The sequence below is a fragment of the Anabas testudineus genome, chromosome 12, assembly GCF_900324465.2.
Source record: "Anabas testudineus chromosome 12, fAnaTes1.2, whole genome shotgun sequence".
Taxonomy (NCBI): Eukaryota; Metazoa; Chordata; class Actinopteri; order Anabantiformes; family Anabantidae; genus Anabas; species Anabas testudineus.
The window spans coordinates 7,432,419-7,576,085 of record NC_046621.1 but is presented as its reverse complement, the minus strand read 5'-3'; the positions used below and the strand labels follow the sequence as shown (position 1 = coordinate 7,576,085).

General features: G+C 40.3%; 8 protein-coding genes across 17 annotated transcripts in view; 7 read left to right on the top strand and 1 right to left on the bottom strand.

Annotated features, from left to right (window-relative positions):
- Positions 1-2,732, top strand: part of lhx3 (LIM homeobox 3) — an 8,531-nt gene extending 5,799 nt beyond the window's left edge. For both annotated transcript variants that reach the window (XM_026355942.1, XM_026355941.1), the window contains exons 4-6: positions 660-811; positions 1,925-2,096; positions 2,299-2,732. In XM_026355942.1, coding sequence (XP_026211727.1) covers positions 660-811; positions 1,925-2,096; positions 2,299-2,732 — 758 coding nt within the window. The remainder of the gene's footprint in view (positions 1-659; positions 812-1,924; positions 2,097-2,298) is intronic.
- Positions 2,733-29,874: 27,142 nt separating this feature from the next.
- LOC113158223 (transmembrane protein 250) lies at positions 29,875-31,801 on the top strand. Its single transcript, XM_026353968.2, has 2 exons — positions 29,875-30,130; positions 30,387-31,801. The coding sequence occupies exon 2, from the start codon at positions 30,587-30,589 to the stop codon at positions 31,004-31,006; it is 420 nt and encodes a 139-aa protein (XP_026209753.1). The 5' UTR covers positions 29,875-30,130; positions 30,387-30,586; the 3' UTR covers positions 31,007-31,801.
- Positions 31,802-34,340: 2,539 nt separating this feature from the next.
- On the top strand, positions 34,341-61,437 carry LOC113158612 (nucleus accumbens-associated protein 2). Of its 3 annotated transcripts, none has more exons than XM_026354645.1 (7): positions 34,341-34,710; positions 51,844-52,025; positions 52,118-52,858; positions 54,351-54,527; positions 55,335-55,440; positions 55,674-55,771; positions 55,859-61,437. In XM_026354645.1, the coding sequence occupies exons 2-7, from the start codon at positions 51,914-51,916 to the stop codon at positions 56,383-56,385; spliced, it is 1,761 nt and encodes a 586-aa protein (XP_026210430.1). In that variant the 5' UTR covers positions 34,341-34,710; positions 51,844-51,913; the 3' UTR covers positions 56,386-61,437. The 3 variants fall into 3 exon arrangements, with proteins under 3 accessions (XP_026210430.1, XP_026210432.1, XP_026210431.1); XM_026354647.1 differs by lacking the exon at positions 34,341-34,710 and adding an exon at positions 50,356-50,734; XM_026354646.1 differs by lacking the exon at positions 34,341-34,710 and adding an exon at positions 50,356-50,828.
- A 727-nt stretch (positions 61,438-62,164) lies between these two features.
- nup214 (nucleoporin 214) lies at positions 62,165-89,237 on the top strand. Its single transcript, XM_026354746.1, has 36 exons — positions 62,165-62,322; positions 62,964-63,159; positions 63,295-63,449; positions 64,107-64,305; positions 64,394-64,464; positions 64,558-64,627; positions 65,289-65,392; positions 65,882-65,988; positions 66,134-66,200; positions 66,566-66,689; positions 70,138-70,296; positions 70,890-71,397; positions 71,486-71,616; positions 71,727-71,815; positions 73,359-73,442; positions 73,656-73,805; positions 74,343-74,501; positions 74,580-74,683; positions 74,773-74,949; positions 75,591-75,673; positions 75,767-75,853; positions 76,100-76,408; positions 76,568-76,735; positions 77,464-77,575; positions 78,872-78,935; positions 79,786-79,855; positions 80,026-80,110; positions 80,452-80,501; positions 80,594-82,132; positions 83,057-83,124; positions 83,237-83,414; positions 83,576-83,728; positions 84,989-85,160; positions 86,253-86,398; positions 87,345-87,378; positions 88,407-89,237. The coding sequence occupies exons 1-36, from the start codon at positions 62,281-62,283 to the stop codon at positions 88,441-88,443; spliced, it is 6,051 nt and encodes a 2,016-aa protein (XP_026210531.1). The 5' UTR covers positions 62,165-62,280; the 3' UTR covers positions 88,444-89,237.
- A 6,791-nt stretch (positions 89,238-96,028) lies between these two features.
- Positions 96,029-106,030, bottom strand: fam78ab (family with sequence similarity 78 member Ab). 2 transcript variants are annotated; one of them, XM_026354892.1, is made up of 3 exons: positions 105,549-106,030; positions 104,393-104,696; positions 96,029-100,940 (listed from the first exon to the last, which is right to left on the bottom strand). In XM_026354892.1, the coding sequence occupies exons 2-3, from the start codon at positions 104,653-104,655 to the stop codon at positions 100,415-100,417; spliced, it is 789 nt and encodes a 262-aa protein (XP_026210677.1). In that variant the 5' UTR covers positions 104,656-104,696; positions 105,549-106,030; the 3' UTR covers positions 96,029-100,414. The 2 variants fall into 2 exon arrangements, with proteins under 2 accessions (XP_026210677.1, XP_026210676.1); XM_026354891.1 differs by lacking the exon at positions 105,549-106,030 and having other exon boundaries at positions 104,393-105,536.
- Positions 106,031-106,851: 821 nt separating this feature from the next.
- On the top strand, positions 106,852-112,050 carry LOC113159881 (inactive phospholipid phosphatase 7). Its single transcript, XM_026356852.1, has 3 exons — positions 106,852-107,040; positions 107,196-107,942; positions 110,474-112,050. Exons 2-3 carry the CDS (start codon positions 107,438-107,440, stop codon positions 110,860-110,862), a joined length of 894 nt encoding a protein of 297 aa, XP_026212637.1. The 5' UTR covers positions 106,852-107,040; positions 107,196-107,437; the 3' UTR covers positions 110,863-112,050.
- Positions 112,051-115,484: 3,434 nt separating this feature from the next.
- On the top strand, positions 115,485-134,820 carry prrc2b (proline-rich coiled-coil 2B). 6 transcript variants are annotated; one of them, XM_026353830.1, is made up of 31 exons: positions 115,485-115,575; positions 119,273-119,450; positions 119,544-119,721; positions 120,522-120,624; positions 120,765-120,828; positions 121,008-121,151; positions 121,491-121,804; positions 121,966-122,090; positions 122,179-122,342; positions 123,035-123,122; positions 123,223-123,391; positions 124,156-124,501; positions 124,678-124,868; positions 125,369-125,570; positions 125,679-125,886; positions 125,978-127,966; positions 128,323-128,486; positions 128,603-128,718; positions 128,813-128,954; positions 129,425-129,501; positions 129,707-129,994; positions 130,085-130,186; positions 130,379-130,571; positions 130,662-130,759; positions 130,848-130,975; positions 131,062-131,287; positions 131,383-131,550; positions 131,673-131,752; positions 131,875-131,956; positions 132,102-132,311; positions 132,942-134,820. In XM_026353830.1, the coding sequence occupies exons 2-31, from the start codon at positions 119,336-119,338 to the stop codon at positions 133,107-133,109; spliced, it is 6,642 nt and encodes a 2,213-aa protein (XP_026209615.1). In that variant the 5' UTR covers positions 115,485-115,575; positions 119,273-119,335; the 3' UTR covers positions 133,110-134,820. The 6 variants fall into 6 exon arrangements, with proteins under 6 accessions (XP_026209615.1, XP_026209619.1, XP_026209618.1 ...); XM_026353834.1 differs by having other exon boundaries at positions 115,485-115,637; positions 119,547-119,721; XM_026353833.1 differs by having other exon boundaries at positions 115,485-115,637; positions 125,682-125,886.
- A 3,711-nt stretch (positions 134,821-138,531) lies between these two features.
- Positions 138,532-142,569, top strand: edf1 (endothelial differentiation-related factor 1). The gene is made up of 5 exons (XM_026356621.1): positions 138,532-138,764; positions 139,760-139,811; positions 140,749-140,909; positions 141,737-141,830; positions 141,949-142,569. The coding sequence occupies exons 1-5, from the start codon at positions 138,687-138,689 to the stop codon at positions 142,008-142,010; spliced, it is 447 nt and encodes a 148-aa protein (XP_026212406.1). The 5' UTR covers positions 138,532-138,686; the 3' UTR covers positions 142,011-142,569.
- Positions 142,570-143,667: the final 1,098 nt, after the last annotated feature.

Genomic DNA, 143,667 nt, shown 5'->3' with positions numbered 1-143,667 from the left:
GAGTTTCAGATTTTTGCTACACACGGTTTCATTAGATACCTCGTTTAATATCAACAGTCTATCAACAGCACATAACTTCACTGAGAACCCGGTGCTGTGCTCTGTAGAGAGCAGACTGGCCATGGTCAGGTTTTATCTTCCCATCTGTTTATTTGAATTTACTGCCCTGCACCAAGTGCTGATTTATGCAGCGAGTTAACACTAAGTTTTCGCAAAAAACACACACGTTTATTTTACTAATGAGAGGGTGCAATTACTTGGGCAGCATCCATTTGGATGATGGTTTTGTATTTCGCTGTGCTGGCCAACAGATTTGTGGACATGATGCAATTATGCACAGGATGCCAGGTTTTGGTTTATAGGCACAGGGGAAATATATCCATTTATGTAAAATTACAAACTTGTGTATTATATATGCTGTTTTATGCAGTTAGTGTTAAAATGTTTATGTTACTGACCCCCACCTATAGGAGAACCGATTTCTTGTAATATATTATTATAAATGTGTGTATTAGAAACAGCAATGACAAAGAAAGAAAATACGATAGTACCATGTTTGTAAGTGAGCATTTTTATTGAAACTTCAAGCCCAGAAATTTGGTAGGGATGCAAATTTAACTTATTTACTTACATTGTTTTATGTTAATGCATTTTTATAGAGGCAGACTCAACTGCAAAAAGGCCACGCACAACCATCACTGCTAAACAGCTGGAAACCCTGAAGAATGCTTACAACAACTCACCCAAACCTGCCCGCCATGTTCGAGAGCAGCTATCATCAGAAACAGGACTGGACATGCGGGTAGTGCAGGTAAAGTAGCTTATTATCCATTAAGGACTTTTCCATTAGTGTCTTGGCTTCATTATCAAAAGACTATTGTGCCTGAATCGGCACAAGTCCACTACATGAACTGTGTGTGTGTGTGTGTGTGTGTGTGGAAGTGGGTACTGGTGGCAAATTTACAGCTAGATGGAGTAAAATGAAGTCCACATGAAAGTCAGCGTGGTTTAAGTGCAAGCTCGTTAACAATTCTGAGAGGGCCCCTTGCATATTGTCTGCTGCCGACGAGCCTCACGCTGGTTGCTAGGTGGTGGTCATATATATTGTTTTATTTGCAAGGACAAAAGTAGAGCTGGAAGCCACTAAAATGCTCCTCATTATTCAGTGAAAGGGGTGAGGTGAAAGGGGTTCACGCAGGGTGGAATGTCATTAAGGAGAATGTAGAAGTGCTTTTTGTGCTTGGGACTGAATTATATTCATTTTGTATGTACGATACAATTAACAAGAAATACATTTTGTGTCTTATATCATAGATGTTTTCAAGAAGTGGGATTTTGGACCACATACACTACTGAACGCGCACTGTGTTCCACCAAGCAACAATTTATAGATCAGATTAAACGTTGATAAAGAAAAAATGTGATAATTTAAGTCAGCGGTGCGCTAACCTGTCTGCTCCCTCGGGTGAGGATGACTTGTAGTTGTCGTGCAGTTAATTAAATGCGTGATAAATCTAGAAGAGGACACTGGGCCCTGGATTACTGCTCCGTGTCGCTGTGTTATAGGGTTAGGTGAGCGGTGTCCAGACAGTCCTTGAAACTTAATTTTATTTTAATACTTGAAATGTGCATTACGAGAAGATGACTTTGGATGTGGAGCACTTTGCGTGTGCATTGAAGGCATGATGACATGAGAAAGACATTTTAAGTTATTAACAGTTACTGTATGTACGGTTGTTAAGGGTGGGATTTGTCAGTAATGTACTCAACAAAATTAAGACTGTAGTTTTTTAATTTGAACCAAATAAAACTTTATTTCTGTTATGCAATTTGAGACGTTGCTCTACGGCATTCAAATGTGACTTAAAGCCATTACCACAGGAGAAAATGTTACTTATTTCTTTCTTTATTTTTTGCTGTCCAGGTTTGGTTTCAGAACAGGCGAGCTAAAGAGAAAAGGCTGAAGAAAGACGCTGGCCGGCAGAGGTGGGGGCAGTATTTCCGCAACATGAAGCGGTCACGAGGAAGCTCCAAATCTGACAAGGACAGCATCCAGGAGGAGGGAATGGACAGTGACGCAGAGGTGTCCTTCACAGGTACAGTTAATCACACAGAATGAACACTAGTGGCCTCTTTGACTTCTAATCATAAGACTTCAGCTACTTGTTTCGTACACCTGCACATTTCCTAATGCAGCAAGTCTGCACTGACAAAAACCTCAGCAGCCTAGAAAGAAGCAAAATAAATAACTTTAATCGTGAATGAATTCCATTCTATCTTTTTGTCTATGTTGCACAGATGAACCACCCATGTCAGAGCTTGGCCACACTAATGGTATCTACAGCAGCCTGAGTGAGTCCTCTCCAGCCATGGGGGGCCGCCAAGGGGGCAACAACCACAGTTCCTTCCCCCTGGAGCATGGTGTCCTCCCCTCTCAAGACCAGTTCCACGACATCCGCTCCAACAGCCCCTACGGCCTACCTCAGTCACCGGGGCCACTTCAGGCGCTACCCAGACACCAGCCCCTCATCTCCAGCCTGGTCTACCCTGATTCCGGCCTTTCCATTATCGGCCAGGGCAGCGGGCCTGGGATCAACCCCTCTGTGAGGGTCTCCATGGGGGCGGCCAATGGCCCCAGCTCAGACCTCTCGACGGGCAGCAGTGGAGGATACCCAGACTTTCCTGCCAGTCCTGCCTCCTGGTTGGATGAAGTGGACCACGGGCAGTTTTGATTGGACAATATCAAGACTTTTTCCTTTTTATTTTGTTTTCTGTGTCTTTTGTTGGATTTTAGGAACAGGACAGTGATTGTGTAAAAGGACTAGTTGACTGTTGTCTTTGGGTGTCACCAATATATGATTAACAGCTCACTTAAATATCTGTGATCTAGATGGTGGGAAGGAGGGAATATTCTTTATTGAAAGCACTTGGCCTAAAAATCGTCCCTCAGTCATAAAAGTATCTGTAAATGAAGGGACACTGAAAAACGTTCAGTTTTTACATACCTCTAAAAGCTATTTCAGAACAATGTAAAGACCACAAACCCCCCCGCTACGATTGTCATCTCTTCCTGTGCCTGTCTGTTTTCTACAGGGTGTTCAGGTGCAGGAGTCAGTTCATTGTTCAGAGTCTTTAAATGTCTAGTTGTTGCCAAATGTCTATATACAAATATAATGGTTTATCATTGTGGAGACTTTATTTTTATACAGTTCCCTTCTTGGACATGAATAAGAACCCAGATATGAGGACTTTGTACATTCTTCAACAGGGATGTAGGCAAAAATGTAGATGTTGTCTTAAATGGTACCTAGGGGTCCAATTACTTCTATGCATTTGTGTGTTGTCAGATGTATCTCGTTCATTTTGTTCTACTGAAAACAGCCCCGAGGAAGAACTGCTGTTGCCTGCGGGGTCTCTTGTATAGGTTTGTTTATGTGGAAAATGTTTTATGTCTTATTTATTCCCTCTGGCGATGATGCTGATGATGATTCCTGATGAAATAGCAGGACTTTAATAAATTTGTCATCGAAATCAAGATGGAGTTAAATCCTTTCTGGCTACAAAATTGTGGACCAAATGAGTGAACAGTGCATTCGAGTAAAACTATCACAAATTTGTGACACAATTTTTTTTGGAAATATAATGTCAATGCTAAGAAACATGAGCCAACAAAATTATCGGATATCTTACATCCTGTGTATGAAACCAGAGTGAGCCCACAGTTCTGTTTCGGCAAATTGAGTCTCTGGCTAACTACCAACACTGTATCAGGAGTTCAACAGCTCTTTAGTGGAGAAATTTGATGCAGACAGAGAGTCAACTCATCAATTCAGAGATTACTGGGTCTTGTTTGCACAAATGCCCCTATGGGAAAGGAATCTCCAATCCATTAGAAGAGGGAAGGATCAAGTGCCCCTTGTGAATGTCCTCATTTGTGTAGTTATTCAAAGTCAGGTTCAATTAAATAGATTAAACAGTGTATGTGTGTGTGTGTGTGAGTGTGCACATGAATGCGTGCATGTGCAATTGCATGCATATATATTCGTTTCTCAAACGTATGTGTGCAAACACCCTAACATTACGTAGATGCAGATGGTGGAGCGACTTTAAAGTTTAATCTCTACCTTACATCATTTGTCACATTTCAAACAAGCCGCTTTTATTTATTTATTTATGAACGTGTCCTCTCCTGGATATTTATGGCTGTGTCTTCCCATCATCTCTAAGCAATTTGCAGAGTGTTTCTACAACCGCTTAACTGTTGAACCGAAAACTAATTGCAGGACATCGTATTTCAATGGCTGCTGAATTCAGGTCAGATTTGTTGATTTTGAACATCACAAAAATTACTCTGTAGTTCAGTACAGTTGGTACTTAGAACAGTTTTATTTATAATTATCAAGTATGTTAATGCCATATCACTTTATCCATCACATTTTGTGGCATCTTTGAGGGAGTTACTTTTTTACTCCCCTGTAATCATAGTTATATTCCTGTCTTGATATATTAAACAGTGATACATGCAGTAACATTGTGATAAACAGGCACACATTAAATTAAGCAGCACATATAGCAATTCAAATGATTCATGATAATCAGGGGTAATTTTGCAAATTGAGTGTTTATGTGCCGTACTGTAAGAATATTCTGCTGATTGTAAGTAGGTCCTCAAACCTGTCCTGTGCTCAGGCCTGTTATTTTAGAATGCAGCCTTCAGCTTCCTCCAGAAGTAATGGCTGCCCACACCGCTCCTCAGGTTCCCTGAACACGAAAAGGAACGCCAGACAGGATATTCAGCGGAATCCTTCCAGCTGAGTGGCAGGTATCACTGTTGCCTCGCAAAAGCGACAGGTGTGTAACCTGATCCAAAGAGTGTTTGGCAGAGACAGTCAGGGGGTGAGAGTGAAGTGTCAAAGGCTGTGCTAATCTCCTACCATATCCACTGTGGTCAGTTTACTGCGCTGTTTGTCTTTGGGGTTAGACGGGCTGATTTGTTGCACAGTCAGAGCAAACAGGAAGAACTTAGTTTAAAAGTTTAAGCTGTTAATTGTACTTCAGTTTCACTCATTAAGAAAGCATGGCAGACCAACTGACCACTTGCTAAAACTACTACTTTCAAAACTCTAAAAAGTGTTTGAATTCGTTGAACCATGTGACGTTTGTAGTTGCATTTTGTCTTAGTGAATAATTAGTCATAATGGTTTGCTTCACCTTAATCACTTATTTTTTTAATAACTCTCTCACATGACAAGTGTGAGACGTTGGTGACCATGGACTGAACTTTTCTAAGCAAATAACAGGGATTACCTCACTCCACTCTTTCAGATTAAGTTGGAAATCCACCATTTTCTCAGGGAACAATTAGATTAAGTTGGAAACGTGCAATTTAGCAGATGGGCTGTAGAAGTCAGAAAATGGGCTGCCAGGGAGCTGGAATGCAGATTGGTTCACAATATGTGAATAAGTGGTGGGAAAATAATGTGAGGTTGAGGGATTATGTGTAAAAGTTTGATTGGTAATTGAAGGTCATTCTTTGGCAGAGAGGGGGGAGCTCACTCCTTATGTGAAGCTGCAGAAGATGAAGCAGTAACGTGATTAGTTATGTACTAAATAAAAAGCAATCGGAAGACTGGTTTCTATGAAGAGCAGAAGGTTTTGAGATACTGTCTTGACATCCCACGTGGTTTTCTTGATCCTGGGCTACGTCAAGACCGGATTCTTTAGTTCATAATTAAAATCAACAGCATGAGCTCATTGTCAAGTGGAATTTTGAACACTACAATTTAAAGGAAGATTTGGACATTTTGTTATCATATTTATTCACTTTCAAATGAATTTAAGTGTTTTTTATGCACTTCTTTATGAAGCTGCAAGGAGGTGTATTCGATTATGTTAGAGATAATTTATAACAGCAAACAGCTGGCTTGTCTCCTTCTAAAACTCACCATAGCTGTGTGAACATGCTGCTGAGTTCAGTAAAAACACTTTATTTAGATGACCATATTTTGGGACAATAAAGAAGCTCATTCTTTAATTTCCACTCTATTGTGTGGCAGTTTTTTGGCTTGTCCAGCACACACAAAGTTAAATAAGTTATATTCCAACATGCACCTTTAAAACTTATTGTATATTGCTACAGAATGTCAAAAAATAATTATGCAGTAGTTTTCAATGCTATGTCACTTCATTTATCGGCAGTGTATAAAGAGAAATAAGCCCATTAATGCTACTTTGAGGTTTGCAAATCAGAGGCATTAGAAACATTAATAATAATAATAATAATAATAATAATAATAATAATAATAATAAGAGATTTTCTAACAAGCAATTTAATCAACAATAGATTTTTTTTTCATTTAAAATATTTAACTTAATATTAAACTACATGCTTGTGGAATTTACAGAAAACTTGTTCATTTCTCAAAGTTGTTAATTCCTCTGACAAATAATTCTAAACTCTGATTAAGCTCTCTCCAGGTTTGTTTTGTTTCTAAATTACAATTCATAACATAACATAAAATTGTATTTCTCATAAAATCACCAGCGTGGGCAATTAAAAAACAAAACAATAAAAACAAACTTCACGTTGTAAAGTTATGAAATATAAATTTGGATCTCAATCACGGTTATGGTTCCCTGTTGCTTTGCAGCTTCTGTTAAACTGTTGCTTTTAACTGTCCTTTCTGTAAAGGACTCTAAGCCTGATACGCCTGTTGTCTCTTTCTCTCTCACACACACACACACACACATACACACACACACACACACACACACACACACACACACACAAGCCCCCAGCCTCATGTCAGATGGTGCTGAGTAAATCAGGGCTGACAATAACACCTCCCTTGGGTCCTACACATCACGGCCACAATTCAGACCTAATGGAGCAGCAACGGATGGGAGGCTTGTGTGTGTGTGTGTGTGTGTGTGTGTGTGTGTGTGTGTGTGTGTGTGTGTGTGTGTGCAAATGTATGCGTGGACGCAAGGAAGCTGTGCTGTGCTCTTTTTCATTTTGGGAGGGTGTGGGGGTGAAGGGATCAGGGGAAAGAAGAGGAGGAGCACAGTGGCTTATCCATGGTGCAAATATGAATCAATTAAGGCGACCTGTTAATGAATAAGATCCTCCAGTGTTCAGGGCTTCATGGCTGTGTGGAGGCTGAGATGGGAAAGGAAAAGGTGCTAGAAATGAAGAAGATATGAGAAAACAAGAAAGCAAAGAAGATTAGTAGTGCATTATGATTTGGCTTGTTTTAAGTATTCCTATTTCCAAACAGCAACAGAGAAAGCAACAAAACAGAAGATGCAAAGTATCTTCATGTTGGTGCACACGCAAGCACACAAACTGCAAATGCAGCACTGACCAACAGGATACTTTTGTTTATGCTGTAGATTAATGGCAGCAGCACCATTAAAGCAATCTAACTAATCAACATGGTCATTAGCGTGTGTTTTCACTGACAACTTTAATCAAATCTATCACAGCTCCACCTCTCCATTATCCACCAGCTGCATAATTATCTCTTCATTTCATTCTCAGACGGGAATGCGATATCTGGTAATCTGTCTGCAATGGTTGACTGAAATGCATTCAGGGACATTCATATTAGAAATGTATGGGCCAATGCATCACTCAGCTCTTCTTCCCACTGCTGCTATTTAGATGTTTGTCATTTTTTATGCAATCTTCATACAGGCATTAACCAGGCAGCGTGCACATGATATGCATAATAATTAACAGCTGCTTTACAGTTTCATTTGAGCTGTATACATATTTATATGTATATATTCTTTTTTTATCCATTAATATTTTCTATTGTACATTACCAAAATACAAAAACATACAACAACATCCTTTTACCACTGAAAAACATTTTAATACTAAGTAAATACAAAGCATCCAGCACTTTTGCATGTTTCATTTGTTTTGATTAATGACTAAAATGAATCATTATCAAATGTGGATTTATTTATTTATTTGAACTTAGTAATCATTTCAATATTATTTGTTTTTTAAGGGGATACACTTCATTGAAATAAAATAAAAATGCTTGCACATGCACTGGTAGAGATTTTTTATTATTATTATTGTAAAATATTAATCCATGTGCATATTTCTGCTGTGTTTTGTTTTCTTAAAGCTGTCCTCAGGATTCGTAACAATGTGAGTTTATATTTGCCTCACAGTAAGATAATCACCCTTTTCCTCATTAGGAGCATTGGCTCTGCAAAGGGCCATCTCAGGGCTTTTTGGAATCTATGAGGTGTTAACAGCTCCCCACGGGAGGCTGTCTGGCTCTCGCACAACCCTCGACCTCCCCGCCCACGAACGCAACACTCACCAGACCACTCAGACTCACAGATGGTCGCTACACCAGCAGCCAGCCATCACGCTTTTCAATTATCACGGCCCTCGGAAAAGGCCATTGCTCAGCTGTCATCGCTAAGTGACACGAGGGAAAGGAAAGCCAGAAACATGCAGGAGCAAATTCCTGCATCCAAACCTTGGAAAACCCAAACAACAGATTCTGTTATAGTGGAGGAAGCGCACGCACTACCATGTCTGTTAAAGAGAAAACCGACCAAACACAAATACATGACAACAAAACAGCCTTCTGTGACTATCAAAGAGGGTTTTCCTGGTAGTCTGCTCTAATGTCTGGCTGATGGAGGCAATAAATCACTTAGTTTAACTAGCAGATGAAGTGGCAAAGGAAGGAGAGGGTAGCTAAAGCAATCATTGCTCCCATTGGTTGTCAGTTGTGAGTTGAAAGGAGAGGAGGAGAGACAAGGAGAGCAAGTCCTGCATGTTTGTAAGTAAGCGTGTTATTCCAATAACACTTATTATAGTGGGGAGAAAAGAAAAGAGAACAGGACACTGATGATCCAGCTAGCTGTTGTCGGTCTACTTCATTAAAAATAAGTCTGCACTCAAACAAACAGTAGTTCTTTGTTTAATAGGTGCTATTGTTTCACAATATAACACTCACCTTACAAAGAGCAACCTATCATCTGCTGCCAACATGGCTGCTTAGTGTAACCAACCAGCACTGGTTTTCCATTAGAGCAAAATCTGGTTGAATGCTAGATCAGATGTATTGGATCAGGGTGGTGGTGTAACAGATTGAAATCATTTCTGAAGCTTTGAGTTTCTTCAGGAGCCTAGTGGCCTCCATCATCATGAAATAAGTTTGAGATCACTGTGACTCAACTGGCCATCAGGCAAAACAGTCCCAGAGTTTTCAGAACTTCTATGTGGAAATAGGAGAAGATGCTGTTAGTCAGCAACTAATTTGAATAATAGTCAGCCGGTTCTCTGGTCTGAAGACATGACAGGATTTTTTTTGGCAGAACTCCAATCACTATGTCTGATGAACACCAGGCATTGCTCATCACTCAGCTAATATCATCCCTACAGTGAGACATAGTGGTGGCAGCATCATGCTGTGGAGCTGTGCAGTCTAATACACAGACGTCCTTGAAGAAAACTTGAGACCCGATCTTTCACAGAGCTTTGAACTGAAGCAAACACTGGAGTGGCTTCAGGACTCGTGTCTAACTGCCCTGGAGTTCACACAAAGCCCAGACTTCCAGAGCTAAAGATGGCAGTTCACAGAGGCTTCTCACACACTTTAATTTAATCTAATCACAATTTTGATCTCATCACAATCCCTCATCTTTCTCACATTAGGTGTTGCGTCTGAGGAGCAACAAGTAATGAGTGAGGCCAGAACCTGTGGCAGGGAGGGAAAGGAAAATATCTATCACATGATAATTTAATGACAAGACAAAAGTTACCAATAGCTAACAGTTCATTTTGGTGGTAGCTGTAGTTTCTAAGCTGTTTTTGGTTCTGCTTTCTATTATAAACAAATGCAATATGATTTATGTTAAAAGGTCCTCATCTAATTCTACATTATTTGTTTCCTTATTTGTCCATTGCTGAGTGAAGTTTAATTTTTTAATAAGGTGCTAATGTGTTCTGAAATGTTTTTCAGATTTGACTATGTTGTAAATATGTGAAAAGCAGCACGTCTGTAAATCTGTTCATTGTATCAGTCCCAGACAGGCTCAGGTTATTATTTGACTGTGTTTCCAGTCATGCTATTTGTCTTTCCCAGAGAGAAGAAGTAATCCTGCTTCGGGCCGAGGGCCCCCTCCCAAGGTCGCCATCATCAGTTGCCAACACTCAGTCTAGGTTGGAACATTTGTTCCAGCCCCTTTCTCTCGCTCAACCCTTGGTTGTTGTTTCCTTTCCTTTTTTTCATAATTCATGTCAAAGGATCTCTGGAGAGATGAGAGGCTGGTGTGTGTTGGGGTAGGAGGGGACGCAGTGAGTGGAGAGGACAAGGGGGTGGAGAGGGCATACACTTAATCCCTGGGTCAAGATGTATTTATTGAAGATTAATAACCGAGCAGCAATCTCATCATGCTCTCGATGATTTTATAATTTGGTTTCTGGGGGTAGGGAGGGTGGAGATGGATCAGGGACAAAGACAAGAGGGAGACTATAAACTATTGTTAACACAGGCGCACAAGTACAGTTTCATGTTGTTTTCGAAGCTTAAATGCAGCATTTGAAATGGTTTCTGCTTTGCAGAGAGCAGCAGAGCTCTGTTCTCGCTGTGCGCCATTTTTCAGAAGACACCATCGACAGTACTGTGACGAATTTCTAATATCCGACTGAAAGCCGCTCAGCAACTTCTAATTTGGCAAGGTGATGATGCTGATTTAGAAATTTCATGTCACAGATTGCAGAATTACTATGGAGCATAATATGATGGTACTATAAATTCCAGTTGAGGACAAATAATCATAAATGTCTTCATTAAAGTGGCGACAGACATTATACGTTTTGAGGGTTTGTATTGATATTTAAGAGGGTGTAGTAACATTACAAATTCAATACACATGTAACTTTACATTTAAATGTTTCTGTCATTTATTAAAAAAATGAATTTTTGCTTTTGCATTTGTGTTATTCAATAATCGTTCGATCTCTATGGAACAAGACAGTTTCAGTTTTAACTGAAAATCTGAATATTGCATATGCAGAGTGACAGAATCCAACTCATTCAGTTAATGGATTTGTTGCACACTGGGCCGAACACCACAAAGGAGGGAGAGATGGAGAGGTCGAGAAACACACCTTTTGTCACCAAGCAACAGGGGAAAAATGGCAAAACGATAAATTTCAGCTGAGGCTAAGGGTTCAAAGTTCAAGGTGCAGTCTCCTTTCCAAATTTATTTATACCTGTAATAATTATGAGTGGATTCAATAGATTGTTCGTCCCTGACCTTGGTGATAGGGCAAACCTTATGCTACTATATCAAAGTAGACAGGCAGAGATGTCTGCACAGTGAGACAGCTGCCACCTTCTGCTCCAGAGTTGGAGGGAAGGATGGAGGGAGAAAAGGAATGAGAGGAGGAGGAAGGTTGGAGGGAGGGAGGTATGTAGAGCAGACATCATGGGAGGTGAAGGGGGCACTGTGTTTGCATTTGGTGTGGAATGAGGAGCAGGCGGAAGGGTGTGTGAAGGACACTAAGGAAGGGCAAATGTGCAGTGTGTTTTTATTTTTTTACATAGGTGTGAGTTTGTGTGTCTGCATGTATCGTGCATGATTGCGATTGCAGAACAGGGAAGTCCTAAAGTGTCAACTTTATTTCTCACATGATAACGTCTGCATTATTATATATTTGGGTTGTTATTGGTTTGGTTCATTTCACCTCACACAATTTGAGCCATCATCCAACAAGCAACACAAATTCCTTCCTCAGCACATCCCTCGCGAGACAAGGCCATCACTTAAGCCTCTGAGCCGCAGCCATCAAACAACCATCCCTGGCTACATTAAGTGTATTTAGATCTTACAAAGTGCTCCCCCTTGACTCCTTCACTTCTTTAAATGACTTAAGAAGAGAAAAATAAGGAGTAAGAGGAGGAGGGGGGTGGCAAAAAAGAGAAAAGGGAGCTGTGGGATTTATGGTGACAAAATGCTGGGGTCAGGCAGGGTGTGTGGCAGCAGTATTGATCAGTGAGGCATGCAGCGCACACGTGGCCCGAACCCTGACCCTTAAATAGCGAATGAATCTCAATCCAATAGACTGGAGTGTCTGGTACAGCTTACGCACACACACAAATACATAAAACACACACGCACACACACACAACGCAAATATATATGTTTGAATACACTCGTGGCAACTAAACAGCGCACCACCCCTTCCTTCCTCAATCGATATCAGCAGAGCATGATTTCCACATTATAGTCTGGCAGTTCCTTAATAAAAGAAAAGGTGTGCATCTGTGTGAGTGTCAGTGTTTATATGCCTGTAAAGCATGTGGACAGTCTTAACCTTGTTTATTCAAGAGAGGGAAAGCAGGTAAATGATACTCAAACAGAGCATATGAAAATCCATATAGGACAGTTCTCTGTTGAACATTCAAATGCAAAGCTTTGGATGAAGGAGAAAACTGTTAAATGGGTGAAAAGCAGTGCAGGAAATACTGCTCAACTGTTGATTACAGCCCTTACGTAAGGACGCGTATATCAAAATAATAGTATATGCACAGCTGCATGAAAAGATAATAACATGCACGCACCAGGACAAATGGTAAACAAACACTGAATGATTGTGAGAGATTCCAGCTCACAAGCAAAGATGAGATTTTTGCATTTACAGTATGTACATGGTGTTACACAACGCATCACAATAAAGTAATCATGCTTCCAAATTTTTTATTTATTTTTTTGATTCAAATAACTGTATAGACATTCTGTGCATTCATTTTTTAAATATATTTATAAATAAATAAATGTATTTAACTAAATTGTTAAATTCCATAATAAAACACATTCAATAAAATAAAGCATATTTTTTCATTTCATTTATGTTTCTCGGAGTTGAGATCAGCTTCTGTTTTACATTACTCAGAATAATAGACATTATAGAGACTGGACCTCTTTAATTCACTCCCATATGTAGATTGCCTTCCTACATAAGTGCATGGTAAAATCTCCAAACAAAAAAAAAAACGGCTTGGATTATTCTCATGTCAATGAAGGCTCTGCTTTTTATTTAATGCCCCTGCCTACTTTGCATTTCTGAGATCTTGACGCTGACACACATTCACCCTCGACCCACACCGCAGCCTACGCACAGGCATGACACAAACATAAGGCTTTACTAATAATCACTTCTTCTATCTTCTTAAACCCCCAGCCACACACGTGCCTGCGCGTGCACCCACATGCCACTAAGACACACACACACACACACACATACATATAGGCTACCTCCGCTACCCAACAAACACCAAACCCTTTTACGTAATGAAATTACACAGAGTGATATGTTACATTGTCGACTAGAATTATAGATAGGTTTTACATAAAATTCACATTGGGTGCATTGTCCAGGATGCATGTGTGCATACGGATTTACATTTTAGAGAGTATTAAAGAAATGAGCGGGGTGCAGTAAAATAGGAAGGGGAAAAATGAAAAATCCCAATTTCCTGTTCTTTCATTTCAAATCCCGGCAGCCATAAATAACACGAGCACACACCCACTTGGTTTCTCAATCGCCCTGAAACACACACATGTACACAGGGTAATTTTCCTTTTTTTTTTTTTGATATGACAATAAACATTGTATCTATAGAGCAAACCAGATGCAAAACATTGTAGTATTTGGTTTGCTGGTTTGTTTGTGTACCAGTTTTGGCAGGAACTTGTCAGTGTTATAGCTAAAAACTTGAACTATGCACACTTGTGCTTTTCATACTTTCCTCCCAGTCTGTCCATCCAGACCCATGATCACCGGGAGGCACAAAGCCACCGCCTCTGGGCCAGCCTGGGCCATCCTTAATCCAACATGGCTCACCGGATTCCAACAAGCAAATCTCATATTTCTAAACACTGGATTATGCTTTTCTTTTATTACTGCTGAGATGGAGGAGAGTTGTAGGGTTAGGGGGTAAGACCGAACTGATAGGATTACTCGAAAAGCCTGTGGACTTAAATATAAAGGGAGAAAAAAATAATAAAATACATCAAAAATACATATATGTGTTCATTAAGATGAGTGAATGAATTTTTTTGAATAAAAGAAGGGCTAAAAATACTTATACAGGCTAAAGGTAAAAGTAGGTCTGGCACAGAATGATAATCCCAAGATAAGCTCAAAAGCAGTTCGGCAATGGCACAGAAGAAGGCTGCACAAACACATTCGATTACACTGTAAGAAGATACTTAGTGCACACAAAACTCACATGAGCTGCTCAACAAAGAACTGTGAGCGTGGAGCGGAAGCAAAGAGAAAATGTACGCAGACAAGACACAAACACGCTGCATTGCTTGTGAAACGTGGTGCAGATGCTGCTGCAGGATGCTGCAGATAACCTTGTCACGATGCAGCCCTGTGCCACATATTTTCCCCATGTTCACACCTTTATGAGTAGCCTATAATAATGCTATCATGCCTCGGTGTCACAGCGTGCTAAGAACAGCAAAGAGTAGAAGCTGAGAGACGGAGCGAGGCGGTGATGTAGACTGTAAGTTGTGGGGGGGATAGGGGTAAAAATGACCTTGCTGGAAATAACAACAGCAACCCTTAATGTGTTGCATTACAAGGTATGTGATAAAACACTTTTATGGGGAGGGCTGTAAATGCTGCGGTCTCATCCCACACAGTGCCCACTCAGCGGCCCACTTTGTCTATCTCTATCTCTGTGTGTGTGTGTGTGTGTGTGTGTGTGTGTGTGTGTGTGTGTGTGTGTGTGTGTCAAAGAGGTGTGGGGGTGGTGTCCAGTGTCCAGATCCAGTGATTCCATGTGTGTGTTTGTGGGGGGGATATAAGAGCACTAATTGTCTTTGTTCTCACCTTGGTCCAGGTTTCATCTGCATAAATGAATTTGCTCCTGTTCTCAAACACCTGTATCTTATGTGGACCTAAGACATTTTATCACAGTGAGGTCTTCATGTGATGGTGGGGATCTCAAATTGGTTTGAAGAAGGGATTGTTCTGTTAGTGTGTGTGTGTGTGTGTGTGTGTGTGTGTGTGTGTGTGTGTGTGTGTGTGTGTAGATGAGCTGCTGTTGGAGAAGTTTAGAGATCATGCACATAGACTCAGTATTGCCCCCTGATGGATTTGTCAAAGAACAACAACAGAGTCAGAGAGGAGGCAAAGATGGGTCTATTCCCCTCATCTTAATCTTAATGCTAATGCCATTTGGTCCAAGATGACATCTTACAATTTGGCAACAGCCAAAGATGTATTGCCTTTTTATTTTTGAAATTACAAAATAAAATCCAGGGGTTTTTTTTTATTATATATATCATTTATAAATACCATATAATTTTTCAATCTCAAGCTCTTTGTAGAAAATAAACATGTATTAAACCGAAAAGCTTTAATATCTGTCAGTTTGCTATTTAAATGTCATGTTTAACAGAGTTGTACAAAACTGACTTGCCTTAATAAAAAGAAGTTTTTTATGCGAATTAGCACAGTCAATTTCACATTATTTATTTCCTTTCAACGTTGATTTCCTGTTTTTTCATTATTATTTCTGTCTCTGTCTGACGGTTTTTCTTTTTCTGTCACTCTTGCCTTTTTTTAGCATTCACCTTCTTTTCTGTTTGTGGACTGTGACAGTCCTCCCAGCCCTCATATCCAGGCAGTGTAGATGTTAGGCCAGGACTTATCGATCAAACTATAAATTGCCCATGCATCATCTCCCTTCTCCTCATTTCGTGTCTCACAAGAGTCTGAGACCTTATAGAGAGAAGAAGAGAGGGCTGGAATGTGGAGTTTCGAGTGGGGAGGGAGAGAGAGTCTCCAGCAAATTGTTAATTAAATACAAATCAATCGTCTGCCATTTATCAGGGCATGTGTCCACCTCACCTTTTAGAGGGGGGCTTGAGAAAGGTGGAGGGAGAGCGGGACGGGGAAAATCAATGAGGCCGACTGAGGGAAGGGATAAGTGTTTAATCCACCAATCAAACTATATCATGGCCATTATAGAGAGACAACTCGACGTTATGGGGTGAACAGATTCTGCATTTTAGCATCTCAAAGTTTACTACATTATGTAGCATCCAGAAAGTGCTGCTCGCGCGAAGTGAGAGGTGGAAAGTACAAATCAAATATGATACGTAAAAGATACAGGAATGATCGATTTTAGCTTGAAAGCACAACTCTGTGTTTGAAAGAACACACTGTAATGGAAGTGAGAGGGTCACACCCTCACCTAATGTGGGATGGGAGGTACGGTGAGGCACCTAGTCGTGTGATTCAACTTGAATAAAGCATCCCTGCCATTTGCCAATGTCGCTGTACAATTTGCAAAGGTTTCACTGTACATCTGACATCTACGTGTGTATGGCTGTGTCTGTGCCCTGACATTTTATTTTTACTATGATCATAAATGCTATTTATTGTGATAATTGTCTCTGTGTGAGAGCGTCTCCATTCCCAGGGATGTGATGATTATTTTAGTACTGGCTGGCCAGAGGGAGACTTACCCAAAGTCCATAAATCTGTGCAGACTGAGAATAACAAGGGATCTGACCCCCAACTGTAAATCTGAGGAGAGTGTTAGAGTTAACAGAGGCAGGAAAACGATCCTGATAGGAGTTTTAGCACATTTACATTGACTGGATGTCTTACACAGTAGGTCATCCTGTGGTAAGAAACAAGCTTACTGACTAATACAGCAGAGAAGCTTTTTCCAACCTCAACCTCTGTTTGACCTTTCCCACACTGAGATACACACAGTGACCGCAGAACAAATTAAATATGCAGTAATAGTGTACTCACACCAGGTGGAATAGGGAAATGTATTCAAGATTTAAAGTTATTAAAGATTTATTCAGAAAAACTGCCGACACCATGTCGATAATAGCTGGAAGTTGTTAAAAAGTTCCAGCCAAGTTTAAATATTTTTAGCATTTTTCCTGCCTCAACACCATATCAAATGTTAATTACTGTTAAATTAGTGACCTACTGTTATTGCCCTACAGTCCTTAAGTGATTAGCCGATGGGAATATTTACATGTCAATTGTAAAATATCTCCATAACCAAGTTTCCCACACCTTTCACAAGGCTGCCTACGCACCTTCGCTCTTAATTCACATGCCTGTTTGACACAGTGCTACCCTCGCTTCTCCTTCCTTGGAAGCTTAACAGTCATCCAACATCTGTCTGAAGCCCAGAGAAAGGCAGGGGCCCAGATGTCAGAGAGATTGGTCTTATGGGAGTAGGCTTCTTGGCCCCTTTACTGGGAAGCCCAATAGACAAATATAAAATATTTTCACGTAACCTGTGACGTGTGTCACAGTTTTAAGGTATTTTCTGACCTGTTGGCACTTATTTCGTTCAGTAAAGGATAATCTAATTGGTGTTATGATTGCACTAAAGCAATATTCCATATCCGTCACAACATAAAAGACAAACACAGGAGGTGTTCCAGGCTCAGAATAGTCAGGGGAGAAACATAATGACCATGATTTATGATGTCTGCACAGATAAATATTTATTACTTGTCTTGGGCTACTGCCTCATTGCTTCTCACCCCATGCATTCAAAATCCACTTTTAATATAAGCATATATGTGTTTTTTAGTGTGACTTCATGTGTATCTCCCGACGTCTGCATTTGATTTCTTGCCTTTTGCTGTTGTGTCTTGTTGTGTGGGTGGCAGAGCTCGAGTCAGACACTTGGATTGTCCTCTATTAGTGTTGCTTCTGTTTCGCAGCTGTAATCCTCTGCACTGGAGCCTCGCCTCACTCCTAATCTGAGGCACAATCTCTCCTGCAGATGGTTCTCTCCTTAAGCACCGCAAAAGAAGTGAGCTCATCCTTATCGCTCCTGTTATCGTCCTGCTACCTCTCGGTTCTCTCATCTCTTTCTCCCAACACAACTCTCTCGTTTTTCATCCCGACAACTTGATTTTTGGGATTAAAAATGGGCCATCAGACTGTGTTAATGTGTCAGCCCTACTCTTTGAATATTTTTCAAGACAAGGAATAACAAGGGGTGTGGCACACATTCAATCTAAGTAAATAAATAAACAGAATTAAAATCTTATTATAACTTTGAGCTTATTGTTGTAGATTTTACCTCTGGGGCTCCTCTTAAATGAATTATCAACCAGATGTGCCCTGTACGGTAATAATAATGTTTTTGTTATGGATAGAAATGATGATAAACCTGCAGAAAGATGCCCCAGCTTAATATAATTTCTATTAAATGTTTATATAAGGTAATCTTGGTTACAGATTAAATATACTTACATCACAGCTGTGTAAACTGATGTTCAATCTACTTTATTTACACAAGCGTAAAATGTTTTAAACGTGCATTTGTAAACCCATACTGTTTGCACAGAATAGCATTCCCAAACTGTGTGGCCCTACCACCAAACTTCCACATCATACCACTCAATTAGAGAATTGCCTGACTTCTCCCCTGAGATCCCCCACCCCTCCACCCCCCACAGCTACAGTAATAGCCAACAATTGATAGCCCACCCTGATAGGTAGTTTTCTCTAAATGCTGTGCCAGGAGGGGGCAAGGTAAAGAAAGGGATAACGGATGAGGGGTGATGAACAATAATCCAGGGCAGGTTTCTATGGCAACAAGGAAATGAAACCCAGGTACACAATGTGAGCAGAAAGCCAGGAGGCTGCTGTTGTGATCAGGTGCTGTCAGAATACTGGGGAGTGGGAAGTAAAGCTTGGTTGTTGGAAATGGATTGCAGGGTGTGATTCACTGCAGAGAGAGAAGAGAGACCCAAAGAAAAGGAGGGAGGAGGGGGGCAGTGGAGATGAGAGTTGCAGCACCATTTTTCACAGCAGACAAAAACATTTGCTGGAATATCAATTTGGAGCTGCGAAGCAGTCTTCCCCTCCTGCCCCATCATCCATCATCTTTTCGTACTCACCACCACTTGGGCACTCCACCCCCATCCTCTCCTTCACCATGCAACCATCCACACGCACTCGCACTCATGCACCCATACCCCGTGTTGTCCACCCACGCTTGTAGTGATGCATAGAGCAACGCAGGAACACTTTCTGCAGCCTCATGCAATTACAAACATGCATGCACAGACACTCGCTTGGTGCACTGCAATGGCTTTCTCAAACAGGACTTAAAAGTGTGACCCATAGGTGCTGTGTGTAGGAAGAAAATGCAAAGCAGAGCTGAAACACAGCACCTCGAGTGGCTGGGGTTGTACAGGCGGGGCTGAGCAGTTGCCACAGCGGCCGTCTCCCCCAGTCTTCTCCCATTACTGCCAGTAGGGGAGACCCCGCCCTCTAGCTGCCCCCTTATTGGCACCTTTGCCTGCACCCCATCACTCATCTCCCAGCCATCATCCATCACCCATCTCGATCAATAGGAGGCCATGCATTCATCAGCCTCTGGGTGCTGATGGGAAAGAGGAGGGTGGACGAGGGGGGGGGGGAGAGATGGAGTAAAGGATCACATGGTAGAGAGAGGGACTAGAAGAAGTGAGAAAAACTGAGGAAAAGGGAAAAATAAAGGAGGAGGAGTCATGCAGGAGAAAATCTGAGAATCAAAGCTGCACGGAGAAGAAGCAGAGGTGCACTGTTAGAGCAGACTTTTAATTTGTTTACAGATTTTGGTGTCACCAAGATAATATTACAAAGATTAATATGTTTTTGGGTGTGAGATACAAAAATGAACACAGGTACATTAAAACCGTCTTGTTCCTTGGCAAAGGATGAACACCACACAGCAATAAGCAAAGCAGACCTGTCTAATTTGCGACAGTCACATTTCCAGATGACAGTAATGATAAGTGGTGATTCTGTGCATCTCTCTGCTGTGGGAAGAGTGAGTGGCTGGAAAAAATAGAAAGATCCTTTAGGGCAAAGAGAGAAATGTAACAGAAGGGAGGTTTCATGTGTATGATTATACACAGCAAGCACACACACATAGAGGAGAACATAATGGTGCAGTGTCACTGTCAGTCATTCAGTGGTTGTCAGTTTCCGGCAAGGCTCAGCACTTTGTGCTGACAGCCCATAAGTTGTACCGACACATACGCACACACACACATACACACACACTGGCTCAGGCCACCCCCCCTCATCCTGACTGAGGGTGGACTGGAATAGATCGCACTTTAAGATGATGGATGCTCCCTCTGCCCAGAAAGGTTAGGGACGGGGCGATAAGCTACTGAGCACCGCATCTAGGGCAAGTCACAGAGGTTGCCAACAAATACACAGTATGTGTGATTGTTTGACAGCTGGGACATGAACCTCTATGGAGGCCGAACCACAAAATGAGGTGTTTTTGGTGGATAAAGTAAGAAAAATTCTGTTTCTCAACTTACTCAAGTAGCAATTTAAAAAATATCGTCAGAGTTCAACTCACTAAGTGGTGAAGAAGTCACAGCACCCACCAGAAATTCTCTGGTGGAAACTGGACCCTTCAAGGCCAGGTGAGAGAGTGTGTTTATTTCCACTACCCACTCTGCCCCATTTAGGCATCAATAGAGGGAGGGGGACAGAGAGAGCCAGGGGTTATGTGACATGTCCAGAAGCCACACCACCACCACCAACCACCTGAAGTCATCCAGTCCCCAGGTCCCCTCTGTGTGTATGTGTCAGATGTCGATCTCAAGTTTCAAACCCCAGGCCTCCATCTGCCGGATGCTCTCATTGGATTATTCAGTAGAGGCTAAACACTCTTTGTAGTGAGCTGACTGGGACAAAACCCCACCTGGGCAGGATAAACCACCACAGACTGTGCAGCAAGCCTGCTCTTACAGCATGAAAATGGAATGAAATAGATTGTGGACAAACTAATAGAACAAAAAAAATGTAACTTTTGTAGATCTGAGGCTGGAAAAAGATTTAGCATTTTAGTTTTCACATGGAAATTAATTTAATTTTTTTTTTTATTAACAGAGAAGGGGGCAAATGTGTAAACAACTGATCGCAAAAAACATAATTTAGCAGTAGAAAATCACAATGCACAAAGTAGAAATTAACATAGGCCTACTGTAGAAATATAATCGCGCTACAGTACCTGTGCTGAAATCCGTAGCTACCAGCAGGATGATCCACAGAAGTAAGAGTCAGACGGAACGGACATGTTGCAGGGAACCATTTCAACAATAACCAGAAAGTTTGGTGTTACCTGTTTCTTCCTCTTTCTCCAGGTGATGTGACCTCTAACACTTCACAGGTGCTGCGCTTTCTTAAATATTTGATTATGAGTCCATCCTGTTTTTGGTTCACACACGCGCACACATACACACACACACACACGCTCACAACCAAACAAAATGAGCATGCACACATGCAAAGGCAAATGTTTGTGTGTGTGCTTGCATGTCTGCTTGTGTAAAGAGAGAACAGCGGCACATAATAGACGTCTGTGTTTAATATTGGAGGAGTTTGAGGTAACCGCAAACCTCCAAACCTGGGGTCACCGTGTGTGAAGGTGGACACCTGATCTGCAGCACTGCTCAACACACCTATTGTAAAAACGAGAGCATGGAGGACTGATATCCTTATTCAGATTTTTGTTTCTTTGCAGCACTTTATGTGAAATGTTTACTTTTAGCTGCTAATACTTACTCTAACTTTGGAGAATTCAATTAACACTGATTGACATAAGTCATCTCCCATCAGCTAGTAAAGAACTACAAAGTTCATGAGCAATCACTGAGCAAAAGATGGAGAGTGTTAATGTAGGAGGAAGGTGATGATGGCTACGCAGAAAGTACAGCGTCTCTACCAGGTGGAGTGGGGTGTGACTGAATGTGTGTAAAATGAGTGGAAAGAGTAATAAACGAAAAGTAAAAGACAGACTTACCGCAGCCTCTCATGGATCACGCCTGAAATTTATTTCTGCCCATTGTAAATCCTTTTTTTATTGCATCGGTGCCGATGATGCAATGAGGTTAGGTCACCTGCTTTCGAGACCCTTAAACTTTTGACCCCTGACATCATGTCGCTCAGAGCGGCATGTGGAGGTATTTCTTTCTGGTGGCTCACGCAGATGTGGATTTGGCAGGTTAAAGGAAGAGTGGTATCCGAGCTGGGTTCCTTTTGTACTTGCTGTATCATTAATAGGGGACCGATAAAGATACGCAGATCTCCTGGCACTTTGCTACAGATTAGGAGACTGGCTTCGAAAACTGATGCGTTTATCTTGTGTTTTCTATCTAGGCCACGTTTTGGTTCAACTCACATGTAGGTCTGGCTTTTTTAAAATTAATGGCCGTAATTGATACTAGAGTGAAAAGATGTTTAGTGAAAATAGTGATACAGGAGCAAGAAAATGTATGTGAACCCTGGAGAGTTACATGTTTTTTTGCATTAACTGCTTAAAATGTCAGAAAGTGCAATTTGGACAAAAGGTAGAAATACAGATGAACACGGATAATTATTATTTATTATTATTCATTGATGATGAATTAATTGAAGGTGGTTTAACCCCCTATGGCAAAAATTACCTTAAGGAGACATTTCCTGTACCTGTGGATCAGACATGTGCAACAGTCATAAAAAATTCATGAGGGATGTCTGTTGTGCTCCTCTGTTGGTCTAAGGTTTGTCTCAAGAGCATGCAGATTTGCCCTTTTCAACATCAGAAAGATCAGACTCTACCTTTCCAACTATACATTTACAACTCACAGTGCAGGCTCAATAATCAGATTCCAGTTTTGCTACTGTAACATCCGTAGTCCTCATATTACTTGTGTTGACGTCTTTGACCCATAGGCTCTTTGTTCATAATTCTACAACTTAAATTAAGATCTTATCACATTTTAACACAAACGTATTCATAAACACAAATTCCAAAGGTTTCTACTCACCATTTCCTGCATATATGTATAAGAGGGCAAGCTTAAAATTACTTTTTTATTTGTATATGCATTTACACTACTCAAATGTCAGATCTCAGGAGCTCATATTTTACCACTGTGAAGTAATTTGCAGCATAAATCTTCTTACATTAAATGTTCTCTTGAGGTGGACAAGAGGGTTGATGGGGCAGTGCAGTCCAAACGTAAATCAGCATAAGTGATCAAATAGATTTTTTTGTGCTAATGTACCATGGCCTTGGCATGCACAATAACTCAAAAGAAGGGAGGGAGAGCAAGTGTGTCCAGTGTCCAGCCCTCTGTCTGCCTCACAAGTGGAGGTCATCGAATCGACAATGTGATTGACCCATCAATTGACCCCTGCTAACCTCTCAGGCCAATCAGGCTAATGGTTGCTAGTGGTTCAAGCTTCAACTCACTAGTATCCTTTCACTTGCACCACTTAGTTGTGCGTCCACACACATACACAAGCAAACACAGACTTGACAACGTGGCCTATCTCACGCCATGGGTTTCTAACCCGTCTCAGTTTTAACTAGCTGTATTGTCACACCCTTCACTGATGGACTCTTGTTAGCTTTGACCTTTCTCTCCCTGCATGATCCATAACAAATTAACAGTCCTCAGATCAGTTATTTATGGTGCATTAACACAAAAATACTGCTAGCCTCTACCTTTTTTGGAATTATAACTAATTTTTGCCTATTCCCGGACCTGTGTAAAATATAATAAATATTAATCATGAAAATGCAGAATCACCATATTCCATTAAAACTAACGCACGTGGATCAATATGTTTCTGCAGGATACATTTCCATAAATCAATTAGTAAACTTCTTAGTGTGTGTGTGTGTGTGTGTGTGTGTGTGTGAAGAGAGAGAGAGAGCGTGTGTAGGTGGGAAGTGGCATTGGGGAAATATTGATCTGATCAGAATCTGGTAACTGTATCGCTTATTTGATGCCATATTAGTTTATAGATCCTTAATTGACATGAGGGTTAGTTAAGACATTGTGTGATAAACAACAAACACAAGTGAGATTTTAAAAAGTGACAGGTCTGTTTGGTACAAGAGCATTGCTCATTTCAGCTCTGATCAAAGTTCATCACATTCTTCATCACACTAGAGTTTACCTCTCCTACTTTGTCTTACTAACTTTTTCCACTTTTAATATGTGACAATGCTTTGCCAAAAAAGGGATAAAAAAAAGACCTGCAATGCCTTTGGAAGGTACTGACTTAGCTGCAGGAAGATGTACGTTTGCATAAAAAGTTGACACTGCAAAAAACTTAACAAGTCTGCTAGAAGACTTTAAGAAATGCATACAAAAAGACTGTTACCCGTTACATAGATTTAAAAAGCAGGAGGAGCAATCTAAATAACAACGGCATTACACATTATTGGTATCTGATCACAGAGAAAGTTTGTTGCATATGATTTAGCGTGTAGTGAAAAACAAAACAAAACATCCCAGTTTTATGTTTTTCGCCATACACTGAGTTCAGTTCACCCTGTCAATTCTACATCTGTGTGTGTGTGTGTGTGTGTGTGTGTGTGTGTGTGTGTGTGTGTGTGTGTGTGCCCACAATATCTACCGAAATCAATTGCACATCTTTTCCAAACAGAGCAATTTCTCCACCATCTGTTCACCAACGTAAATCAGGGTTTGTTGATGTAAACGTCCTCCTTCCTCAAACTCCCCCCAGTGAGGACCGATGCAGGCCTAATCCCCCAGTCTCCCCTGCCCTCTAAATCATTCCTGCATATTAATGGCCCTATGCATCACTACTAGAAACAGGTCTATATGCAAAATATGCAAAACCAAAGCCATAGTCTCATTGGGGGCTCATGATGAGCAAAAAAGAAACATGTACAGATTTTAAATAGATGTGTGCACTGGAAAATTGCAGTGAAGTTAAGTTGCTATAAAATGAGGGGATTCACATGCAGGCAATGGCATTCACATGCCCACACACTCACACAGTCACCAGTCAAGCATTTTTAAATTTAAGAAACCAGGGAAATGTCTTTCACTGGCTATCTGATCTGTACCTTTGACAACAATCTCTAGTCAACATGCTCCCCAGGTCACAGAGCATCCCCAACACCCCCTGCTCTATTTCTCAGACATCACAACCTTCTCATTGACCCATACAGATGTTTCCAGCTGATAATCCAGCCTGGCCCCCTTATGCCGAGGATTAACACTATATAGCTAGGCTCAAACCAGCCACGTGTGTTTGGGGACAAACAGGGGAAATGAAACACAAGGCAAAGCAAAAAGTATCTGCAGAGAAGACGCCTGCCGAGTGTCTGCTTTGTTCAGTAATTCTAGAGACAAAAGAATCTAATATTAATATTAATGTTAATGAAACTAAAATAATGCAAAACACAGTTATAGTCTATGACTTCAGCATATATCTAAGATTTAACTGCTGTCAAACTGATGCAGTTTTTTCAGTTTGTGTTAAAGATATTTAGCCAGTCTCAAAGTTGTGCATAACAACCAGCAAAACTTTGAAATATACAAGTTCAAAGTAACATCTGGCCAGATGAATACTCTGGTGCAACAGGAGCAGGGTTTAATGACAACAGATGGCTTTCAGGATTATGAAACACACAGATGCACGCACTTAACAGACATGGATGCACAAGCAATGATGAATCCATGAGAGAAAAACACTGGAATGAGAGTTTTTCAATAGGTTTGGGGCTGTTTCCGTCATAATTCAACTTTACATAGCAAAGAAACTTGGAAGCTGTCGGACCCAACTGCCTGCATCGTGTTTTATTTTAATTAGTTGAATTGGGTACTTAATTTGCTCTCCACAGCTTGGCACCCTCTGCTAAACTATCTTGGAAGTGAATCAGTGCGAGGCCCTTTTCTCATCTATTATTTTTATTTATTTAACTTTTTAAAAAAGGTTTTTAACGAATAATGTGAAGCCAACACATAGGCCCCCATGGATACACACATATATTTTTATCTATGTGGCCAAAGTTTTGCCTGACAGGCCTAATGGATCTTTGTATAGGAGATCCATTGAGGTGCTTTATAACGCAGCTCAGCGCAAACATGGCTTTGATTAAACTTTCACTAATTAAAGTCTCCCTCATCTTATTAGCCCGACTAATTGATTTAATTTGTCTTAGCTCAACTATTGGCTGTGACCTCTACTTAGTTAATGAATTAATTGATTTGGCCCAACTGTAGTTGGAGGAGTCAAAGAAGATTTTGACATGTTGCCCCTTTAATCTTGCTTGCTCTAGACACTCTTTGGGTCATAATGGCAAGGTATTGGCAAAGGTTTTGGGGGACGGGGAGAGATGGCTTTAGCTGTGGACTGCAAATGCCACTCCACAAGGCCACAAGTACAAGTACAAGTACAAGTACAAGTAGTTTTGTCCTTTCTCAATTTGTCAGTAGCAATGATAAGGACACTACTCTTCTTCAGTTACTTTCCGACTTAGAAAGTTTCTCTGACTAACTTCCATCTTCGGGCATAAAAGGGATGTACTCTAAAGGTCTTAATGTTTAGGAAGAGGAAAAATTAAATCAATAATATTGCCATAATGCATGATTAGAAACAGTATACATCCTTTACAGGGGCACTCGTATGCCTAAATCACTAGCGTCCACTTTACTGACATCGTTTTTCTTGGTAATGATCTGGGACAGAGGAGCTTCCTCAGCTTGGGTGTAGTTATTAACCAGATGAGGGGAAAGGCAACATTTAAACTTGGCATCATTCAGTTCCATTTGCAGCCATAGTGGTGCTGCGTGTGTCCATTTATCAAAAAAAAAAAAAAAAATGCATTAATGTAGGAGCTGGATTTTGTTCAAGCCAGCCTATATAGAAAGAAAGAGAGGCAGTTAAGATCCATGCCCTTCAGTGTGCTTTTCTTAGTGGACTGGAAAAACACAGAGAGAGAAAGGCAGGAGAGGGGATGCAGGAGAGGACTGAGTGAAACCTGAACAAACAGCTCCCCTCAAGTGGTGGGAAAACAATCTGTTTCCTCTCTTGTACTCATTTCTAGTTTATAAACCAGTTTGAAATACAGACACAAATGACGCAATTCAACAATGGCTCACTAGAAATGAATTAACAATTGTTAATGGGTAACTATTATTGAGGAACATTATTAGAAAGAAAATGTAGGCTTGCACTCATGTGAGCAGATAATATCACATTTCCCATTATGAAACAACAATTTAAGACTTCACAACTTAATTGAGCATTTAATATTTTCTATTTCTGTTATGATCTTTATTTATAGTTTATTTGTAGGAACGTTTGCATATTCTAACACGTCGGTCCTTGGCTTTGATCTACATGTGTCCTTTCCAACTGGGCCAATGGTATTTATTCTTGTAAAAGGAATCTGGCTCTGCACCACCTGACAGGCAGGGATAATCTTCAGGGCAATTTTTTTTTCTTTCTTTCTTCTAAATGACCATCATTAATCTTCTAACCAGAAAATAGTGCAAACCATTATAAGCACACGTCTCAAGGGGGTTAAAGAGGAAGATAGACGGGGAAGTTTCTTGCTAAATGGAATCAGCTCAACTGAGATAAGAGGCGCAACAACGTGTGCAATAGGTTTTGGCCCATAAGTGATCCAAAGTCCCAACATTCAGAGAAACTCTTACAGTTGAAAGGAAGTGTCCAAACCAAGTTACTGACAAAGTGGGTGTGATAAGAGATTTACAGTGCAACTAAGTGTTTTTGAATTATAGGTTTAGCTCTTCTCTTCAAGACAGTCACTGCAACACTTTCAGCATCCACTATTTTGTAAACTGCAGTCTCAACAATTATTCTCTTCCTGTGACACATATGCTGATGTAACATCCAGTATATCTTTTAATAATAAATGAATACTCTTCTTTTTTTTTCAAGAATTGGTTAAATGTAGTTATGACAGTCATAATATAAAGGATTAAGTTTATACAGAAACACTAAAATGACACGACAAAGTGATGATGAAAGAGAGTGCTGACAGCAGCTCTTCCAGTGAATTCAACTCATGGCCTGACATGACCCTGAGCTTTGAAATCTCTGTATCAGAAAACCTTCATGGAAAATACTTCAGACAAAGAAGGCAAGCGGAAAATTAAATAATGCCGTCTAGAGCACACTAAATATAGACGGCTGCTCGTGAATCTAAAGGCTGCAGTAGTTTTCACAGTTTTGATGTTAGCTGAAGTCGCAAATTATACTTTTTTACATTTTGTTTTAAAAGAAAACAGTCGAGAGGGAACCCAGGTTCAACAATTTGAGGAACACAATTGTGACTATTTTTTTTAAGAGTTAAGAAATGTTTAGTTAAAGTGACCATATTATGCTCAATATAATATTATAATATAAGGTTTACATCTTATTCTGGGGCTTGATGCCAAGTTTTATGATTTTCAAGTTAAAAGGATGCAAATGCATTTTATAACGTCTATTTATGAAATAGCTCATCTGGCCTTGAGACTGAAATGGCATTTTACTTGCAGCCAGCATGCCAACATAGGTTCACCTCAAGCTTTGGGACTCTGAATATGTGTAACATAAGAATTTAAAGGACTAAACCTCTACCAGTCTCCACTCACTCATTAAAAAAGCACTCACACAGTCAGTGACACTGACCACCCTCTTGTGAAATACTCAGAGCTGACTTCAGATTTTGGCTGCCACTCAAATTATTATGCTATGGATTTCATCACCAAACCTAATCATAACGAGAAAGGGTGCACGTATTCATATATTCAGTCTTAGTGACACTTTAATGTATGTTTGATTAAAAATTACAAGGTTTGTTTTTCTAATGTTGCATAATACCTTCTCATCAAAGTGAGCGGGCACAAAATTAACAACAGTAATAAACTTGTTTTTCCTTAAAAACAAACAAATAAATAAATAATTATTTATTACTTATTGTCACCTGCTGACATCTGGCTTGCTGACAGATAGCTGAGATGTAAGCACTTGACCAAACCATAAATCGACCCAGTGAAGGTTGATATACAGAGTGAGAGGCTAAAGCATGAAGAGACAGGCGACAAGTCGGACGACTCCGAATTCAGCAGGTACAAGTTTGAAATGTTGTGGCCACAGAGGATGAAAGTTGCCCGGCCCTCTAACATACAGGTCGCAGATAGATGTGTCTTGCAGAACCACATCACTGAAGACATAGGTCTTAGTTACCTAGTTACCAAATATTTATTGACTGATTATTTTTTGTGAGGCCTTTTCTGTGTTTTTTGTTGTAACTGAGCTTTTCTCACTGATTTTAAAGGGGGTTTTATAATAATTGAATTTGAAAAGAGTTTGCTTGGTACATGTCAAAACTGCTTTATCAAATCTGATGAAGTTCAGTTCACACTTTTGGAGGTCATTTCTGCTAAAAAGAAAAAAAAAAGTACAAGTAATTTGCTTTAGCTTTAATATTTAGCAAATTATAATGAAATAGTGAGGCTGTAAAAAACCTCACACTGTGGTTGCAGCTTTAAAACCACAACAACGTGATAAACATTTGGAATTAATCAAAGTGTTGGAGGCTGGAAATATTTCTTTCCAAAAGCGCAACAGTGTTGTTTTTGTTCTCATAACTGTGTGGTCAAATGTCCCTGAAATCATAAAAAAAAAAATAATTTAAAAAATCCCCCAAACATGGCACATGGTGCAGAAAATATCATGTAATTTTGTGATTAGGAAATAAGCAAATGTTTGTGTTATTTTTGTTGCTTTCCATGTGAGAGTGTGTGTCTATTATTCAAATTAATATTAGTTTGTATATTACTTGGTATTTTGGATCATAACACCAAGACGCAGAGCAACTTATGACTCCCTCTTGAAGCTGAAGGAGTTTCAAGCGACTCACGCAACTCAAAAGGGGACATTTTGCAACATTAAAATAAAACAAAGATGCTTAGTGGAGGCGAAGCAGAAATCCACGTCGAGCATCCCTCCTCTCCGGAGGAACACTTCCCCTTTAACTCCGCAGCTGTCGTCACAGCAGGATGACTCGTTTCTTTTGCGACAGGACGCACGATCACCGGCTCAGCGTCGCTGCCTCATCTCCGTTTACTAAAAAAAAGAAAAAGCAAAAACAGTTGGTCGTGGACGAATAAATAAAAAAAGAAAAGAAAAGAAACAAACCCCGTGTGTTTCCACCGAAGGGTTTTTTTTAATGTCCTAAAATGCTCCAGCCGTCCGAGAATCAAACAGTCTTTGGGTGATGAGGAAGAAGACGTCGTGGTGTTGCATGTAAGATCACCACTGGTTACGCGCGATCACTTATTTCTACACCAGTATAAGGACACACGGTGGTTTCCAGTTAGAGATACCTGTGCACCAGCTGTGCTTTAGTGGTTCAAAGCTAACAACCTCTTCAAATCGGTTTTGATCAGAAGCGTGCACAGGCCTTTATACCTTAGGTTTGCAACAGTGTGTGCATGTGCCTCTGTGGAAATGTATCAACAGTGTGTGTGTGTGTGTAGCAACCATTGTCATGTCTTCACAGGACCCAGTTCCATTGCTGACTGGATTTATCACAGCCGACAGACTCGACCTGCAGCCCCCCATCTCTTTACCTCCTGAAAGAGCTGCTCCTTGGCTGTGCAACCAAATGAAGCAGCCCGTCTCTCCAGGAGCTCCGCACACAGAGGACTGCATCCGCAACTGGGTCTTCTGTGCTCTGTGCTGGGCTCTGGTAGCCCACCCATGCCTGTGATCCCCATCCCACGGCGGGTGCGCAGCTTCCATGGCCCCCACACCACCTGCATGCACTCGGCCTGTGGGTCGACACACACCTCCAAGCTAGTGCGCACCAAGTACAATAACTTTGACCTGTACCTGCGCTCACGCTGCATGTACAGCTTCCTCCGTTTCCTGCTGTACTTCGGCTGCAGCCTGCTGACCTCTCTGCTCTGGGTGACCCTCTCTGCCCTCTTCTTCCTGCAGTACGTCAGCGTGCGCGTGCTCCTGCGGCTGCAGTACAAGCTGTCTGTGATCCTGCTTTTGCTGGGGCACCGGCGCCTGGACTTTGGGTTGCTCAATGACCTGATCATCTACAGCATGCAGATCACCATGTTTCTGGTGGGGGGGCTTGGCTGGTGCTTCATGGTGTTTGTGGACATGTAGCTCCAATGGGAGCAGCGTGGGAAATGTAGTGTCAGATGGGGAGGTTTTACAGGACAACACATACGTTGAGAAAGTCGTGGTAGCTGCTCCGATTTCACATTCAGCTCCAGACAAAAACGTTTTTAACATGAATTCATAAAAGCTGGTTGGTTTTAGTTTTAGAAATGATAGAATCCAATGAGAATCTCTGAGATTTTTAAAGGTCACAATGTACATTCCTTTAAAAATGTTGGTCCTCTATGACTCAGAGAACCACCTGGTTTCTAAATATCAACTATGATGCATGAAGGTCCGTCTGAAGATGAGCTTTAGACTTGAGTCATCATGTGGGACTCTCAAGGTTCAGCATCTTTTACATGTCTACTATATTTATGTATCATTCGCAAACAGTTTTCAAACATTTGATGAGCATCTCTCTACTAGAAAGTCATTTGTTTACAATAACAGAAAACATGAATGTTGAAGTCGTGTGTTGCGTGGAGAAGTGACTTAACATGTGACTGATGTGCATCATAGCTGTGTGATGCAAGAAAGTTGGGGGTTTTTTTTGGCCAAAATAACACTAGTTGGGCCCCCAGAGAGCAAAAGCGCATCATGACTCCCAGACTTAGAATTTTTAGATCGATAAATCGTAATCATAAACATCTACAGTGCCACAGAAATGAAGCTGTTATAGTGTAACTCACGGTGGAATACGTGACCAATATAAGTGAAGTTCTCAACAGTGTGTTGTAATGTTGTTTTGTGGAAAGGGTGGGACGAAATAGGGGAAAGGGTATTGTGTAAGTGACCAACATCGACTTTTTTTTTTTTTTTTTTTTGGTAAACTAATTTAATAAATTTTTTCGCTGTTGATGAAATGCTTTTAAAATGCACAAATGAGTGAATGTGTTCACTGTGTTGTCCAACACTGATAGCATGCCTCAAGCCGTGTCATAAGAGTGTGTGACAGTTCAGATTGAGCACGGCTTTAGGTCAAGTGTTCCATCAGTCGCTCCTTCACATGGTTTCAGAGCTGCTCTGACAGACTTCTCTGTTTAGCTTCCCCCAGCACACAAACATCAACCACAACTAGACCCCGCTGTTTCTGCCAAGCATAACAATGGACATGGCTGTGTCCCAATCACCTTATATAGCCTCATTTTCACTTGGCATGAAGTATGCTTACTGGAACTAATGAGGGCACAACAGACTGAAGCAGTGAAATGAGCAGTTGAACACTACCTGGTATACTGTTAGGATTTAAACTCATATTTTCCTGTCATATACAAGCATTAGCACAGATTTCCCTATTTATTATTGGCTAACACAGGAAATGAAGCAAAAGAAGCTGGAAAATACCAGGACGCCATGTTTAGATATGAACTTTCAACACAGTAGCTGGTGGCCTGACTTGAGACATGCCTGAGACTGGTATGGCCTCTAGCTGTAGATGGATAATCAGGGGGCAACAATAAGCTTTTGTTGGAAGGATCAACACATCATATGCCTCTGAGCCAGGCTGATCTGACAGCCCGGTTACACCAGAGGAGAACATGATTTGTCTTGTGGTTTTAATATAGTGCTGTACTGTAGGCTTGATGATTAAGCTATTGCATACACATTTTTCATTTCTTCTTTTTTTTTCCCCTGAAAAACTTGAAGTCTGCTTAGTCTGAATGACTTGCCAGTTTCATTATTTTTGTCCTGCTCATTGATCAACATCAACCCTTCTTCTGCATTTTTCTTTCAGTTCGGATCTTGAACTTTGAACCCTATGAAAATAGCAAAAATTAAATCAAACTGGTAATTTTATACAATTAGCTTCTAACAGTAAGATTTAGTAACGGTACCATACTACTACATACATGTCAACTTCATTTATTCTACTCTTACAAAGCTTGTGACTAGATGGCAGCTCTTTGGTGCAAACAAAATCAGCTGTCATTCTATTTAGATATAGTTGCAGCTTTTAAAGGTTACATTGAAAAATAAACCATAATAAAAATGTGTGTAATATTTGTTATATGAAATCCTTGTAAACATTAATGAATGTATATATATTATATAAAGAGATACATATGTGAACTGTTACACCATGTACCTAGTTTAATGTCAATCAGGACTTCTGTATAAACCTAGGTCTTATTATGGTACAGATAAATAATACTTTCATACTAAGAAGACATAAGCAGGATAAGAAATTAAAAGTAAAATAGTAAATTAAAGACAGAAATTAAGGAAATTAATTTAACAAATGAGAAAAGATAAACAGCAATCAACAGTGGAGGAAATTGGGATGTGTTTAAAGTCACGTAGATGGAGGTGGCAACTTATTAAGTTCAATTACTGACTTAGTTTCATAGTTCCATTACACTATGCCATTCCTCTGTATTTGTTTTTACTTGTTTAACCAGGACTCTTGAAAAGTTGCCAAATGTGACATGACAACAGCATGTTACGTTAAAAATCACTCCTCACTTGAACAACTCACCACTCATGTAACTATGACAGATGACAAGCAGGAAAGGAGGGGAACCACATGACTTACAAAAGTGTTGCAAATACAAAACCCAGGGTGTCCTGTCACATATGTGAGTAGGTGAATATGTGAACTAAATCCTGTGCCACTGGAGACGACAGTGAAAGGCTCATATACAGTTAAATAATAATAATAATAAATATATTGAATGTTATCACATTATGATAGTTATCATAAGGTAAGATATTTTTGTTGCCACTGTGGATGCTTCTAAATGAGTATAAGTGGTTAAACCTTATAATTACGCATATTAGCCCTGGTGGGACACTGTAAAAACAACATGTCCTATCTGCTGTACTATCTTACAGATTGCTCTGACTGATCCCTCCACCGGTTTCCAGACCCTGCAGTGATTTCGCGTGCTGCTGTGGCGCTGTCATATCGCATGTCTGCAGTATAGAAAAAAGTTGACTTGAGGTCACAGCGCCAGCAGTTGGCGCTTACAATTTAGCAGAAGAGAGCACACACATGCGCATCGCGGAGCCCGAGCTGTCATCGCGCAACGACACGTGAGGCAAGCACACATGTAAATTTTCTTTAGGAGCACAACAAGGCATCCTCTGTCCTACTTTGGCTGCAGCTTATTCGGAGGATTCCACGCAGTAAATGCGCAAATGCGTTTGATGCCCCTTCTCCAAATAAAACATTACGCACACGAAAGGTTGCAGGACAGTGGTTTGTTGGCTTTGTTGCACCTACAGTAGTACAGTAGTCTACACCTTTAAGCCTGCAGAGTGCACCGAGTTCATGTGTCCGTAAAGGCGCACGGTATGACCGAGCGCTGCTGACAGCCCGTTTGCAGAATAGACTACAGTAGGACGTACCTACAGTAACCTGGCAGGTCCCACCGAAAATGTCTGTGTCTTTAAAAAGAAACTCTGGAGCGAATGGTGCATGATGTCAGGCTGTATACCGTTCATGTGAGCGGCGTTCACTTCCTGCAAAGGGACAGAAGCGGGCAGAGCGAGAAAGAGAGTGGGATAGAGAGATGGGGGACGAGCGGCAGAGATAGGACGAGAGTGAGAGTGAGAGGGAGCCAGCGGACGAGGGGAGACCGGGGCCTGCGGGTTTTTTTTTTTTACATTTTGGAACACCCCGCAAACTTTATAGGCTTATCCGAAGAGAAAATCTGCCACATCTGCGCCAGCTGACAGCCGCAGTTTATGGAATAGCGACATTTCGGGTAAATATGTCCCCCCCACCCCCCTCCTCTCTGTCTTGTCTTGATGTTTACAGTGCCTGATTTGTATGACGCATAGGTTTCACCATGCGTTATTCTGCGTCTTTACGGCTACAATAGGGCAGCCGCATACCCCGGACTATCTGCTGACATTACAGCGTGAGAGTTGATTCTCATCAAGTGAAAACCAAACTAAGTTCGTCTCTTGAACTTCCATGAGGCGATAGCACGAAATGTGAGGGTTTTACGTGGAGGATGGTGGGTAATTCCCGCAGAAGTGGACTGTACCGCGCGTTAACGACTTTAACCAGACTGGTGATATCTGTGGTTTTTTTTTTTTTTTTTTTTTTTTTTTTAGTCTCGCAAACTGTAGTGTAATAATAACGCAGGGCAGCACGTTAGAACATGTAACCACAAGAAATACAGTCATTAGTTTCAACTGTATGAGTGGAGAAAGTGGCTTTATATTATCGTGCGTCTTGCGTCATGATGAAGTCAAAACACACACAAAAAAAATCTCCACCCATAATGCATCCATTGTATTGCTATATGTTGCATGATGGCTCCAACCAGTAGTTCATACAAATCAGGTGGACCATAATTTAAAAAAATAAAGAAAATCTGGATAGATGACTTCTTATATATCCTCAGTTGCAGACACTTCACATGAATCCTGCTGGGACTCAACTTGTCCTATCTACTGTACTTGCACTAAGACAGGTTTGTCTTAGTGCAAGTGACAAAAACACTAAACTACATATGTTTAATAGTCACAAAGATCACATTTGAAAAGTGGAAAGTTTCTTTTATTCACTTTATTGTTGCTTACTGTTTCATCAGCTCTGTCGATGGTGGCTCTGTTTACCTTACTTGAACCCTGCAGGAGCCATCTGACTAAACATACAGTACACTACCCCCCCCCCCCCCCCCCTTCTCCTATGTGTACATGTGTGCAGAGTGTGGCTAGCCGGCATGTAGCTTGTGGCAGTTTTCTTCATTTCCTGTCACTTTCCTTCCCTCTCTCACAGACACGCTCTCTCTCTCCCTCCCTCTCTATCACCCTGCTCTCGTTCTTATTGTCTCGTCCACTGCTGAGCCGTGCGTTTGCTCTCAGGATGACTGTGAAAAAAAAATCCCGCATTTATGCAAGTGTGTAATGGGTTATATCTCATCTTTGTCATGTGGCGGCTATACGGTGTGTGGCCTACTGGCAATATGTCTGCGATTCCTGTTGCCTGACAGGTGCTTCATAGGTTGGGTTGCTTGCTCAAAGCGCAATGTGGGTCAATTCGAGTTCTGTAGTAGTGTAAATAGTGTGAAGTTCACAGATTGTTTATAGCGTGTCCCTTTTTATGGTTTTGAATCCCACTTCAGAGTGTTGGAGCATTGTAGTGCCCATCTGTTTGTACTTCTCTTATGTAAAAATATCACGGGGCATAATGAGATGTGTTGTTCTTACTGTACTACTATGAGTGTGTATCCATAGTTTTCATAAAGGCATCTTATGATGCTAATGCAGGTTCTTCAGTGTTTGACACAACATACATGGAAAATGTTTTTTATTCTCTCTAAACCAAGGCCTTCCAACACCACTCGTCTTTGCACTGGACGTCTGCCAAGGGGTTGTGATGGCTCTCAACAGCTGTATTTGTCTGTGTGTATGCATTTTTCGTGTATCAGCATGTGTGTGTGTGTGTGTGTGTGTGTGTTCTTGCTGTGTCCCAGGATGCCCTTCCTCCATAGGCCTCAAACTATACAGCATTCCACAAGGGGGCCCAGGGCTGTGTGCAAGTGGGGAGTGTCAAGGAGAGAGACAACACAGTTTCAGAATATAACTGATGTGTATACTGACAAGGTGAGGGTGTAAAAGAGAGAAAACTCAAAAGAAGGAGAGATTCTTGCCTCATCAAAATGAACAAGAGGTGTTGTCTCGACACTAACAAAGTAGAAGGAGAAGCTCTAAAATTCCTGTGGCGCTTTCTAAGAAATTCAAGGTAGCAATAACTATCACTTGATAAACACGTCGAGCAGGTGGAGGTGATTACCGCTGTTATTTCTTCGACAGCAAATATTTGCAGAATCTTAATGGTAAATGGATTGTATTAACCTGAGATTTCTTCTGTTGTTTTATTTAAGAAATAATTACTCATTTAGGAAACCTGGAGACCGGTTTTGTCCCTAGTGCTGCTGCTTCATTGCTGTGTGTGTTTGTGTGTGCGTGCGTGCTTTCGCTCATGCTTGGCGCACTCTGTATATGCGTGTATACTTGTGTGGGGAGTGTGTTTATGTGTGTATGATTTTCCTTTCCTGAGACAGTGATGAGTCATCGCTGATGGTATGCGATACAGGGCACCAGTCATACATCATATTCTCATACATTAGCTGTGTTTTCTACGTAGCGAGGAGCCGGTTCTAGTTAAACCCCGATGGATCAAAAAAATGTTGCTGCTGGTGTGTTCAGGCATGTTGGTTGCTCTTCATGGAAATGCAATTCAAACAGTTAAGGGTAACTGTGAAAAAAAAAAAACCTTTCTACTGAAGCCAGAGAGATATATATCACTACAAAATCACACAGTGTCACAGCTTTTCGAAATGTAAATGGTAGGATTTTTTGGAAGCTAATTCCGGTTCTGCATTTACAAATCATTTGGCCTGTACTCCAGCACACAGTAGTTACTGCTTCGCTGTGTAGGTGTCTTTCCCTTGAAGTTGCAACAATTAAAGCCTGTTTGAAAATTAGAATTCACTTTTTCCAGGTATATATGTGAATGATTCTGTTTTGCCAACATGCAAATGTTTTATCATGCGGGTTTTGTTTTTCTCTTGCAGCCCCTTTTTTCACAGAACGGACTGAAAGAGCAGTAAGATAGCTTGGTCTTATTCTGTGGGAGAACTGATTAGTGTGGTTATAGGTTCTTCAGAATGAGAGTATAAATGTCTGGTATTTCCATAAAGCTAAGATAAGTTTGACATTCATCAGCCAAACAGTTTGTAAGGTACAAACATGACTCATTTGCCTAAAATCTATGTGTGTGTGCGTGTGTGTGTTTATGGGGGTATAAAAATTCTCAACTCATGAAATGCAGATGAATAGTAAACAAAGTTTGAGGCCACAGTGACCTTGCCTTGTCCACATATTTCGTTATCAAAGCCCAAATTAAGTTGGGAGTCACATCAAATTAGATTGACGGCCAAATGGGTGAATTTGGCAGCCCCGCAGAAAAAGAAATTTGTTTAGATAAACTAAGTTATGTCTGAATGACCAAAGTGGCCTGTCTGCTAACTAATGTACAGTAGTTTCCCATCAAAATCGATAGTAAACCTGTTTGATCTGGAAAATGGAAAACAATAAAAAAGAGTCCTCATCTTAGTTCAGTTTAGTTGTCTTTTAAAGGTAAAGACCACTTATATAAAGTTGGCAGCGAAACACTTTGCTGTTTTATCTAGCATGATACAGTCGGATTGCAGCTACTCTACTTGCATGCCACATGCATGTTTATGGTGTAAAAGGTGATTGCCAAAGCTGCAAAACTGGGTTGGGCAGTTCCTTGAATTCACTGCTCATTTAATATGTAAGGTGGTGAAATTTTTTTTTTCCTGGAATTCACTATTAGCTTTGTTGATTCCTCCCACTTTCAGCCCCACTCGAGGAAACTAGATTTGAGGATAAGAGAAAGCACGGGGACGCACTGTATGTGTGTGTCTCCCTCTGTTTATTTTTGCACCTTTAAAATTGATTTCTCGTGCCCGACAGTCGGCCCAAGTACACATAAAGACAATAATGTAGCCACGGATCGGAGTTTCTGAAACCTTAAAGTGCATTTGTTCTCTCTTTATTGACATTTACCGTGCACACACAGTGATGTGCAGCGTATACGCTTGTACTGTATATACATATGTACACATGTATATATATATTCTATAACACAGAAATGTGGACAAGTAATGACAGAACAAATGAGGGAAAGAGAGAGGATCAGCAAAGTCCATTAGGAATCTTGAAATGTAACTCATTTGGGCTGCTTTGGCTCGCTGTGTGCTTTTCAGGAAGCCTTCCAAGAATTAAGACAATGAACAGTAAACATGGCATGTTCCTTAGAACAATTCCACATTAGATCTCAGAGATCACATGTCTCGATTTTTTTTTTTTCTTCTCAGAATCGACTGCCCCCACACCACAGTACATTGCAGATAACTGTAGCAGCTAAATTTCATGTTCCCTGTGTATGTACTGTACTTACACTTGACGAGGAGCTCTCACAAACTGATAAATGTGCAAAATCTCTCTCTCTCTCTCTCTGTCTTGCTCTCTCACTCTGTCTCAGAGGTTTCTGGTAAGTGACATGTTTGGCCGTTGGCATAATGCCTAGCAAGATCACATGGCATGAATGTCGTGCCTGTGTTATGTGAATGTGTATATGTGTGTGTGTGTATGTGGGTGTATGTGTGATTGTGCATGTCTGTGCATTTGTGCTTGAGTGGAAAAAAAGAAAAAGGGAGCATGTGCACATTTGATTGTTCCAAGTATTTTCAGCATGAATAGGAGCACGTAGCCGTAGCAGGGAATTACAGAGTGCTGAGAAGTATGACAAGGATGTGTTTCTGATGGAGTCACGAGATTGCGTTCTCAAACATGATGGAAAATTAGATTTTACACTTAATGGTACTTCACAGTCAAAGCCGTGTTGTTTAATTTGATGATATCTCTGGCATCAGAGCAGTTAAAATAAAACATGGATGTTATGTGGCTTTACGGGGAGCTAAGAAGATTTCCAAATTGTTCATCGTTGTGTAATTATTCTTAGAATTACCTGGTGTTTAGTTTCGACTTCTGGGAACCGTTGTTCAATTCCCTTTGTGAGTTTAATTTAAAGTATGTCAGTGCTTACAATCATAAAGTCACTGGCATTCACCTAAATATCTCTAGAGAAACATGTGTGGGCTTAAATCATCTTTTAACTCTCCGTATCTTTGCAAAGGTTTCATTGTAACTGAAAGCAGTAGCCTGAACAGTTAGAACAATTTTCTCAGATCCTTGGTGTTTCACTGAAGGGACATTAGACTTTGTGTGAAAGTCAAACCTATAATTCGACGGATGACGCACACAGGCATGCACGTACACACGTACTCACACATAAACCTCACGGAATCACGCAGATGCATACACACTCTCGCAGAAGTAGTCGCAGTGAGAGGGAGAGCACTGGGGATGGCATTTATCCTTGCAGCCCACCTCAATTTTCCATGCTCTTTTTTTCTGCGCTCTCTACGTATTTAAATTGCTGCAAATTTCAAGCCTCTCTCTCAAGACTCCAGCCAGTAAACAAAGCTTGCTAATTACTGTATAAGGCAATAAGTTAGAAACGCAAATAGGCTGACCCCTTCTCCGTGGCAATGACCTGCCCTGTATGTGGTCTTCATGTTCTTACAGCCTGGCAGAATGCTGGTGGGAGACTAGTGGAAAAAGACAGGAATCTCAGGCGGGTAGTTTTTACTACACAGCCCCCACCACCACCACCCCACCCATTTCCACAGCTAACATGCGTTCGAAATTACTACCAAATCACACCATTGCCCACCTGATGCTTTCATTGCATTTGTAGGTGAATGCCTCTTTGAATAAATTTTTCCTTCCTGGCATTTTTTTTCGGTTTGTAATGTTTTATTGTTAGTCATCTAATTAGTTTGTGGTTATTTTGATGGCAACAGTTAAATACATGACGTCTAGATGTAATTTGAATAAATGTTCTTTAATATTAAAGGAATAGTGTGACATTTTTTGAAACAGTTGCCTTACTAAGGTTGAGACATTCGATACCGCTCCGTCCGCTGTCGATTCAGTGTAAAGCTGAACAGTAGCTGGTTAGCTGGGAGGTCAGGACGACTTGCTTGCCTCTGTTCAGTTGGCGCAACAATCCACCCATCCACCAACAATGGTTGTTTTGGCAACCATATGGTGACAACAACTACTGTAGGAATTCACCCCATGAAAATAACTTTTGTTATTACACTTCAACAAATTAACGTGTGACGAGTGAGCTTTAGAGGCGCTCATAGGTGGATTTTTATTAAACTTTCCGACAGCGCCAAGTGAGCAGGTTCCTCATGTTTCCAGTTAGATGCTGGCGGCAGCTACATATTTATAGTACATACTGTATAGGAGTGGTGCCAGTGTTTTCATGTAATTATTGGCATGAACACAAATATGTGAAACTACTTTGCCTTTATCTTCTTTTTTTTTTTTCAAAGACAAAAAGCTCCTCTCTAGTTCCATGAACAACAGTCTAGGCCACATTGGTTGATATTGTCTGTTCATCAACAGCACTGGTACATACCAACTGATCTGATAGTCAGAACCATAAAAAGATTCTTTATCTATGTTGTTTCCTCAAGGAATAGTATTATGACTACTATATCTCTGTACAGGATCATATAACAGCATTTAAAGGCACGTAAGTGAAGAGTACTGATGACCGATTCCTGGAAGAACTATAGAAATATATGTTGTAAACATTCCTATTGTATATCTGTGCTCATTTTGTGGAACTCCCACATCTTTCAGCAAATAACTGACCTAAATCTATACAGTACATACGACTAGCTATGAAAACCGTCCAGCCAAGCACCAGTCAACCAGTGTATCCCAAAGGCTGACATATATAGACAGACACTCATTCACACCTATGGGCAAATGACAGTCACCAATTAACCCAACATTCAAGTCTTTGGACTGTTCGTGGAAGACGGAGTACCTGGAAGAAAGTCACACAGGCACAGGAGAAACATACAAACTCCATAAAGCATGGCACCTGCCTGGCTGGTCTAACCGCCTTCCTGACCCACCTGTTTCTATCTACTGTATGAGCAGTCCCTGGATCTTTTTTTTTTTTTTTTCAGCTGTGTGAGAGGGCTGTCTGTTTCCATGCTGTTTACTCAGTACTGACTTGAGACAGAGATAAACAAGCTCTGATCACATAGGTCAGCTAGAGCCCTTTTCAATGTTTTACCAGTGTCACGAGGTTATCCAAGGTGACATGTTATTTGAGTACATGTATGGTAGCTTAGTCTGGTGCTGACTGGAAGATTCTTGGGTCACAGTAATGTGGGTGGGGGTTGGTTGCAGGGGTGGGGGTGAGGGGCGCATGGCCTCAAAATAAATGTGAATGTATTGCACAAACGAAATGTTATGTTACAACTATGATACAACATAACACTGGGCGACATTGTGAGGAAACCTTTGCTGCTTATCACGAGACAATCTTTTGATTCACCTACTCTAATGAAGATATCAAACGGCGTTTCGTTCTCCCTTAGTTTATTTATTTATTTTTTTTCATGCAAGAGAATGAATTATAGTGTTCTGTTCGCCGGTCGATGTGGGCTCTGCTCCCTCTGTACGTCTTTGTGTTTGCGTGTGTTTGTGTATGCCTGTCTGTAGACAGTGGGGCACTGATGCTGAAAGATGTGTCCTCATTTCTGCAGTGCACTGGGCTCCTCTGGCAGCCATGTTGGGCTGCTCTGATGTCACGCATGTGTCAACTGCAGAACATTCAGCTCAGAAACAACAGCGCGGGGTGATTAAAATGGCATGTTTATTCTCTCCAGATCTCCCCCCTCTTTCTACTTCTGTGTCACTTTCTTCCTGACACTCACCCCTTTCACTGTTGGTGTTATCTGCACTGGAAACTTTAACATTCAGTTCATGTAAAGAAATATCCCCTGATCGGAAAATGCTTCAGTTGTACTCTGGAGATATTAAACCCTGCTTTTATACTTGAATGTGTGACAATCCTATCATAGCCTCATTTTATGTGTTATTTCCTCCTACCTTGCATAGCCCTGTTAGATTGACAGTAGCTGCAGCTGTTATCCAGCATTTTTAATTGTCGGAGGATTAAAATCGATTAACATAACACGTGACTTCCTTTCAAGAAGTATAACACAGAATTTAGCATATTGCCTGTTTCCAAATGGTAATATCATATATCCATAACACTGAGATAATAAATAAACTGACACCTGTTTAGACATGTGCATAAACTTTTCTGAAGGGAGCCATAGAGAGAGGTCAATGAACATAAGTTGAAACTCCAGTATTCACTGTTGTTTTTGTGTCTGTTAGAAAAGCCCAGAGCTTCAAAATACTCTGACAGATGAAGCACGATTGTGCGGCAAGCACAATACAAGTATTTTGTATTAGCCCTTCTAGCATTGTTAGCTCTAATTTTCCAATATTTTGCAAAAAAAAAAAAAAAAACACCTCTAAATCAAACTATTACAGTTTTTTTTTTTTTTTGCCTGAACAGGGAGTTACAGTTTGAAACCACGTCTCAAATAAATTAATTAATTTTTGTAAACAACTGGAACCTCCTACTGCTACAGTCAAACTGTGAAGTTTGAATGCCTGGGTACTCCCCACCAGTCAGTAAAAGTGATGAAGCTCCGTGGATGGGTCTACAACAGCAAATTCAGCTGGCTTTCGCTTTTAGATCGCTTTACCCCTGACTAAAGACATGATGTAAAGCTTAATATAATATGCATCATAGGTATATATAGCATCCTTGATAATGTTATTGAGTGGTTACACGTAGTGATTTTATTTATTTATTTTTATATTCATGATATCATGTTTTGTAGTGTGGGTGTGCTAAATAGTTTCACAAATGCATACCTAATTATAGTATGAGCAGATTCAAGTCCGTGTCTTTCCATCACGGGGCATAAAGAAACCATGAACTGGTCTTTAGAAATGAAAAGAAACCAGTTGTACGAGCATGTGATTGTAAATATGTAAGAATTAAACATGTTTCTCATTCAGTGTCACCTTTAAATGTACTCTGAGGAGTTTCTCATCACCAGTTGTGCTATGTTTCCTTCACATGCACCAGGATGGGCTTACGGTACATTAACGTGGGTGATGTGAGCCACACGCCTGCCGCTGGTTTCACACTTCACACTGCCAACAAAGGCGGTGAAGAAGAAGAAGACTGCAGGCTAGCAAACACAGATGTAAACAATTCAAGATATGAATTTTTACAAGAATTGTTGATAGAAAGGCATAATTAACTAACCAACAAGCCAAACGTGTTTGTGCAGTCTTTTGACTGTTGATCTCATACTGTACGTACTGTATGGGTGTGCAGGATCACCACTGATATGCTTTGATGTCATGCTGATTCATCCTGCTTCCTCCATGTTGTACTGTCTCATCCACCACCAAAATCAAATTATGTTGAGAACAAATGCATAGGGTGTGTCACCACTGATGCACAGGCACTGGCAAACATACTGTGAAATCTAACCTAATTGTAGGCCTTGCATGACAGTCAGTGACACTCAGCAGGCTTATCTTATTGCCCCTGTTGTGCCCAGATGAAGGTCATGGTGAAAAGAGGATATCAATGAAGTTTTGGGGCCATGTGTTTTTGAATCAAAGTGCAAGCAACTGCACAAATCCTGTGAGTTTTAGCATACATGAGTATCATATGTCTTGTGGCCAGGAGTGCTAGCACAGCAGTGGCACACCTGTTTTGTAATGCCACTTACAAGAATAAATTATCAAGGTGGTCTTAAAGCAGGCGGCAGATACAGCCAATTAGCTCCGTCTCAAACCAGTACCCTCCCCGCTGCGGCACAGTCATAGTTTGGAAATGAGGAAGCACATTTGCGATGCCACAGAAGCTTTTCCCGAGAGTAAACCAGTGTCCTTGTCAAAGCAGAGTCACAAGGTGGGAGTACAACACCCCTACTGTGATGCCAAGGGCAAACTATGTTGTTTCAAGTGGATTAGTTTTTTTGGAGATAGACATTATACTATATGTTTACATACACCTAACTTTATACCATGAACAATTTCCTCTTCTTCCTGACTGATAAAGTTCAGAACATCAGCCTTGTAATAAATTCCACTTTGGTGTAGGATAAGTTGAACTTTATAACGTCCTCTTTTCATACACATTGAATTTAAATTAAAGATCTTGTGGAATTAAAGGTGGAAAAATTCTGCCTGAGCTTATTGAAACGGGTACTTTGCTGGCAGAAGATCAGTGCTCGCTTGCATAAAATTAGGGCCCTTAGGCTCATGGAAAATGTACAGTTATCTGTTACATTTTGGACACGCACCAGTCACATGAAAGCAGCGTGCCAATTCCAGTGTAAAGGATATATTAGTTAGAAACTCTCTCAAAAAAAAAAATCACATGGCAGTCATAGTGCAGTATACTGTATCCTTGTGTACGCACACCAATGCAGCTGCTTTGACACATTTTTAAATGCACTCATTCTTCTGATGCCTCCTGAATCATTTCTTGGTTTTACTGGACTCTCTCTTCCCTCCTTTTCTTCCTGTGTTGCTTACATAGCTTCCTTATAAGTTGGGAATTTTTGGTCTTGTGTCAGTGTCCGTTCAAAATATCTCCGTCTTGCGTGAGTCCCGGGCCTGCCTCTCCTCGCCGCTCTAACGTCACACTTATGTGTTACCATAATCTGGAATGATCTGCTGGCTCCGATGGTTCTGCAATATGAGCTCAGTATTACTGAATTTGTCCGTTAACACTTTCCCCTGATGTTCTCGTGTCATACATATTTTCTTCCCTTTTCCTCTGTGGAGGCTATTTGGTGATGCTGACATTTTGCAATCACTAATGTGGAGGTGGAATTTTTTTTTTTTTTTATTGGAACAAAGTGTCACTTTGTTGATGTTGCTTGGCTTCGCCTGCGTTCCTGCTCTGAAACACAGACACCGAACGCGTCATTTCCAAATGAAATCACATCATATGTAAAGTCGAAAAATATAGCCAATCCAGTCTGTTTAGCCTTTTAGCATTTGGATTTCTCTCCCCTGCATTCTTTTTTGTCATCTCAGCTATTACAGTCTCACTCCTCACCCAGAACTCCTTCTGAGCTTTTCCTTTGTCACTGTCACTCCACCTCATTTCCCTCTCTAACGCGGTTCTCCCTGTGACTGTGCTTTGTCAACTTATCCCTTGTTATTTTTCTATTTGCATCTTTCACACACACTCCCTCTCTTTTTCCACTCTCTTTTTGCTCGTCTAACTCGTCTCTTCCTCCCTTCCTCTTCTCAGCTCTCAATTTAACCTCCTCTTGTGCACTTTTTGATTTACCTCTGTCTCTTCAACTCCCAACTCTTTTTCCAAAAGTCTACATGTATGTTCAGTGGCATGCAGGGTCATATTTTTGTATGCGTGTATGTAGCTGTCTCGATATCCCAGCCAGTGGAATTTGGTGTGATGTGGTAGCCGCTGCTACTGTTTGTTTGTTTACCTCCCACAGCCACTTGGAGTCCATTAGCAATGCCTTTTCCTCAGGAGGATCACTCACTCACACACATGCACGCGCACTGTACATGCTCTTCGTCTGCCTTCCCCTCTGTCTGCTTCTCTCTCGCGCACATCACCACCACTGCAAGCTAAACTGACAGGTAGTCTGCTGTTACAGGAGTTTTCTGTCACAACTTTATGTTTGATAAAGCTCTGGACCACTGTGAGATGTAGACATTTTTGGTGCAATAAGAGGTGGTAACTTGCTACAATGCTGTCTTCCTCTACATAACAGTACAAGAATTTACAGTATGTCTTTATGCCCTCGTCACGCTTTGACTGTTTGGTTTTAAGGCAAATAAACATTTGTTAATGATTTACAGTAACAGCAGACAATATAGTACAGTATAAGGCTGGACAGTAAACCAAATTTATAAAATTACTGAATCTCCGAATGCTGTGAGAATGTTCCCCTGTAAAGAGAGGGAGTCCACACATTCGTGCCAACATGTTATTACAGCACATAAATGCTTTAAGTGATGAGCAAAGTAAAGTTCAGATTTGTTGTCATGCTAAAATCACATATCAACGTACAGTCCAGTCTGGAAGTCCGGAAAGTCCAAGTGGTCATACTGTCTTAATCAGGACAAACGAATCAGAAGTGAAGCTAGAACATTTATCCAGGGCTCTGACGTACTTAGTGTTACATTTATTCTTATTAAAGTAATTGTGACAGTTTATAATAATAGTGGTTTTAGGTCCTCCGATTCAAAATGTTGTCATTTTTTTGTACTGTTGGTTAAACCTGAACTTTCTCTCGTCATCAGACAGTTACATGATTGGTGCATATTGAGTGAATACAAGTGGAAAGATACCAGACAATATGCAGCCCACAACAAATCATTTCATAGTTGTCTGTTTGTTACATAACTGTGTGAATCATTGGGAGATTTTTTATTTTTTTTATTATTTTTTTTAAAGAAAAGATTATTTTGATCCTGGCTATGTGCAGACAACTTCACCCAGCAGGGTCTATACACAGAGAATGATGTTGCATTAAAAGCGGTGATAAGCAGCCTCTCTCTCTCTCTCTCTCTCTCTCTCTCTCACGACATCCCATAATGATCCTCAGACAGACTCCGGCAGACACCCGCTCAGTCCCGATTGGTAGAACTGTTGCCAGGGAGCGTTGCCGTCTCAACGTGGATAGAATCTGTTGTCTGGTACACTTTAGACATGAGAACAACTGCAGGATCTGAATATTTATAACGAGGGAAGTGTTCATATTGAGATTGTATAGAGGCAACATAAGCAGGAAGGGAAGGATCTGTTCCTATTTAGCTGATTTCAAAAAATTTCTGTTTGCTTTTTTTTTAGGGATTGCAGAACTTTAAGTGAAACATGAATTCATATTATTACTGTTCTGTTCATTTGTCGTCTTAATTAGTTTTTTTCTGCATTGCGAGTCACTAACTTTACTTCAAGAATGAATTCAAGACTGAACGTACTTGAACTATTCCACAAAGTACTGAATTGCAAATATATGTGACTCTAAACTGTGCGTGACTTTTATGGTTTTATGGTTGAATGGCGCCCTATTGTCACTTGTTAGGTAGCTACAGTATAACTACTAGTTAAAATCAGTTTGTGTGTTCACATGTACTGTATGTGTGTGTGCCATCTGGCGAACGGTCTCATTTCTTCATATTATTCAAATATGCCTGGACCTGCTGCTACAGTTAATAACACTGTGCGTAGGTATGAATGCTTGATTAAAATGGATGTATCACATTCCAACAAAGCAGACAACAGCAATCAGAACAGCATTTAAATCTCATATCTCCACTCACAAACTACACTCACACACACACACACACACACACACATGCACATTTACATATATATCTGACATACAGTGGTGAAAGCCGCAGCCCGGTAGGGAGGGTATACACGATGATTATAAACACACGCCTTGGTATGCACGAAACTTTGACTGGGAAATGCAAACACGCTGAAGGAAATGAGGACTCAAGCAGCAGAGAGGCGTGCACACATACGTACACTCACATGGCAGACCAGCAAGTTCATGCTTTTATCTTCATTACAGTATATTTTATCAGCAGTGTGCAAAGTCTTTATATAATGCAGGAAGGGGGAGGGTGCAATTTGCATGTGCATGATCGTGTGTGTATATGTTTGGTCTGATGTATGTGTGAATGTGCATGTCTGTTCACTTCATATCCTCATAATGAATGTGTATATGTGTCTTTATTCATACATTTGTCATTGCATATATTTACATGCGGCTGTGTCTCTGTGTATATGTGCAGTGTGGCACACCGCCGTCCTGTCTGCCTGACTCGACATATTCTCTGTTCACTCTCCTTTGCTCTTTCTCTCCCCCTCCCTCTTCATCTTATGCCTCACTCCACCCCTCCTCTCCCTCTCACTCTGCCCGGCTGGCACGTACATGCATGTCTGTAGACTCTGTACTGTGCTTGCTGCCGTGGCACGCGCCAACCTCACTGCAATGCAGCCCTGTGTGCATTAATTGGCAGAGAGACAGTGGGTATGTGGTATGCAGAGCGGGAAGGATAGAGAAAAGAGAGAGGGGGAAAGCAAGAGGCGATATAAGGACACAATAGTCACAATAACTGATGGATGGACTGATGGACAAGCAGTGTGGCAGATTTATAGAGGGACAGACCGATAAACAGACGGTGTATTGCTGAGTGTGCACAGAATGATTACCTGAATGTGTGTGTGTGTGGTATGTGGGGGAGAATGCTGCAGGGTATATATGTGTTTCCATTAGTGTATTTGCGGATTTGTGTGTCCTATGTTTCAATGTGCTTTTTGTGTGCACTCTCTCATGTGTGCCTATACGCGCTGCACAGATATCACACTGCTGGGGCAAAGCTCTCTAAACCGAAGTCTGACTCACTGTATTCAGCGCTTTGTGATATCCTCCCTTTCATATTTCCGCTGAAGAGTAAAAGTTTGCTCAGTTAAGCACAACTTTCTCCACTTGACAAGTCTTTGGCAAGAAAGAAAAAAAAAGGAAAAGCATTGTGTCTGGGTGCTTTTTTGGGTACATGCTACAGTGTAGTGTGAAAAGAGATGAAAAGATTTATAGTATGAGATATTAAAATAATTTATTGAATGTTCCCTGACTTTATGTCTCATCACATCACCTCTATTGTGTTGGTAGGATTGTTCTCTCACATGCAAGAATGTAGTAACAATTATATGTGTGTATATGCACATACCTACTTACTCATCTGCCACAGCAGTTAACGTTGTTCCTCCCACGCACCTTTTCTCTGGAAGTTATTCTCTCCTTTTGCTGTTGTCGTTTGTCTTTTCTTCCCTGTCACAAGTTGTGACATCTGGCTCCTGTCCTCCTTATCCACGTCATGCAACATTTAGGGAGGCCTTCCATGCACATGGTCAAAAAAGTAACAACAGAAAACACATAAATGTCACTTGAATAAGCCGAGCCACCAGTGTGGAGGCGTAAATTAATCATTTAATTTATCAATTCATGTAGAAATACAAAATAGCCTTGCGTGTAGACAGTGCTTCTTACTTGTGTGTAGGTGTTTGGCAGAGAGGTCCTTGCATGATTCAGAGAAAATACACAACACTCGCTCAAAAGTAAAACCTCTTTTTTTAACTATTGTCTTCCAAAGACTGTAGGAAAATGGGAAATACCTTGAAATGACAGACTGTGTTTTTGATGAACCTTTTTTTTTTTTTTTTTAATTCCGCAATTGGACGGATTAGAGGATTACTGAATTGTGTATATTAAAGCTTCCAAGTTAGTAAAGCTTTGCTTTACCCAGATGTGACACATTCTCTCCAGACTTGCGTCAAACAGGGATTTCAGAAGTTTCACTATTCTGTGTCTAATTAATTAATGGTGGCTGTGACCTCAGTAGGCTTTTTTCATTTCTCTTTTATCTTAGTCATTCTCCTCCTGTTTCTGTTAGACCATATACAGTACGCATCTATGTCCACAGCAAAGTGGCAGAAGTTGCTTCAACCTAATTGTCTTTCTCTACTCGTACTGTCCTCAAATGACTTTCTCTCTGTCTCAACTCTCCCCTCACTCCCTCCCTTCCTTCTTTGCCTCTCTCTAGCTCTGCCCAGTCTCTGTCTCTGTCTGTAACTGTAGCCTGTGTTTTTCTCTCCCTCCCACTCCCTGCGACGTATAGATACTGCATTGATCAGACACACGCGCACAGACACATGCAAGCACGCACACACCGAGCCTCCCACTCCTTTCATCATTGATTCGCTCTGCTCTCGCTTTCTCGCTACCCATTCTCTTTCTCCGTCTCTCTGTCACTCTCTCTTTCTACAGCGGCACTTGTTGAATTCAACCCTTGGAGAGTAGAGAGAGAGGAGAGAAACAGAGAGAGATAATGACAGGGAGGCAGAGGGAGGCTTTGAGACAGCGCTAGAACAGACAGTGAGCAGAGAGAATGGGGCTTAGGAGGATATAGAGATAGAAGATAGGCTACGGAAGACAGACAGAGAAAAGTCAGCCAGACAACAGAGAGAATCTTCTTTGAGAAAGTGGGAATGACACTGACAAGTTAAAAAGAGACTGAACCCGACGGAGTTCATCAGAGTGCTCTCCTTCCACCTCTAACTGTCTTCTGTCCTGGTCCTGGCTGCTGCTGGTGTGTTTGTGTGTGTCAAGGCTCAATGGTGTGTCTTAACCAGAAGACTGGCTTACACAGGTCAAAACTGTGTGGGATAACAGCACGCACTTTTTTTGAATATTTGTGCGTGTGTGAAAGACTGCAGGGGAAAGTTGTGTGCTGGTCTCTCCAGGTGAGTGCTTAAGTGCCAGAGTACACAGTAATTTCCCTATGCAGCCTATACTGTATGTGTGTGTGTGTGTCTGTGTGTTTATTCTTGCTCACTTTTATGTAAGTAAGAGAGTGCATGTCTTTCTGTATGGACTGCATGAAGTGGGAGTGAGAGAGAGTGTGTGTGAGAGAGGCGGTGACATTTTTTTTCAGTTTGTATTCCTGGAAACTGTTCTGCAGCATTGCTCAATAATGAAACTAGTGCGTGTGTGTATGTGTGTGTGTGTGTGTGTGTGGGTTGGTGGGAAGAAAAAAAAACAATGACACAAGGTTCGGGGCAAGAAAGAAGGTGCAAGTACGCCTGGAGACTGTTACTAAGAAAGAGTAAAGAGAACTATCAAAGTTAATATCAAATTGTGTGTTGTGCTGTTTTGATTTCCAGCCAAAAGTTTAGAAAGAGGACAGACAAAGGGAAACGAGGTTGTCTAGGAGAATCTATGACATGAAGGGCCGTTTGTATTCGTTGTCGTTTCTTCTCCGAGAAAAGTTGTTGTCAAGGATGACTTACAGGTCAACAAGGTCTGGCGAGGAATTGTTGTTGATGCATTAAATGCAATACCTGGAATGAGTCCAGAGTTCCTAGAATTCAAGTCATGTAAAACAACATAGCCTTAAGGTATTTCACAACGTTCTCATGTACAGCATGCACTGTATTGTATTCCTTTTTTTATGGGCTGGCTGACTCCTCCCTTATTTCTCCTGCCTTTACTCTCTCACCCACTATCTCCGCATATCTATCTGTCTTTCGCACACCTCTCACTTCTCCCTCAACAGTGTTCATTTTCTCACTTTATCTCAACTCTATTTTCATTGCTGCTTGCTCTTTGCTTCCTTTAAGATTCTCTCAAATTTCCCTTCTCGCCTGTCTACTTCCCTCTGGCACCTCTTTTCATCTTTCACGCGTTCTCTGTTCACTCCATCTTTATTTCGTACTTCTCCAACGTGCTCTCTATACCTCCTTTTTTTTTTTTTTACAGATGCCTCCTTCACTGGTGAAGTCTGTAGTGAATCTCTGAAACTCCATCATCCTGTTCCTCTGCAGCCAACATGTCCCAGCTGCTCCATGTGGAGATCCCGAACTTTGGAGCCACTGTTCTGGGCTCACTAAATGAGCAGCGCCTGCTTGGACACTACTGCGATGTATCCATATTGGTCAAAGGTTGGTTAGTATGAAATGTTGTTTTGGTTACAAAACATTCATTTTTAATCAATATTCTCAACTTCTTTTTCTGCTCTCTGTCTGTGAACCAGGTCAGGCATTCAAAGCCCACCGGGCCGTTTTGGCTGCCAGCAGCCTCTATTTTCGTGACCTCTTCAGCAGCTCCACCAAGACTCAGTTTGAGTTGCCCTCCTCAGTCACACCTGCTTGCTTTGAGCAGATCCTCACTTTCTGCTATACAGGGAAGCTAACGATGGCAGCTAGTGAACAACTAGTGGTCATGTACACAGCTGGCTACCTCCAAATTCAGCATATAGTTGAAAGAGGCATGGACCTTATGTTCAAGGCAAACTCGCCTCACTGTGACTCGCAAACAGCAGGGTCCTTAGAGGAAACAGGATCCGAACCACAGAGTCCTTGTAATAATGGCAACGGCCTAGCGGTGGCAGCACTTTTGGCAACCCCGGGTTGGTCTCCATCTCAGCGTAAGATTAAACTAGAAGGCGGTGACCCAACCACCCCAACACAAAGCAAGATTTCATATTCAGAGTTGGGAAGTCGGCTGGCAAGGGCCAGTTCACTTTTCTACACAACTGCTGGAGGGACCCCCATCCCTGGTTTGCCTCCTTACCACCTTCCAGGGGCAAGTGGAAGTGGAACAGGAGGAGCAGCTGGAGTTGAAAGGTCCAGTCCGGGAGCATCTAGCCTGCCCACCACTGACAGTCCTACATCTTACCAGAATGAGGATGAGGAGTTTGAAGAAGAGCCCTATGATGGAATCGCTGAGGATACCTACAGTCACCTCTATGGACGTTCAACTAACCCATATGGGAGTGAGTAATATTGTATCAGTGATATCACTCATCACTCATTAATCTGGAATATTGTCATTAAAAACTTATGATCACAAACTGATATTAGATGTTTATCTTACAACAAACTGAATATTTTATTCCACTACATTAACTTATGAGACTTACGTCTTGATTACTGGAAATTGAAATTACTTTAAGGAAACAATGGTCAAATGAACAAATGCTAACAAGACAATATCAGTCCTGCATCCACATTATCTTTCTAGTTGTGTGAGACTGAATAAGTCCATTACTTACTCAGCTGCCCTTGGCTTAGACAGGAAAAAAAACATTTGATATCAGGCTGATCTAAAAGTAAAACTTGGCATGACTTGCAGAAATATATAACCATAAATGCAGGGGTTTGGAACATAGCTGCTCCTTGTTTGGACTAGTTCTGTATTGGTCAAAAACTGATGCACGTTCATTTTATCCCACTTACATTATTTAATCTTTCATAAATAATGTATCCTGTGCATCTTGAAAAAACAGGATGTTGTGCCTCCAGTATGTGTGTGGGTTCTCTCAGCTTTATGGAGTTATGATTGGACTGTGTTTCGTGACCAACAACGCACTCCTTATCACTGCTACAGCTGGCTAGTACTGCTTTTTGTTATGTTTCATACTGCTGCACATTTGCCTACACATGCAGGCATAGATATATTCACTCGTGTTTGCACTCACATACTAACACGCAAACCAGACACTACGGGAGAGTTACAAACATATGCACACATTTCTTTATTCTTAGCATCCTGCAAAGGCATCACACAGATTTGTCAAATTCTAGAGTTTCAGATATTTATGAAATGCACTCTATCTGCAATCAGTCAGAGCACCCCAGGGTGACATTGTGGGATATTTGAGAACCCTTCATTGGTGTGTGTGTGTGTTTGTGTGTGTGTGTGTGTGTGTGTGTGTGTGTGTGTGTGTGTTAGCATAGGTCAACAGTGTGTATGCACATGCAAACGCATTCATCCACACTTTTCTGTGTACAGTATGTGCATGAGTGTGGCAGTTAAAGGTTTCATTTTTCCTCATCTCTTGTGTATGTGTGTGTGTGTGTGTAGGTGTGTGTTAGTGTGCGCGTGTGCACTAGTGTGTACATGTGCATACACTAACAAGTCTTCTTGGAGTCTAGGCGAAATAATTTTGTGAGCAAGAACCTAACACCGAGCCTTAGATCTGTTCCCTTCCAAAACTCAAGTTGCTGATGCAGCATCATGACTTATCTGGGATGCATCTGCAGTACTCTAAAACATTTATGAAACACAACAAACTTGTAGGAGGTTACACCAGCCTGCTTTGCTAATTACACATCTAGCCTCTTTAAACAGGAGACACAAAATGTAGGGATAAATTAATGCATGCAGGCACATTTATCTGTTCTTGTTTTGCTGTGTAATGCAAAACTCATTTGTTTTTTTGCATGCTTTCCTGAACCCTTCCTGTTCTTGCTTGGTTTCATCAGTCCAGGACAAGGCAGAGATGGCAGCAGTGCCCTTGGCCTTGGAGAACCGCAACTGTGTGCTCATCCGCAGGGACCTGGTAGCGCTGCCTGCAAGCCTCATCAGCCAGATAGGCTACCGCTGCCACCCTAAGCTCTACACCGAGGGGGACCCTGGGGAGAAGCTGGAATTGGTAGCTGGTAGGCATGCGTGCATCTCACGTTATTCTGCATGCACAGTGTTCATGCCTGTACACTTTACTGTTCTGTTCTGTAGGTCATTTAAAAATTGGTAGGTAGAGGATCGTGTAGACAGGGTGGATTATATACATTAGGTTATTCACAATGACCGCCATAGTGGTTTGGCCCATGTCACCGTGTCAGTCCGAAAGACATAAAACTGAACTGCATAGTTGTTCTGCAGAGATTGAAGAGTGCGAGAGAAGGACAACCGTCTCTGCGGTAGTCATCAATCAGGCCTTTATGGTAGAACGACTACACAGACACTCTGGAGTAAAGAGCATATGACAGCCTGCCGGGAGTTTGCCAAATGGCCCTTACAGGGCTCTGAGAGCATGAGGCAAAAAAATATTTGGTATAATGAGGCAAAACTGAACTCTTTGGTCTGAGTGCTGCATATTGCTCTTGGCAGTCAGAAAAGATACTTTCAAAGCGAGCAGGTACTGCTCAACATGTCGCTAATATAATTCCTACAATGGAACTTGGTAAAACGCTGAGTCCATTTAAAGTTGAATCTCTTCAGACAAAAGAATGGAGTCTGAACACTTCCGAGTGTACTTTTCAGACAGACAGCCAATATATCTAATATATATACATACATATATAGATATAAAATAAATAAGTTGAAAATTAATCCAAAGCTAAGTAATTTAATAGTGGTCTGTTTTAAATAATGAATTATTAAAGGACAAACATCGTAAGTTTTCGTAGCCAAAGACATTGGTTGTAATGTGATCAAGACAAACCTCTTTGTTTCTAACTACACAGGTACACAGGTGTTCATGACTCGTGGCCAGCTGATGAATTGTCATCTATGTGCTGGTATCAAACACAAAGTCTTGCTGCGTCGTCTGCTAGCCACATTCTTTGATAGGTGAGTATAAAGACATGAACAACTTTAGTTTGTCTTTGTCTTTAAGGGCCTACTGTAAGATTTGTGTTCTGTTTATGACTCTAACACTACCGCAGTTGTCAGAAACCAACTTTCACACTCCATCTGTGGCCATGTTGTGCAATGCGGTTAGTTGTGTGTGTTCCCATGTCTTGCTACTCTATGTGCCTGTGTTGATGACTCTGCCCCCTGGTGTTGACTTTGTATCCTTGCAGAAACACTTTAGCCAATAGCTGTGGGACAGGTATCCGTTCTTCTACTAGTGACCCTAGTAGGAAACCCCTGGACAGCAGGGTCCTCAACGCTGTCAAACGTAGGTTTATTGTCTTTATCATTTAATATATGTGACAGAATTTGGCAAAAGTGCATTTGTCTCCATGGGTTTTTTTCTCTTTTACAGTCTACTGTCAAAATTTCAACCCTAACTTCAAGGAGAGTGAAATGAATGTGATTGCTGCTGACATGTGCACAAATGCGAGGCGTGTCCGCAAGCGATGGTTGCCTAAGATCAAGTCCATGCTGCCCGATGGCATGGAGGTGTACCGTGCAGGAATGGGCATGGGTGCTGCTGTGGGTCTTGGCCTGGCACTGGGTGCCTCACAACCAGGGGTGCCCCTCCCTTTCGAGCCTGACTTCAAAACCCTAGAGCAAAGGCTGTATCCAGACCGCAAAGACCCTCTCAGGACTCACCCACCACTGGCCGAGGGCAGCCCCGTGTCCGGGGAAGCTGGAGCAGAGGCTGAAGGTGAAGGTGAAGGTGTCACCCAGGAGGAACAGGAGGAAGATGAGGATGAAGCTGGGTTAGAGGGTGTCGACGGATCACTTGGGGCACCAACTTTGATCCCAGGAGCTGAGGCAGGCAATTGTGGTGACACACCACCTGAGCAAGAAATTTTTGGACAAGGTCTGAGGTTGAATGGACAGTGAATGTCCATGTGGGTTGCCTGTCACATTGTGAAAAATCTGTTTAACACCGCATTTTCTTTTGCTTGCTCTCTTACTCTAACATCTCGTCCACCACTCTTTCTCCTCTGTGCTTCCTCAATGAGAATTACTCAGTATACAAAGCTGTGCTTGTGGTCTTACTGTACAAGAATTTGTCACACATGCATGCGCACACGTGTGCTTCTGTACACGCATACTTACTCATAATGGAAGTAGAGCACTGATTATACAAGTAGACACAGGCATGGCATTAGCACATTGAGAAAATCAATTATTTCTGCTCCACCCTTTTCTCCATATATTCAATATTTACTAAGTATTTCGGCACCTGCAGCAATATTACAAAGGCCTGATAGCAGAACAAATGGATGTAATGATTTATCGTTTCAGTGCAATACAAAAGCAATAGCTGCTTTGCTGGCAGTTTATGAAGTGTGGAATAATGGTTTATAAAATAAATCTATTTTCTTGGAAAGCTGCATCTGAAAATAACCCATGTAACCTTGGGAAAACTGCTCCCTCTTTAAAAGCAGCTGATTGTGTAGGGTTTGACCGTATCACATGATATGATAAATATGTATGGGTTTAACACAAAGATAGTATTATAATTGAAAGGTCAAGTGCTATATTAGCACCATTAAAACGATTTTCTTGGCTGTTAAAACAGATTGTCATTTTTATGATAGAGATGACTGAAGGTTTTTCTGTGAAAGCCAAAGACTTCTCCACAATCTAACACCGAATCTATCACATGGAGTTGTTTTTCCATGCATATTTGCCCGTGACACATTGGATTGGATTGTCAATGTGATGCCTGTGTCTGCTCCACATCACCCCTCCCAACGCACACACAAACACACACACACCATGGCGCATATTTCCCGCCTATTGATACCTAGCCTTTAATATCTGCACCGATGCATTAAAAATACATAATTTTGTCTTGAAGAGTCATGAACAAGAACATGCACTAAAATCCAAGCTTGCATGCATGAGTACAAACAATGGATACAGAGAACAGTCGAAACTAACAAAGCCACAAACCTGCATATAAACAAGAAATCAGCTACTGTTGCCTCGAAATATGTCATTAATGCGCAAAAGAACTTTTTTTGCCATTTGTCACTGGGATCTGACCTCAGTCTGACACACATTAGAACTGACCTGGGTGTGACCCAGGATTGACTGTGTTTGACACAGTACCAATTGGATTTTCTTTTTTCTTTTTGTACTATGGAGTGTGCTGTCACCATAGATAGAGGAGACTCATTACATGGAGTAGTAAGAAGAAGTGCACTACACTGAGTGGTAGAGGAAAAAACACACCAGAGAGAAGCCCCGTTTCACTTTGATGTGGTGGTGTGATTGGCACCAAGGCTACATAGTCCTGCTTCCATCCTGTTATTTTCCTGAGGGGGCGGGTGGGGGTGGGGGTAAATTATTTAATAAAACTTATAAGAGCAATTTCTGCTGGCTTATTGCATTTGCACTCAAAGAAGGTTAATAGATGGGGAAACTAAGGTATTTGGCAAAATGTGACTGTACTAAAGACAAAATTTCCTCCACATCACCCTGATTATTTATTCGATTTAGGGGATTGTGTGTTTGGAAAGAAACAAATAGTCTTTCTGACAATGACTGTAGAAGGTGACGGAGTGGGGAAATGTCAAACAGTGACTTAAACCTGTACTTGTCATAGTAATTTTCTTTTTTGATGTCTGTTTTCATGCTTTCTGCCTCGCATAGTGATGCAGTCTAAACAGCTTTTCCTTTTCTTTTTTTTTTTTTTAAATGTTGCACTGTTTTATATTTTGTTCTGTTTTGTAGGTTTTCCTAATCAGCTGTAAAAGTACATTTAATCAGAACATCATATTTTTTTAAATGAATTAACCCCAAAGGTATTTTAAGCCGCCAACTTTATTTATGAAGTGATAGAACAATAAAATCAATCAGAACTTCTCTTAGAAATTAAGCATAAAATGTAATTTGTGCCCCAGATGTATTTGATCTGTATACTTCAATGTGCCACATCAAATGTTGGACCTGGTTATTATCCATCTGTGTTCCACATATCTTGCTTCGGGTTCTTTGGGGAATGCTTTAACATGGCCCTGCACATCACAGGGATATAATTGCACTAGGTGATATTAATGACGTTTACAGTATAGTTTTTCATTTGGACGGTGGCTGTGATGGAATGGCTGGAATGATGGATGAATGTAAAGCCGTAGCACTGCTTTGGTGAGGGCTCCAAGCCTTGATTGAATATGGTCAAAGACTGAATCTGTGTTTTTATAAGACTCACCTTGTTCCTCGGTTGTATACTCATAACAATGGGCCATAATGTAAAACTAATCTGAGTGTGAATCTGGATGATGCTCCAACCTAAGGCTTTAGCGATTCTGTGACTTTTTTTAAACTGATGTGAGCAGGTCTTCCAACATGATGAACACCAAGGAGCATTTCCCTAGTATGTACAAAACTGCTCTATTGTTACATGATTTACTGTATGTCTCTAATGTTGAAATGACATATACATGTCCCCTCAACTGGGAGATTCTAAAAGTTTCTGTGTAGATATACTTAAAGGTTTAGCAAATTATTTCTTTAACTCATTTATAATTTATTAAACTTTGGTTCCTACAGCTGGTCTTGTAAAAACAAAAGAATAAAGATAATAATAAGTAATAAAGAAAGAAGTTTATTGGAGCCACTAATTGAATTACTGGACTTTTGAGAGGATCGGCTACACTTCTAATTTGCACTTTTGATTTTGTGAACCAACAGTCTTCCCAAAAATGCATACATATGTAATTACAGTAATTACTTTAGATTACATTTCAGTATTGCAGATTGCAACTCAGTCAGACTGCTACGCTATAAAATGGAGCCCCCTGCTCTCCACTGTTAAAACTGTGCAGTAAGTATGACACATAAATTTAGTTTTCCCTTTTATTATTTTCATACACAATAAATCTTTTAGTAAGATCTATTTTTAAACAGGTTGAACTTTGCATAATTCAGCTATTTGATCTTAGAGGAATTTGAAATTAACTCTTATTAAAACAAAGCCGAATAGAGGGGATCTTTCATTGTAGTGATGAAGGATTGTGGAGCAGTGCCTTAGACTGTGACTGTGTGGGAGTGGATGTTGTGATGTGCACCATAACTTTATGTAACAAGACAAAGGACCCTCTGTATAGTGGCAGAATACAGACACTTTAGTAAAGTAATTCAGAAATGTTAAAACTGGCAAGATTAAGTTGAACACAAGATAACAGACTAATATTTAGATGCAGCTAATCAACAACAACCTGGATCCCCTCGACTGACATGCATCAAAAACGTGTAATGAAATCTAACATATCTATTGTATGTCTGTGTTAGTCAAACTTAGATAAATCTCTCTTCTTCCTCACTTAGTCTTCACGAAACAAATCACACACACACAAATATATTTTACATTTATTTTTCCTGATGCCTTCACATTTAATCCTGTTCCAAGCATCTGATTTTTCTGTCTAACAGAAAAATACAGTTTGTCTGATTTGGTGTGGGCCAAGAAAAACCCCAACTCCACTTAAATGTATGTAATGTCATGTATTTTATATGTTTATTTGATTTAAACAACATATTTCTTTTATTTTATAATTGGTAGAACATTTTCTTTTGGCATGTATGCCATTCACCGGGATGTTTACTAAAAGTAAGAGATCCAATGGAATTGCTGGTTGAAACAACCTTACTTTCACATTTGTTTCTTCCCAAATAAATTGTGCTACTTTCTAAAACCACAGTGCTCTGTTCATCCCACATTACTGTAAATCTATTGGGCACAGTAGTCTTTGCTCCATGGAATGGTTTATCCTTAAAACAACACATTTATATGCAAAGAAATACTTGTATAATAGAATGCATGCCATTCTGACACTCACTAACCTGATGAAACCTCTGATCTTTATGCACCATGTATTTTCTGCTGAACAACTGTTGTCACTGTTAGCAAACAAAGACTGTGCAGTCTTGCAATGAGTAGGTTTCTATTTTCTATCACACAGCCCAGCCTTTTATTGAATGTTTGTGTAAAGTTTAATCTGTTGTAAAAAAAAAAAATTACAGTAAAGTAGTGATTAAGAGTGGGATACATAAACTAACTACCCAATTGAGTGTGCATTTGAAATCAGCAGACTCGCACTAAAATGCACTAAAAGTTTATATGTGTATGTATGTGTCATAATGCCAGCACTTTAGAACCACTTCGAAAAATTAAACGGTAGAGGAAAAATGTCAAGGCTGACCGGGGGTTAGGTGAAAGAGAGCAAAATGCAACTTTTAAAGCCATGTGTTCAGAGCGCTGACAATCAGAATAGGGATGAGACCCAAAGTGCACTATGGAATATCTGACATGATTTGCTGTGCTCTTGCTATTTGCTTTGTCTTTCTCCAGCTTTTTTGGTCTGTGTTAGCTTACTTTCCAGAGTGGAGGGACATTGTGATGTTAACTCCAACCTTCTTGGTAAAGCGTGTGTCTCTTCAACAAGGACTGACGATATTTGGCTGATTCCTTGGTGCTTTGTGAATAGAGCTGTCCCATGTTGACATGGACTATATCTGTAATTCTCTCCTAAGAACCGGCCTAAAATTGGGCCTAATAAGTCTTGGTGACCTCTTGATGGACAACAGTCCATATGACAAAAGAGGATCTTATCATGCAACCCTACACTCATGGTAATGTTCTTCACTATCTACAGGGTTCGACCAGGCAAACTGGGATGGAACAATTTCAGTGTTGATACTGCTTTATGTTTCAAATGAAAAATATTAAAATGTTTATGCGCCTTCTGACTCAAGCATCAATAATATAAACTACAGAAATGCAAGTTGCCACTTTTGATGTTGCAGAAAAATCTACCTTTCATTCCCATCATGATATTTGCCATCACGAGTTTGAGTTATGTAGTCCAAGAGTACCTGATTTCTTTAAATGCAATACAGAAAAATCTGCTTTCTAATAAAAGTCTTTACTTCACCATATATGACCCTCCTCTTTCTTTCTTTTTCAATGTTACGTTATGTCTTTAAGAAAGATGTGTACAAAGAATGGTTTATTTTAAGGGATTTGCCCAGTGTCAGATCACCAAATAGCTGTTGAACAAGAGGATGTCGTTATAGGCTTCATTTTAGGAATTTAGTTTGGAAGGTTGTGCAACACTAGTATTAAGCTTTTGGAAAGATGAATGCATGTAAAATGAAGTCATCGTGAACTTTTCAACATGTTTTAAATGAGATATAGAACATAATAAAAGAACAGATGCATTTTTCAGCACATAGTGGCATCTCTTATTGATGAAGGGCCTTTGTTTTAGCCTATTTATTATATCAGAATTCAAGCAATCTCAAACTTGTTTCTCTTGTGAGACGTGTTCTTGTTAAATTCTATAAAACTCACTGTAATTGCAAAGTCCACGTCTCCACCCTGGTGCAAATAAACTGGCATATTAATCCCAGCAGGATGGAAAAGTGGAGCAAAGGAGAAAAGTGTGTTCATAAAATCGTGTATTCTTTTTAATCTGCTCCGGAGCTACATCTATGTGTTTGTCTTTAAATGTAATCTCATGTTATTCTATTCTATTTTTCTATTTTTATTCTATTTCCTATAAGAAAAATAAAGTCTACGGGCTCAGTGTGTTGCGGCCTCGATGCGCTCTGGCATCTATTTGCTTTCCTACGTAGTTATGGCGTCATTTCGCGCCGTATCGGTTTATCTGTGCTCACAGACTAATGTGGCTCGACACAAATTAGACTCACATGTACACCAGGAAGGAATAAACTCATCTAAGGGGTTGAGTGGAAAACCAACAACTGTTGTCCTACAAAATGAGCGACGACACAGATTCCCCTCCTGAGAGGGAAATGAAGGTAGGCTCTGTTATCCACATGTTGTTTTGACAAGTTAGCATGTTTAAGCTAATGTTTGCTAGCTTCAGTATTTGTGGCCAGGCTAGCTAGTTAGCTGACTGGTCATATTTCGGTTTACTGTTTACTTAACCGTATCCCAAACGTATCAACGCAACCTTACCTTAATTAAAATTTAAAGGACAAATTACAAGTAGCACGAAAAAACTTTAAAATCTTATCTTCAGAGTTTGTAGCTACCCTAGCTATGAATGCTAGCACGGTGCCTATTCGCATGTAAAGTTAGGTTAGGTTAGGTTAGGTTAGGTTAGGTGTACGTTTAAAAGTTTAGTTTCAATAAATTAACCCACTGTGTTAAGTTATGTAATAGTGACTGTTAGTTAAGATAATGTCTGGAACTTGTCATTTTTAATACACTTTGCTGTAACGTTACCAGAACATCTTAGCATCATTAGTTTTTGTGCTAATGAATTCCCTACTTTCATTAACGCTGAATTTGAAAGTTAACTAAATAGCATTACTTTATGTTTATGTCGCTTTATGTGTCAAGCATTTAAAAAAAAAACCTAGCTGTTAGTTAATTGTGTTCACAAGCCTTGTTGTCAGAAATCACCAAAACAAACATCGCTGTTTTTGTCTTTTAGGATTTTCAGTTTCGTCAGATGAAGAAAGCCAGGGTGTTTGAGCCTGCTGAGGATTTGCCAAAAGAAAGATCTAGTCTGCTTACCATCTCAAACAAATATGGCTTAACTTTTGTTGGGCTTGAAAGAACATTCAAAGTTTACGAGACCAAAGATATTCTGGCTGCTGATAAGGTCGATGGCAACTCCAATGAAATAGGTATGAGTATGAGCATAGAGGCTTTAATTCAAAAACCTTTTTTAACATAGTTAAGTTATTAACCATGAATACTATTATTCACTTTTATTTGTGTCTATTACTCACAATTTGGTCTCATTTTCTTATTGATTATAGTTGATGGGATAGCAGCACTGGCAGAGATGTCCGTTGCAATGGAGCTTCATCACTTAGCCCTGAGCTGTGATGAACTTACTTTGTCAGTATGTGGCATGTCCGAGGAGACGGGTTTGTCCCTCACGTTCTATGATGTTCGCACTTTCATGAACAAGGTGACTACTTTATTATTGTACAAAACCTACATCATGTTTATTCAGGTTCTGTTGGCACCACTCTAAGATAAATCTACCAGTTGTGTTGTGCTGGATGGTGTTGCTCTAGGTCCCTGCATTACTAAAATACTCCAGTACATAAGCATCCACTGCAGAAACTGACAAATAACAGTGACTACAGGGGATTCACTGATCAATTCTAATGAAACATATTATGCATTGAGAGTTGTACAAAGGCTGATCCAGAAGAGGAAATGTGTGGTAACTCAAAAGTTAAGTTTAGTTTTCCATTGTCAACAACAGTAGCCCCACAGACCCATAACGGGGAGGAAACTTTGACATGCAGCAAACAGTTTTATTTACTTGGTAGTAAACATAAATTGTTAATGAATTCTTTATAAAGTCACAAAATATTTGATGATTTTGTATTTTGACTTTTATTAATATACTATTTACTACTATATTATTAAAAGATATTACATGTCGAATTGTTTTTTTGGAAGTTGCAGACTGATTTACAAAAAAATTATTACAATTCGATGACTCTTCATAACCATGTATGAATCCATGAAATATTCCAGCATCAGGCAGTTTTAGTCACTTTTCTCTGTTGCCTTTTTTATACCCAATTACTCTTATTATATTTTGTCTTTGCAGAGGAGACCACAGAAGTTACCTTTTGGATCACTCCAGCCAGCTGTACCTTCTGGTACCTTAGTGCAGGACCTGAAGTGGAATCCAGCTCAGGCATCCACTTTGGCTGCCTGTCTGTCTGATGGCAGTATGATGATTGTGGATGTTACTGACTGTGTCAAAGTGCAGGCCGAACTACCTGCCTCAAGTGGCATTACAAGCAGTGAGTGAGAGTATAATAGTGAAGTTTACTTGTACTTTACTATCTCCATTGTTGATCACCTGTGGTTTATCTATTTTATTTCATACAGTTTGCTGGAGTCCTAAAGGAAAACAAGTCGCTGCAGGAAAAATGAATGCCACAGTCAGTCAGTACACACCAGTAAGTAGATCTAATTGACCATAATAAAAATAATACTTACTGCTTCCTGAGAGTGTTCACAATGAATTGAACATTTTCTCCTGTTTTTAAAAGGCACTTGAAGAGAAGAAAGTAATCCCATGTCCACACTTCTACACTTCTACATCTGATGAACCTGTCAAAGGTAAGAAGATAGGTCCAATATCTATCAAATAAATTATATATGTGCCCATATACTGAGCTGGACAGCCTGTTGATGGCATAGGATACCTTTTGTGACACCAATATAAACAGTAAGTGGTCTGCATACATATATATAGTGCCTTTCTACCTAATTCATACCCAAAAGCACTTTACAATGTTCCTTCCCTAATATATTTACTTACTATCATTTTACTACACTGTCCACAACACTGTAGTTTATTTTGAATCTATCTTACATACGCTGTTCTGCTGCTGTGAATACAAACATGTTCACTGAAAATAGTTCTCAACAAATATGCTATTTTTGCTCACATATTGTAGGAAATCATATAATGGCACTATATGTTTGTGTGCTGTTTTAAAGATTATTATAGGAAATCATATAATGGCACTATATGTTTGTGTGCTGTTTTAAAGATTATTATAGTGGAAACTAATGGGCTTATGCCTGAGCACCACAGACAGGGTAGGGAAACTGTTAGTAGGGAAGTATTGAGAGATTGATTGATACACTGTTGGTTTTAATCTTTTCATGAAATTTCTTTACAATAACAGAAGTATGAAATAACACTTATCCTTAACCACTTACTCTTTAGATCCCATCAGTGGCTAATATCTTTCTTTTCTCCTGTCTCTTACAGTTCTGGATGTGCTCTGGCTGAAAACCTTTGTGTTTGCAGTAGTATATGCGGCTGCAGATGGGTCCCTTGAGACCCCTCCTGAGCTAGTGTTTATCTCCCTCCCTGTGAGTATGCCCTACATCTACTTATTTCACCTAATCACGTTTGAATTTTTGTCAGGTTGCACCACTCCAGTTTCTCATCGCGTCAATAGATATTTTGGACTATATAACGGCCACTGTTTAATTGTAGTGCTGTAGTACTGCTGCTACTGCAGTTGATATGTGCATCATGTTATTTGACTATAATATTTAGTTTGACCTCTACACCATTTAAAGCTTTTGCTATTGATTTCATAGAGCTGCTGATGTAACAGCTTATCACACAAATACTTGTTTATATGAGCTATGGTACAGTTAAGTTAGGTAAGTTGTAAATTGTGATGGTCCAACATGTTATAAAATATGTTTCTCGCTATGTGCAGTGGCATTCTTTTTCCTGGTCAAATTATATATTATCAAGCAACTTGGACTGTTTAGAAGTTTAATCTAGTTAATGTAAGTTAAATCAGTGTGACAAACCTTATTTCTTACTATTTATTTATTTTATTACAGAAAAAGGATGAGAAGGTAGAGACAAAGTATCTGAACTTCAGTGACACTGTGTATGGCAGCTGCACCGAGCGGCAGCACCATTACTTCCTCAGCCACGTAGAGGACTGGTAAGAAGTATCACAATTTACAGGCAGATGCAGAACTGTATAGACCTAAAACCATGTTCACTGTTTAAATTACATACATTATGTATTTCTCCAAGCTTTGCTGGTGGTTTTCTTTTACACACATTAAATTAATTATTCCATTCAGGGAACTTGTGTTTGCGGCATCAGCAGCTTCTATCGAGGTCAGCGTCATTGCCAGACAAGACGACAAGGTATGTAAATAAGTGAAATGCTGATGTTAAATTGTATTTAGTGTTTTGAATATAGATTTAAATAAAATGCGCCTATCACTATGATTGACTTACATTTCAATTCCAAGAGAGTAGTGAACTATGTTAGTGTTTTAAATTAATTTCATAGCTTTAGGTGTGTTTTGAGGTACTCCAATTTATTATAATTATTGTATACCCATTCTACAAAATGCTTCACATTGGGAAGACATTTGCTTTGATATTATTTGCTTTAGTAGAACTCCCCCCACCTCCCTCTAAAGTCAGTTATTTTATACTTACTGAATGTAATATAAAATACAGCAAACATCTGTAGACTGTGATGACCACTAATTGTTGTCCTTTAGATCTGGGAACTTTGGATTTTGGAAGACGCAAGTAGGGCTGAGCTTCCAGTAACTGAGACAAATGAGGACACTCTGCCCCTTGGCTTAGCCATAGATTACACCAGCCAACAGGAGATCTACATCAGTAAGTGACATTGGCTTTCTGTGTATTTCCACTCTTCTGCTGTTGGACCAGATTTGATATTCAACTTCACTTAGAATTGTTGATTGTTACAGTTACTTTAGTACTTTAAAATTGGTGGTTAACACCAATTTTGTGTTGCAAATGGTAGTTAGCCTATACATTGTTGTTGATGTTTTTTGGGGCAACTTTCAACAGTTAAACCACTTAAGCAAAGATGAAAATCTTTGTATCACAGTTATTTGTCTTTATTAAGGCTTCAGACAGACAATTGTGTTGCAGATTAAAATTTTCAAAGGAAAAATCTGCTTCCTTGCCTACTTTTCTACTAAACTCACTAACCCACAATGGCAAGTGAAATGGTACTCTACACCAGTGGTTCTCAAACCCTGTCCCTACTACTGCTCTACCTGCGTCTGGTTACCTGAATCTGGTGTGATCAGTCAGTATCATCTTAGTTGAGGGTGAACGTCCTACAGCTTCTGATCGACTGAACACACCTGATCCAAGTAATTGTGAGTAATGCGAGGGTAGCAGGAAAACAAGCAGGGTAGGGGTTCTTGAGGACCAGGTTTGAGAAACCCCACTTTAAATTATGGTCATGTACATCCTGATTACATTGGTGTGCCTAGAACTCAAACAAACAATCTGTAAAGTCCAAGGAACTATTTGTAGAACTTCACAATAAAACCATTTCTAAAGCATTCAGTGTTTTCAGTAGCACTATGTGAGAAAGAAAAAGATTTGAACCATGAGGAACTCTAGGAATCCTAGAGTTGGCTGCTCAGCCAAACAAAGTAACTTCATCAATCAGACCTTTAAGGCAGAGTGGCTAAATGAAAGCTATTTTGAATAATAGGCAAATATGTTTGGAGTTTGCCAGATGACATTTAAAGGAGTTGAATAGCAACTAGAAAAAGATGATCTGGTCTTTTTGAAGAACTATATTTCTAGTGAACACTAAACTGTTTATTGCCTGGCTAAAACTGTCCTGAACTGGTGGCAGCATGATGGGGGTGCTGCTTAGCAGAATAGACAGTGAGACTGTTGCCAAATTCTAGACCTAACCTCCAAAGAACATTTGTATAAAGACCTGAAGTTCCCATCCAGTCAGACTGAGCTTGATAGGGTCTTCTTCAAAGAACTGGCTAAATTGCCTGAAACTAAAGCTCAATACTTCTACTACTATCTAAAAAGCTATAATTGCTGCCAAAGGGACTTATACAAAGTACTGAATTAAGGGTATGCTTTTATTAATGAATTCCTTTTTGAATAAGTGGGTTATTGAATCAAGATTAATGGGTAAAAAAATGTATGCATTTAAAATTTAATCTACAACTGAATACATTGATGCTACAATATGTAGATGTAAGTTCAACTGGAGCACCTTTAAATACATACAGACAAGATAAAATAAGAAATCTTCATAAGGCAGTGTAAGATTTACTGGATTTGTGTGTCTGTGAGGTGAAATATCTTGAATTCTCAGATTTTAGGCCAAAAAACAGATGTTATCATCTGATTATTTCTGGATTGAATTTCAAGATATCACATTGTTATGACATTAGAACTTCCCACTTGAATTTGCCATTTTTGTGTGTATTCGTTCACCCTATTTTATTTGCATGAGTCGTGTAAATCACAATCAACTTTCACCAGTAAAACTCACTCTGATAAACCTGCTTAATTTAACTTTACCAGTTCTTCAGATGGTTTAAAGTACTTTAGTTTTCTACAAACTAATAGTTTCTGTGGGGTAAAGTTGTTTCATCTTTCCTAATGCAAGCAAAGTTCTGTCATATGTGCGGTAACTTTAATTTCATATCATTTTGTCTTATCTCTTGAGCTGCATTCCCATAATGATGAAGCTGAAATCTGTCAGGTTTCTTTGTGCATATACCTTCCACTGCAGTGCTCTATTGCAGCATGTGTAAAGAATAGTGATAAGCTACCGTCTCAGTACACTGTTTTATCTTAACTGGCCCAGTCTGCCAGACATTCACGTAGAGCTGCTGTAGCTGTCTAGTCACATCTCTCAGTGCTCACTCTAAGAACTCCTTCCACAACAAGAAAAAAAAACACCCTGCAATTTAAGCAACATTTTGACATGATTGTAGTCTGATCAAACCCTTTATCTAAAGTGAGACATTAGATAGGGAATGCGAAAGGACGGAAAGAAGAGTGTTATCTGTTGAGAAAGAAAGCACTCATTAAAATGGTTCAGACAAGCTAGAGAACCACAACAAACAACAAAGCCCAGACAATCCTTTTGCAGAATGCTGATGAGGTTTATGGTGTGCCTCTGCCTTCTGTTCACTCTCTCTTTCACCCTCTATATTTTTGCCTCTCTTTCAAACTCCGATTAAGCTAAACATTAGATGATGCTTTTTATTCTCTCCCTTTTGTTCATATTTTGTGGAGAACTTGGGATCACTTTATTTTTTTTGAAACATAATATTTTCCATTTACAGTGTTTACTTGAAAATGTATATTGAATATGTAGTAATTGGTTTTTGTGATGTCTGTAGTAGATAATACTGTTGGTTTGAGCTTATGCAAACAATAAAATGTCCTGCGTGAAAGGAATACACAGTAGATGCATTATATAGGATATTAGTCAGAGTTGAGTTGGTGGTAATTAATCAAACACTGAGAAGTGGGAAGAGGAGCTACTGCTGTTATCTTTTTATGACAGTGGAAGCTATATTTGAGGAATAGTTTTCTATATGAGACACAGCTGTAGAGAGAACAAAGAGGACAAAGTATTTAGTGTACTTTACTGATGAATTTGAGAATATCAGTATCACTGTGACAAATGCATATCTAATTTGGAGCATGGATGCTTTGTTTTTTCATTTAAATGCTGATTTAGACAGGATTTGTCCTATTTGTCTGCAGCCCACAGCATGTTTGGGCATTTGGCAAGAAGAGGAAAGAGATGGGCTGTGTATTAACAAATGGGACAACTTAGAACAGCTGTCTTGTACATGACGTGTGTCTGTGTGTCTGTGTGTGTGTGTGGAATGAGCCATAATTATTAGATAAATACAGCACTAACATGCAGTGCTTTGCTCAAATGCTATGAACCCTTAAGTGATTAAATTGATAAACATAATTTTGTCATCATAAACAGAGCAGGCACAATCAGCAAAAAATACTTGGTGTTGAGTGTTTACCCTTTTAAATAATTTCTCCTTATAGACTGTTACTACCCAGTGCAGATTGCAGATCCATGAGAGTATTAATTGATATTTTTTCTGTAGTTTCCTACATGAGATGTGAAGTTATTTTTACTAGATTACCTCCTAAAATTACAAAATATGTCAAGACAGTTAAGTGTGTGACGTGTTTTTTGAAATTCAGGTAAACCTATCTTAAGCTTTTTCTATGTAAGTTTCTCTGTCTGATTCTTTATACTAAATGCTTTCCTCTCTCTCTCTCTCTCTCAAAGCTGATGAGAAGACCTTACCCCCAGCACCCACAATGCTAATGCTTTCTACGGAGGGATTACTGTGCCCATTTGCCCTGCTCAACCTAAATCCCGGAGTAAAGCAACTGATCTCACCCCCGATACCCCTCTCCATAGATGGGGAGAGACTGCCCAAGACAGGTATTAAATGTTGTAGATACATCACACTTTGCAGTATTTTAATCATCTAACAATAATCATCCAATAAAGTCAGATTTTGTTTTTCCTGGACATTTTATTTGGCATGTCAGCTAGCAGGGATCATTTTGAAGGGTGGATTGTGGTTTAAATAATTTAAAGTGATTTATAATACATAACATAGTATGTATAAATGTTGTCAGTCCTTTAAATGTTAAATATTATCATTTCCTTATTTTTCAATGGGCTTTCACCTCATTTTCAATTATATTTATTGACAAGCAGATATTGTGGTCTCACACTCTAGTCACTTCACACTTGACTGAGTGTGAAGTGTTTACCTTTCTCTGAAGATAGAAAACCGCTGTTTTACTGGGCCAAATTAATTCAGAAATCAACTTAACAGTATTGTGTGAAAACTCTTTTGAAGTCCAAGAGAATCTTGGCGCTATAATATATAACCATAAACAATGTGGACTTTAGGTGAACTCAGTTGTTGCTAGAATTAGCAACATGTTATTATAGACAAAACATGCCCAACTTGAAATGAAATCGAGTCAAAGCTGTATTTTTTTTTTGTTTTTTTCTGTTCGCAGGTTCTTTGCCAACTCAACCACCCAAAACTGCTGCCTTGATCCCATCTGGCCCAGCAACATTCCCAAACCTCACTCTTTCCTCAGCCTCTGCTGCCACTCCCACTCTACCAGCCGCTGCTGCCTCTTCCTCCACTGCCCCATTCAGCATAGTTCCAACAGCTCCTGTGTCATCCTCATCATCAAGTTTCATTTTCTCAGTTCCGACTACATGCTCCACCTCAGCCCCTTCTGCCTTTTCCCTAGGGGGATCCACACCTTTTGGGTCAGGACCCTCAAGCTTCTCCTTTGCCTCCAAACCTGCCTCTGACATTAACTCAGCACCTTTAGCATTTAGTTTCAGCAGCCATTCCATCAAACCAGCTCCAGCCCTAGCTACAGTTCCAGCTATGGCTCCACCTCCAGCTCCAGCACCAGCGCCAGCACCAGCTCCAGCGCCAGCACCAACGCATATACCCCAAAGTATTGCCGTGGCCCCCTCTCCTTCAGTGAAGCTGAATTTAAATGAAAGGTACTGGACTATCTTAAATCAGGGTATTCTGACAGAGGTTAGCATACACACAAACATAAATATGAAAATGTGTCTGCTCTTTCTTAAGGTTTTCAGCGCTAGAGGTTCCAGCCCCGCAGTCTTTTTCCTTCAATTCCTCGCTGCCCAAAACTGTTGCTTCCCATTCCAGTAGTTTGACAACACCTGCAGTCTCAGCAACTAAGCCACCAGCTGTATTGGGTGAGAAAGTCCTATCCGTTTTGTGTAAATACTACACACAACAAATAATTCTTTAAATCTGAAGTGTTTTTTGCTAGCTTGTGATTATGTTGTGATTGATTCTTTCTCAGCCCCAGTGCATCCAGTTCAAACCAGCACACCACCCATGGTCATCCAGAAACCTGCCCCTGCTGCCCAAGGCCATGTCCAAACTCCACAGGTCCTGTCTGTTGATTAATTAATAAACATTTCAAATTTATAGACAAAGAAGGCATAGAGCCTCTATCTGATTTTTAAGAATTATGCAATTCAGTCAGGGGTTTAAAATCCTCTTCTTTGTGTTTTATTTTTTTGTCTATATCTAATCCTGTTTCATGTAATTTTGGCCTGGAAATTGTTTATACCAAAGAGAATGCCAAAGTTAGGTCTGGCATAGTGGTGGATGTGCCGTTAGCAAGACCACCTTACACTTACCTTCACTTGTGAGTCGCTTTGGATAAAAGCATCTGCCAAATGACTAAATGTAAATGTAGGTCTCCCTTCTAATGGAGTTTAAAGACAGTTGTCCTCAAAAAACTTTTTAACGGAAGCACTTGTAAAACTGTTAAACAGTGTTGAACAAAAAAAAAATAATTTAAATGTTGGTAAATACAAATAAGAAAAAAGGGTGAGGTACCCTAAACAGGAGCTAAGATCATGTATCATGTTTCACCGCGTTTCACTATTGAAATAATTATATTACGTCTCCGCTGTTGTAAAGATACACATAAGAGTGTCCACAAGAGTAAAAGCAAAAAGAGTAAACTGTTCAAATTTCTAACAATGTTGTAATAGTAATTGTAAAATATTGTATTTTGCTCCATTCACATCACGTAAGCAAAATGGGTAGGATGGGAATAGTTCAAATAATAATGGTGCAAGAGAGTTCAACAGTAGTTTAAGATGATCTGTTTCTGTTGTTGTGTTTCTGCTACTTAAGTAGCCTAACTTGACTAACTAGCTAAACTAGACTATTATTGTGTTATCTACACATTTGTGGCTATATCTTTACCAGTCTAAACACAAAGTATAGACATTTTAATAGCTATTTAATTTATTAGGTATGAAGCAAATGGTTTGTTGCCCTTAGGCAACACATAATATGTATGTACATTAACAATTATTTCTGCCAAGTGAGAGACATCCTACTGGTCAGAGAGGAGCTGGTAATAATAGTTCAAACAAAAAGACATGAAGGCATCATTAACTTTAGACAGCTAGTATAATTGCTCATTTGCATACCATTTAACTAATCACTGAAGAAAAATGAAGCAATGGTTTCATATATGATAGCTAGTTAACTAGCTTAACATCTAGATTGTAATGAGCTAAACTTGTGTTAAATATGCTCATATCCTGCAATAGTTGTTGCTAAGTATTACAGATGCCAAATTCTTGGCTGATATCAACTCGTTACCTTAGGAAAAATGTGTTGAACGCCTAATTTAACAGCGCCACTGCTGAATTGTTAAGAAAATAAACCTGTCCTTAAAGTGTCAGTGGAGATATTATGACTCTTAATTTATCCAGTCTGGAACTGTGCTAGTAGTGGTTGCTACTAGCAACAAAATGTTCAACTGAAACCAACTGTTGGTGACAGAAGAAAACTAATTAATCAGTCACCTAATTAACATTACGTGACTGTTTCAACTCGTGTGGTGTGTTAGTGTACTTACTAACTTTGAATAGCAGGTGTTCATGTACTTTACCTCTTCTTATTGCAGGCAGCTGTTAGCGTGAAGGCTTTGGAAAAGCAGCTTCAGCAGAAGAAAGACTCAGATCCCATTATGGCTGGTATACTGGACGAGGTGAGATTTACCTTTCAGTCAAAATTGTGGTGTACCATGTTTTACTTTTAATTCATTAACCTGTGGAGAAAAAAACAAAACAAAGCAGAGAGTAAAAAATGGGCTAGCAGCGTGTGTTTATGACTGCACACTTTAATTTTAATCATTTGTTTGTAAATCATTTTTAAGTTGGTTAACAGAAGGTTACTGTGCATGTGTGCGACTTGTCACCAGATTGCACACTTCCAGAAGGAGTTAGATGATCTTAAGGCGCGAAGTGCAAGAACTGACTTCAAGATTGGCAGCAACGAGGAGATGAAGGAGTTGAGGAAGGAATCAGAGGACCTCCATGTTTTCACCCTGGAGATCAAGGAAACTACAGAGGTAACACCACGGTAGAATTAGCTAAATATGTATGAATCCCTGTGAACCTGTAAGCAAAACCCTAGCCTCCACACTGACTCATGGAATCTCAAGTGTCAGTATATCAAAATAATACTAAGACTGTTTCTGTGGCTGTTGTTTATTATTAATGTTTATTATTAAGGTTAAGAAGAAGTTGTTGCAGATAAGTCTATGTTCTGCTCTCATTATAAGTTTTGAAGTTAGCATTTTGAACATCTCTTCAACTTTTATGACTTCATAGTGATCGATACAACAGTTTTTTTTTGTTGTTTGTTTTGCGTCTATAGGAAAGGAAAACAATGTGTTACTGTCAATAGGCTGACAAATCTTTTTACCTTGTTTAGTCTTTTCCTGTATATGGAGTGTATTGCATATTTATTTTGTATATTATAATGTGAGATTTCTCCAAAACTCCACTGCCATAAATATGTAGTTTTGTTGAATGTGGTCTCCTCATTAAGCCTTATACAGCAAAAGTATCCTCTTCCTACATGCCATTCTTTTCCTCATTTGCAGTCACTCCATGGGGACATTGGCACTCTGAAGACCACTTTACTGGAAGGGTTTGCTGGGGCAGAGGAAGCCAAGGCCCAGAGAGAGCTGAGCAGAGACAGAAATTACAGACAGCTGCTGTACAAGAAACCGCTGGACCCACGCAGTGAGGAGCAGCTTAAGGTGGGTTGCAGAAGGAAAGATGACAATTGTTGGCATGAGATGATTGAACATTTTTAAGACTTTTTTCTCTCTATTCAGGAGATTCGCAGACTGTACCAGTATGTTGTGTTTGCTGTGGAAGATGTCAATGACGTGTTAGACGTGGAATGGGAGAAACACCTTGAGAAGAAGAAAAAGCAGAAGTAAATCTTTAAGACCGGTTCATTGAATATTTGATTCTGAAAATATTTTGGGAGTATAATTTGAAATTCAATAATAATCTTCTTCACAGACACATGGTAGTGCCGGGACGTGAGGGTCTGTTCACTACACTGTCCAATAACCTGTACATCATCAACCAGCAAAAGAACAGATTGGACCAATTGATTAAGGAACTCACTTCACTGCAGCTCTACAAGACTACCACTCCAACTATAAGCCACGAGACTACTCCAGCAACAACCTCTGGGTAGGAGCTGGCAATAACAGAACAAAAATTCAATTTGGCAGGCCATTTGTTTTCAGAACTGAATGGCATAACCTCTTCCAGGATGTTCCTGGTAATTTGATTATGTGTGTCAGTACTCTACAAATACAGTGGCAAGAAAAAGTATATGGACCTTTTGGAATTAAATGGTTTTCTGTAGTAATTTGTCATAAAAATGTGATCTGAAATTCATCTAAGTCAAAGGTATTAACAATTATAATCTGACTAAATTAATAACACAAACAGAAGTCTCATGTTTGTGGCTCTCTTCAAGTCGCTCCATAGCATCTCTATTGGGTTGAGGTCTGGGCCCCGACTTGGCCACTCCAAAAGGCTGATTTCGTTTTTCTGAGGCCATTGTGTTGTGTTGTGTGTGTATGATCATTGTCCTGTAACATCACCTAACTGGCCAGGCCCTGATGCTGGAAAGCAGGGCCAATTTAGGCACATTATATTTGTTAATACTTTTGACCTTGATGAAGATCAAATCACATTTTATGATAAATGAATGCAGAAAACCACAACATTTCAAAAGGTTGACGTACTTTTTCTTGCCACTGTAGCCATGAGAAAATATGTCTCCAACCTTGTTTCTCCATCTTGTTTCTGTGTTTTAATGACAGCTCAGACAGAGAACTTGACAGTTTAAGGGAGGCATTTCTGAACACCAAACTGAACACTTCCCCTCCTAAAGCCAAATCCCCAGGTATTAGTCTTTCTAAATGTTTGGCATGACAAATAATAAGGCAGAGGAAATGTCTTAATCCCAACAAATACTAATATAGATATCTTTCTATAGCTGCGAAGATATCACCAGGAAAACAGTCACAGCTGCGTAACTTCCTCTCAAAGGGGCAGATGCCTCCTGTTCGTTCTACTGCTCCAGGTACGTATCTCTTTCTCAAACTAATTAAGGTTTAACATTAATTACTCCTATTACTCGGGGTGGGAATGTTCACTAATTTATCTCTGATAAGAAAAATGTGTTTACCGTTAAGAAAGTTGTTGGGTTAAGTTCATGATCATGACATTCAAATGTTGATGAAAGTATATAATTTTAAAGATGCAGCTACAGTTTAAAGGTTTCAGGTAATTTAACTTTTTTTTTATGTATATATCTGTTCTCTTTCAGCCAACTTGTCTCGTTCAGCCTTCCTGTCACCTAAATATTATGAGGACTTGGATGATGTGAGCTCTACCTCCTCTCTGTCCCAGTACCTGGACCCTCACCCAGCTCACTTGGAGTTGGAGGATGAGGAACTACAGCCAGAACCCCTTCCTGTTACAATCCCACCCCAAATATTGTCCACACCCCGTCACCCCACAGTTGTGAGGACTCCCTCTATCCAGCCAGGCTTTGGAGCCATACAGTCCACCCCATTAAACAAAATCCTCTCAGTTCAGGGTGTGGGTTTGGGACTGAGTCCTATTGTCAGCCCTGGTAAGTAACAAGTAATTCTTACCAAATGTCACCATAGAGTTCATCAAAAGATGAAAGTTTGACATTCAAAGTCATGAAATTGCTTACACTTGACAGAGTGTAGCTACGAAGTAGAGATGTTTTGTTTCATAGGCTTTGCTCACTGTCTTAATATTTCAGTTCCATCCAATAAGATAAACCTCAGCGGAGCTGAAAGCACTGCTCTTGCTACAAAGACAGTAAAACATGGAGCCCCACCAACTGAGAGGACTGTACCTGTCACCATCTCTGCTCAGCAGGCTGCTGCCACTGCTGCACTGCGCAGGCAGATGGCCAATCAGAAGACAGGTAAGATGAACATGCAACAGTCACCGGTGTTTGACTGCAATTGTCCCATTTTACCATGACATCAGGTAGTAAACAGTGTATCTAGGAGTGATGGCGTCAGAAGCCAACTGCTATTATTAGTAGGCAACAAAAACATGAACCTAAATTGTTGTGCACCTTCTGAATAAGAACCAGCACAGACTTCCCACCAACATTGGTTTGTGGTTGATTTACACAGTGGTCAGATTTTGTAGTGAAATAATAAAGGTACAAGCCACTTCATCACACTGAAGACTCCACAGATTCATCCCGCAATTCAAAGGAGACTTTGAAAATGTGCTGCAACTTACTGTAAAATTAAAGAAAATAAATATTTGTTTATTTTTAAATTTTAATGGACATATTCATTTTACGTTGTTATGGGCAACATTGTGTGTAAGAGGCAATTTGTATTGTTTGTATTGCTATGCCCACAGTAATTCACCAGGGGGAGACACAGACTTGCAGAAAAAATGCATTGAAACTTACAGCTTCACATGTTGCCTTTGTCCCAAAAGTTAATTGGGTTGAATTGTTTTCAGAATCGCATATTAAATTATTAGTTTTATTATTATTCAATCCTACATCACCATGGAGACACTCAGTTCATTAAATTACATTTTCCTGTTCTGCACTTTTTCATAATAAACATTAGTTGTATGTACATCTGGTTAACACTAAGTTAATTGCTCACATACCTTTTGTTGCAGCTGTTGTCAGTACTTCCCTGACAGAGTCAACTTTAAAGACAGTTCCTCAGGTGGTTAATGTTCAGGAGCTCAAGGACAAAGGGCCTACGGTGCCGGTTTCCAATATCACCAGGTAAAAATATTGAATAGTTTGAATTATGCTGCAAAAGTTCTATGTTTGATCATTTGTATCATTGTATGTACTTAAATCAACCAATTTTTATATAACCAAAACAGGATAACGTGCTAACGTGACAAATCTGACTCAATTTTTTTAATTTCTGAGGCATTAAATGTTTGTATAATAAATATATGATTTTTACAAAGATTGTATAATCTCATAATGAGAGTCATCAAATAAAAGAGTCAAGAGTCTATTATATGCTGGAAAGATACCAGGACACCAGGAGGAGGAAAAGTGGAGTTAGCAGAAATGTTCACAAATAACAGTTGCTTGACTAATACAAGTGTATTGTACAACTTGGAATTTGGTTGTTTGTGTAGCGAGTACTAGTGAAAATTAAGTATTTAGGGGAGCTGAGATTTAAAATTAATCCAAGGCTACACAGTACAGTGTGTCAGTAAAAGGTAGGGACACAATACGCCTACTGTGGGAGGAGCAGCAGCAGGAGCTAGAGCTAAGATTGGAGACAGTGAATAGACAGTCTGTCAGTATGAGCCTCAAGGGGTCCTGTGTTTGTTTTGAGTGTGTCCTCTGCATAGATTTCAGACCACTGACTCCACCTACTATTAGCCAATGCATTGAACTTGCAAGGCCCAGCATACAGCATTTAGTATTGTATAGCTACAGTCCAGGTTGCAGTTATTAAAACCATGTACTTTATTGTTTTGACAATAAACACAGCACATTAGATATCAAATCAAATAATGATGTCTAAGAATGTCTAGGATATGTTTATTTGTGTACTAAGGCAATTTTACCCTTGAACAGTGGGAAATGTATAAAAACTGTACTGCTGAAAGACAATATAACCTTGTAGCTTAATTGTTTAATGAAAAAAGATATGACATAGGGGGAAATGGAGTAAAACTAAAGTTTGAGGCTGCTCTGTATACCTACTGCATAATCTCATCCCATGTCTTATGTTGATTCTCCATGATTGACACTGTCTTGTTCTGGCCCTTCACTGTCTCCTGCACGTTACTCTTTCTGCCTCACTGGGCTGTGCTCAACCTTTGCGTTTGATATTTCCACATTAGGACTTTTCTCATATAAACTCTGTGCATTCATTCAATGTAATTCTTAGGTTGTGCATGTTTTTTGTGGGCTTGCAGTCTGAAAGTAGTATTACATTTTTGTCCAGCTTTACACAAAGGCAAAACTTGGTAGCAGACACCAGTTGGCAGCTGTGGGGATCTCATAGTATTAAACCCAAACACCTCTCACCTGTTCTTCTGTCTTTCCCAGTTCACCAGTACCAGATCAAGCATCTCAGGTCTTTGCAACAGTTTCTTCCAACCAGGCCAAAAGAGTGAGTATTATCTATCCCTAAATCACACATTTCATTTTCCTGTTTTTGTTCACAGCTGTATTTTGCTGTATTACTCTTGCTCAAATCATTCATAAAATGCATCTTGAATTGATAACACTTACTTTAACTCTTCTGTTAGATATTGGTGGATCTACTTATCTGTGGATCTCCCGTTGAAACTTGAAAATAATATAAACTTTGTCAAGATACTTTAAATGATAGGGTGAGGATATTATCTCATGCTCATGTCAGTCTCTCTGGGAAACTGATTAATGGGTTAAAAGAAATGTGCAAATATTAACTTTGTATAGTTGCTGTGAAATGGAACCATATGCTGTGCTAAATATAAAGCCCTATAAATATTGTGTATTTATAGGCGTCATATGAACCATTATTAAAATGCTCAAAATCAAGTAAATTCAGTGTTACTGTATCCTTCTTCTCACAACATTAAAGGACATCAAGCTGGTAAAAACCAACAGATTACTGGCAGCTTTGTGTGTGAACTGCATGGGTGAGCAATGTCCTAGTGACCTCCCATGTTGATGTTACAAATTGCAGTTGGGTGACAGGGAACTCCTTGCACAAATCTTTGTCATTGTAAAGACTGCAAGTTCAGTCTACTGGGAATGATTCAAACATGTCAAACCACATGTGTGTACACTTCGTTTTAATCTTTACCCATGTTAAAATCATTGTTTATTGCGCTTATGCTGTGTTTATTGCACTGTATGTGTGTTCAAATAAACTTGCATAATGATTTCTTACTTTATCATAGGTAATGGATCGTTTTTGTTTCTTGCTAAAGTGAGAAATAATAGTCAGTGGCTATTTCAAATTGTCTTTGCAGAATCTTGCCCAAGGTATACAGAAGATGTCAGCTGAAAGTACAACCACCCCCCAGGCAGGCTTTGTGTTTGGTAAGCACTATTCAATTTAATAGAAGTACTTTTCTTTTCTTTTTTACTCTAGGTCTCCCAAATACTGATGTGTTACTCTGCTTTTTCTTTTTCTTTTTGTCTAAGAGTTAAGTGACACTCTTGCTTATGTGATAGATTTTGACTGACATCATCAACTTTGTGTCATACAGGACAACTGACCAAAACCGATGCTTCTGTGGTCCCTGCTAGTTCCGTGGAGCAAAGTACTAGCAAAGGTTTCTCTTTTACTTCTGGGTGAGTCACCCTATTAAAATTAAACAATCATTCTCTAGACTAAAGATCACCTGACATTTCTATACACTTACCCATAAATCATAATATGATATAATACAAATAAGATATATACACATAAGCTTGTGGGCTGTTGAATTATTGAGGGGTCATATATTCATTAATCTCTCCCTCCACCCCATATGCTATTATAATATCCACGCAGGCAAGGGACATATGGGTGGATGTGAACAGTTCTATGTAGTTTCATATCCCTGTGACACTCCTGTGAAAAGATTTGTTGCCCAGATATGCTGTTTCACATTGAAATGTATCTCATATGCACTCACTGTGGACTCTTGCAGGACTGCTGGTTTCAGTTTTGCTTCAGTTACACAGGGAGTTGGAGGACAAGGTAAAAACAATGCAGCAGCTCAGTGTCAAATATTTGTAATATAATGTGCACCCCCTTATAATTTTATTTTTGTTCCCCCTTATGACTTCCAGCAAAGGATGCAAATAAATTCTCCTTTGGAAATGGCAAGATGGTCTTTGGCCAGACTGGAGAAGACACAGTCTCCCTCACCCCAAAGTCTACCTCACCTGCTCTTGGCACTGTGTCCCCTGCCCTGCCTCCAAACATATCAGGAGCTGCAGGAAAACCCACCTCTTCCACACCTGTGCTTAGGATAGAGCCACAGCCCACCAAGACAGTTGGAGGAGAGACTCTGGGCAGTTTCTCGGGACTACGAGTGGGTCAAGGAGAAGAAGCTCAAGAATCCTCTGCCAAATCTTCTGCTGCCTCATTTACCTTTGCAGACAATGGATTTGGTCTAGGCAAGGGAACAGTACAGTTTAGCTTTGGTGCAGGTCTTCAAAAGCCTGTAGAAGATTCTTCAGGTGCAGACTTGTCCAAGGTGGCAGTTTCGGGCAGTTTGTTCAAGCCTTCTGAATCAAATGCCAAGCCGGCTTTCTCTGTTCCCCAGTCTAGCTCAGCTGCTTCAGCCTTACCCATTCCTACATCTTTTGGTAGTTTACTTGCAGCATCTTCAGATTCCTCCGAAGAACCAAAAGCTCCCCTACAACCTTCAGAGCCAACACCCTCCCTTGAAAAAGAACCAGCTTCTAAACCTGCTGTTGAGAGCACCAGTCCCCCTGTAGTACTTGAGTCTGCAGGGGATGCATCCACCGCAGCGACCACACCAACCCCTGCCACATTAACACCCACACCTCCTTTGGCCACAACTGCCCCTATCCCGGACACTTCCTCCTCAATCCCTGCACCAACTGAGGCAACCCCTCCAGCACCAGCCAGTGCTGCTCCCACAGTAGAGCTCACTGCCGTCAGCACCACGACCTCTGCTCCTGTGCCCACTTCAGCTGCTGCCACCCCTGCTGTTACACCTGCCTCCCAGGTAGCTCCAGCAGCATTTCAGGTTCCCAGTTCTGAAAAACCAGGCTCTATTTTTACACAGCCTGCCCCTGCAACAACCGACAGCAGCGCCCTTGGAGTCACACCAGTTATCAACACAGTTGCCACTGTAGCCGTCACTCCCACCCCTACTGCTGTTAGTAGTACAATAACTACACCTGCTAACACTGTGTTTGGGCAACCTGCTGCACCTCCGGTGTCTTCAACCCCTTCGGCTCCCACAGCCCCAGCATCCACGGGGTTTGGCTCACCTGGGTTTGTTCCATCAACTGGAACTGGTTTTGGCAAATCTGTATTTGGCCAGATGTGTGGCTTTGGTCAGCCTGCCAGTGGAACATCCAGCGGTTTTTCCTTTGGCCAGTCAGCATTTGGGGCAACTTCAAACAATGCAACTACTGGGGGAAGTCTTTTTGGTGCCTCTACTGCTAGCAATGTGAGTTCGTTCTCATTTGGCACAAGCAGTGCCAACACAGCCAGCAGCACTGGCTCAGGGCTATTTGGACAAAGTACAGCTCCAGCATTTGGCCAAAGCTCTGCTTTTGGGCAAGGGTCTGTGTTTGGAGGTAACACCACCACGTCGTCATCTACAGGATTCAGCTTCGGACAGCCCTCAGGTGAGTCTGAATCTATACTGCTCACTGGAAATGTTTATGGCTAAAGTGTGGGATGCTGTCACTTGAACTGTGAAAATTACAAATGCAGAAATAATTACTGACTAAAAGCCCGGACAGATCAATACTTTGTAAATGATTTGATATCAGTGTCAAGTCTTTTGTCTTTTTGACAGAACATATTTTTACCTGCCTACTACTGTTTATAAGTTGCCTTTTCTTAACCCAACTGATTTTTTTTTACAAGGTATATTAGCAAAGCATGTTGGGTTCACAAAATTCAGTTCTGAGGCTATTTATACGTTTGAAACTATTACTCCTTCAGGTTTTCAAAATAATGGGGGTTATAAAGATTTCAATTTCAAACCAGTCATCCATAAAAAACAAATCAGCTGGAGATGACTGCTAAGTCACATCTGACAGAGTTGAGGCTAACGATGTCTGACAACTACTGAATTATATTCTTATAATCTTATGGGCATTAGAGGAGACTGTGTGAAAATATAAGTCATAATAAAGTCATTTAACTGACCATATGTTGTGGTGATTGAAGTGTAACACAACCTGATTTCGTCTGTAGTGTAAAGCTGGCCTGAGTGAGTTGGAGGTGTGGCAGTAGCTGTCAGATTTTTATGGGGGTGTGGCACTAAAGAGGGTGGCATGAAGGGAGCTGTCTCATTCCCAGAGATTCTCTAAATTCCCAACACAGAATGGGAAAGTCTCTGTCTCTGTGGACAGCTGACAGCTTGTCAGTCCTGTCTACAGACTTATTTGGGGTGGGGCGAGGCAAGTTTCCAGAGTCTCTTTTATGATACTGGGGCAAGATACACATATACATGGCCTCTAGCAGTGCATAGTTTACAGAGAATGTAAACAAATGTTAAGAAGTCTTGACTGTATGTCCCTTTTTTATTATTATTATTACAGCTTTTGGCTGCTCATCCGCCACCCCTGTCTTTGGCCAGCAACCTAGCAGTGGGAGTGTATTTGGACAGGTATCATCCACTAATGGTTTAGTGTGATAAAGCAACCTATGAGCACTATTGTCTATCTGCAGTATTTCCCAATTCTTCTGGACACATTATTTGATTAATATTTGTCTCCCAGCCGCAGCCTTCCACTGGTGGGAGTCTGTTTGGTTCAAGTTCAACCAATACAGCAGCCTCATCTACTGGAGGTGGATTCTTCAGTGGTCTAGGAGGCAAACCGAGCGAGGAAGCGGCCAACAAGAACCCATTCGGCACCGCTGCCTCTACGGGAGGCTTTGGACAGTCTGCTCAGACAGGTGGTGTAAATATATAAAAAGGGTTCCTTCTATCTAGTTTTCATATATTTATGAATGAATTTTATCATATTGGAAACAAAATTTAAACCATTAAGCAAAAGTACAGGAAACAAACCGTCATTTTGCTCTCTTTGCAAGTTACGTTTATCTGCCTCTTTCAGGTACCAACAGTCTATTTGGGAATAGTGGGGCCAAAGCCTTTGGTTTTGGGCAGACCTCCTTTGGTGAGCAGAAAGGTAGCGGAACCTTCAGTACTGGAGGAGGGAGTGTTGCATCCCAGGGTTTTGGCTCTTTCTCTACGCCGACAAAGCAAGGTACAACATTCCCGACAGTATTTTATTTTCTTCAGTCTTTGCTGTATCATTCTTCAGAGATGTTCACACAGTATCTATGTTGCTTGCTTGTACTTTGCGGTCAACATTTAATCCAGATTTTTCTAATCCTACACATAGACAGATTCACCAGAAAGGGCATGTATTAGATGTTTGATATTTCTTGGTGTCTCACTTAGATACTCTTTGCCACTTTGGTGGAGTGATAGTGGGGTAGCTGTAATGGAAAACCTGTGCACCTATACATAATCGCGTTTTACTCAACAGACATCTCTTGACATTGCTTTCTCCTTTATCGTCTGAGCTACAGCAAGTACCCTTATCTCCTCACCCCAGCAGAACAGAAAGTGAGCTAGTCAGATGTTTCGGCAGTACCTGCCAGAATAGTGCTGATGCAATGTTACCTCTCAGCACTGCTGAGTCACAGTGCAGCGAGTGAAAGATGTGACGTATTTCAGTGCAAGATGCAAATTTGAGACACAAAAAGCCACTACACAGGTGTGTTAGGTCAAGAATATAATGTTATCTGGAAAAATGTGTTTACATTACCTTTGACAATATTTTACTGTATGTGTGAACCTATTACTCCGGCTTTAGAAAGTATTCAGTATACATTATTTGGTTTCTTTATTTGATTTTTGTTTTTCTTTTTTGTAGTAATAAAAAGTCGCAGTCCTCCACTCCACTGAGATATTGGTACCATTCAGCAGACCAGTGCTTACTGGCTCACATACAGGGAATGTAATCTTGTTACATTAGCTCAATCAATTATTTACGGGGGCACGCTGGTAGCCAGGCTGTAATTTCAGTACACTCTTTGTCCCCTGACTCTCCTACAGTACCTCTGGGGCTTTGAGTCTGTATGAAGTGTTCATCCTGTCACTAAGTATGTTGTTCCCTAAACAATAATGTACAGCAGAGGGTACACAGTTTAGTGGCTCTGTTGTGTCTGCTACAGAGGGGAACAATTTTCATGGCCATTGGAAATTATGGCCGAAATGTTGTTTTATATATTTCGTTTTCAAAACCTGTTGACTTTTCGGTAAACGGTTTTTAGCGTGTTCTTCCCTTAGAAGAAACATGCCCTTCATGTAGAAAAATATCCTGTGTAAATAAGTTATAGTCACATCATCCCTCAAAAGCCACAGAAACATCACAATTCAACTTTTGAAACCTTTTTGCTCTAGAAACCGTGTCGGGAACACTGTATATTTTCTCACTTCTCCACTTTTCCCTCTGTAGGTGGTTTTGGCACTGGTCCAGTCTTTGGGAGCCCCCCTTCCTTTGGTGGCTCCCCAGCATTTGGTGGTACAGCATCATTTGGCTCCAGCCCCTCATTCACCAACACCATGGGTTCCACAACTAGTAAAGTGTTCGGAGAAGGAACAGCAGCTTCCAGCATGGGAGGATTTGGGTAAAAGACTTCAAGCTTTAAAGCAGCATTTGCCTGCAGCGTGGAGCAGCTTCTTTAGAAATCAGAACATCTGTGTTATCTCTCTCACTCACACAAGCATATCACAATGTGCCTTGGTTTCTTTAAAATAGCTTGTTTTCTGGATGCTATACTGTTATTTTACTTGTTTTTTTTGTGTGCCTCAACAACTTCTTGCTCTTCCATCTCTGTCTCATTTATGCGCGTTCTGGCTTTGTTTTCGTCCCTTCTGCTTCTGCCACAGTTCATCGTAATTTGAGGAGATTAGTCTTGGAGCACTTGGTTTCATGTAACCAATCTCCCTGCTAATGAAAATGCAGCAAAATTGTCATTTTATAGATTAGATTACAGTGTGGGAGACGATTGAAATTGCAATTCTGATGTAATTAATTTTGCAGCTGTAGTGCGAAAAATAAGGGAATCACGTTTTGCTATAAAATCTAATAGACTACTGAATGGGAACATGTTTAAAATCCTGCAGCAAGTCAGCTTCAAGCTAACTGAAGTTTCAATTTAACTGTGAAAGAAGGGATTATTTCCTCTTTTACAATCTTCCCACCTTTTCTACTTCAGTGTTTTTCCATCTTTATCAAGCCATGTGTTTTGATACCAGTGAGCATGGCTATGAGCCCAAAACTATGGAGCTGTGTAGCAGGACTAGATTATTCCCTTCACATAATCTCACTCTGGGGTCATACTGCCTGCAGATTAAACAGCCCCGCACACTCCCTCTCTCTCTCTCTTCCCCCTTCTGTTTTGTTTATTCTCTATTTTCTCTCCCTCTGGAGTCAATGGGTGTGGGTCCTGTAGAAAGGATTAGTGCTTAAACCCCCGTCTCTCAATCCTCTGGTACCCTTGCATACAAACACACACCATCGGATACCCTCTGCCTTGCTTGCTTGTTTACTTGGAAGGAACAAAAAACAGAATAGATTCTGCACATAATTTCTCTCTCATTTCTCCCTTCTTCTCGCGCTTTGTCAAAATAAATTGTGTAAAGCCTCTAGCCCAGTGACTTAATTATGGCTTTTGGTTTCACTTCATTACATCCTCTGTGTCTGCTTCTTTTTGCAGGTTTGCCTCACCCTCCAATGCCCCTTCCTTTGGAGCTATGGCCAATCAGAGTGCTCCATCATTTGGGGGCCTAGCCCAGCAGAGCCCTGGGTTTGGAAGTCAGCCCAGCAGCTTCTCAGGCTTTGGGCAACAGCCACAGTCGGGAGGTGAGACAGCTACTTCAGTTTCTTTCTCTCTTTTTTTGCTTTTCTTCCCTCATCTTCTTCAAATGTTTCCTGGCTTCTCAGCTGCACTGTCAGTAGCCGTCCGTCGAACATCAGTACAGTTGAATAATGACAACAAAACATCTTGTAGCATGTGACTCCAGTCCAGTCTTTATCCTAGAAAGTTACATAAGCAGTGCAAATCACAATTGTAATCCCCTGACCACTATGTATGGCATTCTCTAATGTGTATTTAATGTTTTTCTAGGGCTCTTCACATGGTGTTTATTTCCTATCTACCAGCAGGAATGACTCTGACAAACTGAATATTTCTTATTTTGGTGCAGTGATTATTCTGTCAGTGCAGATTGTGCACCATGTGAAAAGATGCCCATTCATCTTTTTTGCTAGTTTTAAGCCAGAAATAACATATTTAGGAAGTAAACTTGTGTCCTCCACAGAAAAGAAGACTCTGTAGACATAAACTGAAGTTACCTTTCTCTAGTTCATGTACAAATAAAAGTATAAATGGAGCAAATGATGATGATTATGAGCCTTATATTTGATTCAGAAATGTCCCACCATTAGGCATCTGTCAGCAGTCACTCTACAGAGATGATAACTATGCGTGTCTATGAGTTTTCATGCATCACCCAAATTTGGTTTCTATACCTTCCTCCCACATGTGTGATCACTGTTTTATTTCCCCAGTCTTGTCTTAACCGTTTGTTCAGTCACCTTTGAAAGTGGGCTTTTGCGGTGGAAATGCTGATGTGGTTAGTCACGTCCATACTGTACTATATACTTGATAGCTTTGTTTGGCAAAGCATTACGTTGTCAAGTCATGTTATAGCACAGACAGACACATTTTTGTTATAGATGATTCATAATGCTGCTCATGTTTTTATTGTTACATTTACTGAATTATTCACTGTTTTCTGTTTTGTAGGATTCACTGGAAACACATTTGGGTCTACAAACCAGTAAGTTTGGAGAATCCCCCCTCCCTGTTTTAATTCATGTCATTTTGTGTTTTCAGTGTGAATGAACTGCTGAGTAGAGAGACCCACATTTCTCTCTTCATCCCTGGCAGCAGTGTGTTGTGCCTGTGGTGTCTGAACTGTGCTGAAGCTCACATCTTCAGATTTAATACTACCTCATATTCTCTCAGTTATTCCCCATCCTCCATCTCTTCTCTGGTCTTTACTCACTTAGAGTCTAATTCAGCTTTATATATTCAGCCATATATGAAGAAAAATCTGTTAATTAATAATGTAATTAATACAATGCCACAGATACTATATAGGCAGTACCTAAGAGTGTCGCAGGTATGACTCACCACTCTAAAGCCCTGTGGGAGTGCATACTTTTAATGCTCTAGTAGCACATCCTTACTAATTGCTCCCTTGTGATTAGATTTGTCATGGCCATCCCACAATCTCTCCCCTGCTCTCATCCCTCAATCCTACATTTTCTACCTCTCGCTCCCTTATGCTGCTTCTGCATGTCGCCGTGTGTCACGTGGCAGCCAGCGTTCCCATGGAAAGCAATCTGAAGTGTGCAGGAGTTTGTTGCGACAAGGCATAGCCTTAATGGACATGTTTACATACTATTAATAATAATAAAGTATTTCAGTATTTGGGTGAGCGATATATAGGCTTATAACTATATCACAATACTTTACAACTGATGATACAACAGTACTACACTAATAGTACACCAGACAAATTCTTACCATGGGGAGGCATTGTCACAATGTATAGTGGATGATCTGATATGACACTGTCTATTCAGATCCAAAATAATAGATTTTGTTTGTTTTGTTTTTTGATGTTTCATTAAATCCAATTTAAAATAGTCTTTTACATCACTTTCTATACATATCTTGTTCTTGGTGTTTGGTTTCTTTGGAAATCTGTGAAATTTAATTCTAATAACAAAATTAGTTGTATTTTTTCAGTCATTGAAACTATATGTCAGTAATCTCTCTCTTTGTTGTTTTGTCTTCCAGACCAGGTTCACAATCATTTGGTGGTTGGAGGAGCTAGTTTCATTGAACCTGTGTGATCAAGATGCCACTGTTACTTTCTGCAGTCAAGCTCTGTTTACCACACGGAGACTGTTGTATTGGACTTCAGAGGGTAAATAAAGTAACTTAAGAAGACGGATTTACATGTGTTTTTCCACAGAAAACATTTGTATATTTTAGAAAACATTACGTTTCAAGGTGTGTGCTGTGAATTCTCATCTTGTTCATTTAGGAAGTTAAAACTGTGTAACAAGAGCTTAATATTAGGACATGAAAATCTACTTTTTTCATTCATACAAGGAGAACACAGACCAGTGAGGTACCTAAAAAAACAGATTTTCTAGAGTTGGAAAAACATTAAATACTAAAGTGTGGAAACCAAGTAAATGACCATCAGGACATGTAGTTTTACACATGATGCAGTTTACAGACTTCACCACACTTCAATATCATATTCTGATAACCTGTATTGTCAAGACAGCCGGCAACATCACCCAGGAGGGTGATGTTGCCTTATGTCAAGCAAATTTTGGTTTGTCTACTTTGAAACAAAAGGTTTTAGGCTTTACTTTCAAAACCTCAGCTTTTCATGGAATTAGTTTTTTTTTGTTTGTTTCTTTTTTCCCCCAGCTGTAAAATGAATGCTCAGTCATGTTGCATATTAAAACTCCCATTAGATAATACCAAAATAAACAAACATACTTTAAAGTAGGACAAAAATAATTGTGGTTTGAAATTTCTAAGGTTATATTTTACCTTTCAGATGGTTTTTGCAGTAAATCTTCACTTAATGTATATTTTTACACAACAAATGGGAATAAATGTTGTTTCTCAAAAAAGTATTTGTCTTCTCTACACGTTAATTCTCTGACAGTTCACTTGTCGATACAGACGTGATGATGGTATGATGATTTGGTTTTCTGGAGTAAAACGAAATTCTCACGGAGTCTAGCGGGCTTGATTCGCAAATCTGTATATCATCTATGTGAAACTAGTTTAATGTGAGACGACATGAAGAAAAGCATGGCAGCTTGCCTGGGGCCATGTTTTGATGCTTCGCCAATTAATGCTAAATCCTATGAAATGCAGCTCATTCCTCCTTCCTCAGCAACAATCATTGAATCTAAACTGGTCTGTGAGAATGCCGATGGGGATCTATCGCTCGTATCAGCGCCTTGATGCTGTGGCATGTGGCCACCATCAGCAGAGCTACATTCCCAGCTTACGGCTGTGGAGCATGTCGCTGTCACTCTGTCGACTTTTATCTCACGTCTCCCTCCTAACGGATGGCAGAGGTCCTGGTTTCTCTGAAGTGACACAGGAATGTCAGGGTCACAACGTGTGACCTGTAGTAGTAGACACTTGCTGAAATGTCAACTCTGCAGCCCCCAGCAGTCTTCAGTTTTTTTTTCCCATGATACCTTGCTTGGTGGTTCCCCAGGCTCATGCGACCATGCAAACAACCAAAAATCCAAAAAGTATTGTAATGTGTTTTGTATTATTAATATTATTATTCTTAAGAGACATAATGGATTCATCACATCCGCACCTATTTGACATCTCATTTAAAGAATTACATTTGGACACATTAGCAGATTACATAGGCACACGGGCATTTATGGAGCCCAAAGTCTAATGCTTTCAGCTAAAGCGGATGAGCTTATGAGATTTCCAGCACCCACTCAACAACTGGCCTCTATGAAAGCATTAAAGTGTAGTTTGTTTTTATTGGTTGGTTGGTTTTTTCACAGATACGTGATAGTGACACTACTTATTGTGTCAAACTTCCTAATGATGTAAAGTGGGGAAAGATATTCTCACACACTGGGGGGGGGATGACAGCTGTCTTCATGGAATCCAGATAAAAATAGCTTAGTCTAAATCATCCACCGCTCCTCCTCCAACCCAACCCTCATTCATCCTCTGTTCTTGCCCCCCACCCAGCAGTAAGTGATGATTAGCAGCTCCTGAGCGCTCCCCGCTTTGCTTCACAAATTCATCACCTCCCTGTGTTGCCTGTGTGTCCTTTGTTTTTGTTTTGTTCTGTTTTTTTTGTTTTTTGGCCTTCAGGCATGTTTTTTGTGATCAGTATTTTGGTTCTGTGGTGAATGCCAATGATTCAGGTCACTCGTGCTGTGCACAGTGTACCAGCCAGGCTGCTCAGGTCACACTGTTGTGTGAGGCGAGTGTGCTTTTGTGAGCACCGGTTCCTCTGATAGATCATGCTACAATTTTCCCTAATGGGTTATTTTGTCTACACAGATCATCAACACCCAATAATCCAGTAACAGACAGGGCAGCTTGTTCCCTCTTTCTCTTCTATCTGTGTGCTGCGGTTTGCTTTTTTACAAAGCCTGACCCTGTCCAGAGAATAACAATTACAGTTAGGTTATACTGCTAAATTTAATTGTCAGTTTTAGTACTTGGTTCCTGTGCAGTCACTGACTGCTTGAAGCCTGGAAACCATTGACATCATAAGATGCTGGGTTTCTTCCCTGCTGAAGCTCTGTCAGGCCTTTACTGCAGCTGTCTTCACTTCCTGTGTGGTTTTAGGGTTTTTTCCCTTCAGTATGTGAAATGCAAGTTTAATGCAAGGTCAAATGATTGATTTGGCCGTTGCAGAACATCAGATTGTTGTGCTTTAAGTCTTGGGTTGCTTAGACAGTATTCTTCAGGCCATTGTCTTTCTGCACTGTGAGGCTTTGTCCAATCAATTATGAAGCAGCTGGCTGAATTTGAGCAGATAATATTGCTCTAAACACAATTCACCCTGCTGCTATTGCCACCAGTCACGTTGTCAAAAAATCTAAAGCAGAAGTTTCGCTTTGTACTTTGTCAACATGTTAAATATTAATATGTATTCAAACAGTATCAGTGCATAGTATGAAGTGAAACACTGCAGAGCAGCGCTTGCTCTGAACTGTGCTCATATTGGCACTGACATATTTTTATTGTATCCCATTCATTACCTCAAGCTATGCATGTTTTCTTCCTTTAACTGCTGTCACATTCTCTTGTAAAGACTCCTATGAAGCTGCAGAAAATAAGGACATGATCAGTCGTTATTCATGCGTAAATGCTAAGTAAAGCTTTGAGCATTGTAGCAGCGCTGACTTGAACATAATGCAAGATAAATAACATCTGAGCCACTATTCCAATACGTCTAAGGCAACCTCACCATTAGTTACCTACATTCCCTCACTTTTCCTCTCTCTTTAACTCACTCATTATGGAGTTCAGTGCCACTACTTATCCAGATACTAAGAAAGTTTTAATTTCAATCAACTTCTGTTCAGTTTGCCAAAAAGAGCCCTGACCCTTGTCCATTTATGTGTGCCACAACATAAAAAAGGTGCAAATTCAACACCTACTTTGCATATACATAACTGCCAATATTTGATACCATACATATATATATAAATGGTATCCTAATAGCTACCTGGCTTTGCATATATCAGCATATCTACCTGCCTTCCCATATTCAGCCCTCAGCTCCTCACTGTTATCATAAGTCTTTTATCGCCTGTGGCACTTTAACAAGCGACTTGCACCACTGATGTGAGACATCCCCAGTGCATTTGCACTGACGTGCACTAGTAGTTTGCCCTCGCCTTGGCCACGAAAGCTGTTTTTCTTTGAGAAAGAAAGTGTCCCAGTGTCACCCCTGAGTTTATCACTCAGGTGAACATTCCCTGTTTCTGTAACACCCGAATCCAGTACGAGCACAAGTTTTAGTCTACGTCACCACCCAGGGTTCATCAGCTACGTATAAATGATATTGTTTTTCAATTGAACAATTGAAGCTTCTGCACCATAATTTAGCAGCAGGGATTTTGATGGAATTTATGGGATCCCTTGTGCAGCAGGAGGCTTGGTCAGCTCATGATTCCCTAAATATCCTTCTGAGAGTATTTACGTCAACACTTGGTATAATTAATTCACTTATTTGTGGATTCTTTTTTTTTTTCTTTCAATGGGCAAGCATCTTTAATTTGAATGCATGTTTTAACTTATGAGCTACATAAGTTAAAACATGCATTCATATTTGCCCATAAAAGAATACATTTTTGGGGTATCGGTGCTTGATTCTCAGTAAAAATGTCAACATCTATCTATATTTATCTTTTTAGACAGCGTCATGTCAAAATTGATTGGACCATGTTGCTTACTACAATTCCTAATGACTTAACACTTGAACCACATATTGTACATTAACATCAAGTATGTGGAACTAATAGCAGAAATATATTGAGAAGTTATAGATGTGTTACCATCAGTTATCAGTGCATCATTACAATATTCAAAGGGTTAAACACAAGCCAGCAGATTTGCAAAAACCTGGTAACCCCAAATCTGTGACTTACATTTTCCCATAAATCCTTACTAAATGTATTAAGTGTTAACACAACCATTAGCTACTATGAGCACACACTTAATGGGGAAAGTTGTGCCAAGTAATAATTAATGAAGGCACCTGCCTAGAACTCAAAGTCTTCTTGTTGGAGCTTGTTGATTTATGGAGGTGTTACACATCACACTGTGATGTGGAACGACAAGACATGGCAACCCTCAGTCTCTACTAAGCAAACTGACGTTAAAGAATGCTTCAAGTGTTGTCTGGACGGGTCTCAATGATAAAATGGTTAAATGCACCCAGAAAAAAAACATATGAGAAAATATAAAAATAGAGTCCTAGTAAACTTGGATATTAATATTCATAGAATTTGATTTATGGACAAGGCAGGGACAGGTTTGGCAGGTGTTGATCTTAACTCCTTATAAAGTAGTTCAGCTTGTAATTGTGTAAGGGCTCTGGATGTTTTCTCTCAAGATCTGCTTGTGATGTCTAGTTTTATTACAAAAGCCTTTGGCAACGAGTGGGAGGTGTAGGATCCAACTACATCACAGGCTGTAATTACAATGCTTGCGAGTAAAGGTTGCCTATAAGTGCCCCTGTCGCTGCTTGTGGGCTGTTCAGTGTTTAATGGCTCTCATTGATTTAAATGGAAAATTACATTGCACTGTATAGTGAGGGTCTTTATTCAAGGGCTTGACAGACAGTTTCGATATGCATGTAGTTTAAACATTGATCTCTTACATAACTGTAGAGGTTGCAAAGTGAGCGCCTGGCTTAACAATGATTCATCTAATTTCAGGCAATAATGCATTTTTGCAGGGTATCTGCATGAGGAGCTTTAAACAACACTACATTTATTATTAAATAACTTAAATAATTTAATTAATTAAAAATCCTAAATGTAATTTACAAAACTCAAACTTTTTTAGGCAGCAGTGTGATTCTTGTGAGAGGATGTTCACTTCTTATTTTGTGGATTTTCAGTCAAACCTAAAGCCACTGTGACTATTTATAACTTCAGGAGCATTATTATTGTACTTTTATTAGTATTAAAAAAAGGTTTAATTATTAAATTGAACCTTGAATTGGACATTTTATTCTCTTTAATGTGTGTAAGCACTATAACTCAGACAGGTGTGAATGTAATATTAAGTATATAACTACAACATAGTTGTATGGAGGTCAAGTTTGATAAACAGATGCAATCGGAGTGAGCCTAAACCATTGAGACACATTTTAGTAGACCAGTGTTCCACAGATGACAAAGAAGGATAGGCAACTATTCTAGCACTGACACCACTGGAGTATTTCTAGTAATGTCCGGTGCCAAAGATACAGACACGCCATGATTATGTCTATTCTTACAAATAGGAACAGGTGGATGTATGCAGGGAGACACTGCAACATACTCACACACCCAGAGCCTGTAAATATAGCTTGTGAATGTGCAGCTCCGGAATGTGACAAGAATAGCACAGTAAAAGCTACAGGTCTGGAAAAGAGTCCAGCAAGTTCCCATGTACAAGATGGTGGACTTTAATGGTTTGAGCAAAACGGCCATCGGAAGTACAGAATCGGTTTAAAATCCCCTCTGTTTCACTGTTAAAGGGTTGTTACACTAAAGGCACAAACAAAATGTGAGTCATTGACCTCCATATTTAAAAAGGAAAATATCAGCTCCCAGAATAATTAAATATTAATTAAATATACCAAGTCATGGCATTTCTTAATTTAGTAAAGACGCAGTGCAGAGGGGCTGAAAAAGACTCCTCTGCTGGCATTGCTGTTCAGCATAAGTATACACCCTCTTGCAATTCAATTACTCGTTTCAAGTTAATATATATTATTCATTCGACCCACGTTTGTGTGTTGGTGGAATATTAGGAGTTTCCAAAGCCTAATCATATATAGTGTAGCTTTAAATGCTCAGAATTACATACATACATCTAACTATAACAATTGGGTATAGCTTGTATTGTAATTATTGGCATGGAAAAGGGTAAAGCCAACAACCAGATCCTACTACCATGTGTGCCTGTGTTGTTAAACACACCAATAAATGACATTGTTTGGGAAAACATGTTTCTTTATTGCAATGAGCAAGAGAACTGTAGTTTGTTTTTTAACCCCCGAGCTGTAAATCCTCACATGGCCACCCAATGTTTATTACTCCACAACTGAGAAAAGTTCCCAACAATTCTCCTATTTCCTGCTGTTTGGATAACTTTTGATGAACAGCTATATTAACATATCACCAACACTTTTTTTTGTGAGATGTATCAACAATAACTAAACCATGAAATTACGATGATCTTGTTCTTTCAATATGCAATTTGAAGTTCTGGAAGTACAGTTGTTGTATATAAGTGTATAGAAATCTAGGAGGGCTAAGTGAGATGTAAGGTGACCACGAGCCATCAAATTAGGTCCAGTGCAGGTCTCAGTAACTCCTCTGGAGGGATGAAGATTGTTAATAATGGTAGTGGAGAGTGCTGTCCAGTCCACACATCCGCGTTTGTTTTTTCTTCATCTATTCATGTTTTCCCTTTATATCAATTGGTGCACATCGCACTGCTCTATGTCCTGTATATACTTACATTGCTTTCATCAGCAATTTTCATTGCTATTAACTAAAGTATATGGAGTAATAACATCCCTTCAGATGCTATAGGAATCTCTCCACCAGCCACAGCCTACAGTACATCATGTGCTCAGCAGAGTATGCATAGCCTCTGGCATCTGCAAATATGGTGCAGGCTTTCAAGATTTTTCAATGCAGCACTTAAGAGGAAGGGTCTTTGTGACTGTTTTTTTTTTTTATGGTATCTGGTTCAACATGTTGAGATGAACCACACTGAAAGGACATGTGTACGGATGAAATTAGTATTACATCAGCAAAGGAAACTTGTTGTTTTGTCAGTTACAATGTTCTATTCAGAGCAGTAACGTTGGCTAATAATAATATTAATAATAATAACAAAAAATTACATTTACAAAAGCTTAAATATAAACTTAACTTTAGCTTAAGGTTTGCCATAATTGTTCTTACAATGACACATGTTATATCAAGAATTGTGAATATTTTAGGTCTTCGCTTATACCAATGGGGTAAAATATCTCCACAAAAGAAGAAACAACACAAGTATTTGTACATTTTATTCACTCATGAAAAAGACCTATATACGTATATATATAGAGAGAGAGAGAGAGAGAGAGATTTCTTCTTCTTCTTTTTTATTATTTCAGGGTTGACCCATGTTGTGCATTTTCACAGTTTAAAATATTTGCCAGAACTTCAAGTATTGGTGTAAAAGTCAAAGCTGAACAAAAGAACAAATACTGCTTTAACTATTTCAGTGCTGTATTTTCAAAAACAAATCAAACAAAATGAGAAAATACATCGCTCATATTATCTCATGTGCTACATCTGAGGTCAAATTTAATGAAGTTATTTCCTTTCTGAAATGAGGAGAACAGCAAGGTGAATGGACTTCAAATCAAATACTAACTTTCCTTTTTCGTGGGGTAGTACTAATAGTAAACGCCAGGAAAGGAAGGCAGGTGGTCCTGAGTGTGAACTTGGGATGTTTTATTGGTTTAAATAAAGGGTTATCTCATGGGGGTTTAATAATTACACAACAAAAAACAACAAAAGTTAGCAGCCCTCAGAAGAACTGTAATGGTGTGGGTTTAGGAGAGGAGACTTTTTTTTTTTTTTTGCTTGGCACAGCCCTACGAGCAGAAAACATGACAACAAATAATGGCCCACATGGTTGCATTTTGCATTTGTGACGTTTCTTTGAAAATACAAATACGCTAGTTGCATTTAATAATCGAAAAACCTCAACAGGTCTATCATTTAGTGCCAAGAGGTCACTGACCATGTCCTATTAATTGGCTTTGTCCAATTTTGGCACTTTATGTCCTCCATACACAAACAAACAATGTATGGTTTTGTTTTTCTGTGGCTTTCTGAAGGAAGCACAACACATGAAGTCTGCAATCCGAACATTAAATACACATCATTAATACAATATTTACTGATTCAGTAACAGTAACGACTCTTGGTGCACTTTTCTTATAATATATCATGAAATGCTGTTCACAGTCCGCAGGCACCCACTCTGTGACCTCAATCCTTCAGTTTCTCTTTCATACTAAAATGCATTTACTTTAGTTTAACAACACAAACGATACGTACTTCCTGTTTGTTAGTGAGCAGGTGTGTTTGTTCATATGGCTTTGTCAATTGTGCACATGTTCACATCAGTCCACGTGCCGCGCTGATAAATTAGTTCACACTGCCAATGTGACACTGCTGTAACAATCAGATACCACGCCAGGCCAGCTCCTTCCCCCCCGGGGTGTGTGTGAGTGTGTGTTTGTGAGGGCAAGCTCTGTCCCTGTTTTATGACAAGGACGTAACCTCCACTGCGATGAGTGTTTGGGTGTGTGTGTGTGAGAGAGAGAGAGAAAGAATCATGACTCGACAACAGCAAGAGCGCATCAGTGAAACTCCTCATCCTGCCTAAATCCCTCCAATGGGATTTAAGGTACTTTTACATGAAAACACACACACACACACATTGAGAGAGCAGGCCACTCTGCGTGTCAGGGTTTAATTACATTACACATAGTCAGGCTCGAGTACTCTCCATGGTGTCCATAGGTCACTGGAAGACATTATGAGGCTGTCCACAATAGTAAAACTCTCCTGTACTATATTAGGCTCAGTTTTCTCCTCGGCCCTCAACACAAACCACAAATTTTTAAATAACTTGTGGTTGACATGCAAGTTGAGAGCTTGGCAAATGTCAACATTATTTAAAGCTGGCACTGATGTCTAAATGGATTCACTTTGTTATCACCTTCCCCCACAGCCCCCTGACTTTCTACAGTACAGTTTAGGGCTGTGACGGCTCCTCAGACACAAACTCTCAACCGTTGACCTTTGGTGTTTGACTTCATTTAAATTTCACCAGTGGCTCCAGCTCGCCCTTGCACTGCACACTGTAGCACGGCTCGGCACAGTTCAGACCATTTAGGGCATGTAAGTGTGTCACTGCAGATATAATTGTGGTGGCAGTCCCCAGCTAGCCTCACTGAGGCTAACGTGGTTACACAAGTCAAGCAGACATGTCAGTCTAGCCACATATAGGGGCATTTAATATATAACACCAAGGATTTACCAAATGACATGAATGCATTTGATCTTTGACCTCTAGTTCAGCTAGTTATAGTTTGATTAGTCTAGTCTATAGTGTTTTGCAGAGCTTTTAGCATTTTGTGTGAATGGCTTTTTTTTATAAACAGTGGATATTTGATGACAAAGATGATTTTGTTTCCAGACTTTATGTTAAGTTAAGCCAACATATCTTTTAAAGTATAACTCTCATCAAAAAAGTAATTGAGCATATTTCCCCAAATGCTATTCTATTACAGTCTTGGTAGAAATCCAGGTGAGACTTTGTCCAGTCACACAATAATTCTATTTTACGATGGCAGAACGGATTGAATATCCAAACACAAAGAAATATGGTCTCAAACACTTCTGAAGGCTGAATACTCTGTTCAGTCGATAGCATGGAGATGCTAGTACACTGAAACTGCAGCAGCTTACAGATCTTTGTGAAATACATGAGCAGATCAGACTTGCATGCAAATTATCTCTTTGGTTGGAGCCAAAACACAGGGACTTGGTGAGCATAGAGAACTTGCAAGCTGGCCATTAACAGGACAAACTTTTACAGAGCTCATTAACAGAGTTTTAAAAGTGCGCACAGATAACTTTTTACCCATATTTTGGCTTCCTGTGCTAAGGAGATAAAAACACCAGATATCAAATCCAGTCTCCCTTTGCCTGCGTTTAAGATGAACATTTAAACGGGCGTCATTTCTTTTAATGATGTATTTAGCTGACCAGAGCTGTTTGTTTATGCATATGTGTCTTACATTTGCTGGCAGTGAAATAAAGGGAGACAAGTCTCACATTTCTGCAGGGAGCTACAACTGGCAGAGCAGAGAAGTGGGTCATGTATATGCCAACCGAGCAGTCGGGATCAAACTTGCATGCCTCCTGCTCTGCTTTTCAGCCCAGACAACACATAAAAAGCCAGAGAAAAGAAGAAGTGAAGGCTGGGGACAGGAAGGGGAGGGTGAGACAAAAAACACTGCTGTACAGATGATCAAGAATAAGGGACATGAGAGACTGCCATGTTTTGATCGTGATATTATAGAACAAAAGGGATGTTATAGATTTACATTTACATTTAGTCAATTAGCAGACACTTACAAGTGAGATACAAGGTACAAGGCAAAGGCAGGGTAAGCGTAAGGGGGTCTTGCCTAAGGACCCCTACTGGAGTTAAGCCACAAAATATGACCAGCGCCCAGCAGTTATTTGAACTGTATGTGTCTGCTGATTAATAAAAATATTGATTGTTCAATATGAGCAATGCAAACACTTACTTACTGTTGCAAAGACAGCAAGCAAGACAAGATGGTTAAAAAAAAAAAAAGAAGAAGTGAAAGGGAAGTGAAAAACGGGCCCTGAGATGGAAGTGGTATAAAGAAAGGAAAACGCTACACCCAAGACTAAATTAATGAAATGAGGGTGACTCAGTGCTTTTGATTCCCTTTTGCTCGAGTTGTTATTGTACAAATAGTTTAGTGTGTTGAGTGCTATTGACAAGGGTCGGCTTTACTGATGTTCTCTGTACGTCCGTCTGCACAGAGCTTCTCGTCTGTTGCATAATGCACTTGAAACACGACTAGTTATCCTGATTGTGCAACTGTGTCTACACGTGATGCTGGTTATGCTTGTTAGACAATACATTTGTCAGGTAAATTCAGTTCGGTATCGTTCCCGTCCTAAACCCACACGCGCCAGCACCAACAGTATGGAAGAGACAGGACAAATAAGCGAAAATACTGCATTACACGTTGTTTAAGGCTAAAAAGTCTGCAATGGAAAGCAATGTAAACTTAAGGCAGCATGGATTAAATGTCTTGCATGTTCTCAAAAAAAAAAAGGACTAGAATCCAACGTGTCACACAGTGCAGTTTGCCATGTTTAGCACATGGTGACAACAAACAAACAAAATTAAATGCACCTGCTCCCACCTGGTCAGAAAATAAAAAAAACACACAACTGGTATTCATACACAACATCTGTGCATATTAACATATGTCATGTATACAATTCTTAAATCCACCCACACTCACAAACCTCATGTCACTTGGCCCAAATGGCCAATATATAAAATTTAAAATAATAAAAAAACAAATTCTCTTGTTTTTCATTTTTGCAATGACTTCATTTAGCACAGTGAGACCCGACCCAGTTTGAAGGTAGAATGGTTGCAGTTTGTTCACTCCAGTTTTCAAATGTACGTTCAACTGGCTCCCACCTCGAAGCAACAGCTGCTCTTTCTGTTAGAGCTGGTTGAATTGGTCTTTTTTTTTTTGCCAGTTGTTTTAAAAGAGAGTGAAGAGAGAATAACAAAACAACAACACAAATAAATAAAATGAATTTCAAAGAAGAGCTGGTGAAGAGCAGGAACAGAAGAAAGGGAACAAATACGAGATGATACTGTTAAGGTATGTTCAAGGCCAGTCTGGTCAGTGAAACAGGTCAGTATTTAGGTGGGATGACCACCACGGGGACACCATTCTTTGGCCGCCACATCAGCACCTGGGCGTCATTGGCGTTGGGCTTGACCATGGCATTAGCGGGGATGGGCTCGTTCTTGCCCAGGATCTGGGGCTGTTCCTGGGTGATGGGCTCATCCAGTACAGCCCTCTGACCCAGAGGCTTGTCTGGGTCCACATTGATGTGAAGCCGCATCCTCCAGCGGATTGTCTGCAGGATGAGGGTTTCTGACGTGGCTTTGTTGATGGCTACCAGCCAGGTTGTAAAGCTCTGGTCACGGTGGATGCTGCTAAGCTGAGGCACGTTGCTGTCGCTGACCGGCACCCCCCAGGTGACGCTGGGGTAGAAATTATCATTCATACTAACAGTGAATTTGCTGTCCTTTTTGGTGGGGCCCACAATGGTGCAGGTCTCCGTGGTGTTGCCGTACCAAGGATAGTTGACCCCGTCTGAATCACTGATGGCCTGAATCTTGCCGTCACGCAGATCAGGGAGCTCCCAGCTTGACCTGGAAGTGGAAAGGAGTCACAGAGAAGGATTACATCAGAAACAGAGCTTCATACACTAAGTGTCAATAATCAAAAATGTGAAGATCAGCTTATACATGATATATCTGGGAATTTACATCTCAGTGGGGCGACCGAGTGTCTGACAACACATGACGGTAAGAAGTTCAGTCAAAGCCTCACAGCTGGGTCCTTTCACCAGTTTTCAAACTGACACACAGCAGGCGACACTCACTTTTAACTCAAGTGACCTGGTACCTCTAGTCTGTCCACCTATCAATTTTCCACTTGCAGCTGTAAAAAGATTACTTTTCATTCCCCTGACATGAACAGAGGAGATAACAATGTGATCAGCAACCACATGACTAACTCTCTGCTTAGGCCTGGACTCACATTATGATTTATGCATTCACCCAGGGGGTGAGATTAACATGTCAGGCATGATAATAGTCGGCCCTTCGTGCGTGTCAGTGAGTGTGCATGCGTCCTTTTGTGTGTGTACATTTCTGTTCAGAAAAATCACTTAATCCTCTCAACCGATGTCTGCAAAGCAATTTACAGCAATTTTCTATTATGTTATGAATTCAGACTCAACATTTAATTATTTCAGCAGTGAAAATACTGAGGAAACTTATTTTTTCTGATGACTGTACTTGATGCAGTTTGCACATTGCCTCACATGCACAGGCGGTGAATGTTGTAAAAATGCACCCAGTCCCGTGCTTGAATTGCTTTACATGAACTGTCCCAGTAGCAAGTGTTTCATGGTGAGCATCAAAAGCAGCCGAGCAGATGCACATCAACCAGTGCAGAGTGCACACAGGTAAAACGTGGAGTCGTCTTCTCACTGAGGAACTTTGATCATTACTGGGGAAAGCATTGCAGAAACGTAGCTTACAGTACTTCCTGTTTGTGTCTTTAATTTCTTTTTTTTTGTCTCTGCCACTAGTCTGCTGTAAGGTGGTTTAAGTGTCACGAACATCTTACCACTCAGTTCTTACTACAGAGGTACTCAACCATTTTGCAGTGAATCACTTATTGTAAGTGACTTGCTTAACAAAAGAATGAGAGCAGTCAGATGAACAATGGGTGTCAGTCAGTGGTTCATTCAGACCTCTTTCCTGCTGCTGATTGGTCAGATGAAGATGTTGTTGCCCTCCATGACACATAGACAGTGCAGAAAACCACAGTCACGTAAAAGAACGTCTACTGAGAAATGTTAAAGTTAAAAGTCTGATAATGTGATAAAAAAATTAAACAAAGCTCTATACATCAGAGCTGAAAGCTCTTCGAGGCCTAATGACAGCACTAGAATTACCAGACATTTGCAGACACCCTTATTGAGAAGATTCAACAAAAGCAATGTGGGAACTCATTTCCTGTTTCTGCAACTTTGCCGCCACATCGATTTGCAAGTTGCAAACATCAAAATTCTATCAATAAGATATGTGTGTATTACTCACTTGACTTTCTTTTGGGGGGCGCCAGTACTGATCCCGAATCAAGTCAAATGTTAAAGAGATAACATGGTTTGAGAGTTTAGGTGTAGGTGAGCATTAGGCAAGTAGTGGTTATGGTTATGGTAATGGTTAGGTTTGGGGTAGGTTTCCAGGAATTGAATATGTCAGTGTAAAGTCCCCAAGAGCGATAAAAGTAAGCATGTGTGTGTGTCGAGCAGCACACTAGCCTTCCAAGAAGGCTGGCAGTTGGTTTTGTTTGTGCTATATCACATTTCATGTGTCACGGTTGAGTGTCATTTTAAAAAAAGAGCATTTCTACAATTGTTGTTAGTAATTATATCTCACTTTTATGACAAAGAAATATTGGGTCACACCTCAGTTTTGGTTTCACACTTCCCCTTTTTGTACCTATATTTTTAGGGCCCGTACTGTAGTGTTGCTCTTAAAATAAAGGTATAACCAGACTAATTGACTCGTGAGTCTGTTTATGAAAAGGACCTACTGCCCAAACCTTCAAAACTGTACCTCAACAAACAGGAACAATGAATGTGTTCAGAATCCAGAGCAGATCATCAAGAGCCAACGGAGAAATCAGCCACATTACCATCCTCAGCTGTTCTGTTCAATTACAGCGGGCTGAAGCTTTATTACCATCAAAGAAACTACTTAATATGAGAGTCTCAGCAGTTGGAGTGGACTCATCTCCTGCATCCTAAGAGCGACTTCAAAACTGAGCATCTGGATTCATCTGTTTGGATGATGAAGCCTTTCAGCATGTACTGAATATGTGCTATGTCTGTTCCAACTGTTTCCTGTCATTCGTACTTCTTTTGTATTTACTGTTTGCTGATGTGGCTTTCGTGAACTCTATCCCTTATTTTTGCCTCTTAAACCACTTTAATTTAGTCTCTTCTGCTCTTGAACAGCTCACAAATGCTGCTAAGCATTTAAACCAACATGTCTCACCTTTGTTTGCATTTGTAATTTTATGAGTTCATATTAGTTTCTGAGCTTTGTCTGTTTCACATCAGAGTAATACTCTGGGCCGTTGGCCAAACAAGACTTTTGACTTTGTTTAGCACCATATGTGTTAGTGATTGATTCACTTGAATGTTTTTGGCTTCAGGTATTCTGCTTAGAGTTTGGAGATCACACACAGGACCCAGTTTACATAAAGGGCACTGATCAGACTGGATTTTGTGGTACTCTTTTTTTCTCACCACCTCTTTCTTGCCCCCTCACACACAGTCACACACACACACACACACACACAGAAACACACACATACTCATGCACTGTCACACTGGGGTGGGGTGTTGGGGAGGAGACTGGGTCTCTAATCTTAGACTTGCAGCACTCAAACATCCTCTTCTGCAGTGTCCACAGATAAAGCATATTCTGGATATATGTCAGCTGGTTCATGTCAGCACAGGACACAAGATGAATGCTACTTGTCATAAACAGAAGGACAGAGAACAATCTCAACACTGAAGCAACTCCATTTTACTGTATTTGTAACAGTACATAACTGTACTGACAAGCTAAACAATCCTGTTGTCACAATGTCCTCCTACTGTAGCTGTCTGGTTGTGAAGCTTTCTGTAGCCTACAGTCCTGCAGGCACAATCCTACAATACTGTCTTAAGGACACAACAAAACTGTATATTTATAAGGTTTCCATTGTACATGCAGTTGTGCATTATGCTTTTATTATTATTATTATTATTATTATTATTATTATTATTATTATTATTATTATTATTATTATTATTGCAATAAGTCTGAACATCATAGCCAAGTTTCACATCTACTGAAGAGTAATATTTGTAAAACCAAAACTACAGTACTTTCATGTGTCAATTAAAGTAACACACATAGTCGATTAGTCGATTAATTAATTAGCTAAGCAACAGAAAATTGATCAGCAACTGCCTTGACAGTGAACTGTTTTACAAGGAATGATGAAACAAACAAATAAAACCCACGATACTCACATCCCTTTGTTTCCATAAGTATTGTAGAACTCCATATGATTACACGCTTGGATCCAGCCGATGGTCCACGTCTCTTGTCCGGCTACTGGTGGCACCAGGACATGGGCATGAGCTCGGAAGTGCGGTGTCCGGTAGCGCAGGACCACGCTGGATGACTCGTCGATGCTGGTAGGGTTGGAATCGATGCAAGTTTTCACCTCCAGGACAATGATACTGTCTCGGAAACTCTTGGGCTTACACCTGATACTCTGGATACAGCCCATTGCATTAAATAGCAACACAATCCACAACAACTTCCAGAGGTCTGGAGGAGAAGAAAGACGCATGGAAACAGCAAGAAAATCACCACAGATTGATCCACATCATGCCCCCCATCCCCAACCCCCCCTAAAATGTTTACCAAAATCAAAAGTGTGAATTTAGTATATTTAGCCTTCAGCAGGGCGTCTCTTTAAAATGCATGCATCTCTGATTAAAAAAAATTACTTTCAGAAAACAAGAAGACGACAGATCTAGAACCCCGTCATATCTAGAGCGCATGTTTTCCGGTGCGTAAAACGCAACTTCACCAAACAAGCGCAGGTACAACCTCCCTCCCTCATCCGTGCATTGATGTTTTCCTGCTGTCAAGATACAAGTCATTTCCTCCTCAAGTCGAGAAAAGACCTGGCCTTCTGGCAACGTGCGCCATTTGGAAAGGTGCGCGTAAAGGATTCAGGTTAATTCTGAGCTAAATAATTAACAAAAAGGCGACTAGTGTTACATCTTGGTGTCATGGTCCCTGTCGTGTGATTCTTTATTTCAGTATATTCTAATCCCTCAACTACTCTAATGGTTAAACCTCTATGTCCAGCTGGTGACAGATCATATTTGAATAATGTTAAGCCGGACGTAAGCGACAAATGGCAGCTCAGATGAGATACCCACACTGAGTAGAGCTGCGTGGTAATTTAATCCGCAGTAGCTTCAGTTCATCACAATAAAAAAAAGTGTAATTGAACGATTTAAGAGCGTTATTTCTTTTTTTTTTTTTTTTTTTTTTTTTTTGCGTCAGTAGACATACGCGGATTAACGGTTCATGTAGTGCAGTTGCATGAATTATGGTCTATTTTTAGCCTGCAAAAAAAAAAAAAACAACATGCAAAAAGAAGTCTACCTATAAACAGTTCACTGCAAAGTCTCCAGTGTCTTCAGCCGGGGGGAATCCGGGGCTCTCACAGTCCTTCGGTCACAGAGGTAATTCCGTGATCCCCTCCACACCCGCGTCTCCCCTCTATTGCCGCAAATTATTTCTCCGTCCCACAGCGAGAGGTAGCATTTCCACTAGCATTGCAATCTAGTTTGAAACAGGGCACCGCACCATCCAAAGGACACCGCCGGGTCAACTTCAGCACCCATTTGACGGGATCCATTATTAGATCTTAAAAGTAAATAAAAAAAAAAACTATAGCGTCTCCGAAGGGAGAAGCGTCAGCTGTCACATAGTTCGACCGAGCGGACAGTTGCAGTCCTCCTGCGCGGGGATGCGGTTCAGCCCAGATTCCTGCACAAGCTGTCATTTCTCCGTGCTCGTCCCATCGCTACCCACGGCAGGTTCACCCCGCTGCACATTGGTCTACTTCAGCAAGCCTGGGAAGCAGCTTTATAGTATCTTCGACTCGACACTTCCCCTCTGACGCGCACGCATGCTGGGAAATGTAGGCAACGTGGTGATCGGTGCTGCGGCGTGTGAGTCCTGTTCTTGAATGATCGTGAAAATCCGAGCACAGTTTTTAAACTGCCAAGTAGCTTCTGGTCCAAGTGGAGCTACCAAACCCTGCAGTGATCTGTTTTAACACTTAACAACAACATTTCATCCTTTAGGATGGAGGTGATGTTGGAGAGGACACGTTGTCCATCATCAACACATTAGCAACGTGTTATTTAGTTATTATATTTTGTTCAAAGATGCTAAAATGTGACATTCAATTCTGTAGTATAAGCAACGAAATCATCTGGTTGAATCTGAAAGCAGATTATGGCATCATGTGGAGTTTTTCAGCTCGACGTACAGTGTGATTTATTATTTAAGGAAGACAGAAAGACGTACTTCTCCAATTTGAAACTATAGGAAGCAAGTTGAAAATCAGATGCCTTTTAACACCATTCAAATAAATTAGATTTTACTGTTTCCTACAGGAAGTGATGGGAGGGCGTATTATTATAATAAGTGATGAAAATGAGGCTCCATTTGTATTTCGCTGTGTTTTCCGCCGTATCATGTGAAAATAGGTCAAACTCAGAAGCTTATTACTATGCTTACGGCCACATGCTGTCCTTAATTGTTTGATTTTGTTTGCCTCTTGTGCAGTAGCGCTACAGTTTTTGGAAATCCTCCTTGTGTCTGTTTAAGCACCTTGGAGAACTCCGCTCCAGCAGAGCGCACCACAGAGGCTGCACCGGGATTGCGCGCAGCCTTACGTGACGTCAAATCCGCACGGAAGAACCCAACGCAGCGCTGGCTGGTGGCTCGGCTGCCTTTTCATCACCCTTTTGTTGATGCTTTTGTCAAGTCTGAGAACTTTTCGGATGCCCCCTGCATCACAGGCTGCATGTGTTATGGAGGCTGCGGGGGGAGATGTGGAGCGATGCTGTGTGCTTCATGCCTGGTGAGATGACAACATCGCATTTTTGCGTATTTCTTGCACATTTTCTACACTGGGCTTGTTTTGCAAAGCTTCACATGCTGTGAAACGCGTTAGCTCTATATGTGTGTGCGTAATAAAGTGCTCGTGTTGTTATTTTATCTCCATGCTCGGATCAGATTCCACTGGATTGGTCCGTTCAAGACACTCTCCCTGGCTGCACGTTATAAACAGCATGGACATCGCACATTCCTGCGGGTCTAAATATATCTCTAAGGCCACCGGAGGGGAAGGTCTGCTGTAGGGGGTTTATTCTGGGACATTTCACTGTCACACAGTGAACTCGCACCGTTTGAATTATCTTCCGCAGATAGACAATCGGTTATTGCACTCACAGAGGAGAACTTGGCCCTGTCCAAATATGCCCTCGAGTTACAATGTGCGATCCAGCGCACGGGAGAGAAACAACGTCCTGAGCAGACCTGAGTTCATGTCCCTGAACCATCAACCCGGTCGCGGAGGCGGCGGCGGCGGTGGCGGCGGTGGCGGCGCACCCTCAGTATGCCGAGGCAGCACCAGGCGACCGGGTCCAATCAAGCACCAAGCAAGCCAGCAGAATGAAGAACCTACCGACAGCGGCAGTAAAGACAGGAGAGAGCCCAACAAAATGCCAGAGGAAGACTGCATGCAGCTGAACCCCTCATTCAAGGGGATAGCGATGAACTCCCTCCTTGCCATTGACATCTGTCTGTCCAAGCGCATGGGGGTGTGCGCCTACACGACCTCCTCCTGGGGAGGCTGCCGCTCCATGGTCGCTCTGCTGGCGCTCACAGGTCATGGCATCACGTGGATCATTGGCACTCTCGTGTGTCTCACAAGGAGTAACACTCTGGCTGGACAAGAGGTCCTGGTGAACCTGCTGCTTGGTAAATGTCACACCACACTCCTCAATCTGTCCAAAACACGCAATGGTGACATGTATAATACAGTCTCATACAAAGTACTCCTCACAAATATCTGATATTATGATGTTCTAGCTGTAAAACAAGAGATAAACTTCAAGGACCCTCAAACATAGGTCCCTCAAATAGCTTTTAGTTGTTTGGGTTCATACATAAAAATAGTTTTTTTGTTGTTGATCCAGTATTGAATTGTTCATTTGTCTTGAAACACAGATTATTCACTGCTGTGTTTGGTGACACTGTTCATTATTCGGTCCAGGATAATATCTGGTTTGTTGACGTCTGTCTGGAGAATATCATGTTGAGCAGTGTTAAGTTAATACGTAATCCCGACTAAGATTCTATTTTCATGTAACAATAATGTCATCACATGTCTGGCAACAATGGTTTGATTCAGTTCACTGTGTAGTTCCCACAAAGTGTTTTGAGAACACTTTAGTCACATAATGGCTGGGACTGTCTTAAAGGGTGTTAAGCATGTCAGAGACTCCAAAAACAGACCTTGACTGTGCAGAGGATGTTCCCACTCTTATCAACTGCAGACTAGACTCAGTGGGACTCAGTTCCTCCATTGACCTAATTACTCAATTTCTCAAAGCGGCCATGTTTATTTAAAATAATGAATTACATGTGCAAGAAAGATGGAACTATTTCAAGCATTAACTGAGGCTGTTTTATTTTCATTTCAGTTAAGGACAAGGAAGTTGCAACAGCAACTAAATAAGCGCTCTTGATAAAGTGTGCACCATGCGGGCCACGTATATTTACATAACTCCACAGCAAGCAGCTGACGTTGTTTGTGATCAATAAAGATAATCTAATACAACAATACAGACATATATAAAGCAGGGTCTGATGCTGCCCAGCTCCTTGTATCTTCGCTGAGACCTGCAGGGGTAGTGACAGTAACAAACAGACATGATTAGGCCATGCACACACAGCTGCTGTTGTTGGTAATTAATCTTTCATTACGCTTGGTGGAACACACTGCTTAGTACTTAGCATTATATTTCAAGTTGCTTACCTGTCTTGCCTAAAAGAATACAGCAATACCCATTATTATTATTTCACGCGACATGAATTGCTCATGATGACAAACCTAAAGAGACCTGGAGCTTTATTTTACTTGTTTTGCTCCCGGCGTTGCAGCTTTGGTTCACAGCTTTTGGCTGCAGCAGGCAGCTGTCTTCAGGAAAAAACATTTTTAATATTTACTGCCTGTCCACCAAAAAAAAATAAATAAATGTGTGACTAGTAGGCAGACACAGTGAAGCTCAAGCTGGATATTTTTGCAACTGTACATGCAGAACATTTGCATTGCTGTCTAGATGTGCTAGACAGATGTATTGCCTTAGCTCTATCTACATTAATATATAGGAAGTCACAGAGTCAGTTATATACTAAACTCACTCACTCTTGCTGCAGTAAGAAAGCAGAAACTCAGGCCAAGCATTCAGCGCTGTGCCTGTACTCCATCTTCACTTGGTACTTTGAGAAATTATAGCCATTGTTGTTCACAACGAAAAGTCGATTTGTGGCAACCTGACAGCTGATTTACCCACTCCCCTTTGCAGTTCAGCAGGAGATGGACTTTCCATTTCCATTTCAATGTTCTGCTTGAAGAGTAAGTCTGTGTTCAACACTCAGGATCTTACATAGTGATGAAGAGTGTTTCGCAGCTCAGAACCAACATTTTTATGTGTGATCAATAACTCGGCGCTGACTGACTACATGGGGCTGACTTCAAACATGTTATTACGCTGTGCTGACTGCGGTTGTGCTGTCTGTCACACCAAACAACAGTGTTCAGTAAATCCATAGTGACAGCACCCACTGCAGAGCAGAAATACACACGGGGGGGATAAAGAAGTAACTGTCTGTAAAGGCCAGCATTTGCACAGGATACAGCAGTGATTTTAATAGACAGCAACTACAAACAAAACAGACCTACCAAGACGTACTGAATCATCACAGTCAGTTTGTGCTTACAGATGATAACATTATTTGTCATTGCTTGGGCCTGCACCAGTTTCATTGTCCGAGTAAGCTTTCATTGTTGCCCACCTCTTGTTCCTTTCAGTTTTCCTTTAATATTTTTTTTTTCGCAGTGGGCATGAAAATGACAGCTTTTTAGGAGCTGCAGTGAAAGTTAAAATAATGGCCCTGTTAGGACAGCGAGTGGGCAAGTGGAATGAGAAGTAGGAGAGCGTAACCAATATGTCAGACAACTGACAGTTATTTAGCGTACGGCTGGTTGAGTGTGTGAATGTGAATGTTCGGTCCACATTGATTTTCAGTATTATTATGCAATAAAATAGCGTTATAATTTAATGTAAGAACATTTTGCTGATGATACTTTCTAGAATTTTAATGCAGGACAGATAATGAAGATTTTATGTTGTTGTATTAGCACTTAAGTAAAAAAATCCTTCTGCTGAACCCATTTCCAACATTATCTAGGTAATAGCATATAAACAAATTCTTTTAATCCTCAGCCCTCATCCTTGATGTCATGACTGTTGCTGGAGTCCAGAGACTGGTGAAGCGCAGAGGACCCTGGGAGATGACGCCAGGGTTCATGGACTGTGTCGCTTTGGACATCTACTCCTTCCCTGCAGCTCACGCCAGCCGAGCCACCATGGTCTCCAAATTCCTGCTCTCTCACCTCGTCCTGGCTGTGCCACTTCGTATCCTGTTGGTGGTGTGGGCCTTCCTGGTGAGCATGTCCCGGGTGCTGCTGGGAAAACACCACCTAACTGACATGGTGTGCGGCTTTGCACTGGGCATGCTCCACTTTAGTCTGATGGAGACAGTGTGGCTCTCGTCAAACACCTGCCAGACTCTTATTTCAATAAGCACACTGAGCTGGAGCCCGTTTTTCTAAGCTTTTGATAAAAGGCTCTGCTTGCCAGTCAGGAACTTAGCCGAGGTCTTGTGAAGTACATTTTTTTAAATTATTCTTTTTGCAGGCTGCAAACTGAGACAGATTCATATTTGGATGCAGATGCTGGCTTGCATGTAACACTCAAAACAGACAGGTCACCTTAAACGATTTTCATAGTGCTTCACAAATTCTAGTAGTGTTAGTCAAAGCTACTCACACACCTCTTCTTCCCCTTCATTTAAACTAAGCCCTAATAATAAACTGACAATGATTTTGTGAAATGTACATGCAGGATGAAAGTTTCTACCTTTTTAAGAAGTGTTTTTGATTTTTGATGCTCATAACCTAACACTGTTCATCTACTGAAGGTCTGATTTCCTTTATGTTAAACAGATTGTCTCTTGCGTCTGAGTGTTTCCTTTTACTTTCTCTTCTCTGTTACTTCTTCCTCTTTTCACATATTAAAAAAATCGTTTTGCTTTTATTCTAAGTTTGTGAAACCTAAACCATGTTGAACACTGACGTTTGGTATATGATTGTATTGGATGTAATACTAAAATATATATAAAATTATTGTTGATATTTAACATCTTTTCTAATTGGCATGACTATTATCTTTGTATATTGCTCATGAGACTTAGCTGTTTTGATTATATTTATCAAATATGACAATGTTTCATAGAATTGTATTACTTTTCATTTAGTTTCCTCCCATGTGCCATCTCTGCTTTCATTAGTTTACATTTTTATAGCAGATATTTCTCTTCCTTTCCTTCATTAGCAGCTGTTTCACATTACCTTGGTTTGTGGCTGATAGTGATTCTATGCTGTGCTGATTCTAAGAGTGCAAAAAGCAAAAAATATCTGTTTTCAGCATCAGTTGTGCAGAAATCATACCATTTTTCCCTGACCTTTTTTAGTGACCTTTAAATGAGACTTGTTTGGGTTTATATTGTATGTGGCAGAACAATTTCAGTGCATTAGTTTGATGATCCTATCATGTTTTTACATTGATTTTTCATCTTATTATTAAAATAATGTCAACTGTCACTAAAATGCGGACGCCTTTGTGTTTGTGTGGCTGTAAAGTCACCATGCAGCAATGAGAAAAACTCGATTATACATAAATTCATAACAGTTTTTAAATAAAATGAATCAGCTAATCATGATTTTGAGAAAATTTTTCACAAGAACCTTTAAATATTGCATGCACTGTGAGGCATCACATGGTGCACAACTTGGTCAGCAAAATAATAAAGAAGTGTGGTGTGTTGAAACCTCAGACAAGACCGTTACACTCTTTCTGGCTGTGGGCGCTAAAACTGTCCATGTGACCACTTAAAGTTTCTCTCACTACTTTTTTTCCCCTGTAATAACATCATTTTGAAGTTCCAAGCATTGTGAATTTACATTAAATCATAGAAATGCAACTACTCATTGCACATAATAAGAATGTGCTTCATGCTGAGCAGCATTATCTTCTGGCATCAGTCTACAAAATATGAAGATCCACCCACACCTCAGCCATTTACATTGCTACAGTACATGGTTGCTCTGCACAGTATGCAAAGTTTTAACACAAAGTTTTAACATGCAAAGCGGTTTGTTATCAAAAGACGCTGTCACTGTCAATTGCATTAATATCGTTTTCTGACCAAGTTGTTTACTTAAATTAGATATGAGTCAGACAGCAACCCTGCTTCTCACTCTAAAAACGGCTATGTGTCTTCACATAGCACTTCACATTACTTTCCTGTCACACTACTCTTGCCACAGAAAATCTGACAGGAAACAACACCAATGCACTGGTGCGTGCTTTGAAGCCGTTAGCAGGAACAGAAACAGCTTTGAAAACTCTCCGGTGGAGGGTGTCAGATGGCACAAGTTCAAATGGGTTTTTTTATTTCTAAAATTTCAGCAATAATAAATGTTATAATTATAAATATGTTTTATCTGGCTACGTGTGAACTGGTTGAGATCAGAAGAAGAAGAAATCGACATAGCAGGTACATTTAAAGCAAAAGTCTTTATTTTCACTTTTGGAAATGTTTAATCAAACAGTTTAAAGAAGCAGAGGCAGAAAGTGTAGACATTATTATCATTATCATCAATATTCATATCAGCACAAAGTTTCCACATGATGCAATATCTATGTGTATACACCAAAGGAGATTCAGGGAGATAAACAAAAAGAGACAGTGACCTAACTTGACACTATGGTATACTGCATGTGAACTCTTTTTCTACATTTTCTCAGTGTAAAATAAATGTTATATTTATACAACATGTCTCAGACGGACAGCTATCACTCTGGCCGTGTATTGAGTTACAGTTTTCAGAGCTGAGCAACTTCACTCAATTACAGCCTGTTAGAAAATCTAGGTTTGATTTTGTGCCAAAGTGAAGGCCTGTATAACCCTGCAACACAGGTTCCCAAAATATCCCAGCGAGTATGTGCTGATAGTGCTTGCGAGCCTAATTCTGCAGGGTCCACATGCAATGACTCAACAGACACCACAGTCCTGCTGTTGTGTCTTCAGGCTCTGTTTGTGTCATGCTCTGAGTTATTTATAAAGAGGACTGAGGCAACATTAGACAACACAACTCTCCTAGTGCATTGATCTCTGTGTAGCTCTGACTATGATGCCTAACGTCTGTGACTGGCCATGAAAACTTGACTACTACCTACTAACTTGACTACATCCGTCAAAAGTAAACAAAAATAAAATAAAGTCCCTAAAAACTGTGTTCAGCCAAACTGGTGTGGTGGATTTAGTTGTCGAATAAACTTGAAATGAGGTCTAATCTGCTGTTTGGTCACATGGACCGTCATTATAGATCTGCTTTGTTTTTGTTGTTTTTTACATTTCTCAGTTTAAGTGTCACTTCTTCATTTTACAAGAAGAACTTCCATCTGCAGCTGCTCAAATCTGAATAAGCACAAAAACTGTTTCAGAGATTGAAGGGGTACAGACTTAGTTCAACACTAATCTTCACATGATTGTGTTAATATGAAATCTCAATTTGAGCGACATTAAAGTCTGCGACTTCTGTACTTACAAAACCTAAATTAGCTAGTAGATGTGGAGAGTCTGCATGAATGGTTGGCAGAGTCAAGACAAGTGCTCCCTCTAGAGAAATCTGCTTGGTTTTACAATTAACTGTGATCATGATCCTTGGCAATGCTGTAATGTATTTACATGTCAGTGTCATACAGTATATACCATATGTATTGATGTCCATTAAAATGTTTTGTTAATGTAATATTATTTTGGCACTATATTAGCCTAAGTTAACAGGAGAGTCTTAAAAGCCACATTTGCTTGTTGTGATTAATTCCTTGTACCAAATATTAATTAGATCTGACAGAGATAATACGAGCAACTTGTGCAATTAGTTGAACTCTGAGGAAAACAAAGAAACCTCTTTTGAAAAGATGCATCAAAGAACCAGTGAGGTGGCGCAGGACCACTGAGATTTGTGGCATCAGGATAATTTGTCAAGAAAAAGGTGACAGGAGACATCGCCAATTACATCTGTTGTTACAGTATGAGCCAGGAAAAGAATTCCCTCTAAAACTGAAGACTTTGAAAGAGTCACTAAAGATTAACCCAATAATTAACGGAATAGTGATGCCTTCAGGTTCACACAGGGAAAGGGATGTGAGTGTTTATTTAATGTCTATCAGTGTTTTTTCTTCCTTTTGAGGCAATATATGTTTTAATTACCCAATCGATTATCTCCTGTACATAAAAAGGAATCATTTTGACATAATTTCATTAATTTCCAAAATGTACTAACTTAAATGTTTGAACAAGTTTCCAAACTAGTGTCAGTCTACTGATATTTTTACACAATTTGGCATTTTAGTGCTGTTTTTCTTTGTCTGTAATCAGAGCCTGTTACTTTAGTCTATGTGTCATCTTCCTTTCTTCTGCCTTAGAATATCTGTTTTGATATAGTGTCCTGTCACAACAAGATCTAGTCTATATGTACATCTACATGTAGGGCAAGAGTGGAGCAGTCGCGAAAATGAAGGGTAAACACGGTAAACATTGTCTTTTTAACTCAAGTTACAAACTGGTCTCCAGTCACTGCTAGCTGATTTTTATATTCGTTCATATATTGGTGGCATGAGTGGTATTTTTTTTTTGAGTTGGTGGAACAATGATTCATGTTTTCGTCCCTTATTTGTATAGGTTTTCTGGCACAACCTAAAAATCACAAATGTTTTATTTACACGTATATTGTTGAAGTACCTATTCGCACATAACAGTGAGAGCTTTTTTTTTTAATTATCTCTTAATTCTATCCTGCAAGTTTATCAATACTATCGCAATATTGTCATCAGGAGGGTTTATTACAATAAACTGGGGATACAGTACAGCTGTTGCAATAGTATTGTTTTCCTTAAATGCAAATATTACCATAATGTCCTTTTGGAGTTTGACTGCAGTGATCTTTTCTGCATGGTCATTTTATAAACATAAAACACTCATGGAGGGTGTTTTCTGTAAGTGCTGACGTCGACCACCAGGGGCGCCGTTTCCCGGCTTACGTCTTCAGGTGACGTAATGACGCAGCGAGCGCAGCCGATCCAGCCCACCCTGTGCCCTGTTCATTCTCAGGCCGGGTAGCACCCCAGCAACAGCACTGCGATCGGTTCAACGTACCGAGATTGGGCTTTACAATCGCCATCCATCCTTTGAATAGGTAGCATTTTGTGGAAATATATCACCGTCACTGATCACAAGATACACTAAGTCGTTGAATCGGTGAGTTATGGATGTGGATGCGTGTGTCCAATCGCCAGTTTTGCATGTCTGCTCCGCTGCCCAGTTTTATTGTTGCTTTGTTCTGGGCAGCAGCCATTTTTAATCGCCTTGTCCTACATTCCCATCGCTGTCTTCAGACCGTTCTCAAAGCGAAGCAAGCTTGAAAATATTAGCATAGGTTTGGAGTGTTTGTATAGATTTCCGCCAAACAGCGTGTTTGAAGTCAATTGCAATTTATATTACATTTAAAACGCACAAACCCTCCACCCGGCCTGTCAGTGTTGTTCTTGGTACACTACCCTGGAAGTTTATCGGGCATTGCCGTTTTGCTAGTTTTCGAATAAGCCGCGACTGTCGAAGCTAGCTAATGCTATCCCAAAGCGAATGGTTATGTTTGCTTATTTTTTGTTCTTGCTCAAATAATCACAAGACAATAGTTTGCCCAATGTATTTGCCGCTTCGTCATCTAGGATCTTATGACTGTTAGATATCCAGCTCCACAGGACTGTGGCTACGAACACTCGGTGTTTACATAGCCATTTTACGCTTAGCCACCAGCTAGCATATGTTAGTAAAGATGGCTAGCATCTAAACCAAGGGTTGTCTCAAATGCATTATTTAACGCTACGTTGTAATTATTAAATATGTTGGGCAACACAAACTTAAACTGCTCTTTTTTTTTTATCCCGTCTGTTAGTTGAAGTATGTTGTTTTTGTTTTTCTGCAACGAAATGTCGGGTGTCAATTTCATGTGCTGAAATTAGCATTAAGTTAGCTCCTGGTGAGATAACGGGAGCTACAATTATTGTTAACGTTAACGTTTAGAGAGGCCAAACGCGGTAGGTTTAACATTAAGTTAGTGTTAGAGTTTTATTTTACCCATTTAACCAATGTGTTTGGTCAAAATATAGCCAGTTAAAGTCAAGACATGGCTAACGTTAACGTTAACTGTCACACCGTTAACTAGCGTTAGCTTTGATATTTAACCTTTACCTCAATATGCCTCAAATTTGATGTTTTTTGTACAAATTCTAGGATTGTTTGACATGAAATGCACGGACGCCTTAAGTTTCTAAGTAATTAGACCTTGATAGACGTGTATTTTTCTTTAGAAGTCCCTGTCTAACGCCTTTACATTTTAATCGAGTGGCCTCCTATACGTTATGGGTTGTCTGGTATTTATGTTTGATTGAAACGCTAATATTTATTTGGAAATACCGATGTTTTCAACATTTAAAACGCCAACTATGGGTTGTTGGGTTCCAGCTAAAGGAAATGTATATGTTTTTTATTTTTATTGGAAATTTCGGAACTTAATGTTCTGTCCCTCTCCACATAACATTATCTCTATTATTTTGTTAGTTGGATTAATCTATCACTGTCCAAGGTGAGAGCATGTGGCTGAATCGTTGAACACACCACAAAACAATAAAAACATATGTTATGGTATACATTTGATCCGATTTGAGGGTGTTTGGATAAAAGTATGATTTCTTATGCACAACAAGTTCCTATCATAGATCTTTCTAGCACCCGTTTTGCCTTTATTTACTATTATGACAGGTGAAAGTGTATATAAAGCTAACAAACAAATTAGAAAATGTATTTGAAACGTTTTTATTCATACCAGACAATTTGAGCTTTGACCCAGGGATTCAATATAAGTGCATTATGTTGTAAGTCTGCATGCTTTTGTGTATTTCTGTCGATTGGTTCAGAGGTTTCAGTGGCGTGTTGGAAGCTCACAAACTGTTTTTTAAGTATCTAGCTTAGATTTTCAGATTGTTTAACATTAATCACATCACATCACATCACATAAAAAAGCATGCCCCCTTACCCATTGGTGAGTACAGATAGTTGCAGGAAAGGGTTTGAGATTTCTGCTGCTGATGCTATGCCAAATTTATTTTGTAATGCCTGGAACAAATATACTTAAAAAAAGATTGGTTTGTAACACTTACAGTGAGATACAGATGTAAAATCAGATTACAATATTTTGCAGGGTTTTTGCAGTAATGGTGTAAATCATAATAATAATAATAGCATTATTTAACAATAAAGGTTATGTTTTTTTATCTTATTATAATGGATGGTGGCAAAACAAATTCAGTTCACATTTCCTTTTTTTTCGTTGGTAGGGCTTTCCAACATAAGCACGTCAGGCGTACTTGATTCATATCTGAACCGTTTCCGGACTTCTAAATTTTTTAGACTTTACGCCCCCTTAGACTCTCTGAATTGGCAAGCAAATTCTGTTTGTATGCATGATGCAAAAATCATCATGTCAGCATTGCGATATGAGACAATTATACTGTGGGGAGGAATTATCATGATACACTGTGGCCTGTATCCCCCAAAAAACACATACTGCAATTATTTTCATCATTTTCAACGTGCAAGAAAGTTAAATGTTACCCCTACCTGTTTTAGAGTTTAGTTATTTTATCTTGCTCGTACTTATTTGCACATCTTTTGTATGGGCATTTGCCACATTTCCACAACATTGATTTTGATTACAGCAATTCAGTGTCAGTTGTAAGGTACAAAATGCCATTAGTACTCTGTGAAGAGCTATCATGTGTCTGCACTTGGATGCAATGGTGTCCTTAGCTACCTTGGGTCAGGATATGGAAAATCTAGTTCCATAGCAGATGCTAATGTGGAGCAAATCACGTTTTCCTTTATAATAGTCAAAGTGCCACTAAGGAGTGATGACAGATGTTTAAATAAATTAGTCTGCTTTTGTGTATCATATTCTTTGTTACCTTTGGTAACATAAAGATTGGTTTTCCCTGCATCTGTGATGTTAATGAGATGGGTTTGTTACATGTGGCTCTGACATACTGAAAAACTAGTGCTGACAAATGGCAAATTATACATCACCACACATTGCTCACATCTTTTGATTAGAGTTGCACATGAACACATTTGCAAAATTACACATAGCATCTGTCTGGCCACTACACTTGTAGCTATAACTAGGACAGTGTGTGTTTTCTAATTTAAAAAGTATTACAGTCAGGCAATCAGATTAAATGATGTCTTCGCTTGTTCGCAACACAGCATGCCTAATTAAAAGGTTGCAACTGGTATTATAAAGTCCTACTTTGCCTTTCTTTTATTTGCTTTGAACTGACCAAGCACAACTTGTGGGTAAAAAAGAAAGTGAAATGGTTAAAATTCTAAAGTGAGCTTGTGAAGCACTGATCCCAGCCATTTTCACAATGATTTCAGGGAATGTTGTTGCTTTCTCTGTACACTGAGAGCAAGTAGAAATTTAGTTGTTAAGCTGAAAGCTTTGAAATTGCAATTAAAGAGCAGTATGTCATGATGTCTAGAGAAACATAGCTGTCAATGGTTTCCTAGTAGTGAAAGACTATACCAATAAAATACAAAAAAGGCAGTTTTAAAGTCTATTTGGAAAATTAATTTTAGGGCTTGGCTTGAAATGAATTATATATTTAAATTATTATATATTTAAATATATAATTTAATATTAGGTTAATGTATGGATAGCTCTTAGATCAGTGGTGTTTGAACAGTATAATATTTGGTAAGTTATATATTAATTGGTCTTAGGACCTATGTTTTTTTGCAGTGATATGCATAATAAAATGCTAGTTTCTTTTTTGTAGAATCAGAAGGCACTGGGAAGAGGCGCAAAGAAAAATTTCCATACTCGATGACATTACATCGCAATGTCCGATCGTTTGGGGCAAATAACCAAGTCCAAGGATGGGAAAAGCAAGTATTCCTCACTCAGCCTATTTGACAAGTACAAGGGAAAATCAATAGAAACTCAGAAAAACACAGGTAAGATTGGTTATCTTCTCTTATTTACATGTCTTTGCCCAGTCTCAGTCCTTTCAATATCAGCTTGTTAAAAGTACCTGCTTGCTCTTTCAGTAGTTCCGCGACATGGCTTGCAGAGTCTTGGCAAAGTGGCCACAGCCCGGCGCATGCCCCCACCTGCTCACCTGCCAAGCTTGAAGTCTGAAAACAAAGGAAACGACCCCAACGTGATTATTGTGCCCAAAGACGGTACAGGATGGGCAAACAAGCAGGAACAACCCGATCAAAAGAGGTAATGGACAAATCATTGATCAGTCATTAAATGATCAATTACCCAGTACATATTAACCTATAACACATAAAATGAGGACCTGTGGTGTAACTCTGAGAAGATGTATTCTTTTGTAGTGTCTCTCTGTAGCTGTCATGTGTTTGCTGACCCCCTCTAAGTCTGAATGAAAGGAACACACTGTTAGTGTTAGTTTCTGTGCTACTGTAGAGCTGTGTTAATAAACACAGTAGCTGAAAGTTGTTTTCTGCCAGCTTATAAAGCTTTCGCTATCTGATGTTCACGCTAAGTCCAAGCCTAAACAGGCTAATGTAAACAGGGGACTGGGAGAAAAGCATTGCTTAATCTCTTTTGCTGCCTTTCAGGATCAGCTGCGCTTTAATTAACCATGCTTTAGTCATAATCAACAGAAAGTGATGAACTAAATAATTGACACCCCCTGCTCTATTATTAGTATGAGTACTTCACCAGTAAAAGTAACTGTTGAAAGATGTAATGAGCTAAACTTTGGCGCAGTATTTGTGCATCACCTGGACACCAGCCCCAGCTGTAGCAGAGGGACTATAGTTAGCTAAAGTTAACAAAACAAAAGTATTCATCTAAAACCTGATCTAAAGTTCCAACATGAAGCTTTGGTCAGCTGTCTTTTCAAAATGCTGGCTTATGAGTAAAGATGGTCACTGTATTTATACTAGTTCAGAAGTCTAGTCTGTCATTGTTAGTCATAGTACATTAACTTGTTTCGGTATATGTCACAAAACATTGCATGAAGAAAGTTTTATTTTATTTTATTTTGTTTGTAGTTCTGTTGCATCAATACCACAGCTGCCGGAGTTGCAGCCACAGCTGGCTTTACAGAAGTCTGTCTCCAATCTTCAGAAGCCCTCACCGGTAGCCAACCAGGAGGTGTGTATTTGTAACAACAACTTGAGACTTAATATTCTTGTTTTTACTAGTGTCAATATCAAATAAAGCTTTTTATACTTATTAGATTCACTAAGTAGGCTGATATTCAACAATGACTTTAGTTTTCTCAATTTCCACAGAACACAAACACAGGTGGACCAAAGCAATGGGCCCAGCTAAATGGAAAGGCAGTAGAGCAAGATGGTGAGTCATTTTACATTTATCAAAAATTGTGATATGTATTTACAAAAGAATCAAATTACATGTTGTGGTGAATTATATGCTGTTCAGAAGATAACTCTCATATGTACATGTCAGTTAGTGTAGTTCCATAAGTGAGACTAATGTTCCTTTACGCATTTTCCTTTCAACAACACCATCAGGTTCAAGGGCCTCAAACCGACTTCAGCCCTTCTCTCACGAGGAATTTCCCACGCTGAAGGCAGCTGGAGAACAGGACAGGGCTGGCAAGGAAAGAAGCGGCTTCGATCCGTCGTATGGGCCCGGACCAAGCCTCCGCCCCCAGAGTAAGTTTCGACTCTCAAGAAGTTTAATTTCATGTCATATTAAAATTATTGAAATTATTAGATTGTGACATTAAAACATATTAAAGATAAAATAAGAGTAGTTTACTCAAAGTAACTTCTGTGACTGAGTCTCTTGGTGTCAAATTCTGATATGGCAGTAGACTTGACTTTTATACGGACAGTTGTGAATATTCTGAATGTAATTAACTGTCATTGGAAACCTGTGAATGAAGATTTAATAAACAGTATGTGATGAGTTGAAATTCCATGTCTTATCAACTAAGTCCATGTACAGTTTGTTACGTACTACAATTAATATCTCCCTCTCCCCACTCTAAGATGTGACAAGCTGGAGGGAAGGTGGTGGCAGGAACCTTCAACCCTCGTCCCTGACCCTTGGCCTGCCTGCAGATCCTGAGGGTAAGCTCACTGCCGTGGGTGAGTCCGGCACCCCTCCAGCCTCATCTCACCCAGCCTCTGCCACCGGCACCACCTCTTCAAGTGCAGTGATGGCTCAGTCACCAAGCCTTGACCAAAAGGAGCCTTCCCTGCGTCCCGCCCAGCCTGTCCGCAGAACAACCGTCCCCACTGCTCTGCAGTACCAGCTTCACCATACTTCCACTGCTGTGTACCATGATATGTTGCCTGCATTTGTAAGTACTTCTAGGACTTTTCAGGCATGCTAGTCTTATATGTTTCTTATGTCTTATCTTGTACAAAGTCAGCTTTTGAATATAATAATATAAACAACTCGTGTTTGGATAACTAATCATGTTTTTGCAATGAACCTATTGTACTATTCTGTCGTTTTCAGATGTGCTCTAAAGAGACACGTGAAGCCCCTGGTACAGAACATGTTCCTACCACCATATCAGCCCCAGCACGATTTGAGAGCAAGCCCACTTTTAGACAGAACTATGCCAAACCTGAACTCGTCAAGTAAGTATAGTGTGTGAACGGTTAAAAATATTAAATACGTTTGACTTCTGACCATGGATAATGACATGTTTATTGTCTTTGATTGCAGTGGCGATGTGAGAAGAGAAAACCGGTTTGTCCGTGCACCTCCGCGACTCTCCTCTCAACCTATCCGAAGGCCTGGTGACAGACCACTACGTCCAGCCATTATTAATCCCGAAGACCTGAAGGATCTGGATGAGCTTGACAATGACTGTGAGGATGGATGGGCTGGTAAGTATTTTTAGACCTGTGTAATTGACTTCATTACATAGAGAACACGCTACATTTGAAGGAATATAACTATCATTAATACAGGCCTGGAAACTGATCACACATTTGTAGATCTCAGTAAATAAAGGTTATTTGGACAGTTTATCGTGGTACATGTGTAACATTAGTTTGTGTAGCATTCAGTAGATCAGTTTAGCTGGGTTAACATGGCTAATGTATAAACCCATTTCTGAAAGAATTGTCCATGCAACTGCTTTGAGACTATTCGCGTGTGTTGGCATGCATACACAGGACACCACAAGTTGACTTGCACTTTAAGGATTTAATTGAAATGAATGTTGCTCTCATTCCTGTTTCGAGCTTATGGTTTGTTTAGCCACAGTTTATTTACCCTTTCTTCCTCAGTCAGGATTGAAGTTGCTTGTGTCAGAGTTTTCTCTACACCAACTGTTTCACTTTATGACAAGACATTGTTTGTTTAATTTAGACAGATAAATCTACACTTTTGATTTTAGGTGGTATGAAATTTAAAACACTTAGGCAGGGCACCGGCATAATTACTTGCAGTCACATTAGGAGCTGAGCAAATATGCCATACTTATTACACAATTATACAATTATTTTTTTAGTAACAAATGTTCTCAGTAGTCTATATCCCACACCACTTTAACCTACAATTGTGTTTTTTTTAGGACTCCATGAGGAAGTTGATTATAGTGAGAAGCTCAAGTTCAGTGATGATGAAGAAGAACACTTACCTAATAATAAAAACAAGATGTGGTAAGATCGCTTTCTCTTACTCTTTGACTAAAATACTCAGTTTTACAGTTTTGTCAATGTTTAAAGGTTTCTTGCTCACGTTTTGATTTGTTTTACTTAGGACTGAATGGGAGAGGGAGAGAGAAAACCACCATGACTGCCAATCCTCCCCAAGTTCAGGTGAGCCATCTTACTCCCACGAAGCCCCTGAGGAGACTTTTTCCTACCAACATCACCATCATGAACCACCCAGGAAGACTAGTGGGAGATACCTCTCTACAGACACTCAGGTAACTACGCGCTATGCTGTGTTTTTTTTTTTACTTTGATAGGTGTCTTTTAAGCTTACTTATCTGATATTACCTCATGATGTTACTTTCCTGTAAAAAGCATCTCATTCTGCAATCTCTCTATGATTGTAAAAGAGTGCAATGCGACGGATCATATAAATTGCAGTGTGCCTTCATATACCCTCAAGTGAGACTGTCATTGTGAATTGGGAGAGTCGACCTTGCAGTAACCATAGTGATTTGTGTCTGCCTACTTTTCACTCGGCAAATGAACTGCGATGTGATACTCATAATAGAAATACAGATTATTTGTCTGTTTTATCTGTTTTAGTAAGCTTATACAAATAATATGATAAAGTATTATAATGGTAAAAAAAAATAAGTAATGGTTTATCTAAATAAGTCTTTAAAGATTAGATTCTCAGTGTGCCTAGCAGACAGTGAGTTATGGCAACCTTAAGGGTTAGTGATCTAAAGTGTGTACTATGAAATAAATAATTGTCAAGTACAAAATTGATCTTGGACTTCTAGTTGCTTGTCTTCCTTCCTCTCTCTTTACCAATTTACATAATATAGAGAAATGGTGAACTATTGTAAATGCGATACTCACATAGTCAGTGAAAAAAATCACACAAATGCTTTCATATTTGAGGGCATGGTCCTCAAATATTTTTAATAGTTATATTTTAATAGTTTTCAAAAGGAAGCCCATTACATAAATGTGTAGTGCTCCTCACATTGAACTGTCTCTTTGCTATCTCTAGGCACAGCAGAAAAGCCAGGCTGAGCCACAGACTGACCAGGAAGATCACCAGCGCCAGTCTCAGACTCAGGCTCCTGCTAGAGCAAAGTATGTGTCACCTGAGATGTCGGAGGCTGTTGAGAGAGCCCGCAGACGCCGAGAGGAGGAAGAGAGGCGCGCTCGTGAGGAACGGCTGGCAGCCTGTGCTGAAAAACTCAAAAAGTTGGACGAAAAGTTTGGCAAGACTGAAAGGCAGACATCAAGGACAGAGGAGTGCCAGAAGGAAGGAGAGGGTAAAGAAGTTCCTCTGTCTCCAAACAGGGAATTAAGTAAAAGCCAACATGAAAACTGGCAATATAGCACAAAAGGTAAAAATAGAATTATACATACATACATACATACATACATACATACATACATACATACATACATACATACATACATACATACATACATACATACATACATACATACATACATACACACACAGCTTAAGTTTTAAAAACCAATTTCCAATAATATTTTGTGATTACATTTTTTCTAGATGGAAGTGAGTGTCCTCCAGATAACTCCCCTGGAAATAGTTACTGCGAGGAACCTGTGTTCTCTACCTACCGTGGAAGTCAGGATGACAGCCAGGAGCCCTCATCCCCACCAGGAGACTATAGTGGACGTCATTCCTCCAAACCTATTCCACCCCGCTTTCAAAAGCAGCCCCAGCATCACCAGCAGCAGGTGAGAGCCAGCTAATGCTTTCCTAACATATGAATTCTCAAACCCACAATAATGTCTATGCATTAGGGGCTTCTTTGTAAGAAGAGGGCTTTCAAGAGTTAATGGAAGCAAGCAAAAATGAAAGGAGGGTGGGTGAACATCCCTGGCTCATTATCACTCTGCTTAAAGGACATTTGATCCATTAATGTTACTAGGCACATTAGTGCTTTTCTTACTAAGACCAATAAAAATATTTGTGTGCAAGTTTTGATTTTTTGATTTTTTTTTGCTTCACTGTGGATAGCTGCTGTTGTGTCAGTGTCTGAAGTAAAATGCAGAAGTACACACTGGTCACTTTTGATTCTCATGTTTTTCTTTTAATGTATATGAAACGAGCATTGTATAAAAAACATTGGCTCGCTTTTTTTTTTGTTTTTTTAAGTTAATAAAAACAGCACTTGTAGACTTCACAAGTCATTTTACATAGCAAGTAAGAACAATGTTTATTCTATTTCTTATAGGAACAAGTATACAAGATGCAACATTGGCAGCAGTCAGGTCACCCTGCCCCATCTGGTTCAAGTCATAGCCAGAGAGGCTATTATCCCCCACATGTGCTTGGGTTTGACCCTCGCTGGATGATGATGCCACCTTTCATGGATCCACGCATGACCCAAGGGCGATCTCCTGTGGACTACTACCCCAATGCAGTTCACTCTTCAGGTAAACAGTAACTTCAGAAAATGAGTGCATACCTTTTAATTAGAAAATCTGACAGTTTCCTGGTTATTTTCTCTGGAAATACCCAATTGTAACAGTAAATGCTTTCAGCAGGAATGATAAAACCAATGATGAATCAAGACCACTTGAATAGTCCTGGCTCTGATGAGGGATGCCATCCCAACCTGCACCAGGAGAGAAGAGCCCCTTCCACTGAGCCTTACCCTATGTGGAACCAAGATGGCTACCCCTTGCGCAGCTTCACGCCACCGTTCCAGAGGCAGCATGAAAGCTCAGACAATGGCCAACCAGAGGACAGGTCATCTATTGTATTTTAACTATAGTAGACCCTGTAAATTTAGGCTGTTTTTTGTCATTCTTTGACTTTTTGTGTCTCCTTTTTTCCACAGGAGTGACATGGCCTGCTCTCAACAGGACTCCTATGAAGAGAGGGCCAATGATTGCTTGACCCACCCTCAAGATGATCTCCCTCCCCATCATGCTTACCAGAGCCGAGGTCCAGACAGAGACCACCATGTTCAAGGCTTGCTGACCACTGCTCAGAATCATGCAGACCTGAAAGATGGCCCTGAATGTCATGATGCAATGCTAGATGGCTCCAGGGACAATTGGAAAAGAGATGGAGGACAGAAACAAGATGGAGGTCTCAGTAGTACTCAAAACCAGTGGTCTGAAGCCAGTTCCAGTTCTAGTAGTGTCAGCCAGCCATCTGAGACCAGTGGGCGCACTTTGACTCGCAGAACAGGGCCCATTAAGAAACCTGTTCTCAAGGCTCTTAAAGTGGAAGACAAAGAGAATGAGAAGCCTAAACTTGAGCCTGAGGAAAAGCCTGTCCCCTACCGTCTGGAGAAAGAAGTCCTTACTAATGTTTATGACTTGAAGAAGGATAACCAGCCTGCTAGCAACAGGCGTTCGGTCTCACCTGTTGTTGAGAAACAACCTGAAGAGAGGCAGCGCCAGTCACCAGCCCCCACTAAAACAGAAAGGCCTGTGAGCACCCACAGTGATGACTCTCCTAAAGACAACACCTGGGACAGTGGCAAGAACCAGTCGTCTAGAGATTGCCAGGAAAATCGGGAACTCCAGGCACCACGGCGCAATAACTGGATCTTCATTGATGAGGAACAGGCCTTTGGTGCAGTCAGGGGAACAGGTAGGGGCCGCAGTCGTGGTTTTAGGGAATTCAACTCTAGAGGAGGAACCCGTGGTGGCCGAGGAGGTGACAATCTCAGAGGTGCTTATAACAACAGTAATGGCACTCAGCGTACAGGCCGAGGCCGAGCACCACCTAGAGACCTTGTCAAGGTGGAGGAATTCCAGAGGGGCAAGCCCCGAAGGCGTAATGTTAGTGAAACTTTGAGCGAAGCCTCCGAGTACGAGGAACTGCCCAAGAGGCGCCGCCAGAAGGGATCTGAAAATGGAGAAGGTTACACAGAGTCTGGAGAAAACCGTAAAGCTGATCGAGACTCTTGGAGGTCTAACAAAGTGTACACAGATGAACAGGTGGCTACAGATTCCAGAGAAAAGGCCAAGAACAGCAGGGGCTTTGGGGGTCGTATGCTGCCTCCCAGACTGAACTCCGCTGGAAGTTACAGCCGAAACTTCGGAGGCTCAAGGGACATATCAACGTGGAGAGGTCGTGGGCCCCAGTTCAACAGCAGTGGTGGTGCTGCCTTGCAAGAAAATGGTTATGGTCCTGGAGCTGAGGCTGCTTACTCACGCAGACCACCTATTGAACGTGAGGCCCTGAAGTACGCCCCTAAGTTTAGCGGCTCTTTTATGGAAAATGGCACAGAAGACCGTGAAGGCGAGTACTACTTTGACAATGACAACCCTGACAGGCAGATGTTAAGGAGACGGCGTCCACCCCGTCAAGATAAGCCACCACGATTCCGTCGCCTGCGACAAGAACGTGAACCTGGTTCAAACCAGTGGACAAGTGATGAATACATAAATGGAGAGTTTCAGAATCCCTGGCCTGGTCGCTCCAAAGGTAGTGGGGAAGACAACTGGCCCAGTGGCCACTACTCTGGAGGACGCCCAAGCCAGCATGGTCAGGCAGAAGAATGGGAAACAGGCTCAGACAACAGTGACTTTGGTGACTGGAGAGAGAAGCGAGGTGGAAGTGGAGGTGCAGCTCCACAGGGACATGGTGATATTCCCTCTGACTCGGGTCATAGTGAACCAAGTTCTAGTGAGAAGAGAGAACTAACCAAGAGAAGCTTCTCCAGCCAGAGACCACTGGTGGAACGGCAGAACAGGAAAGGAGAGCCATCACTGCTGGAAGCAGGCAAAATGGCACGTACACCTGATAATCTTTCCACCACCTCCTCTAACAGGAGTGATGGTTGGCAGAATGGAGGAAATTCTTGTAAGAGGTGAGGTGAATAACTTAAAGGTATTAAAGGCTGTACTGTCCTTTAGCTAAACTTGCTAATTCTCAACTTAGCTGGTGCTCAGCAGTTGTGCTGATGTGGCAATCGCAGAGCACATTTTACTGGGTCTTTGTTTAAATAATCCCACACTTTTTAAGGATTCTGTTCAAACATTTTGAGATAAAGATGCATTATCTCTGAGCAGCTACAACAGTTTGTTGTTGTATGAATTTGGGAAAGATGCTTGTGTCTTACTGGAGGATTGGTTAATGATTCTTAGCACTGTAGATTTTCACAGCATCCCTCCTTGGCTTGATTTTCTTTTTTATGTTGAATCCCTTTGCCCTTTACGATTTCAGCAGGAGTCCAGATGAATCTGGCCCAGTCTACAGCATAGAGCAGCCAGAAGAGAGAGAGTCTAGTGAACCCTCAGGAAAGAAACTAGACAAGGAGTTGAAGCCTGGACCTGTGAAGACAGAGATAGTTGAACCTCTGTCCCAATATGACCTCAGCAGCTACCCAAGTGAGTTAGTTTTTTTTATATATATATATTTATCTATTCTTCATGTTGATAAAATGAGAAATTCCTGGGCATGTGGCACTGCTACATTTTGCATTGACACCTTGCCTGTTTTGTAGTTGAGGGAGACACAGGGGGACCAGTTTCAAATCCAGATGGGTACCAGGATACCATGTCTAAAAAACAAAGACGTCCACAGGAAGATGAGCGAAGGAGGAAGGAACAGGGAGCTGCTGTAAGTGAAACATGCTCAATCTGTGTGCTCGGTATTCATGCCAAGTATGAACAGAAAGTGTATAGATTAAGCTTCTCATTGCTGCCTATGTTAGGTGACGGTGAAGAGCAGGCCAATTCCATCCAAGATGCCACCACGCTTTGCTAAAAAGCAGGGAAGCATGAGCATGGAACAACCTGAGGAGGCTCTTTCTTCCAACAACCTGGGAACTGAAATCTGGGAGACCAACAGCTCAGGTAATAGACAGGCCTGACCTTTTGTCAAGCCATTGTTCTCACTGTTTTTGTAGGTGTCAACAGAAACAAAAAGCATTTTTCTGTGCAAGCAAAAACCTTTGAGACAAATTGAAATTGCTTATAGGGCATATTTGCATATTCCATGTAACAAAATATGGCTTGATGGGATTTCTTTAACATTAAACAGATGTTTATGATGTTTTAAACTTTTACCTTGGCATTATTTCTACGGGTTTTCCTTCCATACGACCACCTAGTGTGAGATATCCTGACATCTAACACTGATCCAGTTCCTGCGACCCATCATTGTGAATACAATATGTGAAGAATTCTTTGAAGACATTTCTTCTTTTATTTCTAGCTTTTATTTTTATTTTTATTTTAAATGTAAAACTGGTAATATAGCCAGTGTAAATATTGTACCGTCACACATTTATTTTTCACTAATCACACCCATTTGTCCTTCTCAGCGCTTTCAGTACAGTCTTCAGGGGGAGACTCATGGACAAAACAGGTGTCTTACACTGGAAGTGAGCCCAATTCCGAGGTAGTTCAATGCAGTTACTTGAAACCTCTACCTCTATTACATATGTTCTCTATTCAGCTTTATTTATCTGCAGTTTATCTGCGAGATATTTCTTAAATCTTTGATTTTAGATTTTTCATCTTCAGGATGGTCAACTGTTTTGCAACAATATTAGATTATTTTGAGAAACAGAAAAGAATTAATGCTTTTTTTTTCTCATTGCCAGGATTCTGATGCAGGCCCAGAGCAGAATAAAGAACAGCACAAGCCAGGGCCAATCGGAAATGAACGCTCTCTAAAGCACCGCAAGGGCTCAGAAGGAGTTGATCGGCTAGAAGGTGGTCCCATTACACCCGTCAATGGTGTGGACCTCCATGTGGATGCTGTGCTTCCTGTGCCACCTATTGAGTTTGGTGTCAGTGCCAAAGACTCTGATTTCAGCCTACCACCGGGCTCTGCACCTGTGCCCACATCCAATTCTGTCAACAAGCTTCAGGATGCACTTAACACAAATGTGAGTTTTTGTTTGTAATTTTGTGGTGTCTTGTGAATGCATCAAGGATTATTGCAACTAAATGGATTATGATCTTTTGTTCTTAAACAGACTGCTCTCAATCCGAGTATCCCCATGCTGCGTTCCAACCATTTGCAGCCTGGCATTAACCTCAACACAATCTCCTTTCCCAGTGCCGACCTTACTCTAAAGGTATGAAAATTACAATCCCATGCATACGGAGCTACAATTTGTCATGCCTGTATCAAACAAAAAATGAAATAATTAGAATTACCTGCTTATGCAGCCTTTATTTTATAGTGAAAATCTATTTATATTTACAGTTTTATATAAAAAAGCAAGACTACAATATTAAATCATGCATTTCAATTGTTTTTTGTTCAGATGGAATCGGCACGCAAAGCGTGGGAGAACTCTCAATCCCTTCCTGAGCAGGGCTCACCTGGTGGTGGTGCCTCAGGTGTTCAGCCTCCCTGCAGTGCTGGCTCATCCAGTGGTGTCAGCTACAGTTCTTTTGGAGGAGTTTCCATGCCTCCGATGCCTGTGGCATCAGTAGCACCTTCCATGTCCATGCAAGGTGAAACTCCATATTCCTTTGCCTGTTTGATGAGTTTAATCTCAGGGAAAAAAAAAACTAAATGCATGTTGTTACCGGTTCCTTTTGTAGGTAATCATATTCCTCCATTGTATCTGGATGGTCACGTCTTTCCAAGCCAGCCACGCCTCGTACCTCCCACCATGACCCAGCAGCAGACATACCAACAGGTAGAATGATACAGTAAATATACACACCGACAGGCTTGTTTGTGTGTCAGCAGAATAGTAATTATGTTACATTTGTTCATGCTTTCAGGCGGCTGCACCGCAGCAGATTCCGATCTCTCTACATACATCACTTCAGGCTCAGGCTCAGTTGGGGCTTCGGGGAGGTCTACCTGTTTCCCAGTCCCAAGAGATGTTTAACTCTATTCCCCCTTTCAGGTACTGCCTCTTCAGTTTTTCATAGAATTCCCACTGAAGCTGATGTTTTTCTTTGACTCATGCTGTTGCCCCTGCCCTCTTTTCAGGTCCCAGGTTTACATGCAGCCCAGCCCCATGGTGCTGTCAGGTGGGGCCCCTCTCAAAGGGCCCTACTCAGCTTTCCCTGGCATGCAGCCCTCAGACATGGTCAAGCCCCAGTCAGGCTCACACTACCAGCCAATGAATGGTAGCCAGCAGCTAGTCTATGACAGCCAGATGAATCAGGGGCCTGGTATGGGTTCTTCCCAGTTAATGGACTCTCAGCTCATCCAGGTGAGTGAATTTGTAGTTTTAGTAAATATTCATTTTAGCCCAGTCTGTAAGCTTTCACAATAAAATAACACCATTGTTGTACTATTTTTTTCTAGGTGACCATGCCCTTGCCTGGTTCTCAGCTGCGCTATGGCTCAGCACAACAACATCTCATCCTCCCACAGTCCATACAGCTGCAGCAGGGACAGAACCTGTCAGTCGGAGCCCCACGTCGAATGCTACCACCTGGCTCCCAGGCAGCTGTCATGGCAGGCAGCCGAGAGGTATCACTTTCTTTTTTTTTCTGATGTTCTGTTCAGAACTTACGACATTAATAGAGTTAAAAACAATTAAACAGGTGTTTACTTGTATTGAAAATGCTTCTCCCACATTGACCTGTTCACAGGGCTCGCAGATGGAAATTAAAGGTTTCCAGTTCTCTGATAAGCCCAACCACTCCCCAGGCATATCCAGTGGGTCCTATAGGTGAGGAGAATAAACCTTATGCAGACTTTGACTGTAAAGTGAAAAATTGTATCTCACGAAGCACATTTGAGGAAGCCGATTATAATTCCAATTTCATTTTCTTTCTTCACTCTTCTCATCAGGCCAGGTTCTGCCAGTCCCAGCGGGAAGCCCTCTGGTCCCGGGGGGCCTGTAGGCCCTCTGCCTACACATTTCACTCAACAGGTATTGCTTTTTCACACATTTGTGTTGATATATTTACCCATTTGAAAATGCCCTTAACCATTCAGTACTAGCATGCTAATTGTCTTTTCATTTCCCACCTACTCCTTTATTTATTCCTCCCCTCCTCCTCTCCCGTGGCCAACAGGTCCCACCTACCCAGGGCAGCATGGTGATGCACATGCGGCCCCCCACCACAGGCCCATTCCCCAACCCCATCCAGAGACCAGTCATGCAGGTCAACAAGCCTGTCATCATCCGCTCCCCCCCTTACCCCAATCCTGGCCGCGACCCTCCCCATTCTACCCCTCCCTCGGCCCCCGAGCCCCCTGTGAAAGGGCCAGAGGATGGCATGAAGGTGAGCCACCCACTGTAAATATAGGTAATTTATTTTATTCTATTTTCGTTTTCTCTTGCATTATTTATGTATTGTGTGTTTTGACATTTTAGTTATTAATCTAGAATTCTGCATTGTTTAAGATAACAATTTGTCCATAGTTTAAACTCTAATGTATTAACAAAATGTTTCACATATGTTTAGTTCTGACTGCAGTGTAAAGAAGTGGTATGATAACAAGCTCAGAAAAAGACTGAATCCAACGTTTGTAGAGTTGATGGTGTTCATGGCACAGCAGTGTTGTATGCTAAATGAAGTAGAATTATTTACCATATTTATCATCATCTCCATGTCACCATACATGGATGGATGTGAATATTTTATGATCTAATGACTCAGTTAATAAAACTGAACCAGTATTATAAACAATAAGTTACAAGCAACAGTGCATATTTCCAGATGAGTGTACATTGATCTTTGTGTTGTGATCAAAGTAACAGCTAGAATTGTCAGTAACTGCAGATGGAGGAAAATTATTAAAAAGCATGTCTACTTTTTTACTTAAATTTGATCTGCATTTTACTATTCTGCTGCATTTATGTGTTGACTGTCAGGCTTGCTGCAAGTCTAAGTAATGTTGTCTTTGTGCAGACTAAAACAATACGAGAAGTGCGGAAAGCGCTTGGTGAGGGAAAAACACCATCCGGGGGCATGACCAGCAAACTCCAGGAGTCCCTTCCCTCCACGGGGCAATCCAAACCAGCACGCACTGGAGCCATAAAACCCCAGGCTGTCAAAATAGAGGAGGGCAAGGCATAACAATGGACCTTAAAATCCTCATCACCGCCCAGCCTGCCAACACAAGGCCCCCGACCAATGTCTGAGCCTTCTAAGACCCATCTTACCCCAAGGCACGGGGCAAACATGCAGACATCATGATGAATTACCCCTCTTGAGCATTCAGAACTGGACACTATTATTTCAAACCACATATAGAGATATATAAATATATATAAATATATACATAGACACAAACAGTCTTTTAAGCAGATTTCTTCAAGGTCCTCTTTAATTTATTGTCACTTTTAAGGGGGGAATGGTAAAGATAGAGGAAATTTGCGTTGTTTTTTTTTGTGTGTGTGTGTGTTTCTCCTCAAAGTGGGGGAAAAGGAAAATGGCCAACTCAGACAGACGGTTCAATTTTCCATTTTGCCAAACTGTATTTACTCCATTTATGGACTTTAGCCCTAAAGACCAGGCAGAAACTTGAGTCACACAAAGTCTGTTAACATGTTTTAAACAAATTTGAAAATTTTCTGTCACTTTTCATTGGCATTTTTGATGGTAAATAAATAAAGGTTCAAGTCATCATTACCCATTCATACTGCTGGTAAAGGACTTCTTTTATTCACCCAGGAAAAAGAAATCTCCAATATGTGGACATCATTGCATGTCTTCACTGAGCCCATGAACTGTGATGGAAGTGCTTAGATTGATAGAAACTTTCTTTTCTTAAAACTCTTGTTTGCTTTTACATTTTGTTGCTTGCTCTCCTCTGTATGTACATTGAGACAAAAAGGTGGACATTTTACCAAAATCATGTTGCTTCCATGAAAACTTCACTGGCATTGATAGTGTGTGCATGTGATGTGCTGAATGTGTGTGTAAACTTGCAGGACTCTTAACTAGAAACTAGCAATTTCACAAAGACTGTACCTGAACTCAGCATCCGTTATGCTGCCATCGACTGTATGGATTTTGATCAGCTGCAATGGCAACGATTTTGGGTTCATCGTGAAGTAGTGTGTGGGGCGGGATGGGGGATGCATTCACAATTGCTATAAAGAACCCACAAAATAGCTGAATTGTTTGTATCCATTGTGAAATGTGACAATTTTTCTGTGCTTCAATCTGGGGTGTTTTTTTCTTCTAAGGCTCCTGAAAGACTTTTTTTTTTTCCAATTCTGCTGAAATCCATTACAGGACAGTAATGTGGGGAAATTATGAAGAAACAAACTCATCGAAATTTGATAATTCAGCATCTGGTCTCTGAGGTGGCACTAGCAATAAATGCAGCCTAACTATAATCACAATCAGGGTCCAAAAAACAATTTTACTTTTCTGTTAGAAGACGCTAGAAGAATCACAAACAAGGGGCGCTCAGCATTGCTAGTTCAAATAAAACGTCCCCCCCCCTTCGTTGTGTGCTGCAGTTCCAGTGGACTATGACAAACTTTTAAAGGTGTTTGCTTTTGTTGGACAATATGAAACTGTTGGAATCATTTATTTTATTTGTAACGGACACTCACTTTGAAACTCACAATGCCAATGTCATAACTGGTTAAATGTTACTGCTTACTGTAACGCTCCATGACACTACAAAATGTTGCGATTTCTCTTTGACGATGTTTCACTGGTATATATGTATATGCATACTTAACTGTACAGCCGAGCCTTGGAAAAGGGGCTTCAGCCCACGTTTCATTTAAAATATTGTGGCGCTATAAAGGATTTCATGTTGAAAAAGTCACTGTGTTCTCAGAATGGACTGCTTTCACTTGTTAGATTTGTTGGGCTTGGAGTGTTTTTCCCTCTTATCCCTTACTGCAAAAGATCTCGATGCTTCTCATCATTGTACCTGCACCGAAATGTTACCCTGACTTTTTTTTTTTTTGTACTTTTAAGATGCATATTTCATTTTGTCAGAGGACCAGTGCTTTCTACAGCTGATCAGCATTCTGTTTATCTTACCTGATCATCCTTTCAGATATTTGGTCATTACGCTCCCTTGTTTTAAAAAAAAAAGAAAGAAAAAAAAGCCTATTGAAAGAAAAGAAATAAAGCAATTGAGATTTCTTAAATGTACTGTTGATTCTGTATTCTTGATTTGCCATTAAAATCATGCATGCATCCAGTTCTTGTGAAAGAAATGAGCTATAGGGAGCTATTATACAAAACAAGTACACTTTCTAAGCACAGCACTGCAGCTCTGTGTCTGCATCAGACCACACCAGCATCCTGACTGGATTCAACAGCTCTGGTTGTGCTTGGACTTGTTTGACACACACCTCAGGCCCCACAAGTCTCTCTCTGCGGCTCCTGATGTTATAAAATCCTAGATCCGCCCCTAGATCCTGAGTTGGGGTCAGATTACTTCTGGAGACATTTTCATTCTGCAGCAGTAACTTACAGAAAAGTGGACAAACTCACCTGAGGAAACGCAGAAGACGTCTGTGCAGAACAAAGACCTGAAAAGGAGGAGGAGAGAGGAAGTCCTGGAGATCAGCTGTCTACATTTGTTGCGTTTTCCTGTCGGATAAACAAGGTAACCTCGCTGTTGTTTCCCTTTTTTGCCATCACCGTCATTCACAGGACGGAAAAGTTGGGTTGTTGTGTCGCTGCACGTCTGAAATCAAACGTTTGATCGAAGCAAACCTTTATGTTTTGTAGGAAACTCGGACCGTGTTGCTCCATACGAGCCCTGTGCTGCTAACATTAGCTAAACCGACGTTTCCTGTGCGTAAAGTTCGGTTCTGACCTGGATTTAAGTGGACTCCGTGTGTGTCTGAGAGGAAAACACAATCCATCTCACCTGCATCATTCATTAACTCTCGTTTGTAAAAACCGACTGATCCGAGTTGACATCAGCTGGAGATTTGTTGGTCAAATTAGTCGATTAGTCGATCGACCAGTTGTTGTAGTCATTTATCAATAAGAACATTGGATAATTTTATATTTTTATATCTTTTAGTTTTGTGCTACTGGCCTATAAAGTTAGTTTTATTTTATTCTGTCACTCGATAGACTACACAATTCATTGATCATTTAATTGATAAAGCAATTTAATCAATTAATAAAAAACAGTCCCTATAAAGTTCCTTATGCTTTTTGTGAGACTTTGTGAAGATGCAGTTTGTTATTAAATGACACAGTGAAGGTCTATTGTAAAATACCTTGTTCATTACATGAATCCTATTATTATGCATGGTGTAGTGCCTTGAAATGACTTCTACTGTGATTTGGCGCTATACAAATAAAATTGAACTGTAAAAATTTAATTGAATTGAAGCTAAACATTATGTGCATGTAGCCATTTCATGCTAATCAAAACAAAAAAATTAGTAATGCAAAGAAAATTGCATTATTTTAGAGAAATGTATTTACCATGAGTGGTGTAGTGTCAGGTAAGCATATAGTGGCATATGTGTAAAAAGGTTTATCTTAGAGTTACACATGATCACTTGTTGTATTTAAGTTTTGAAAGCGGTTTCCAGTCACAGAATACTGCAGCAGAAAAGGCTTTGCAGAAATTGTTTGTGTTTGTGGCATGAGAGCTATGTGTCCTGGTGTTTGTGAAGAAATCAAAGGCCTGAAATCTCACACAAGGAATTCATTCTCTAAAACTAACGACTGGCATCACTTCAAACTCTGCTTCAGTGACAGATGATTGTATTAATCCAACAGATTTCACAAGAGGTTCTTGGTCGATGCTAATGGACTTTTATCTGTCCCATGTCACAAGCCACTGTGTTTCAGTTTTCTATAAATAACGGATGTGTCTCTGTGATCCAGGATGGCTACCAAGGGCGGGGTCAGGTCTGATGAAGCCCTAATGATGATGCAGGAGCTCGACGATCGTCTGAAAGAGCAGATTGACAAACTGGAGCATGTTCGCCTTGCTGTTGTTGAACTGAAGGACAACTTGTGTGGGGTACATCAGCACGCTGTGAACTCTCATCTGTAATAACAAGTGTTCAATCAAACTTCATTCCTAATAATCTCTTGTGTATTTTCATATTTCATTCCTTTAACACAGAGCAACACTGACCTAAGCCAGTCCATCACTGACCATGTGGAATGGTTGAATCACTTGTCAGAGCGAGTTGAGACTCTCCACATGAACACAACGGTTTTCGTTCAGGTGAGAAACAGTTACTGATGCATCTGAGAATTTATGTGATTATTATGGTATTTTATGTTTATATTATCTGTATCAAATTCAGACTATAAAAATCTTCTTGTCACACAAAAATAAAAGAGAGACAGACCCTATTAATAAAGTCCCATGTTAGCAGTAGGAACTATATAGTCTTTAAGAATTAATGTTTTATTAACCAACGGACAGACAACATGACTAAATCTGTCCTGTCAAAGGAGATAATGACACAGCAGGATGTTTTGTCTCTTTGAGAGAAAAAAAGGGGTCACAACAATACATTTTTCACTTTTCAAGCATGTTTCAGATTTGGAGATTGCCCATTTGCTTAAAAACTCTGACGCCTTTACACATTTTTCTAGGAAAACCTTGAAAATGACAAAGCAAAGGAAATTAACCTTATGGAAAAGGGAAAAAACTACTTGTACTATAGTATAATCATAGGTTTGAGGCAAATCTAATCATTTTTTATACATTTATCATTCACCATGTTGTGTATTTCCTTCCACATCAGGTGAGTTGAAAATGTGGCTTCTGTTCTGCAAGAGAGTTTCTTGTCAGTCTGTGATCATTCAATAATACACAGATTTATATTTGCTTTATATAAAACCTTGTAAAACATAATACTGACTGAAATATGAAAGAATTTGAAACTGGATTTTGACACACACTGAGTTGAGTTCATTCAATTACTGTATTTCATGTTACATAGACGCACATTAGACAACGCATTAGTTACAACATTCATTGCCTTATCTCTTTCCAGATGAATCCCAAGCCTCGTGGATGGGGAGGAAAACAGGGCTCCAAACATGGCTACCGCTGGGGACGTCTCCACCAGGCGGAGGATGCGCAGTCTGAGTTTGGCTGGTCCCCTATCCGCACACGTCGCAACAGCGATGCTGCGTCTGAAATGTCCTGTAACTGGTGACCTCGCAGACTGGGGGGTCTACATATTGTACTGCCCACTTCAATCCAACTGTTTGCTCATTTCATTTTGTATTGGTACACTTTCATGTCCTAGTTTTACATGGAATTGAATACTATACATTTATATCTGTTGTGCTCATAAACATCATACTTTTAATTAAAGTATAGCTATCCAACTCCATTCTGTAGTTTGCGTGAATCTTTATTGTAGAAAAAACGACTTGAATAAGTGGTGCAATCATTTATTCATTTATTTATTTAATGTGATAAATTCAGACAACCTACTGTCTCAACTTGTAAACAATGGTCGGTGAGCTCCTCCAGCAGAGGGCGCTGCATCACTCTGTCACTGTTCACCAGTGTGCTGTGAATAAAGCTTTGGCAGAACGCGTGGGTGATAGTTCTGGAAGGAGGGTCTGACTAGCTGAAGTAGCACCACCGTCTTTGACAGGATCGTTTTGGACACACGGAGTTCAACCTATTTTTGTATCTATAATAAACATTACGGGTATCGAGTAAACCTCTGAAACATGGCAGAAAGCGACTGGGATACCGTGACTGTCTTGAGGAAGAAGGGGCCGACTGCTGCCCAGGCCAAATCCAAGCAGGTTAGCATGATTACTTTACTTCGCCGTTGGTTGCTCGTTTGTTCTGAAGCGTATCCTCAGCAAAAGCGTCACAAGCGTCACAACCTAAACAAAATAAATCAGAATTGATCCTTGCACTGAAGTAAATAGCTAACATTAGTGTGCAGTGAATCGTTGAAGGCGATCATTTCTACACGTGGTTGCAGTCGAATCAAATATCGTCTGTTCGTCGAGGTTTAGCTAACTTAAAGCTAGCTGAATAAAAGTGCTATGGACGTTTGTCTGTTTCAGTGAACCGTTAAAATTAACTAGCTTGTTGAGCTATTAGCTTTGTTGCCCAGTCGTGCCTTTGTTTTGTTTTTGTCTTTGTAACGTTAAACTATTCAAACTCTAGAAGACCTATGTAAGTACCTATGTTTCACTGGCGTATAGTTAACCTATTCTTACAATCTCAGAGGTCAAAATCATCTTTCTTAATGTTGTTATGAGTAAGAAGTAAGGTACCGTTGGCTGAAAAATGATGTCAACCAAATTAGCAACGAGCTAGCTCTAACCAGCCAAATTGAAATGGGTACCTAGCATTAGCTAGCTAGCTAGCTACTCACGAATGATCAATAGGTTTTGCTAGTTTTATTTTGTTTTTGTCTGACAGGACGTCGTGTCGAGCCCAGTACTGATATATGGTAACGCCTGCAATAAAATATGTTGCTTATTATTACAGAGTATCTTCCAGATCATATCTGAATGACCATAAACTAAGCACACCCCCTACCTTTTCAATTTATGTAAGTCAGCTTAGAAGTGTTTACAGTGTCCAGTGTTTTAATTAATATCCATAAAAAGATAACAACCTATCCCTAAATTAACCAGCTGTAAAGTTTGTGCTCAGACAGGATTGATCAGGTTGTCAATTGTGTAACCTATCAGTCATACTTGTGCAGTTCCATTATTCATTAACTACAAGCTATGCAATAACAAGCTGGTCATAATGCAGTCTACTGTTGTGTTTTTTGTAGGCTGTCGCCGCTGCTCAGAGACGTGGGGAGCAACTTGAGACAACCAAGAAATGTAAATTTCTGCTTTCTGTACAAATTTAGTAAAGAGCATAGTTCCCTTGTGTAGTTCATTGGCCCTAGTTTGCTGTGTTGTTTGTACACTGCCCATCCAAAAAAACAAAAACAAAAGTCACACCTTTATATTTTGTTGGACCACCTTTAGCTTTGATTACGGTATGCATTCGCTGTGTCACTGTTCTGATAAACTTCTGCAGTGCCACAACATTGATTTCCATCCAGAGTTACATTAGTTGTCCCTAAGATCTTGTATTGATAATGGGAGAGTCGGACCGCTGTGCAAAGTCCTCTGCAGCCCATCCCAAAGATTGTCAATGGGGTTAAGGTCTGGACTCTGTGATGGCCAATCCATGTGTAAAAATTATGTATCATGCTCACTGCACCACTCTTTCACAATTTGAGCCTAATGAATCCGGACATTGTCATTTTGGAAAATGCCTGTGCCACAAGGGAAGAACAAATCCATTGATGGAATAACCTGGTCATTCAGTATATTCAGGTAGTCAACTGACCTCATTCTTTGGCTACATAACGTTGCTGAATCTAGAGCTGAGCAACTGCAGCAACACCAGATCATAGCACTGCCCCCACAGGCTTGTCCAATAGGCACTAGGCATGATGGGTGCATCACTTCACTCGCCTCTCTTCCCCTTTCAACAACCACAGGATGTGTTTTCCGACATGGTTGTTTAAGAAATGACAAGCTACTCACTGCATCAGTTAAGGTTAAATAACTTGTTGCCAGCTGAAAACTAATCATCTATGCAGTAATTATCCAATGGGAGGCTCTTACCTTTTGCTTAGTTAAATCCAGGTGGTGACTCTCTTTTTGGATGGGTAGTGTGCTAAGCACTAAATGAACTGAAACTGAAATGACTTGTGTTGTGACTGGCTGTATTTATGTTTTATAATGACATTTCTGTGATCCACAGGGTCTGCAGGGCAGAACAAACAGCATCTCGTCACAAAGAACACAGCTAAACTTGACAGGGAGACAGAGGAGTTGCACCATGAAAGGGTTCCCTTGGAGGTGGGCAAGGTCATTCAGCAAGGCAGACAGGAGAAAGGCTTGACCCAGAAAGACCTGGCCACAGTGAGTTTACTGTCTTCTCATTTATTCATATGCATAACAATTGACACAGTGATGTTGCTGTAAAAGTTGCTTTTTGTCTGTTATTGTGAAACATAGTTATAGAGGATAAACATAAATACAAAACATTATGAGATGAAGAAAGTCATACACATACTGGCCAGTTTCCTAGACATGGCCAAGCTTTTTTTTTCAGTTGTGAGTGAGATCAGCAAATTGTAAGATGTGGTTTTGGTGTTTTCAGTGCAGTTTCTCAACTCTCTCTGCTCTGTGTCTACTGTTGATTGAGGGCAATGCTAAACTCCTACGGATCAAACATGAGGCACAGATGCTGCAGAGGAGAAAATAAAATTGACTGAACGTATTATTAAAGTTTACAGCAGCTATTCTCATTACTGTGCAGACAATAAAAGCTATGGTTAAAAGGCCAATGGCAATAATTTAGAAGAATTAGACAATTTGAAAGTATAAGCTTTGCCCACAATCTCCAATTCATCACCAGTATGTATTAACCACAACAAGCTTGTAAAGCTAATGGAAAAAAGCTTTTTGATCCAAAATAAACTGTTGTCACTGTTGATGGCAGTTAAAAAGTGAGCACGTTCTTACATATTGGGTACGGATCGTTGTGACTCCTTTAACAGACGTTTGTAGTTCTTTTAATCCAGCTTGTAAAATCATTACCACGCGAATATGATGATAGTAACAACAATAAAAAGCATCTTGGAGATAAACAGATTTCCAGTTATATGGACTGCTGTGCATGCTTAGGTAGTTTTGTTGGCCTTGAGTTTAAATAATAAATTATGAATTGTGAATGTTCTCCCTAGAAAATTAATGAGAAGCCTCAAATCATTGCGGACTATGAATGTGGCAGAGCAATTCCCAACAATCAGGTCATGGGCAAGATAGAGAGAGCAATTGGTAAGAAAATGGTTGCTTTATTTATTTATTCCAAAAAGCGCTACTCCATATTAAGCTCATATTAATCTCCCACTTGTCAGGTGAAGTTTATCAGTATCTCCTTCTCTGTCATGAACAGGCCTTAAGCTGCGCGGAAAGGATATTGGCCAACCACTGGAGGCAAAACCCAAGACGAAATGAACACAAAGCCTCGAAATCAGCCCTTCCCAGCCCCTCCTTTCCCTGTTGTTGAAACCTGAACCCCCTCCCCCACCTCACCTCCTTCAAAAACTGTCCTCATCTCTCCCCAATCCCTTCCTCTCCCTGGGCTGATCTCACCTGTGTCCTGCCTGAGGACCTGGTGCTCCACTTCATTACAGGCTGCATACTGACAAGTCGTCTCAAACACTCTCAACCACGATATCAGTTGAATAATCAAATGCATTTTCTTCACAAACTCAACGTTGGGTGAATTTCCTTTCACTTACGCCTGCTTAGGCTTTGGCATGATAGATTCAACTTTTTGATGGATGTATAAACATTTAAAGGGCGAATTCTTTTTCATGACCAAACCAATTAGTTCGACTTACTTCAATTCTGAGCATGAAGTTAAGCCAGAAGTGCTTGATTGCATCTTCTTTTTTTTTTTTTTATTTTTTTCACACACTGAAGACAGTGGGTGAATGTCATTACAGTGTTGAAATATTTTTAATGCTGTGCTTTGTTTTGACCTAAAAATAAAGTTTGGCAATTCATGACATTTGTGTGTGAATGTAACCAGTGTAGCACAAATGTTAATAATAAAAACAGTGACATTTTCTTGTAGTTAATATTAAGCTCAGTCGGTCATAAAACTGATTTCTGTAGTGCAGATGTGGAGATTAAGAGAATTCCACAATAAAGAGTTAGTGCCTTGTAGTAACAAAGCCAAGTTTTAAAACTTAGAAAGAATTAATAAAAAATAAAAAAAGGACACATTTACTTTCGTAACTGTATCTGGGTGTCGCTCAAGGTGTGAAGAAAGTATGTCGCTTAAACCTGAGAGCTAAATGTAGTAGTTGTATTCAGCCACTAGGTGTCAGAATACCACTAAGAAATTCAGTAGAGTGAGCAGTGTCTATCAAAAATTGTTCCAGTTGATTATTTGTGCTGGATTATGATTAAGTGCTTCAAATGTTTCTGTTTGTGCATAAGTGTTAGTGCTTTTCAAACACACTAACATGTTTTTAGCTGCTGATTAAGTATTGATGCATACTGCGAAGTGGAAAATGAATGATTTCTAGTGATTGTTTCAGAGGTATGTTGCCGTCTGTTTTACTGTCACTTCAGAGTTTTAAAGAAAAAGGCGTGATTTTCACTGCTTTTCGTTCCTCTACAGCTGCCTCCTGTTTTCATTAAAGATTCATGACCCTTAGTGTTGCAGAACAACAAAACCAGCATGGCAAGGGGAAGCACAAGTTGGGTGCAACTCATTCAAGGCTTTGTGCTTGATTTCAGCAAAAAGTGCAGGACTGCTGTATTGACAAGAGTTTAAAGGCTGCTGGAGTGTGAAGGTCTAAAGCAGTGTGGCTTAATTTTAATGTCCTGAAAGACACACGTTTTGAACATCTAAGGTCTGTTGGTTTGGAAGGTGAGACTGCCAGTCAGAGAGGAAGAGTGTACCATGAATACCCTCTTCATGCGTTCTGTCCTGGCACATCTGTATATCAGTATGTCTTGATCTACTTGTGCCTTGAGGCAGCAAAACAAGTGTGAGAACATTAGCCGCTTGTTTGAGGCAGATGAAGCCATGAGGACACATAAGGGACATCCTAGCTGCCCCACATCTCCACTGACCTTCATTTGGCAAGTCTCAGTG

Coding starts and splice junctions, on each gene's coding strand:
- LOC113158223 (XM_026353968.2), top strand. CDS start 30,587: ATGCCTGTGATCCCCATCCCACGGCGGGTGCGCAGCTTCCATGGCCCC.
- LOC113158612 (XM_026354645.1), top strand. CDS start 51,914: ATGTCCCAGCTGCTCCATGTGGAGATCCCGAACTTTGGAGCCACTGTT. Junction 52,026..52,117: donor TGTATCCATATTGGTCAAAG/GTTGGTTAGTAT, acceptor TCTGTGAACCAG/GTCAGGCATTCAAAGCCCAC. Junction 55,772..55,858: donor GGTCCTCAACGCTGTCAAAC/GTAGGTTTATTG, acceptor TCTCTTTTACAG/TCTACTGTCAAAATTTCAAC.
- nup214 (XM_026354746.1), top strand. CDS start 62,281: ATGAGCGACGACACAGATTCCCCTCCTGAGAGGGAAATGAAG. Junction 66,690..70,137: donor CCAACAGGAGATCTACATCA/GTAAGTGACATT, acceptor TCTCTCTCAAAG/CTGATGAGAAGACCTTACCC. Junction 78,936..79,785: donor CTTCCAACCAGGCCAAAAGA/GTGAGTATTATC, acceptor TTGTCTTTGCAG/AATCTTGCCCAAGGTATACA.
- fam78ab (XM_026354891.1), bottom strand. CDS start 104,718: ATGCGTCTTTCTTCTCCTCCAGACCTCTGGAAGTTGTTGTGGATTGTG. Junction 100,941..104,392: donor ACTTATGGAAACAAAGGGAT/GTGAGTATCGTG, acceptor TTCCACTTCCAG/GTCAAGCTGGGAGCTCCCTG.
- LOC113159881 (XM_026356852.1), top strand. CDS start 107,438: ATGCCCTCGAGTTACAATGTGCGATCCAGCGCACGGGAGAGAAACAAC. Junction 107,943..110,473: donor CCTGGTGAACCTGCTGCTTG/GTAAATGTCACA, acceptor TTTAATCCTCAG/CCCTCATCCTTGATGTCATG.
- prrc2b (XM_026353830.1), top strand. CDS start 119,336: ATGTCCGATCGTTTGGGGCAAATAACCAAGTCCAAGGATGGGAAAAGC. Junction 122,091..122,178: donor GCCAAACCTGAACTCGTCAA/GTAAGTATAGTG, acceptor CTTTGATTGCAG/TGGCGATGTGAGAAGAGAAA. Junction 129,502..129,706: donor GAAGTGAGCCCAATTCCGAG/GTAGTTCAATGC, acceptor TCTCATTGCCAG/GATTCTGATGCAGGCCCAGA.
- edf1 (XM_026356621.1), top strand. CDS start 138,687: ATGGCAGAAAGCGACTGGGATACCGTGACTGTCTTGAGGAAGAAGGGG. Junction 139,812..140,748: donor ACTTGAGACAACCAAGAAAT/GTAAATTTCTGC, acceptor TGTGATCCACAG/GGTCTGCAGGGCAGAACAAA. Junction 141,831..141,948: donor CAAGATAGAGAGAGCAATTG/GTAAGAAAATGG, acceptor TGTCATGAACAG/GCCTTAAGCTGCGCGGAAAG.